Below are 121,896 nucleotides of genomic sequence, written 5' to 3' on the forward strand. Positions count from 1 at the left end.
AAAGCACTCAGTACATGCTTGTTGCTCTTGGATGGTTCAACATCCTTGCTGAATGTATCCTGTGATTTAAATGCCATAGCTTAGGTCACTGTTTATGGATGGGCCACAATAGTCAATGTAGTCGGACCCTCATCTAAGACAGAGGTTGGCAATACTGAGTGATCTCATGTCAGGTTGTCTGGGACCAAACACTATCATGTGATGCTTTATATAGTCTGGGACTGTGTGATGTGGAATCAATTGAAAGTAAGTCCAAGGAAGAAAGGAGGAGATGAGGTGAGATGCAGCCTGGATTTGAATACAATTGCCAGGGACATGTGTTAACTCAGGTGCCTCAACACATCCGCAAATGCAAAATGGCAAGGGTCTTCTGTCTATATCAATGTGTAGAACTGCTTCCTTTGCAGCAGTCAACCCCACATCTGATTAGCAGGAAGTGGAAGTGACTTACAATGAAAGAAACTTTGAAAATTAGAGTGTGATGGTGAAATGCAAATAAAGCCACAGTGATCAAATTTTAAAATAATGCAGTATCCATGTTAGGGAAAACAACTGGAACCCTTAATTCATGCTTACGCATTTGCATCCAAAGTCATAGACAAGAATATTCAAAGCAGCAGTATTTTCATGATAGGCAAAAAATGAAAACAACCTAACCATCAACAGATGATGGATTAAATCAATTATGACAGATTCAACAATCGAATTCTATACAACAATGAAAGAGAATACATTCAATAGCATTGGTCTTCATCCATTTAAACCGATTTTTACATATTTTACTTTTAATTTAGTTAAAAAAATATCAAACTGTGTTTCCTGAAATAAGTTAGAAAGAGAAAATATGCTACAGTGCAATGTTTTGTGCAATTTAGAACACTCATACACAAATTAACTGCACATACTTTTCTAGTATGCATACATATATAAGATATGTACTTTAAAAACATTATAGTGGGTGTCACTGAAGGAAGGGAATTTTGAGTGAGAATTGGGTTATATTGGGACAGTGACTAAAACAAATTCAATGAGAAAGGAGAATTGCAAAAATTGGTGGTGACAATTCCAGGTCCCTTCACTACCCCAAAGTAATAATAATAAAATAAAGAGCCACAGAAAGTATAAGCAGAGAAGTATACTCATCTTAACATGCCTAGAATGACCTTCTTTTTTTTTTAGACATCTTTATTGAAGTATAATTGCTTTACAATGGCGTGTTAGTTTCTGTTGTATAACAGAGTGAGTCACCTATATGTATACATATATCCCCATATCCGATCCCTCTTGCATCTCCGTCCCACCCTCCCTATCCCACCCCTCTAGGTGGTCACAAAGCACCGAGGTGATCTCCCTGTGCTATGCGGCTGCTTCCCACTAGCTATCAGTTTGACATTTGGTAGTGTATATATGGGCATGCCACTCTCTCACTTCATCCCAACTTACCCTTCCCCCTCCCCGTGTCCTCAAGTCCATTCTCTACGTCTGCGACTTTATTCCTGTCCTGCCCCTAGGTTCTTCAGAACCATTATTTTCTTTTTTTTAGATTCCATATATATGTGTTAGCATACGGTATTTGTTTTCCTCTTTCTGATTTACTTCACTCTGTATGACAGACTCTAAGTCCATTCACCTCACTACAAATAACTCAATTTCATTTCTTTTTATGGCTGAGTAATATTCCATTGTATATATGTGCCACATCTTTATCCATTCATCTGTCAATGGACACTTAGGTTGCTTCCATGTCCTGGCTATTGTAGATAGAGCTGCAGTGAACATTGTGGTATGTGACTCTTTGAATTATGGTTTTCTCAAGGTATATGCTCAGTAGTGGGATTGCTGGGTCATATGGTAGTTCCATTTGTAGTTTTTTAAGGAACCTCCATACTGTTCTCCATAGTGGCTGTATCAATTTACATTCCCACCAACAGTGCAAGAGCGTTCCCTTTTCTCCACACCCTGTCCAGCATTTATTGTTTGTAGATTTTTTGATGATAGCCATTCTGACTTCTGTGAGGTGATACCTCATTGTAGTTTTGATTTGCTTTTCTCTAATGATTAGTGATGCTGAGCATTCTTTCATGTGTTTGTTGGCAATCTGTATATCTTCTTTGGAGAAACGTCTATTTAGGTCTTCTGCCCATTTTTGGATTGGGTTGTTTGTTTTTCTGATATTGAGCTGCATGAGCTGATTGTAAATTTTGGAGATTAATCCTTTGTCATTAGCTTCATTTGCAAATATTTTCTCCCATCCTGAGGGTTGTCTTTTTGTCTTCTTTATGACTTCCTTTGCTGTGCAAAGCTTTTACGTTTCATTAGGTCCCACTTGTTTGTTTTTGTTTTTATTTCCATTTCTCTAGGAGGTGGGTCAAAAAGGATCTTGCTGTGATTTATGTCATAGCATGTTCTGCCTATGTTTTCCTCTAAGAGTTTTATAGTGTCTGACCTTACATTTAGGTCTTTAATCCATTTTGAGTGTATTTTTCTGTATGGTATTAGGGAATCTTCTAGTTTCATTCTATTACCTGTAGCTGTCCAGTTTTCCCAACACCACTTACTGAAGAGGCTGTCTTTTCTCCATCATATATTCGTGCCTCCTTTATCAAAAATAAGGTGACCATACATGTGTGGGTTTATCTCTGGGCTTTCTATCCTGTTCCATTGATCTGTATTTCTGTTTTTGTGCCAGTACCATACTGTCTTGATTACTGTAGCTTTGTAGTATAGTCTGAAGTCTGGGAGCATGATTCCTCCAGCTCCATTTTGCTTTCTCAAGATTGCTTTGGCTATTCGGGGTCTTTTGTGTTTCCATACAAATTGTGAAATTTTTTGTTCTAGTTCTGTGAAGAACGCCATTGGTAGTTTGATAGGGATTGCATTGAATCTGTAGATTGCTTTGGGTAGTATAGTCATTTTCACAATGTTGATTCTCACAATCCAAGAGCATGGTATATCTCTCCATCTGTTTGCGTCATCTTTAATTTCTTTCATCTGTGTCTTATAGTTTTCTGCATACAGGTCTTTTGTCACCTTAGGTAGGTTTATTCCTAGGTATTTTAGTCTTTTTGTTGCAGTGTTAAATGGGAGTGTTTCCTTAATTTCTCTTTCAGATTTTTCATCATTAGTGTATAGGAATGCAAGAGATATTCTGTGCATTAATTTTGTATCCTGCTACTTTACCAAATTCATTGATTAGCTCTAGTAGTTTTCTGGTAGCATCTCTAGGATTCTCTGTGTATAGTATCATGTCATCTGCAAACAGTGACAGTTTTACTTCTTCATTTCTGATTTGGATTCCTTTTTTTTCTTTTTCTTCTCAGATTGCTGTGGCTAAAACTTCCAAAACTATGTTGAATAATAGTGGTGAGAGTGGACAACCTTGTCTTGTTCCTGATCTTAGTGGAAATGATTTCAGTTTTTCACCATTGAGAACGATGTTGGCTGTGGGTTTGTGTTATTATGTTGAGGTAAGTTCCCTCTATGCCTACTTTCTGGAGGATTTTTATCATGAATGGGTGTTGAATTTTGTCGAAAGCTTTTTATGCATCTAGTGAGATGATCATATGGTTTTTCTCCTTCAATTTGTTAATATGGTGTATCACATTGATGGATTTGCATATATTGAAGAATCCTTGCATTACTGGGATAAACCCCAGTTGATCATGGTGTATGATCCTTTTAATTTGCTGTTGGATTCTGTTTGCTAGTATTTTGTTGAGGATTTTTGCATCTATGTTCATCAGTGATATTGGCCTGTAGTTTTCTTTCTTTGTGACATCTTTGCCTGGTTTTGGTATCAGGGTGATGGTGGCCTCATAGAATGAGTTTGGGAGTGTTCCTCCCTCTGCTATATTTTGGAAGAGTTTGAGAAGGATAGGTGTTAGCTCTTCTCTAAATGTTTGATAGAATTCACCTGTGAAGCCATCAGGTCCTGGGCTTTTGTTTGTTGGAAGATTTTTCATCACAGTCTCAATTTCTGTGCTTGTGATTGGTCTGTTTATATTTTCTATTTCTTCCTGGTTCAGTCTTGGATGGTTGTACTTTTCTAAGAATTTGTCCATATCTTCCAGGTTGTCCATTTCATTGGCATAGAGTTGCTTGTAGTAATCTCTCATGATCCTTTGTATTTCTGCAGTGTCAGTTGTTGCTTCTCCTTTTTCATTTCTAATTCTTTTAATTTGTGTCTTCTCCCTTTTTTTCTTGATGAATCTGGCTAATGGTTTATCAATTTTGTTTATCTTCTCAAAGAACCAGCTTTTAGTTTTGTTGATCTTTGCTATTGCTTCCTTCTTTTCTTTTTCATTTTTTTCTGATCTGATCTTTATGATTTCTTTCCTTCTGCTACCTTTGGGGTTTTATTGTTCTTCTTTGTCTAATTGTTTTAGGTGTAAGGTTAGGTTGTTTATTTGAATTGTTTCTTGTTTCTTGAGGTAGGATTGTATTGCTATAAAATTCCCTCTTAGAACTGCTTTTGCTGCATCCCGTAGGTTTTGGGTCATCATGTTTTCATTGTCATTTGTTTCTAGGTATTTTTTTTTTATTTCCTCTTTGATTTCTTCAGTGATCTCTTGGTTATTTAGTAGCGTATTGTTTAGGCTCCATGTGTTTGTATTTTTTGCATTTTTTTTCCTGTAACTGATATCTAGTCTCATAGTATTGTGGTTGGGAAAGATACGTCATATGAATTCAATTTTCTTAAATTTACCAAGGCTTTATTTGTGACCCAAGATATGATCTATCCTGGAGAATGTTCCATGAGCACTTGAGAAGAAAGTGTATTCTGTTGTTTTGGATGGAATGTCGTATAAATATCAGTAAAGTCCATCTTGTTGAATGTATCATTTAAAGCTTGTGTTTCCTTATTTATTTTCATTTTGGATGATCTGTCCATTGGTGAAAGTGGAGTATTAAAGGCCCCTACTATGATTGTGTTACTGTAGATTTCCCCTTTTATGGCTGTTAGCATTTGCCTTATGTATTGAGGTGCTCCTACATTGGGTGCATAAATACTTAACAATTGTTATATCTTCTTCTTGGATTGATTCCTTGATCATTATGTAGTGTCCTTCTTTGTCTCTTGTAAAAGTCTTTATTTTAAAGTATTTTGTCTGATTTGAGAATTGCTACTCCAGCTTTCTTTTGGTTTCCATTTGCATGGAATATCTTTTTCCATCCCCTCACTTTCAGTCTGTATGTGTCCCTAGGTCTGAAGTGGGTCTCTTGCAGACAGCATAAATATGGGTCTTTTTTTTGTATCCATTCAGTCAGTCTATGTCTTTTGGTTGCAGTATTTAATCCATTTACATTTAAGGTAGTTATCAATATGTATGTTCCTATTACCAGTTTCTTAATTGTTTTGGGTTTGTTATTGTAGGTCTTTTCCTTCTCTTGTGTTTCCTGCCTAGAGAAGTTCCTTTAGCATTTGTTGTAAAGCTTGTTTGGTGGTGCTGAATTCTCTTAGCTTTTGCTTGTCTGTAAAGGTTTTAATTTCTCCATCAAATCTGAATGAGATCTTTGCTGGATAGAGTAATCTTGGTTGTAGGTTTTTCCCTTTCATCACTTTAAATATGTCCTGCCAGTCCCTTCTGGCTTGCAGAGTTTCTGCTGAAAGATCAGCTGTTACCCTTATGGGGATTCCCTTGTATGTTATTTGTTGTTTTTCCCTTGCTGCTTTCAATATTTTTTCTTTGTATTTAATTTTTGACAGTTTGATTAGTATGTGTCTTGGAGTGTTTCTCCTTGGATTTATCCTGTATGGGACTCTCTGTGCTTTCTAGACTTGATTGACTACTTCCTTTCCCATATTAGGGAAGTTTTCAACTATAATCTCTTTAAATATTTTCTCAGTCCCTTTCTTTTTCTGTTCTTCTTTTGGGACCCCTATAATTCAAATGTTGGTGCATTTAATGTTGTCCCAGAGGTCTCTAAGACTTTCCTCAATTCTTTTCATTCCTTTTTCTTTATTCTGCTCTCCAGTAGTTATTTCCACTATTTTATCTTCCAGATCACTTATCTGTTCTTCTGCCCCCATTATTCTGCTATTGATTCCTTCTAGAGAATTTTTAATTTCATTTATTGTGTTGTTCATGATTGTTTGTTTGCCCTTTAGTTCTTCTAGTTCCTTGTTAAACGTTTATTTTCTCCATTCTATTTCCAAGATTTTGGATCATCTTTACTATCATTACTCTGAATTCTTTTTCAAGTAGACTGCCTATTTCCTCTTCATTTGTTAGGTCTGGTGGGTTTTTACCTTGCTCCTTCATCTGCTGTGTGTTTCTCTGTCTTCTCATATTGCTTACCTTACTGTGTTTGGGGTCCCCTTTTCACAGGCTGCAGGTTTGTAGTTCCTGTTTTTTTTTCATGTCTGCCCCCAGTGGGTAAGGTTGGTTCAGTGGGTTGTGTAGGCTTCCTGGTGGAGGGTAAATAGTGCCTATGTTCTGGAGGATGAGGCTGGATCTTGTCTTTCCGGTGGGCAGGACCACATCCAGTGGTGTGTTTTGGGGGTCTGTGACCTTATTATGATTTTAGGTAGGTTCTCTGCCAATGGGTGAGGTTGTGTTCCTGTCTTTCTAATTGTTTGGCATAGGGTGTCCAGCACTATAGCTTGCTGGATGTTGAGTGGAGCAGGGTCTTAGCGTTATGATGGAGATCTCTTGGAGAGCTTTCGCCATTTGATATTACCTGGGGCTGGGAGGTCTCTGGTGGACCAATGTCCTGAACTCGGCTCTCCCACCTCAGAGGCACAGGCCTGACACCCAGCTGGAGCACCAAGACCTTGTCAGCCACATGGCTTTGGAATATTTAGGTAGAATAGCAAGAAGTCTTCATCCTGGTGAATCAGGCACTGGGTGTTCACATCATCTCTAGAATGACCTTCCTCTGCTCCTTTTGGAAAACTGCAACTTTACCTTCCAATATTAATTTTTCTTTCCTTTGGTGAATCTTCCCCCTTGCTTCTCAGTGTAATTAGCTCTTTCTTCCCCTGGTTCCTGCAGCCTGCTCTTCATACACAGGATTACTGTTTGTCCCAGTTCTGCCTTCTTTTTGAAGCTGGATTTTTCTTTGGGTCAGGGAATATGCTGGAACTAATAAAGTGCCTGGTACATAGCAGGTCTCAACAACTGTCGATAAATAAATCAGTGAATCAGTTAAGGACTTCATTTATTTAGGCATCTCTACCTTATTTTGTAATGATCTCAAATATCTTAAGCTGAATAATAATTCTTTACCCCCATGACCATGTAAGAGGTAGGAGCAAGAAGACATGGTGACTTACTAGATAAGGGGGTTAAAGAAAAGCAAGTGGTAAAATAGGGCAGATCTTATTTAAAACCTGGGTGTTTATCTCATTGTATACATTAGCAGGTCTAACTGCATTCTAAGGAACTCAGTGATTCCACACAGTAGAGTTACTAGCCAGTCTGGGCTTCCTTAATGTCCTCAGCCATTACTTGGTAGACTTAGGTGTTGTAGCCGCTTGCATTTAGAGGAGGAAACAGGGGAGTAAGATGCAAACAACAACCACCTCCAAAGGTTTGTTGAATAACAGCTCCATTGATACCATCTCTCACTGTACCCTGCACCAAATAAGTTATCATTATGAACTGAGGAGGCAAAATTCCCATTTTTCTGGCCAACTCTGCAAGAATAAAGACAGATGAGGGACTTCCCTGGTGGCGCAGTGGTTGAGAATCCATCTGCCAATACAGGGGACATGGGTTCGACCCCTGGTCCAGGAAGATCCCACATGCCATGGAGCAAATAAGCCTGAGTGCCACAACTACTGAGCCTGCGCTCTAGAGCTGGGGAGCCACAACTACTGAAGCCCGCATGCTTTAACTACTGAAGCCTGCATGCCTAGAGCCCGTGCTCCACAACAAGAGAAGCCCCGGCTCACCGCAACTAGAGAAAGCCCGCGCACAGCAACGAAGACCCAACGCAGCCAAGAACAAATAAATAAATAATTTTAAAAAAGAAAAAAAGACAGATGAAACATAGGTATGTTTCCTAAGTCCAGGCTCTATGGGTAAGCTTGCCTTGGCTATGGAGGGAAGAAAATGGTGTTTAAGTCTTAAGGCCTGAGTCATCTTTTCCAGGCCAGTTGTCAAGTGCCTGATGGATGGCTCAGGGCTGCCAAGTGAGTTATCGGAGGAACACAGAGGGTTACAGAAGGCAGAAGGACAAAGCAGTAATATAACCCCTCCCTGGAAAACATTGTAAAGAGAATTTTTGAGATTCATTTGTCCCCAGCATGAGTCTACAAGCTTTTAGAACATTGTTCAAAATAAGTGCAAAGCTTTATGGATAAACAGCAGGAGCTATTAGATGTTTATGCTGACTTTCCTGTTCTGTGTTTTGAACATCAGTCTTACTGCTTACTTCTAGGGGTGTCACTTAAGATACATCATGATTAATAGATGCTCAACATCACTAATCATTAGAGACATGCAAATCAAAACCACAATGAGGTATCACCTCACACCGGTCAAAATGGCCATCATCAAAAAATCTAGAAACAATAAATGCTGGAGAGGGTGGGGAGAAAAGGGAACCCTCGTGCACTGTTGGTGGGAATGTAAGTTGATACAGCTTCTGTGGAGAACAGTATGGATAATATGAACAGTATCCTTAAAAAACTAAAAATAGAACTACCATATGACCCAGCAAAGCCACTACTGGGCACATACCCTGAGAAAACCATAATTCAAAAAGACACGTGCGCCCCAATGATCATTGCAGCACTCTTTACAATAGCCAGGACATGGATGCAACCCATGTGTCCATCAACAGATGAATGGATAAAAAAGATGTGGCACATATGTACAATGGAGTATTACTCGGACATAAAAAGGAACAAAACTGAGTTATTTGTAATGAGGTGGATGGACCTAGAGTCTGTCAAACAGAATGAAGTAAATCAGAAAGAGAAAAACAAATACTGTATGCTAATGCACATATATGGAATCTAAAAAAAAAGGTACAGATGAACCTAGCGGCAGGGCAGGAATAAGGACACAGACATAGAGAATGGACTGGAGGACACAGGGGAGAAGGGGAAGCTGGGATGAAGTGAGAGAGTGGCATGGACATATATACACTACCAAATGTAAAACCAATAGCTAGTGGGAAGCAGCTGCATAGCACAGGGAGATCACCTCGGTGCTTTGTGTCCACCTAGAGGGGTGGGATAGGGAGGGTGGGAGGGAGGCTCAAGAGGGAGGAGATATAGGTAGATATGTATACATATAGCTGATTCACTATGTTATACAGCAGAAACAAACATGACATTATAAAGCAATTATACTCTAATAAACATTTAAAATATATATATATACCAATATATGTATGTGCTTCTAGAAGGAGGCTTACCAAAATGCTAATAGTTATTACCAGTAGGTGGTGGAAGGTTCTTACTTTCTTCTCTATTCTTTTTGAATACTGCCTGAATAATGATAAAGCTATTGTTTTGGAAATGAACAGAAAACCTAACTCAAAGCTAATATATTTGACCAAAATCATATGACTAATAATAATATCAAAACCAGACATTTAATCCTCTAATACTTATAGAAATCCATTGAAATAGGGATTATTATACCATTTTGGACTCAAGGAAGCCAAGGCTGAGAGAGATCAAACCAATTGTCTAAGATCTCATTGCTTGTGAGCAGAGGAGCTGGGATGTTTGGAGTTCAAGTTCATGGCCTTTCCACTAAATGTAGAATAAAGATTAAAGTTGCTCTCTTCTCACTGAGATAATAACCAACTAGAAGCAGCCCATGCATGCCGTCTTTAGAGAAAAAGGCAGATCTTAACCAGAAAGCAGCTACGTGAGGCGTCGACCTTGTGCCCTTTTCTAGGCACCTCCAGTGGGAGACGATTCCAATGCAGCCAAACAGTGCTCTCCAAATATTGTCTACTATTCATGTTACTGTTGTTCTTGTTGATTGGTACTTAGAAAAAACAAGGTGAGGATGCTTCAGCTGTATCTCATTCACCTTGACAATATGAGTCTCCAAATTTAATGATTCACTTTGTAGCTGACGAGAGACCAGTCCAGAGTTGCTGTGAGGACTGCAGACAGGCGTTAACAGTTGCTCACAGTAGGGGTTGTTGTTGTGGTTGTTATTGTTTTGTTAGCTGTAAGACTTTGGACAAAGCCCTTGATTTCTCTGGGCTTGAAGGCAGGTGCATCAAACAAGGTAGCCAGAGGGTGAGGATTAATACTGGGATTCCTGGCCCTCCTTTACAGGCTGAATGCCTAGTTTGTCTCGACTTCTTGGCTATTCCTTTCAAAGTGTAGATGTGGTTATTATTTACTCTTAAGGTAAAAGAATGGAGTGGGCAATGCTTCATTCTTTGAGGACTCTCCCCGTGTCTTTCATTATGCCTCTGGCTCTCAAATTGCATCATTCCTTCCCTTTAAGGCCTGTGGCCTCTTCACCAGATCTGGGTTCTGCCAATGTTTGGGGTTCAGCAGAGCAGTGCCAAAACTCGGCCCAGAAGCAGGATATATCTGAGTTCAAATCCCATGCTCACTGTGGGACCTAGGATAATTATCTTTATCTTGCTAAGGTTTTGTAGGGATTAAGTGAAATAACATATAGAGAATGTCTATAACATAGTTAGAAGCCCAATATATGTTAGCCATTGTTATTATCAACAATCTAATTGCCAAACCCTATGCCCTTTTCATATGTCTCATTACCCATGATGACTCGGATGCATCAGACATGGAGAGCCACTCCTTTATTGAGACCCTCTCTCCTTTACCCTTGTCAGTTCTCCGCCCCCTGGATATTCTAATGATCCTCCTTTTTCCCTTTTCCTTGTTGTTTTTTTTTGTACCCTTCATAGTTATGGCTGTTTTAGTCAAGTAGTCTTGATAGTATGTTTTTATTAAATGGCTCTAGAAGAAGCCGAAGTCCATAGAGTGAAAGTCTAGTCTTTTTATCCAAGCTTGGAGCAGAGCAATGGGAGAAGGCTGAAAGCATCATATATCTCTTCTGCTCACCAGTGTTACTGCAAAAGGCAGTTGCATGTAGTCAGGAGGAGGGTTTTGGTCTCTTTACAAATGAATGAATGAGTAAATAAACCAGGAGAGGGAGCATCAAGTTCAAGTTTGTGGAGATACATTTCTGCACACCTCATACTTCTGCTGGCTTGATATTTAACCAGTAACCAGAGTGAAATGGACCATGAAGGGAAGCTACGAAAATCACAGGGTCCTGCCCCAGTCCCGAGACTTAGGATAATTATTTGCACCTTGAAGTTCCCAGCCTCCGATAGAAATGAGGTCATCTTGACACCCATGGCTGAAATGTCACCACAGCTTCTAATGCAGGACCTCCAGTCTTCTGTGAGGTCTCTCCCCAGCATCACTGGGAGTCCTAAAGGGACATCTCACACAGAGCCATGAAAAAGTGCACTTCTGCTCAGGGATGTCAGCGCTTTATCAGGTGACCTCCGGGAATCACCATCCACTAACTCCAGTACATGGAGACCATCAGTCCTCTCCACTGTCCTCTGGGCATCACTGCCAATATAGCAATGTCCCCTTAATACCAGGTCAGGGCCGGCTTTCATGACAACGTGGGATGACTCTCATCACTGCAGCACTTGGAATCAGGCATGGTCGCCTAGGTCCCAAGGTGGCAATGCCTGTGACCCAAGCCTCAAGGCATCCTACACAAATATAGTGCCATCTCCTTCTGCCAGCAGCCCTCTCCCCACAGACTGAGACAAAGCAGTATTCTGTCCACCTGCACTCCCATTCCCAGAGACAAGCTGTGGACCTAACATCTTTTGTGCAGACCCCTTACCCCCCCCCAAACCAATGAACTCCCCGTTCACAAACAGCGTGACTCTCAGTTTAAGGTCCTCTCTTAAACCAATAAAGACAAAATCCTCAATATCTAGGAGTTTGTTTGATTTTTAAATCATACTGTTTTCTAGAAGCATCCAGGGTCTTTCTCCATTCAGAGTGTGCAGGGCACAGGGAGTAACTAATGCCTAGGGCATGTCTAAACTCGGAGGCTACGAAAGCAGTCTCCTTTCATTAGCAGTTAGAGGCAGAGGAAACAAGATAAGCATGGCATGGTCCTGCCCTAGTGGAGCTCAGAGCCCATAGGAGGACAGGCCACTTCGTCATTTATTACTCAGGGAAGGATGGCATGAGAACACGGCATTGGTTTGGAAACCTAAATCAGACCAAAGGAGTCAAGAAAGGAGACTTCAAGAGTACTAAATGTTTGGAGATGTGTTTTGAAGAACAAAAGAAGTTAGCTAAATAACAAAACATGAGATGGAAAGGGATTTACGTGAAAGCAGCACACGAGGAAAGGCTTGATTAGTTTTGGCAGCTACAGGTAATTCCACAATTTCCGAGTGCCACAACTACTGAGCCTGCACTCTAGAGCCCTCAAGCCACAACTACGGAGCCCACGTGCCACAACTACTGAAGCCTGCGGCGCCTAGAACCCGTGCTGCACAGCAAAAAGAAACCACCTCAGTGAGAAGCCATGCACCGCAACGAAGAGTAGCCCCCGCTCGCCGCAACTAGAGAAAGCCCACGCGCAGCAACAAAGACCCAATGCAGCCAAAAATAAAAATAAATAAATAAAATGAAATGTATTTTAAAAAAAAAGAAAGATGTGTTGATTCTGCTGCTCCTGCCATTGTGTGCTGTTACTGTTGTGACTTTGGCTGTTACAATTTCGTCTCTATTGAGCAAACAAGAATTGTGGTTTTTTGTTTGTTTTTTACATCTTTATTGGAGTGTAATTGCTTCCAAAATTTATAAGCAGCTCATGCAGCTCAATAACAAAAAAACAAGCAACCCAATCCAAAAAGAATTGTGTTTTGAGGAGGAAGAAGCTGTAGTCATCAGGTTAGCCAGTATGGCCTGGTCGTATGAGAGGCTAAGGGTCACGGGGGTATTTAGAGCACTCAGAGCCAAGGGCCAAGTAAGAGGCTGTCACTTAGAACAGAAGCTTTCAACTGATGTCCAGGATGGAAAGAGTAATAGGTTTGTTTTTTCCAAAGGACATGAGCTAGGGCAAACATGCAGGACCAAATACATAATTCACAGGGTACAGTGCAAAATGAAAATGCAGGGCCTCTTGCTCAAAAAGTATCAAGAATTTCAAGATGGTGACAGAAGAGCATTAACCCAAGTGCAGGGCCCTGTGTGACTGCACAGGCTGCATACCCATTGTAATAGGGAAGGAAAACCTGATTCCATATTACATCTGTTCCTTTTCACTTCAACCTTTGTGTTCCGTTGTCTGCACTTAGTCATGCTGGCTCTGCACCTTTTGTAAAAGAATGTTGTCTATAGCCTGAAATATACAGCATAGCCTATTCTCTGACCTTTAAGAGTCCTTCCATATAGCAATAAAAAGTTGCAAAACAGAGAATAACAGTCGCCTTGTTAGAGGTTTACAGGAACATCCTGACCTGTGTGGATAGCTGGAAGAACAAAGAATTCTTACACCAAGAAGTTCACAACAACTAACCACGCCCTTCCTTCATCTTGCCTTTAAAAGTGCTTTGCTGAAACCCTTGGAGGAGTTTGGGAGTTTGGGGGTTTGGGGCACAAACCACCTGTTTCCTTGCATGGCCCTTCAATAAACCTTTCTCTGCTCCAAACTCCAATTTTTCAGTTTGTTTGGCTTTACTGTGCATTGGGCACAAGAACTTGCATTTGCTAACACCGTGAAACTGGCCTTGCAAACATTTATAGCTATTAAATAAAATCTGAACATAAGTTTGTAGTTTCCTGTTGGAAAATTAAGGAGTTTTGTATTTGGGGAGGGGGGAGCCTTTTAAATATCCAGATGTAGGACTTCCCTGGTGGCCCGGTGGTTAAGAATCAGCCTGCCAATACAGGGGACATGGGTTCGAGCCCTGGTCCGGGAAGATCCCACGTGCCGCGGAGCAACTAAGCCCGTGCACCACAACTACTGAGCCTGCACTCTAGAGCCTGCAAGCCACAACAGCGGAGCCCGCATGCCACAACTACGGAAGCCCGTGCGCCTAGAGCCCGTGCTTCACAGCAAGAGAAGCCTCCTCTCACCACAACTAGAGAAAGCCCATGCACAGCAACGAAGACCCAATGCAGCCAAAAATAAATAAATAAAATAAATTTATTTTTTAAAAATCCAGATGCATTTCCTTTCCCTGCACACTGAAGTTTTTCTTCAAAAGATACTGGATTCTTCTGCCCCTTTATCCCATGGGGCCATCTCTCTGTTTCCGAAAGTCCTACTAAGGTGTAGGTACTGGTTTGCCCCTCTGTAAACAGCCCTGACATCCTTGCTGTACTGCAACACCCATTTGCTCCTCAGCTATGAAGATTTGGCCTAGATTTAAGGCTCCACAGTCCAAAAAGCATGGATTTTGACGCCAAAATGGGTTCAGATCCCAGCTCCACCATTTACAGTTTAGCGACTTGGAGCAAATTACTGAGCCTCCCAGTTTTCTCATCTATAAATGCGACTGATAATACCTAGCCTAATAAGGTGGCTCTGAGGATTAAATACGGTTAAAAGTGTGACGGCTTAGCACATAAATGCACAACAAAACTAGGACACATCCACATTTTGCAGTATCCCCCTGCTTTAGTCCAAAACTGAACCGAGGAAAGAGGAGCGCCCTCAGGCCAGGGAACTCCAGCTCTGCTTCCTCCGTCACTGAACCCTATAAATAACTTGGCTAAGTCACCGGCTCCCTGAGAGTCGATATTTCTCAGGGTACAGGAGGGAGTTACTGCAGGTGGTCTCTCCAGCTCGATCATTCATTCGGGCGTTTGGTTTGAATTTTCCGTCTACTTCCTAAACCATCTCCCCGACCGTGCTGCGCGCGCCCAGCCTCCCCGGAGGGCCTCCCGAAGGCGCTGCCCACTTCTGCCCCGCTGCTCCCCGCGGGGCCCCGCGCAGCCCCGCCCCGGAGCCACCTCCCGCCCCTCTTCTCCGGGGGGCGGGCCAGCCCGAGCCCAGTCACGACTGTGCGGTCCCCCGCGAGGTGGCCGCGGGCGCAGTGGGGCAGCGCGCTTCCCCCCTGCCCGCGGGGGTGCCGGGGAGGTGGGCAGGGCCGGGGCGGGGGCGAGGCCGAAGGAGGGCGCGTCGGCGCCTCGGCTAGGATGGGAGTCCCCGGCCTCCGGAGCTGAGCAAGCCGGCCCGCGGCGGGGAGGGCGCGCCGCAGGGAGGCTAGCCTCGCTCTTCCTCCGGGAGCCCAACACCTTTCCCGCGCCGCCAAAATGATCCCCCCGAGCGGCGCCCGAGAGGACGGCGTGGACGGGCTGCCCAAGGAGACGACGAACGCCGAACAACCGCCCTCTCCTGCATCCACCGGCAGCCAGGAATCCAAGGTACCGCGCACGCTTGCCCCGAGAGGATACAAACTCACTCTCCTTCTCTCCTCTGTCCACCTTTGTTTCCTCCCTACTGGCGCTGGCGCCAGAGTCTGAGACGCGTCCCCAGTTCCTCTCAAGGACTGTACCTCCCTTGAGACTTGAATGTACGGCAGGACTCTCTGATAGCGATGCTGGACCACATCCCTGGAGACCCAGCTTTCTTGCCCACACAGCCCGGGGGCTTTGCGCAGGGCTTCCACCCTGCGAGCACCCGCGATTCAGTAGACTCCTGGTTCATATAGCTTTCTTGGGTGGTGGTGGCGGGGTTGTTCTGTGCTTTGAACCTGCATGTACCCAAAGTGCGTGCAAGTATTAGGTGGCTTCTGAAGGCTGAGGGACAAACAGCCGAGGGATACTCCTCCAGAAAAGCTGGGGCACTTGCGGACCAGCAGAGGTTTGCCTGTATCCCAAAGGTCTGAGACCCTTTGCTTAACAGGGCTCATCACTAACCTCAGATACAGTTCATTTCAGAAAAACTAGGGAAATGACGCGTTCTCGGGAAAGTTGATGTTCCTCTTGTGGAAGTTAATCCTCGGACTTACACTTGCTTTCATGAGAGTTACACTGACATACACAAAACCAACCCCGCAGCACTTCTGTCGCTGGTACACTTCCTCTGAAACTCTCGTGGGTGCCAGGCACATGTTTGGAAATCTTGGAAGAGGATAAAGTAAAATGCGGCTGCTAGCTGTGCGATGCCAAATGGCATCTCAGCCGGGAGTGAAAACCATAAGATGGAGTTTGTAGTTATATGGATTTTTTAAGGGCAGGACTCCTGGCTCTTTATCCAGATCTCCTTTGTGTTCCCTGGATGTCTTTGGAATGTGGGGCAGTTCCTGTGTAGGAATGAAGGAAAGGAGGATGCCAGTCTGGAGGGCAGGTCAGATGGGGCAAAGAAGAGTCCCATCCTTATCTCCCTTCACACACATCCCTGGAAGCCATTGACAAATCAGCAGGATCAAAAGCACAGCTAAGGGGCTCTCAGTTTAAGTGATGCTGCCCACTGTGTGTACCCCAGCCTTCAAAAGTTAGCCATCAGAGATGCTAATCCAAGACAAAGAGCTTTGCATTATCTTTATTTTATTTTTTGGATAAATATCTGACCTGAAATATGTGTTAACTTTTCTAAAACACAGTTGGAAATGGGGGCAAAACCCCACCTTCCAGAATCATTGTGAGGCATAGTAAGTACAGTGTAAGGACTGTACATCCCAGTACAGTGTAAGGACTCGATCCATGTTTACCCTTTTCCTTCCTGAGATAAGGAGATGGGATCCATCTCACCATAGATGATTCACTCCAAATCCATCTCACAACCCCTACACATGGACCGTTACCCCTCCGACCGGAAGTTTCTGGCTCTCTCATCATTGTCCATCATTGACCTTCATTCACCTAAGTGATATGGGGTAGTGGCCACTTCAAAGGTGATCTAGAATACTGTAAATGAATGCAGCTAAACTCAAGAGAGAAACTAGTATTCAACTTTTTGAATTGGGCCTGTTGCTCTGCAGTATGTACGTTCTGGAAAGCGCTTAGGATTTGCTTATACAGAAGCACAGTTCAAACACACTGTATGGGCTTGCTATTTATAGATATCCTAATGTAAATTCTTTGGCAAAGCAAAACCTACGTATGTAATACCCGTCATTATCCACCAACTTATCTGGTTTATGGTTTTGGATCTGCACACGTCAGTTTTTCTCAAAGTGTATTTGTACATTCCTAAATTTGCTGTCATGGCTTAGGTGTTCTTAATCAGTGGAGATGGACTGTGGGGGGCCCGTGAACCCCAAGAAATTGAATGCAAAATGTTGTGCCTGAAGGTGAAATTTGAGGGGGGGCATAGTGTTTTTGATACTCTCCAAGGGGCCCATGCTTCTAAAAAGGCTAAACTGCTGATGTGGAGGGGTTATGGTAAGGGAACATTAGGATGGCATGAAACAGGGGTAGTAGAGGCAGGCTCTATTTATTCTGCACCAGCAGTGCCACATTTTAAAGCTTATTGACGTTAAGAAGGATTCTCCACCTTGAGGATGAGCGTCTGGTAGGAGAATGTGGACATGTAGTCATCCCATCTTACTCTCCTCTGAAGTGGTTTGTTTGTCAAAATACCGTGTGGGACAGCATGGTTCAGCCCCTCTGGACAGTAAACTTTCTCAAGAAAGACTTTTAAAATTAGTTTTTTCTTTTATTTTATTAAAGCCTAGTTGACTTACAGTACTGTATTTGTTTCAGGTGTACAACGTAGTGATTCAATGTCTTTATAGATTAGTCATCACGCAAAGTTATTATAATATTATTAACTACATTCCCTGTGCTGTACATTGCATCCCTGTGACTTACTTATTTTATAGCTAGTAGTTTGTACCTCTTAATCCCCTTCACCTCATTCACTCATTCCCCCCACCTCCCTCCGCTCTGGCAATCACTAGTTTATTCTCTGTATCTGTGAGTCTGTTTCTGTTTGGTTATATATGTTGATTTGTTTTGATTGTTAGGTTTCACTACACATTTTTAAAATAACTTTTTTCTCTCATGATAAGAGTAACAAATACTCTGTGGAAATTTGAAAAGTCCTGAAAAAAAGTTTTAAAAATTCCCCACTGGTCCAGTCCAGAGACACCTACTGATATCTTGATTGTATATTTGCCTCTTTTCATTGATTTTTTTTTTTTTTTCCGGTACGCGGGCCTCTCACCGTTGTGGCCTCTCCCGTTGCGGAGCACAGGCTCCGGACGCGCAGACTCAGCGGCCATGGCTCACGGGCCCAGCCGCTCCGCGGCATGTGGGATCTTCCCGGACCGGGGCACGAATCTGTGTCCCCTGCATCGGCAGGCGGACCCTCAACCACTGCGCCACCAGGGAAGCCCTTCATTAATTTTTATATTTACACAGTTGAGAGAAAAATGGTGAGCATCTACTGAGTGTTTGGTCTGTCAGGCACAACTTGACCCTTCATAATAACCCTGTGAGGGAGATTCTGCTATTATTTCTGTTTTATGGATAGGGAAGCGGAAACTCAGAAAGGTTAGGTGACTCCTCCACAATTGTATAGTTAGTTGAGTGACACAGCATGGACAGGGACCCAGGCAGCATGGCTCTGGAGGACAAGTTGTCAACCACCTGCAGCCGTCTCTCATGCCTGTGTACTGTTTTACATCCTGTACTGTTTCACCTAACATCCTAACCAAGTATTTTATATGCTACTAAAAGCCATTTGCAACCATATTTTGGTCTTCTCATCTTAAGAAATCTTTGAAAATAAATTGAGCTACATTATCATGTGAAACGATTAAAGCCCAGTTCTTATACAGCTTCTTTGCATTTGATTTTACTACTCTTTCCCTAAAAGTATATTTACAGAAGTGATTAAATGGAATATCACAGAACCATCTGGAAAACCGGGCCACAGCAAACCCTTTGGTCTAGAGGGTCCATTAGAGAAGAATGATAATGATTCAATGCCCTGAGCACGTAAAATGTTTCCGGAAGTCCATTTCTGCAGATTCTTTGGAATGCTAAATCATAGAATATTAGAATTGGAAACACTGGAGATGATCTGTTCTGGGTATTTGTAAAATTATGGTTAATTTTTATTGTGTAAATTTATTTTATTATGGAAAATTTCAACACAGAGAAAATACTATAAAGAACCATCATGTACCTAATCACCTGGCTTCACCAATTATCAGTTCATGGACAATCTTGCTTCATCTGTTACCCCCAGCACTACCCCCACCCCTCCCCATGCACACTGGATCATTTTAAAGCAAGTTCCAGGCATCAAAGCATTTCATTCGTAAATATTTCCAGATGCATCTCTAAAGAATAAGGGCTCTTTTTGTAAACATGACTACAATCCCATTATCACATACTCCAGGTGTTTTAAATCAAGCGTCAGTATATTCTTTGGAGGTCCACAAGTTGTCTTTGGAATATCTGTGAACAACCAGAACTTTCAAAATTGCTTGTGTACATGTATATGTGCATTGTCTGGGGAAAGGATCCATAGTTTATACCAGCTCAATAAAGTGTTTGTAGCCTTCAAAGTTTATTTAAATGTCCCCTCCCTTTTTTTTTCCTCTGTTGAGTAAATCGAGGCCCAGAGAGAGGTAGTGACTTGCCTAAGATCACACAGGTAGTTACTGCCAATAGTCTAAGGAAGGTCCCCGTCTTGGACCTTGGATACCCCAGCACAATTTCCTCAGAGTAAATTCCAGTAAGCACAAGTCATAATCTAGTTTATGTGGTTTTGTTTTTCATAAAATTAGTCTAGTTGAAAGAGTTTGAAAGCCACTAATGAACCTCACCCCTGTATCTTTCCACTAACTATCCCAGAAAGACCACAATCTAATTTTTTTTCTAAGTGCTTGACAGAGACCATTGAATACTAAGAAAAATTTCATGTTTCAGCAACCCTTATTGCAATGAATGTCTTTTCTCCTACTAACTTATTGACAACATAGAAATCTTACTAAGGTGTCACATGAAGTTTTGTATGGATGCCCTTTGCCATCGCTTATATGACACAAAGTCACATTTTGATGATATGAAGGGATTGTAGGTTTTGAGGTCAAATAAACAAGAGGTCAAATCTCTTCTTATCAGTTGCCATCTTTGTGTCTATGAGCAAGCTGCCTAACCTCCCTGAGCCTCAGCTTCCTAAAATCTAGAATGGGGATGCTAATCCCCAGTTGGTATGGCTTTTTGTAAAGCCTGAGAATAGGTAAAACACCCAATATGTTGAAAGCATTTGTAAGCATAAAGCGTTATTTACTTTCTCTTCCTGCTTCAAATTAGATGATTCTGTCACTGACCAATCACAAATGTCATCATTGGAAGAATTTCAATGATCAAAAATGACGTTCCCGTAGTATAACTGAGTTTTCCTCCCTTTGCACTTTCAGTTATACTGTTGACTGCAGTGAGATTTCGTCTTAGCTATGTTGCATCCCCAAGAAGATTAGCCATAGACTCACCAGCATGTGACTTTGATTTTGAAAGGTTGATATAAGCCACCTAGGGCACCACTGGAGCCATGGACCAAGGTGTCCCCTCATTCGTGGATGCTTCTCTCTGAATCTGGACCACCTTCTAAGCTATCGAGAAGCAATTCCTAACCATGAAGATGTGCCCTGCATCTCCCGGAAAGGTTTCTGTGTCCATCAATCAGCAACTATTTATTGACTGCCTACCTTGTGGCCAGCTCACCCATTACATATATATGAAGCTATTATTGATAAGGAATTTAACTTCTACTCAGGGGAGAAGAAAGAAAATGGAACCTTGGCCTTGCATTCAAATCCCCTGGAGAATCCAGACCATAGGCTAGACCTATTAAATTGAAATCTGTGAGTCAAAGTCCCAGCAATCAGCATTTTTATAAAGCTTCCTTAGTGATTTCATTGTACAGCCAAGTTTGAGAAACACTGGTCTAGACTAAAAGAATTACAGAATGTCAAAGAAAGCAAGATATTTTCCGTTCCAGCCAAGATACTTGGAATCATTTGTATTTACTTTCTCTTCTTCACTTCCCATTTATACTTCAATCCAAAGAAATGGTTCTGGCAAAAGTAACCTGCTGTTTCCTCCACATTGCCAAAGAATCTAAGCGTTGCTCAGATACAGCTGGATTTATAAGGTTGACTATGTCCTTATTAAGTTGTTTTCATGATTATAAAAGTAATAAGCACTAAATGTAGAAAACTGGAAAGCACAGAATATATAAAAATTCATTTATCACACAATGACCTAGACATAAGGATTGTTAGGTTTTTTTGCTGTATTTCAGGTTTCCTTTAACACACACACACACACACACACACACACGCTTGAAACAGAATTGAAATAGTGTATACATAAATGCACATTGTGTTTTTTCTTCTACCTAATGTACATAAACAGTTTTCTTGTATTCTTAGATAAGTATTATATAAAGATGGTATATGTCATTGTTGTACCATATCTATTTCGTCAGTCTCTTCTGATGGTACATTTAGATTCTTTCTCAGCTTTCAAGCTTTAAAAAAATATCAATATTTAAACGGGCTTCCTGATACATCAACATTTGAATATTTTTCTGATTCATTTCATGGGAAGCAAAATTGCTAGGTCTGGATATAAACACTTCGAAGGTCTTTTATTCTCACTGACACAGTGCTCTCTAGAAAGATCTATCATAGCTTTTTTTTTAGAATTTTTATTTTTATTATTTATTTTATTTTTATTTATTGGCTGTGTTGGGTCTTCGTTGCTGCACATGGGCTTTCTCTAGTTGCGGCAAGTGGGGGGCTACTCTTCATTGCAGTGCGCGGGCTTCTCATTGTGGTGGCTTCTCTTGTTGCGGAGCATGGGCTCTAGGCACGCGGGCTTCAGTAGTTGTGGCTCACGGTCTCTAGGGCGCAGGCTCAGTGGTTGTGGCGCATGGGCTTAGTTGCTCCACGGCATGTGGGATCTTCCCAGACCAGGGCTCGAACCCATGTCCCCTGCATTGGCAGGCAGATTCTTAACCACTGTGCCACCAGGGAAGCCCTATCATAGGTTTTTTTCTTGTAAACTTTGAAGTATAACATCATACCAAAAAGTGCACACAAGATTACAGATCAATGAATTTTCAAAAAATAAATTATTGATCAGTATGTAACCAAAACAAAAATCAAGAAATAGAATGTTATCAGCACCCCAGAATCTCCCTCATACCCTTTTCTGTCACTGCCTTCCCAAAGATAAATAATATTTTGACTTCTAACAACATAAATTAACCTCCCTTTATATAAATAGAATCATACAGTGTGTACTCTTTTATGCTTGGCTTCTTTCACTTAGCATTATGTTGTGAGATTCATTTATACCATTGCATGTAGCAATAGTTTTCATTTTCATTGCTATATAGAATTCCACTGTGTGAATAGACCACTATTTAACCATTCTATTGATGGTGGACATTTGGATTGTTTCTTGGTTTTGGCTACTAGAAGTTATACCCCTTTGACCATCCTTATACATATTCCTTGTGGCACCTCTGTTGGGTGTATACCTAGGAGCAACATTGCTGGGCTGTAGGGTATACATAAGTTCAGTGTTAGTAGATATTGTCAACTTTCCAAAGCATCTGTACCAATTCGTAATCCCACCAACAATGTATAAGAGTTCCATCTGATCCTCATCCCACCAACATTTGGTATTGTCTATATTTCTCAGTTCAGCCATTCTCATAGGTGATCAGTGGTATTGTGCCGTGGTTTTAACTTGTATGTCCCCAATGACTAATGAATTAAGCAGTTTTTTTTGTTTTGTTTTGTTTTGTTTTGGCCATGCCTCATGCGGGATCTTAGTTCCCTGACCAGGGATCAAACCCTTCTCCCCTGCATTGGGAGGGCAGAGTCTTAACCACTGGACTGCCAGGAAAGTCCCGAATTAAGCAGTTTTTATGCTTTGGGGCATTTGAATGTCTTCTTGTGAAGTAGTTATTCAAATCTTTTGTCTATTTTCTTATTAGTTTATATGTCATTTTTAAAAATTTATATGAATTCTTTACGTATTCTAGATCCAAGTACTTTTAAAGGTAAATGTGTTGCAGATATCTTCTTCTATCCTGTGGCTTTTCTTTTCTTAACAGAAATTCTTATTGAGTGTAGTCAAATTATTAATTTTCTCACTTATGGTTGTTAGTGCTTTTTGTGTTCTCCTTATGAAATCTTTGCCTACCCCAAAGGCATGAAAGTATTCTCCTAGTATTTCTTAGAAATGTTTTTGCTTAGCCTTTCACACATAAGTCTATAATCCATTTGAAATTGCAGTGGGTGTGAGGTATGGGTTAAGATTCATTACGGCACTGCACTGCCACCTTTGCCATAAATTGGATGGCTATATTTTTGATTTATGTGGAGGTTGATGCTCTGCCCCATTGGTCTATTTGTCTGTCCTCGTACTAGCACAGCACTGTCTTAAATATAATGGCTTTATTAAAAAGTTCTGATACCTGGCAGAGTAAGACTTCTGGCTTTGCCTTGCTTTTTCAAAACTGCTTTGGTTATTTTGGGCCCTTGACATTTCCATTATGCATTTTAGAATCAGCTAATCAGTTTCCACAGAAACACCTGCTAGGATTTTGACTGGGGTTGCGTTAAATCTACAAATCCATTTGGAGAGAATGGACATCCTCGTACTATTAGTTCTTCCAGTAATAGAGTCCACTGTACAGAGATTGCTTCCACCAAGTGCCCCAAGGCATCGTTACCTGAGAACCTAAATCTTTGTTACTTTTTTTCAGTTTGGGGATTCTCAGACCAAGTTGTGTTGTATAAATTTAAGCCCCAAATCTATGTGAAGGCAGATCTGTGATTATGAATTCCCAAGGAAATATTTGTTTGTTTATTGTCCACCTTATGTCTATACTAAGATTTTCTTTCTCATCAACCTGAATTGGTGAGAAAGTTGTTTCTTGTTCATTCTTTCTTTTCAGATCTCCACTATATGTAGGCAGTAAAATTCAATCTCCCTAGGATTTTTTTTGAGTTAAAATACACATAACATAAAATTTACCTTCTTACTAATTTTTAAATGGTTACATTTTAAGTGTAGTTTTCTGTGGCATTAAATATATGCATATTATTGTATAACCGTCTGCATGTTTAGAACTTTTTCATCTTCCCAAACTGAAGTTCTGTACCCATTAAAGTTATTCCCCATCTCCTACTTTTTCCAGCTCCTGGCAACCACTACTATTCTACTTTCTGATTCTATGAATTTGACCAACTCTAGGTACCTCATATATGATGAATCATTTAATGTTTGTCCCTTTGTAAGTGGCTTATCTTAACATAACTTAACATAAATCTTCCAGGTCCATCCATGTTGTGGTATAAGTCAGAATTTCCTTCTTTTTTTAAGGCTGAACAATATTCCATTGTATGTATATACCACATTTCTTTATCGACTCATCCATCAGTGGACTATTGTGAATAATGCTGCTATGAACTCGGGTGTACAAGTATCTGTTCAAGTCCCTGCTTTCATTTCCTTTAGGTATATAGCCAAAAGTGAGGTTGCTGGATTATATGGTAATTCTATCTTTAATCTTTTGAGGATTCACCATACTGTTTTTCACAATGGCTGTACCATTTTAGATTCCCACCAGGAATGAACAGGATTCCAATTTCTCTACATCCTCACCAACACTAGTTATTTTCTGGGTTTTTTTTTATCCTAATGGGAGTGAGATACTATCTCATTGTGGCTTTTGCTTGCATTTCTCTACTGATTAGTGTTGTTGAGCATCATTTCATGTGCTTATTGGTCATTTGTATATCTTCTTTGGAGAAATGTCCATTCAAGGCCTTTGCCTGGTTTTTGAGTTGTTTTCTTTCTTGTTAGTTATTTTTGTTATTTTTAGATGTATAGCCTTTTATCAGCAAATTTGAAGGGCAAAGATATATTGAAATTTTTTATTGTTTTATTACATTTATTCACTAGAAAGTATTATTTTTATATTAAAATATTTTTTCTTTTGTGAATTATACATTCATCTATTTTAATAGAGCATTTATTTCCTATTGATTTTTTTAAAATTCTTTATAAATATTAAAACCACAATCTTTCATATATGTTGCTAACGTTTTCCCAGATTCAAATTTGTTTTTCAATTTTATTACATTTTCAACATGGAAGATTATTTTTTTATGTTGTTAAATGTCTCAAATTTATTTAGCTATGGCTTCTTTTTCCCATTTATATTTAGAAAGGTCTTCCCCACCCTGGGAGCAAATAAATATTAATCTGTGTGTTTCTCTAGCTCCTTATTATATACTTTTTACTTTTATCACTTTAATCCATCCGGAATTTATGTTGTTATGTGGTAAGGAAGAACTTTAATTTTTTCGGAATGAAAAAAACCACTTGTTGAACAATTCATTTTTACTCTGATTTGAAATGTTGGATCTATTATGTAATAAATGGTAATATGTACTAGGTTGTCTTTTACAGTCATCTGTTATATTCTAATGATTTTGCATTTATTACTACACACTACTTTGACATTACAATTATAATGTTTTAATTACTGTAGCTTTATAATAGACTGATAACTGATAATACAGGTACCTTCCTGGGAATTTATTTATTTAACTGCACTCACTGTTTTGATTTTCCATCAAGTTATAAATATAGTATTTTGAGAAGAATTGCATGAAACTTTTAAGATTATTTCAGCAAAATCTTTACATATAGTGGGATTTCTCATCCAGGAACATAGTATATATCTTTAGTTATTGAAACGTCTTTTATGCCACTCATAAATGCTTAGTAATTTTCTTCAAATACTTTTTGCCCAATCCTCTGTTAGCTATTTCCTGGATATTTTATACTAGTTTTATATTAATTTTGTAATCTAAGGTCTTTTAGATTCCATTTCTTATTCATTAATAAAGAAGTACAGTGTTGCTTACTGATTCATTGTGGGCTCTGGAGTCAGAAGCAGCTGTGTTCAAATCCCAATGTATGGCTTTGGGATGCCACTTAATGAGCTTCCCTGTCCTTCACTTTCCTGAGCCTTACTGTTCTTTCTGTAAAATGAGCATACTAATGGTCTTTTGCAGCACTGTCATTAGGGTTAGGTTAATGAGTGTATCCTAAGTGCCTAACACAGTGCATGGCACATAGTGAGTCAATGTTAGCTATTATTATTAGATTATCATAGTATCTACAAAAATAATTTTGCCTCTCTAACTATAATTATCTCTTTTGGGGGTTAGGGGAGTGGGGTAGCTAGGGACAGAATATTATTGCAGTAGATATCCCAAAATACAATAAGTATCAGTGGAGGTATTGGGCTAGTACCTAACTTTAAGTGCTACCTAAGTTTTGCTGTAAGTGTACATTGAGTATAGGTGTATATTGTACAGTGTCGGTACTAAGGGGTACTCTTAGATCTCTTGTATCTCAAGTTACTCTGCAAGCCACTTAAAATTTACACATTCAGCCTGAGAAACATCAGGTGGTACTTTGCAAATTTAACTTTAAGACAAATCCATTTCCAACTAAATCATTTCTTAAGTCCTCCTTCTACACAAATTCCAGACTTCCCACTCTGTTTGCAATTAAACTGAGACAGTGTTTCTTATGTAAATTTGGGTAGTGTTCTTAGCTTACTAAGAATTTCCACCAGGAATGGATGTGGAATTGTTTCAAATGACTTTTTGGCAAGTATCAAAGTAATCATGTGATTTTTTTTTTGTCCTTTGGCCTCTTTATATGATGGATTATATTAATAGATAGCCTAAATTAAACTCTTCTTACATTCCTGGAAAAGGTCCCACTTGACCATGGGGATTTTCTTTTAATAAACTACTAGGTTTTCATTGCCAGTACTTTATTATTTTTACATCTATATACATAAGAAAGATTGTTCTCTGTCATTTTGTGTCCTTGGTCAGATATTATTTTTAAGGATATGCCAAGTTTAAAGAAATTATTTGGGAAGATATACATGGATGTTTTTGTTTGTTTCTTTTTGGTTTTTTTCTGTGAATAGTTTGTAGAACCCAGATCTCCACTTTGAATGTTTGAAAAAAATGGGACAATATCTAAAACTGGCACCTATTTTAAAATAAAATTTGAAAACATTTTTGTATTTTTTATTCTATTCTCTTTTCCTAAACTGACATGAATCAGGTTTGTTAACTTGTATTTTGCCTGAAAATTATTCCTTTCCTTTAAATCTTCATAATATCTCTGGATGAGTTATTATAGGACAGCCCTGGGACCTTCCTTCAATCTTATCTCATCCTCACTCTTTCTAGCAGGTTTCCTATGTGTTCTTATCTTATGAAATCCCTTTTTTTTGTAGTTCTCTGTGTTTATATACCAGTGGTCCCTTAGATCTAGATTTGGAATCAGGAAAGTTAAATACCAGTGCTCACGTTTCCACCTTTATCTAGAGAGGTGCTCCCTCTTTGCTCCCTCCTTAAATCTCATTTTTTCCTTTGATTCCCTTTCTACTGCTGTAACAGTTCCTCACTAGTCCTGTTGGCCATCACATTCTCCTCCAACCATCATTCAAGTGTTGGTCTTCCCCAGCATTCTATTCTCAGCCCTCAGCCCTTCTCACTCTTCATAATCTCTCTGGGTCTTTCTGGGATATCTTACCTATTCTTTTTATTTCATCCACCAGCTGATAGCACCCAAATCTGAAGCCAACACAGATATCGCTCTTCTGAGCTCCAGACCAATATATCCCACTGCCTTTTGGGCAACCTGTCTTGATGCCCTCCATATATTTTAAATTCAACCTACCCTCAACTAAACTCATCGTTCTCAACTCAGATGCCAGCTCAGTTCTTGTGTGTTCTTCTTCTTGTGTTCTCATCCAGAGATGAGCATCATGCATGGAGTAAGCCAAGCCAGGAAACCAGAACTCATCCTCAGTGACCCCCAGGGGGCCTGAATAGAGAGGTTTTTGGAAGCAGGTGGACAGGAGACAAGATGTCTGTCAGCCCTCAGAGGGTGCTTCATTTATCTGAAAATGAAACTTGGACCTGTTGTCTGTTCCTAATGGCCCCCGTAGCTGAAGTGTCGGTCAGCATGTTTTCCTCAGGTCTGGGAGCAGGTGTGACCACAGCATGAAGGACTGAGGTCAGCCACAAGAGAAAGAATAAAGAGGAGGGATCCAGAGCTCCCAGGAATGCCACTGCTACCTTGCCCTCCAAACTGACATGAGAGAGAGAGCAGTGAAAAGAGGTCCTAGAGTGCTCTGTGCCCCGGTAAGACCCCCACATTTCCTCTCTTCATCTCCAGCACTCTCAGTTTTATCAGAACAAGGTAACTTGGAAACCTTGGAAAAGATTCCCATGATACCCCTTTCCCTGGCATGTCAATCACCAGAAGAGCACAAGGCTGCAGAGCTCCCTTCCTTTCTCACAGTTTAATCTCCATACAGGTCTGCATATCTATCGTCAGCTCTGTCTGCCACCCTCCCCAGCGGTCGGTACTCTCTACTCTACCCTCTGGAATTTACTCTTCAGTAAGTCCTCTCTCTCCTCTCTGATGTGTCCTTCACTTCTGACTCTGATGCCCAGCCATTCCCCTGCAGCCTCTCAAATGGTGACTCTTTTCTCCCTCATCAGGCTTGGTAGTTGAGGAGGCTGCCTCACTACTGCTTCCAGACTTTGATCTCTCCTCCTCTAAAATGTATAGCTTTAAAATCCACACACTCAGTCTCTTCTACCCACTGCTAAAATCAGCAGTCATCTACCAACCCGAGTAGGTCTCTCCATTCTCCAGGCTCACTCTCACTCATTCCAACCCTACCCCTGTCATAAACATCGGTGATTTTCATATACTGCAGATGACTCTTCCAAATATCCTGACTTCATAAGTCCTTAAACTTTTCTCCTCCTAAGTTCTTGTCTCCACTCTCTCCCACATTGCCACCCACTTCTGTGACCATTCCCAAGACTTTGCACAGTGATTGCACCATCTTTCCAAGTGTAAAAAAGTACAGAGAAAACTTTTCAGGCAAGGATGCTCAGGAAAGGAGTCATTCTGGAGGGTCAACCCTTCCAGATAAAAGAGAACATGTCCTTTTATGTTCCAGGCATTTCCCTATTGAGAATTTTGCTTGCAAGGTTCACATCTCCATACTTTCAAAAGCAGAATATGCCACATGAAATTTCATTCACGTATAATAGAGCTGCAAATGCTTTGTAAATTTCAAAGCAATTATATTGCTTTTGTAATTTCCTTTTCCTAATTATTCAGGATCACCATTTTAAACACTAGTTAGTGAACTTTTCGCGTGCAGGAGAGTTTTCCTCTTGCACTAATGACTCCATACTGCTGTGCCGTCCTGCTTCTTGTGTCTGACTCTAACATTTTTCATACTCTTCCTACACAAAGACCATCCTCTCTCTGCAGGCTACTTTGAGTCTTCTAGCATGCTTCTTTTCGTTTGCTTTTGTATTGGAAAATAAATCATCACACTAGTTGGAATTTCATGTTCCTTAAGAGGAAACAGAAACTGAACTCAATGGACTATCAGGGAAGTAAATAGAGGATTTTGGGGTTTCAGTGGTTTGATTTTACTTAGTGACTTTACCTAGTGATTGGTTCATCAGAACTTTTTGCTTACATTTTCTGATTCTTAGCTGCATTTTCCATAATCAGTTGCTGAGTTCCTGATAGGTTTGATAGTTCTTAATTCTTGTTTAAAGGACAAATTGATTAAGCTCAAGTTTCTGGTATCCATTTTTTTCATTAATCCATTTGTACTGGATCCTTCGTGTGTTGATCAGCTTGCTGGTGTTCATCCCCAATGGATCTGACCTTCCAGTTAACATTTGAAAAGATAAATTCCAAAATAGGTTTCATTATTGTCAATTTCTATGGAGTGATTTTTTTCTAATTGCTATACCGGACTCTATCTGTTCTCCTCAGGTATATAGCCTGGAAGTACAGTAACATTATCAAAATAAATGTTCCATGAATATGTGTGTGAGAGAAAAAAAAGAGCAAAAGGAAAAAAATACAACTTACAAAATTAAAGCATGTGGTTTACGGTTCTTCAGATGAATGAAAGAGAGAACATGATGTACAATCAGGAGGCTTCATGTCAGACCACAACTTAGCCCACTGAAGCGCCTCAAATGTGCAGATTCTTAATCACTGAATGGTCTCTTTTCCAGAAGGAGTAACTTCAATCTGGTTCTGATAACCCAAGGGCTCTAGAATTTCATGAATTTTATGAACTTATCTGAGAAAGCAGTGGTTTTATAGGTGATTTGTTTATTAGTCCTTGTGGTTAGAATTATTTTGGCAAAGTTCCATTTATAGACTGCCTATAGGGTGACTTTGGCAGACAACAGGAAGTAAAAAACCTGATACTCTAATTTGTAATAAATCATGGGGTTGAAGATGGGAGATATTTTAAGCTTGTATATCAGGAGCCAAGAGCAATATGCCAGGCCATCTAGCTTCATGGCAGGACACTTTCTGGTTCTTAATTAGACTTTCCCTTGTAAGTTTGTCCACAACCTGGTTGGACAGCTGCACAGAGAGCCTGAATCTCATTCTTAGAGCCCATGCCCTTGGTTCCCAGGCTCTGGACAGCAGCTGTGGGGTAGACAGAGGCCCATGGGGAGAGCAACAGCTTTGACCTCATCCTCAGTGGTCAGAATCATCAAATCATATAGGTCCAACTTTGAGGAAGCCTATTTCCAGCATGTAAAGTTGCTGTAGCTGCAGAAGGTACTGAGGGTTTTTTTTCCCCCCTTCTCCTTCACCTTAAGTTGATATCTCTAAAAGAAAAGCATGAGGTTTCAGAAGCATGTAATTTGTGGAGCGTGTACTCTCAGGAGAAACCTACAAGGAGGAAGGAAAGCAGGAGAGGACAGGAGATGGGGCTGATCAAGAATGTAGTCTCAGGTGGTCTTGGCCCGATCCACAGCGGGGCTCTGGGGCACAGACAGCCCCACAGGGTTGTTTCGGCCTTAAAGCAATAGGGCAGGACTGCTTTACTCTGTATCAATCAGTCTTTGACCCCAGGGGTCGGCAGAGGGGAAGGGAGACATTGCACAGTCTCCCAGGGGAGACAGTTTCCATTAGCTGAGGGCAATTCTGGGAACAAAGAATGATCTGCAAACCTAGGCATCTGGGAGGTGGGTGCAAGGGCCCCAGTAGAGAGGATCTGGGCAGGACACCAACAGCACCCACTACCTCGGGGTTCTACCTGCGCTGCTTCAGCTAGAGCAGTCATTCCCCTTTTCCATGCTCTACAGCTAGGAATTTTGCTAATTTTTTAGTCAGAAAAAGAGCGCTACATTTGAAAAAAGTTTGATAGGCAGCCACCGTATGAAAGCATGTTAAGAGCTGTAGGCCATGGGAACTGGCTGCTTACTACCAATGCACCACTGCATCATACGGCAGAAGGAGGGTGAATGGGGGGTCTGGGGGGAGAGGTGGTGGCCACAGCTGTTACCCAGTCTAAGCTTCTACTGCTTACCCCACAACAGGCCAGTAAATCGAGAGACAAGGCGTGTGTGCTTGGTCGTTGCAGACTTTTGGTGCTGGAAGATTCAGGTAATGTTGACGCTTGGTACAGAGACCACACTTTGAGTACTGCCACTGAGGTACCTTCATCCTTGTGGAACCCATCCTCTTAATTTACTGCTGTGGCTGTAATTCCATACAGATGTTCTCTTGACTCAAGACGGTCTGCGTGTATGTAAGGGCTCAGGCCATAGCCTCTGTCACCCCACAAATGGCCAGAGTGAACTCAGCTGGCGAGGAGGGAAGCACCAGGACCACGCTGGGTTGGCCCAGCCTCTCTCCCCCTCCCATAGCCCCTGCCTCCTTCCCCAGCTGTGGACTTGGATAAAGAAGGCAAAGGAGGTCTTCATATGGTTGAGACTAACTTTGCTCAAACAAACAACTTTTGGGGTTCATTTTGAAACAACTGGGAAATCAGACCTCTAAAAAGGTTGCTGTCCCTCCATTTGGAAGTCATATTGGCTTGTGAAAAGCAGTCTCTATCCCCTCTAGAAATAAAGGAACAGATGGCCAACCGAAGGTTCAGGAAGGAGGCAGGGACACCTCCCAGCTGTACATCTCCTTGGCAGGGGTTTCACGTTCGAGGACATACTCTAGTACATGCACAGCATGAGCCTGCCTTTTCCGGCCTATTCCTAGAAGTTTTGTTATCCTCCAAACATGCTCATTCCTTTAAAAGTCATTAACAGAAAGGCAGGAAGTTGCTTCACTTCCAGAACCTTGCAGAGAACTACCTTAAAGACCTGGATAGAAAATAGTAAGTGTGTCAAATCAGAGCTATAGTTACAAGTGCTGCAGGAAACCCAAGGAGCCCTGTGCCAGCTGCTTTGGGAACTTGCATAGAAATGGCACTGGGAGAGCTGAAGCCACAGACAGCCGGCCGTAAGATTCCGTAGCTGCTGCCTTCATGCATCTGGGAATCTGCTTCGTCCCTGTCTGCTGGGAAGACAAGTACAGATTCTTCCATGTATTGTGTCACAGCAAGCAAAGCCAGCTGCATAATTTACAGATCTAGTGCAAAATGACAGTAAGAGCTCCTTGTTCAAACATATTAAGAATTTCGACAGCAACAGCAGAGGATTAAACCAAACCCAGGGCTCTTCTCAGTGCAGGGCTTTGAGTGACCATACACAGGTGGTGACCCCACGAAGCTGGCCCTGCAGTGCAATCCCCACTACAGGGTTTGGCAGAGCCAGGGAAGGGGAAGGGAGAGGGGATGGACATTTCCCTAGGCCTTGCTGTGCAAGGTGATCCGTGTACATCATTCCATTTCTTCCTCATTTTACTGATGAGGAAACCACAAAGGTCAAGGCTAAGGAAAGCAAAGTGACTTCCCCTGGGGCATGTGACTGATACGAGTCTACACTGAAATTTGTACCCAGTTCTGGCTCTAAGTTCCCGTTGGTTGTTTGCTGGTTGGTTTGCTGCTTCTTTGATTTACCTTTTCCACATCTACATTCCAAAAGCAGTAACGGCTTGTAGGGAAAGCGCTATATCTGTTTTCAAATTTTATTCCCTTATGAGGCTAAAGAAAGGGTAAATATTCAAAAACTATTTTTAGTGAATAAAAGGATTAATACATTCTCCGGGTCCTGGTTCAGTAGCAACAACAACAACAATAATAGGGGAAACACAGGAAGAGAGGATGAAGGAAAGGAGGAGGAGGGAGGGAGGGGAAGAATGAGTATGAAAAGAGGAGAAAGAGGACAGAGGAAGGACTGGTCACTACATACCACTCTCCAGGCCTTATTTTATTTAACCTGCACAGAGCCTTCCCAAACAGCTCTTGTTTTTGTGCCCACCTTAGAGATAAGAAGCCAGAAGCTTACAGCCATTGGTTAACTCTCCTGAGCCTCCCCACTCTGTGCGTAGCTGAGGCTGGGTGCTGAAGGCTGCTCGCTCTCGCTCTTCTGTAAGGAAAGCCATGCAGGTTGTGTCCCGTGTCGGGCTGAGTCGCACCGCCCGTCCAGTGGTAGGTATAGTGTTCCCCTCCAGTGAGGCACAGCGAAATCACTGTAGTGCAGATAGTAAGAGCAGGTGCCATGTACTGAGTCCCTGTCACCCAGGTACTTTGAATCCAGTTTCTGATCCTTACAACAGTCCCTCTGTGGTAGGTTAATATTTGTTCCAAACAACAGGTGAGCAAACTGAGGCTGAGGCGGCGGTAACTCGTCCAGGTGAATGGTCAGCCTTATTTTAAAGATCGTTGAAGACTCGTCATTCAAATCTAGAGCAGGGGTAGGTATTTAATTGCCTTTCCTCGCAAAATCCCATTGATATAACAGATAACATAGGTTAAAAGATTATGTCAATGACGGTGGTAAAACAAGAAATGATACCATCAGCAGGCCAGAATTTGTGAGGAAATTGTGGAAGATATGAAGCAGAGAGCATTGAAGTAATGGAGAAAGCAGATAAGAGAAAACTTGTCCAAAGCAGATTCTGGAGTTAATAGTTACAGCCATGAGAGCAGATGTTCCCAGCAGAGCTCAGGAGATCCCCCCACCAAGCTGAGACTTAGCAGATGCAAAGAGCAAGGGTGGTCTTGGCAGTTACCCACCCAGAGGCTCTGTCATTCTTCCTCATTCCCCAAGGATGCCAAGAGCTAGAAGTATACGCTCCTGCTGGAGGCTAACACCTCTGGACTTATGTCTAAACAACCTAAAGCGTTAGCCTAGGAAGTCACCCAGAATGGATTCAGGGGCCAGACAGAGGAGAAGAGCCCAAGATAACTCCTGACTTCAAAAACTGTAACTCCAAGAAAATAATAGACAGAAGGCAGCTCTACCCAGGAATAAAATATATGAAAGCATTCAACTCTCAAAGTAAAACCCTCCATATGTTGGGATTTGTGGGAGCCTCCATCCTGCCTTTTCGATCCCCACCCAGATATCCTAAAGCAGAGGCTGCCTGTCAGCCTTCCCAACTCAGATGGATCCAGGGAGTGATGTCCTCAGAGCCTTACCTGCAGAGGAAGCTCATCCCAGCTACCTGTGTGATCAAGTTAATTTTTCACCCATAAATAAGGACAGACAACAAAAGCATAGGTAAGAAGGACAAGTAAGCACAACTAAATAAACTAACCGAGGGAAATGAGAGAGAACACAAGGACTATGACTAAAATAACTTTTTTTATTGAAGTATAGTTGATTTATAATGTTTTAATTTCTTCTGCATAGCAAGGTGATTCAGTTATACATATATATACATTCTTTTTTTATATATTCTTTTCCATTATGATTTGTCACAGGATATTGAATATAGTTCCCTGTGCTATACAATGGGACCTTGTTGTTTATCCACTCTCTATATAATAGTTTGCATCTGCTAACCCCAAACTCCCAACCCATCCCTCCCCCACCCCTCCTCCCCCTTGGCAACCACAAGTCTGTTCTCTATGTCTGTGAGTCTGTTTCTGTTTTGTAAATAGGTTTGTGTCGTATTTTAGATGCCACATATAAGTGATATCATATGGTATTTATCTTTCTCTTTCTGACTTACTTCACTTAGTACGATCATCTCTAGGTCCATCCATGTTGCTGCAAATGGCATTATTACAGCTGAGCAATATTCCATTGTATATCTGTACTGTATCTTCTTTATCCATTCATCTGTCGATGGACATTTAGGTTGTTTCCATGTCTTGGCTCTTGTGAATAGTGCTGCTATGACCATAGGGGTGCATGTATCTTTTGGAATTAGAATTTTGTCCAGATATATGCCCAGGAGTGGGATTGCTGGATCATACGGCAACTCTATAAAATTACTTTCTAATTGGTATCTTCAGAGAGATTCAAGAAGTATTGTGACAGTATCAAAAGAATTCGTTTCTATTTTTTTAAAAAAAGGGACAACCAATGCTAGGAATGAATTTTTGGAAAAAATAAGATTTCCAAAATCTAAAAAAAATTAATGCAAGGCCTGAAAAATACAACGAACAAATATGAAGACTGCATCAGTAAAATGGAAGGTAAAGTAGGGTAATTTCCCAAAAGAGATAGAAAAGGAAAGATAATTTATAAGATGAAGGTCTGGAGATACTGAAAGTGGAAACAGGAAGCCAACAGGTCATCTCCACTAGGACAGAACAGCTGAAATGGAGGTCAGAAGATAATTAAAGAAACAAGTAGAAAAAAATTAAGGATTTTTTAAATATGAAAAATAAATAAAATTAATAAAAAGTTAAGTAGAAAAATATTGGATTCAGAAATGTTCAAAATGAAAGCAATTTGTGAGCAATAAAAGTCAAATGTAAGTGTCAAGCAGTAAAAGCGAAAATATAAGAATGATATGAAAAGTAAAATTGAAAGAACTATACATACACAATTAGCAGAGTCATAATGACCTTTCTAAACTTCAGGAATAGAGAAAAATCCCTAAATGTCTCCGGAAATTAAAAAACAGGTGACCTTCTCATAATGAAAATGAGTCACATCAGGCTGAGTGAGTGTAAAAGTCAAAGGCACCATGGTTTCAGATTCTAAGGGAAGAAAGAGTACATTCAACTTGGAATCCAAAATCACGACATTGGGATGACTCTGGAAAAGAAAGTCATCATCTCTCTCGAAAGAGCATAGATACAAATTAAATACTGCATAAAGTATTCACAAAGCCATCAGTATATTAAATAATGAATTTCTCATAACCAAGGAGAATGGACCCCCAAAAATCACGGGCAGCAAAACTTTTAAAATGTATGTAATTCCCTACTTTGATTTAAAAAAAAAAAAAAGGAGAAAATTGCTTTGACTCCACTGTTGCAGAATCAATTGGAATTCCTGATTATCAAAAAGATTCCTGGTACACTAGGATGTGTTTACTTGCTAAAGACTATCCACCAGAAAACTGAAGCAAACACCCCAATGTAGCAGTGAATCATGAGTCCCCTTAAAGTGAGGAACAAGACAAGCTCACTCTTGCCTGTGTTATTCAACAATGCTCCAGAAATGCCAGGATGGGAAAATAAGCAAGAAGAGTAAATAGTAAAATGAAGAGACACAATTGCCATGACAAGCAGTTTATATGAAAGTCTGTTTAAAATAATCAAGTGAAACTCTCATGACTAATATAAGACAATTCTGTATGTGACAAGCTCAAAATACAAAATCCATTAATTTGCTTTACACCAGCAAAAACTATGACATACTGAAGAATATCTTTCACAAGAAGTATGTATGTGCAATGTGAAGAAACATGCCAACATTATGGAAAGCAAATAAGGAGACCTAAATTAGTGTAAAGGCATGACATTTTTTAGATGAGAAGAACTAATACTGTAAAGATGTCAATCCACTCTAAATAAATACATAAACTCAAGTGAGTTCCAATCATATAACAACAGCATGTTTTTTAAAAATGAAAACCAGCAAGTCCATTCCACCATCCTTCTTGGGGAATTAGTGGCAGTTCTCTAAGCCACAGCCTCTTCATTTGTAGTATTGGGATCATAATGAAACCTACTTCAAAGGGTAATTGTGACAATTAAATGCGTAACACATGCAAAGCACTTACCACGATACCCAGCCCATAAGTTGCACCCACCAATATTAGTTTTTATTATATTATTCTTATTAAATGTACCTGTGCATGCAGATATACATATAATGTTTATTCGAGCAGTGCTTGCAATAGCTAAAATTAGGGCAGCCTCAAGTTTCCATCACTATTATAATGATTAAGTACAATGCATTATATCCATAGCATGGAGAAATATTAATAAAATTAGTTATTTCTGTCTATAATCTGACATGGCAAAAGCAAATCACAGGACAAAATGTGCAGGGTAATTTATGTATGTAAAAAGTATCAAAATAAATAGATGATGGAAATTTTTTACTTCTTTTAATTGAAGTGTTTATTGAAATAATTATAGATTCATATGCAATTATAAGAAATAATAGAGAGATCCCTTGTACATTACACCCAGTTTACTCCAGTGATAACATTTTGCTAAATTATAGCATAATATCATAAGCAAGATATTGACATTAATAAAATCCACCTATTTTATTCAGATTCCCCAAGTGTTACTTGTACTCATTTTTTAAAATAAATTTATTTATTTATTTATCTATTTATTTATTTTTGGCTGTGTTGGGTCTTTGTTGCCGTGTGCAGGCTTTCTCTAGTTGCAGCAAGCGGGGGCTACTCTTTGTTGCGGTGCATGGGCTTCTCATTGCGGTGGCTTCTCTTGTGGAGCACAGGCTCTAGGCTCACAGGCTTAGTAGTTGTGGCTCACAGGCTCTAGAGCACAGGCCCAGTAGTTGTGGCGCACGGGCTTAGTTGGTCCATGGCATGTGGGATCTTCCCGGACCAGGGATCGAACCTGTGTCCCCTGCATTGGCAGGCAGATTCTTAACCACTGCGCCACCAGGGAAGTCCCTACTTGTAATCATTTTTTTTTAATTTTTATTGGAGTATAGTTGATTTACAATGTTGTGTTAGTTTCAGGTGTACAGCAAAGTGAATCAGTTCTACATATACATTTATCCACTCTTTTTCTTTTTAGATTCTTTTCCCATATAGGCCATTACAGAGTACTGAGTAGAGTTCCCTGTGGTATACAGCAGGTCCTTATTAGTTATCTGTTTTATATATAGTAGTGTGTATATGTCAATCCCAGTCTCCCAGTTTATCCCTCCCCTCCTCATCCCATGGTAACCATAAGTTTGTTTTCTACATCTGTGACTCTACTTCTGTTTTGTAACTAAGTTCATTTGTACCCTTCTTTTTAGATTCCACATGTAAGCAATATCATATATTTGTCATATACTGATTTGATGGAAATTTTTAAGTAAAACTATATGTGAGTAAATTCATAGAAATTCACTGGTGCCTGGAAATGGAATTTTGGATGAATGACAAATGAATTCATATGTAGATGAATGAATCACACGGACTTGGGTTTGATTCTTGGCTCTGCCATTCAAAAGCTGTGATCTTAGGTACATCGTTTAACCTCTCTAAGCCTCAAGTTCCTCATCAATACAATGGGATTTATATTACTTCTTTTTCAGGGTTGAGACAAACATTACATGAGGAAGCACGTATAGATTTCTATCACAGTACCTGGTATATACTATATGTTCACTTAAATGAGAGCCATTAGGTCTATTCAAAAAGTCGTATGACATTTTACAGCTAAAAAAGGCTGGAATCCTATTTCCCTATTTGGGTAGACTATTGCTTATTTTATTAAAAAAAACAGCAACACCTTAGTACCTGCCAGAAATGCAAAAGGCCTTTCCTGCTGCATAAACGTGACAGACAGTCCCAGTGGTTCTCAAAGGTATCGTGCTTTAATTTCTGGCACAGATTCTAATTAATTGGAACAAGCCAGATCCCATAAACGAAAAGTGCTGTAACCTGGGGGTGACAACTGATAACTCATAGCTGTTCAGAATTCCATTTCAAGAGCGGGTACAGCCCCAGGAGACCGCCTCCATGACCAGATTTCCAGAGGAGAGAGTCCCTGCGCATTTCCTGGGGCTTTTACTGCCTTTATATGAGCAGCCTTGTTAATGCCATTGTATTTATTTAGTTAAGGTAACACACCGCTATGAACCACCAAAGTTCAATGGCTTAACACAAAAAATACGTTTATTTCTCTCATCTGACAGTCCAAAGTGGGTGTATGACTTTCTGTTGCTGCATAATAAAATACCACAAATTTAGCACCCTAACACATCTATTTAACCTCATAGTTTCTGTGGGTCAGGAATCTAGGTACAGGTTAGTCGGCTCCTTTGCTTAGCATCTTCCGAGGACGAAATTAAGGTGTCAGCCTGCTCTACCATCTCATCTGAGGCTCGGGGTCCTCTTCCAAGCTCACCGGTTGTGAGAAGCATTCAGTTCCTTGCAGCTGCACGACTGAGGTCCCCATTTCCTTGCCAGCTGCAGGCCAGGGATGCTGTCAGTAACTAGAAGCCACCTTGGTCCCAACTGGAAGCTTGCTTCTTCTTCAAGCTTACTTCAACAGGACGGTCTCACTCCAGCCTGCTAGGATGGCGTTTTATACAACACGGCACAGTAATAACCCTGGAGTGATGATCCCATCACTCTTCTCATACAATGTAATCTAACCAAGGAAGTGACTATCCCGTCATATTCATAGATCCTTCCCATACTGTAGGGGAGGGCATAATGTGCTCTTGCTCCCCTGTGGCCTTATCTTCTTCTCCTGCCCCCTCCTTCCTCCTTCATTTCCTCCTCCTTCACCTACCGCTAGTTCAGTCGGTCTCCACCAGGGAGCGCCATACGTTTCCAAAACTCTGTTAGTTGCCTACCCCAGAGCCATTTACTCCTTTCTCCTTCCTTATAAAATGCTAATACTGCTCTGGTGCCCACCCTTCTCTTTATCGCCCTGTTCCTCGGGAAACAGTGTTCTCAGCCCGTGCCCCAAGAAGGTAAATCCTGACTGGTCTAAGTGGATCATTCTCCTTGCCAGTGATTGGTGTAGGAAGGACATGTGGTTACAGTTCTGGCCAATAAGAAGGGAAATCTGATGGTGAGCTTGAGGGAAAGGTTTTCCAGGCAGGCTGGTAAGAACAGACATAAGGGGAGATGCCGTCACCCTCCTGCTACTGAATATTTGCAAACTGGCAGCCATTTTTTTGACCATGAGGGAAACCAGCTTTAAGGCTGGGATGAAAAAGGCAGAGTAATCTGTTAGAACCTGAATCCTCTGTGATGTCATTCTGCTGCTGAATTAGCCATCCCTAGTGACTCCTGCATTACGACCTCGTGTTATGTGAAGCAGTATCATTATGCTTAAGCCAGTTTGAATCTAGGTTTCCTAGCACTTGCAGTCGTAGGTACCTAAATGATTGTATGTGGCTGGGGGGATATCAATCTTAAATTGTGGCACCCACCCCAGAGCAGAGTGAATCAGTGTGAAATATTGTGGTTCCCTTGCTTTACATACTGTAGTTGGAAATATTAATGATGTTGATGAAGATAATGATAACAGCAGTTACACAGAGAGGAGTTAGCTCTGTCCAGGGAATGATGTCAAAGTTACCAGCATGAAATCTGCAAAATCCATTGCCCCTGATTTTACTGAATGGCATCTAGAAGGATATAAGTATAGATTTGACATGTTCCCTATAGTCTTCCAGATTCAGTGCTCCCCGGTTTGAAAATCCAGAGTAAATGTGCCAAGACAGACTTCAGAGGAGATGTTAATGATTTTGGCGTTAAGATCTTGAGTGAGTGCCTCTCTCCAATTCAAATCAAGGAGGCAGGGTGGTCCAAATCAGAATTTAGCTGGTTTATGCATATTGGGCCAACAGTATTGATTTTCCCAATATAAAATTCACTCTAAATGTTCTTTTTAATTTTGTTTGTTTGTTTGTTTTGCCGTAAACATGCATCCCAACAGTATGGATGATATAAACCGTGTGGTCCTTGGCCCAGAAAACCAAGTGAACTCTTGGGGGAATTGTGTCCATCAGAAGCTTAGTTGGCTAATAATGCCGAAAGCAATTCATCTGCTTCTACACAGTGACTATAATTTGAAAGGTATCTTGTAGCCACTCAATCCATTCACACACATCTGGAGGAAGAAATAGAGAAGGCAAGTCACGCATTAAGTTGTCAAGGTAAAATAGGTAAATGGCTCCATAAAGCCAAACAGAATGAACATTCAACGGGCAGAATATGGAGAAATCTGTCAGCCTTCCATTTATATTTTACATAAATCCAATAAACAGATGAGGCAAAACTAGGGCATTTTGCAAAACTCGAGAGATTCGTTCATTTTTATCGAGTCACATTGCTCGGGATAGATTAGCAGTTAGTCTCTAACAAGAATGGAATTTTTTCTTTTCAAAGTATATGGAAATGAGAATGGAAGCCAAACATCATCTGGGGTGGTCTATTTTTAGAGAAAGTGATTTGCTGAGGGTATTTGTCATTCATTCAGGAGGACAGCCAGCCCTGAGCCATGGCAGGCATCAGTAGTAATAGCCAGCTCTTGCAAGGAAAAGAAAATAATCCTTCCATTCTTGAAAATCATTAAAAAGGAATGTTATCAAGTCAAACGCAAGCAAGACAGGCAGCAAGGGAATGAGAAAATTTAAGGCATTTTCTGTATATATGCATGTATGTACCGTAAATGTAGATTTTCTAGTGTGTGTTTCTCAGTGCACAGGTGTGAAAGTGTGTGTTCAGTGGGTTACGTGTGTCTGTATTACATGTTTCTGTGCATGTAAGTGATAATAGCTAATATTAATTGGGTTTATTCTATGTCTCAGACTCTGTGCTAAAAGCTTTATGGAGATTATCTCTTTGCATTATCTCTACAGCCATGTTTTCCATTCATGAAGAGGTTAATAGAGCTATTAGAAATCAAAACCAGGCCTCAGACCCAGACAGCTTGACCATTTCAGGCAGTCAGCTCCCCAGAGCCCTCTGCCACTGATTACATTACCATGCTGCAGAACAACCATGTTTATATGTGTCTTTGTGTATTTTTTGTTTGTTTTGGAGACAGTCTTAAAGGGGAGCAGTTCTCTCTATTATCTGCATTAAAATAGTATCGGTAGGTATATTTCTCACAAACACACCCATCTTCTTGGTAACATATTAATGGGTTCAGCAGCAAAATGAGTTTGAAAAGCTAAAATCTCAGAGTGTTTGTTTGGATCCCTGGTTGTCGTTTGTCTTCATCTTCAGACAGAGCCCACACAGTTCATTCTGGTGCCTTGCATCTGGCCTCTGGCTGGTAAAAATCGGTGTGATGTTTGGGACTGGAAATTTAGGGGATTTGAACTCTCTTTAACCACATCTTTACATGGATCTCTAGTAGTCATCTCAAAATTAGCCCATCAAAAACAAATGCCCAGTATTCATCTCCTCTCCCCATCAGACATGCTTCTTCCCACTGTCCATCATCCCAGTAAATGGCCATTTCTCCAGTGGCAACTGCTCAGGACAAAAATCCTTGGATTCATCTTCGGCTTCTCTCTTTTCCTCACACACCACATCCAACTCACTAAGAAACCCTACTTCAGAATATGCCCAGAACACACCATTTCTTACTATTTCCACTGCCATGGCCCTCGCTTAAGCCATCATCTGTCTATGAAAATGTTAGTCCTTTCTCCATGCATAAACCAGTGCAGTCCTTTACAGATACAGATCACTCAGTCAGGCAGTGTCTTTCCATCACACTGGGAATAAATGCAAAGTCCTACCCCAAGGCCTCTGAGGTCCTGCAGGACCAGCCTCTGCGTGTGTAACCTTATCTTTGTCCTCTGCCTCCTCAGCTCCCTCTCGGTCTGTCCTAGTCACCGGTGCTCAAGCTCCTTGGCGTTCCTCAAACACACAGAACGTATTTCCAGCTCAGGCTGGGAGGATGACCAGGATGAAAATGTGCTGGTGGGGATGTTCTAAAGTGGCCCTTAAAAGAAGTATCCAGGGGGCTTCCCTGGTGGCGCAGTGGTTGAGAGTCCGCCTGCCGATGCAGGGGACACGGGTTCATGCCCCGGTCTGGAAAGATCCCACATGCCGCGGAGCGGCTGGGCCCGTGAGCCGTGGCCGCTGAGCCTGTGCGTCCGGAGCCTGTGCTCCACAACGGGAGAGGCCACAACAGTGAGAGACCTGCGTACCGCAAAAAAAAAAAAAAAGTATCCAGGACAGCCAGGCAGTATTTGGCCAACAAAGTTGCACCCTCATCATAGGAATTGAAACCATGGCAGCTACGCCCAGGAGAGTGTTCCTCCAGGGTGAGGTCTTTGAAAGGCAGTGATCAGAGGCCCCATATCTCCATTAAGCCAAGGGATGCGGCTTTGCAGGTGGCACACGTGTACCTTGTGATGAGGCGACAAGCGCAGGGCACAAGCATGGATTTGGCAGTCTTGAGAAACCTGAATTTGATTCCGACTCCGCTGCTTACTGTCAGCATAACTGTGGGCAGACACTTACCCTTTCGGAGTCTCGTTCTCCTCTTAGTTCAGAATTTTGCAGTGATTTACTCTCCTGCAATAATAGTTTGGGTTTGTCAAAAATCTACATGTACCCGTGGGAGGGTAGCATGTAAGTGCTGTACCAGTTAAGAATATCAGCTGGACAGGGCTTCCCTGGTGGCGCAGTGGTTGAGAGTCCGCCTGCCGATGAAGGGGACACGGGTTCGTGCCCCAGTCTGGGAAGATCCCACATGCCGCGGAGCAGCTGGGCCCGTGAGCCATGGCCGCTGAGCCTGCGCGTCCGGAGCCTGTGCTCTGCAACGGGAGAGGCCACAGCAGTGAGAGGCCCGCGTACCGCAAAAAAAAAAAAAAAAAAAAAAAGAATATCAGCTGGACAAGTTATAGAAAATATTGGTTAAAGGGACCAAAAAATCCAACTTACAGTAATTTAAACAAGTATGGGTTGGTTTTTCTCACATAGTAAGAAGCCTAGAGATAAGAAGTTGCTGGCCTTGGCTTAGCTACTCAGCAAAGCCATCATGATCTTCCTTTTCTCTGCCACCTTGGCCTGTTGGCTTATGTCCCCATTGTCGTGGGATAGCAAGAGGGCTGCTGTAGCTCTAGACGTCATGTCTGTGTTCAAGACAAGAAGGAAAGAGAGAAAGGTAGGAGCAACCTAAAAGAGTCTTCCCTCTTTTATCAGGAAAGCAAAACTCTGGAGAAATCTGCATTGGATGTACATTGCCTTGGCCAGAACTGTGTCATAAGCCATTTCCAGCCGTCAGGAAAGCTGGACACACTGCTGTTCCAAGAAAAAATGGAGGTTTTGTAAGGAAAAGAGAAGTAGGGACCGGAAGTTGGGTACACAGCTAACAGAGTCTGCCTTGGGGTGGGGGGGGCAAACACAAAAAAAAGCAGACTCCTACAAAAATAAAAAAGGTTGAGAACTGCTTTGGGAGTGATATAAAGTTGATTGAGACCTAATCCAATCTACAAGGAATTCACAAATCTAGAGTGGGAGACACATAAAAAGAGAGTGAATACGATACAAATTGAAATCAGAACTGGACCTGTGATGCAAGCATTATGTTATGGTACACTCAAGGAGCAATTACTTCTGATTGGAATGATGGAGGCGTCTTCATGGATCTATTTGAGCACTTCCTACGTACCAGGCATTTCAACACTAATTGCAAAGGTCTCCCCAGAGAACAAGACAGAAAACCTGCCTGGCTTCATGGAGTTCACATCTTAAGGACACAGACAAGAAACAATTAAACAAATAAAATGAACTCCAATTGTGACAATCCTGACATAGCAGGTGGCTTTCTCCAAGGGTGAGAGGGTGTTCCCAGACAGAGAAACAGCATGAATAGAGGCTCAGAGGCAGGAAAGTATATCCTCCTTGGTCACTTATGGCTGAAATTCCGAGTGAGGATGGAGGAACATGGTCAGCTTGGGTTGGCTGCAAATGCCTGGCTTGGTCAGAGTAAGCAGGACTGATTCTTGGCTTTATCACTTACAGTATGTCCTTTACCACTCTGACTCCCAGGACATCATCTACAAATTGGAATAACAGTCCCTCATAGAGCTGTAGGGTGGGTTTAATGGCACGGTGCCACACAGTCACTGCCTGATGAGGTGGATTGGAGGATTACAGGAGATGATACACGTGAAGTTTTAGGAATAGTATGTGACGCATCCAAAGGACTCAAATGTCAGCTGTAACTAATACCATGCTTGTTGTCCTTGTTACTTCTCCTCCACAGAAATGAGGAAGTTAACACAAGCTGGCTTCCTCCTCCATCCTCCACCCCCTCACTACTTGTGTTTTGTTACTACAACTTGTGGTATTTTTATTACTGTTAAAACTAAATTACGTGTCATCTGTTCTGAATTACGTGTCATCCGTTTCATTAAGTATTTATAACAGGTGAATTGTCTTTGTGAACTGTGTATACCAGTCATTTTAACTTAACCATGTTGAAATTATTTCAAGCACAAGTTCTTTTATGCCTCGAGTTTTCCATATTTTCCAGTGCTTTTGTTTTCTCTGCTCCTGAGTGGTCATTTGTCTGGGTTGAGAATACTTGGGTCATAACTTTGTCTTACATTGTTTCACATTGGAGAAGAGAAACTTGAAGTGAGTCTAAGGTTTCTTTCTTCATGGGTGACCCACTTTCCTGCCTGTGTGTTTGGATGTCCTCCTTTTCTTTTGACACCTTGACGTTCTGACAGGACACTTGAACTTGCTGGCAGGAAAAGAGATAACTCTTTTCACCAGGCTGACCGGACACATGGTGGTTCCCTCATTGTTGGGTTTGTCTTCTTCCCTCATTTAGCCCAGGAATTCTCTTTTATCTTTGAATAATGCTGCCGTTCCAGTCATTCTGAAGTCTTCTTCAGGATCCAGTTGTTTCTTTATGTCTTCTCTAATGATTTTCATCTTCTTGTATCTTTGTAATAAGTCCTGTGTTTTATGTGAGCTTCTCAAACATAACCCCACATCGTAGGATCACGTTTCTGCAGAGTGAGTCCTTGTTGCTTTTACCTTTCCTGTTTTAAATTTTACTGTGGTATTTACTGCTTGCTACAAATTCTTTTCTTAACTCTAGCGAATCCCTTCCTTTCTAACTGAGTTTGATCATCTCAGCTTTCGTATCTTATTTTTCAGAGATTATATGTTTCCAAATGTATTGAAAGCACAGAGTGTATATAAAGTTTACTTTTTATTCCAATAGTAAGTGTTTTCACAACTATGTTCTTCCTTTACCACCTGAGTGGTATAATATTTACTTATTTTTTAGAGGTTTTCACACACACCATATTATTGGTTTATGTTTTATGTTCTTTCATTTCTAAATGAAACGAGTTTTTCAAGATCTGGAATTTCTGCCTAAATATAGTGAGAAAAGTCGCCTTTGATCACTTTAGGAGTCAGGTAGATGTTGTTAGGGTCCTTGTATTATGTCTTGAGCTAGAAGGGAGGTCAATGTTAAGTACATATCATTAGTTGACTGAGACAGCAGCCTCAGGAATCACATAGAATAAGCAAATGGTACATCTTCAGTAAATGTCGGCCGTTAAGAGCAGCAGCAACATTGATCAATTTTGACTCCATAGAATTTTAAATTCATCCTACGCAAACGTGTTGAGTAAATAAAGTCAAAGATGAATGACAAACTGAGGGGAAAAGGAGAGGAAAGTTTTCATCTCACTTGGGGAGATACATGGGCAGATATTCATTTTACAGCACTAAACTCAATCTTGTGAGTGAAAAAAGAAAGCATGGGAGATGTAACTCACTCTTTAATTGTGGTCTAATATTCCATCGAATGGGGTACTGGATTAATTAACTGTTTCTCTGTGGATGAACGTTTGATTGCTTCTAGTATTTTCTTGAGGCAGAGACCTGCATTTTTTCACCAAAATCCATTTTCATTTCTTCCTGGCTATACAAATGGCAGATGAAGTTTTTATAAATCTATAAAATATGTTCATAACAATAAAAAGATCTATAAACTACTAGATAATGATTAAATTTTGAGCAGTTATTTTCTGCCCAGATAGCAGTTCATAGGTACCATTCCCTAATAAAACTAACCAGGGCTCCTTGGAGAAATGCTGGCTGCAAGACTGGAACAGGGAAAATATAAGATAAGCCTGGAGAACCCTGTAGTGTTAGCAAGTAAGGAAGTCTTCAGAAATATTCAGGGCATGTAGAAAAGGACACAGATTCAAACCAAAAGGAGCTTCCAGTGACCAAACCTGGGACAATTAGAGTAACAAAATGATGGTAGTAGGAAATTGTAACTCAGAATAAAGCAAAGATCCATCAGTCCATACTAATAGAAACAAATAATTAATAAATAGGTGAAGAGGAGGAGAATACTAATTAATTAATATAGAAGGATAATGGAAATAGACTATCACCATTAGGCAAACACCAGGTAATAAGTTTTGCAGGCAAGAATCATTGATGGATGTTGAAATTAGAGGACAAATGCATGATGAGAAACAGGATATCTACATCATCTCAAAGTAGTTCCCCTACATGAAACTCATTCATTACAAAGAGAAAAATAGTAACTTGACAGTGGAGCAGCCTGGCTAATATCACCTCAGCCCACTGACCAAAGTTAGTATCACCAGTAATAGGACATACTGATGTCAGGTACCTCCTAATATGCTGCATTGAGAAGAACACATCACTTTTGTCCTGTTCTTACTGAAAATATATAACCTCAATCTAATAATGAGAAAACATCACACAAACCCAAATTGAAGGACATTCTACAAAATACTGTTTTGTAAACCTCAAAAAGGTAGAGGTTATGAAAGACAAAAAAAGACTGAGGACCTAACATAGATCGAAGAGACTAAGGAAATGAAACTAAATGCAATATGAAATCCTGGATTGGATCCTGGACCAGAAAAAACGGCATTATGGGACAACTGGAAAAATCTAATAAGATCCGTAGATTAGTTAACAGTTTTATATCAGTGTCAGTTTCCTGGTTACAATCAATTTACTATATTGTACTATGTAAGACGTTAACATTAGGGGAAAGTGAGTGAAAGTTACACGGGGATTCTACTATTTTGCAATCTTTGTATTACTAAAATTATCTTTAAATAACAAGTTCAAAAAAAATAGGTCATGCAGTTTTCACTGTGTTGCTCTTTCATAGGTGAGCAATCCAGAGCCCTGCTGAATTGAAGAATTCAGAATAATTTTCTAACACCTAATAGCTAATGTTTAAAATCAGTAGTTTTTTTTTCCTCATTTGGTGTAATCTAACTCTGGGGATTTTTCTTAATTATCTGAAAGAAGCAGATCTGTTGTTCATTTGACAAAAGAAACCACCCTTAGCCCTTATCTTTAGCTAAATAGATTGTTAAAACCAGACAAAGCATCAGATGGGGCTTTAAACAGAATTGGGATTCTGTTTGCTGCTCTGATTCTCCAAGCTGCTATTAAAGCAAAAACCGTTTACTAGGTTTCTATAAATCTAACGTGCAGCTTTAGAGGGGTTCTGCAGTGCTTTCAAAATGAAAAATCAAGGATCAGAAACAGTGTATGAAATACACAGAGGATTCAGCCTGTAACTTGACAATCCATTAGCCACTTTATTCAACACCTAAGTAAGTTTTTCTTGAGTTAACAGAATACGAAATAGCAGAACCAGGGTATGGAAAAGTCCCCAGATGTAGACTCAGATACTTATGTTCAAGTTCTTTTTTCTTTAATTGAAGTAGAGTTGACTTACAATATTATATTAGTTTCAGGTGTACAACATAGTGGTTCAATGTTTTTATAGATTATATTCCATATAAAGTTATAAAATATTGGCTTATCCCTGTGCTGTACGTTACATCTATGCAACTTATTTATTTTATACCTAGTAGTTTGAACCTCTTACTATCTACTATATATGTATATGTATGTATGTGTGTGTGTGTGTGTGTGTGTGTGTGTGTGTATCTGAATCACTCGCCTCCTGTCTAAGTCTACCTTCCTCCAGCGTCAGTCCAATTTATAGCCAGAAGGACTTGACGTGCAGAAGGTGTGTTCTGCTCCTTTGCTGGTTCCAGGCCCTCACCTCTGTGGGGCTCAGTCTCACAGAGCGATTGCTTCATAGCCCCCTCGCAGTTAGCTTTGCTGGAGATGGAGGGTCCTCTTCAAAATAAGTGCTGTGCTCCCAAGGGCTCGTGACTCCCTTCCCCTGTATCAGTGAGGATGTGCTAGGTTATGGTTCGGTAACAAACACTCCAAGATGATCCAGGAACTCTTCCTTCCTGCTCCTTTGGCAGTTCCAGCCCCTCTGCTGGGTCTGGGCTGTAGGATGGAGGGAAAGGGACAAGAGTCTTGGCGGCCCACAGTTTCTCACCTGTTTATGTAGGTTACTGCTGCTTCTCAGGCTAGCCCTTTCGGCTGATGATGCTCCATTGCTGGTCTTAGTGGGGCTTCTCTAGAAGGCCCCCTGCAGGGTGTTCCCCACCCCCGACGCCATACAGTTCCCTGAAGTAGAACACTGACTTCACATGGTCCCGGCCAACTTCAAATGGGCAACAAGGCACAATCCCACTACATGTTTGGAAGGTGGGGAGAACAGCACTGTATTGCTGTGTATACACGATAGATACTCAATGGTTCAAAACACCAGCCATCTCTTTAGTTGATGATCCTATGGGTTGACAGTTTGAGCGGGACTCAGCTGGGCAGTTCTACTGGTCTCATCTACGCTCCTTGATTCCCTGCAGGGAGCAAGGTGGCTCTGCTTCAGGGGTGTCACTCGAGTGATGGGGGCTTCTGGACTGTGTGTCTCTCATCATCCTTCAGGCTATATCAGGTTTGTGCATATGGCAGTTTGGCAGGTTTCCAAGAGGGCAGACAGAAGCATACAGGGCATCTTGAGATTTGGGCTTGGAAGTGGCTTAAAGTTGATCTGCCGCCTGCTGTTGGTCAAATTCCCCAAACCAACAAGATTTGAGGAACTCCAGCTTTGATGGGAGGAGCTGCGAGGTCACCTTGCAAAGGGGCATGGGAAGGGGAAGGTAGAGAACTGTGGCATCCACCCCAAGCACTAAGACCACCACATCTTCCTGATCTTCTGTGGGAGAAGTTGGGGGGGGCTGATGGCTAGATTAGGTGGCTAGACTCGGCAAGGCCAGATCAAGACATCTTGTGTGTCCAGTAGGGGTGTCTGACCACACTTGATGGAGGTCTTTATTAGAATAGTGTGATGAGCACTTGTTTTGTCTACAGCTTTGGGGCTTAGACATTAATTCCAGGCAACAGGCATGGATATTCAATCACAAAAGGAAAACTGCCTTAAAGGTGAAGTGACCTACTACAGGTCATGCAGCTGCTAAGTGGTTCATTTCTTTTATCTGGGGAGAGGGGAAACTATGCACTAAGGGCTGCTGATTAAAAAGCATAATAAATGCCAGAGACTTAAAAGGCCGCTGCGGCTGGGATGGGCAGAGCAAGGTGGATGGTGTGTGAGCTGTCGCTGGGATCCAGAATCTACCAGTCCCTGGAGCCCATGGCAAGGAGCTTTTCTTTAAATTTATAAAGAACAAAGGAAGCTCTGTGAAGGATTTTAAACAACAGGCTCACATCTTGTTTCCAAAAGACCCTTCCGGCTGCCATGTGAAAACTAGATTGGAGGTGCAGACTGGACCAAACCGAGTTAGGATTCTTCCAGCCCCGTGTGGTGCCACTCCATGGGTCCCAAAGGCAAAGGAGAAATGGTCTAGTTTGCCATGAGCAAAACCGAGAGGCAGGGCACAGGGAGGAGCAGAGAAAGTCAAATGGATAATTTCACACCGTGCCCTCCTCAAACACACGCACACGCACATGCACTGCTTCGGACCCAAGCAGGCTTGAGAAGTTCCAGCTTGTGTTCTGTGATACTTTAGCCAGATTAATTCCGAGTCAGACAGTGACCTCCTCTGCTTTGCTATGTGAACAGACAGATGGCTGCCAAGGGACCATGGCAGAGAAAGACCAGCAGAGACCCCAGCATGAGGGACCCAGCCTTTGAGCCCAGGAGTTCATACAATTAATATTTCCAGTGATTCCAATTCAAAAGGCAAATGGTGTCCAAAGCAGTGGGATATTTTGACAACACGTGGGTGGGAGGGCAGGGAGGCAGAGAGGAGGGGCAGGCGGTGGAATAGGGGCTGCTGACATCACCCGCCCCCTCAGGGACATCTGTGAGCCTCCCCAGGGGCTGAGGAGGTCCGTAGGAACAGAGCAGTCCATGGAGCAGGCCTCAGCCCCACAGCAGGAGTCTGCACGATTGATCGTAAGTCTGTTCTGTCATTGCATTGCAGCTCCAGAAACTAAAACGATCACTTTCTTTCAAGACCAAGAGTTTACGGAGCAAAAGTGCTGACAACTTCTTCCAGCGAACCAACAGTGATGCGAAACTGCAGGCCGACATGCTTTCGGAGGTCAGCCCCAGCTCCAGCCTGCTCCCTGCCCCCGGATGCCTGACGTCCACAGTCACCAGGGCCGGCCTGTACCCAGGCGGCGGCAAGGCCCACGCCTTTCAGGAGCACATCTTCAAGAAGCCCACTTTCTGTGATGTCTGCAACCACATGATCGTGGGTAAGCCGTCCCTCTGCCTCCTCCTCCAGGTCCCTGCATCCCTGCAAAGCCAGGTGAGAGGGGTGTACCTGAGTCCAGGTCCCCGTGGACAGACTCTGAGTCTGTCTGATATGCAAGAGGGTTGTTTGGGAGCATTTGGGGTGACAGTGTGTGTCAACAGGTAAGGGAAGCAGGGCTGGGTGGAGGGAGACGCTGGGTTGTGGTACAGATGGAAGAAAGCTTCCAGCCGATCCCCAGGGAGCTCTCAAGCCCCGTACAGTCATCTCGCGTTGAGGCCAGAGGTCTGGGACTTTGTACCCCTGCATCACCTCTCACCGGGTACGGGCAGCCCCTGGGGAGGGGGCAAAATCTTGAACAGAGCAGTTCTTTTTAGCTAAGGGCAGTTAAGGGAGAGGGAATCCGTGGGAGGCAATCAAGGTGCTGGGCAGTTGGGGTTCGAACGCCTCTGTTCTGCAGGGAGATCTGAGTGACGCGTTGCAGGGTCCTCTCCAGTATGCGTGGCTGTGTCTATCTGGGGTCGCCTGGGCATGGGGTCTGTGGCTTGGTGAGCTCCAGGTGAGTGACAGAGACAGGCAGCTGTGGAAGGCAGGAGACCTCAGGGAGGCACTGACCCAGGCAGGACAGGGGATTTGGTTGGAATGGTGATTACAACTCTGGACCCGGAAAGGACTCACTCCTGGTACCTCAGAGAAATGGTGATAGCCTGAGCATCTTGGGGGTTGTGCCCAGACGAAGAGAATGACCTATAAAATGTCCCAGCTAGAAGGAAGACCTGAGCCATTGAGAGCCAGGCGCACAGAAATTCTGCAGTTAACACTCTTCTGCCTGTCCCACGGTAGAAACCCAGTGACCAAACAGATGGAGGAAACCATAAAAGTACTTTGGAACCCAGAGTGAGTTGAAACCCGTTGTTTCAAGAACAGCAGCGTGTCCTGGTGATGGACGGGTCACTGCAGAACAAGAGAGGAGGGGGAAGGAGATGCCCATGTGTGCTCTCAGGGGGCAGTTAGGATGTACCCACCCTAGGAGAAGTTGAAGGGCAGAAGGCTGGCATTAAGAGAGGAAATGAGGCTGGGAATCAGACGATGCAAGGCTGACTGAGATGGGGACTGTCCTGAGACGGTGCTGATCCTGCAGATATGAAGCCAGGCAAAGCCTAGAGTGCCTGGACAGCCACTGAGAGGGTAACAGGTGTGAGAGACAGGCCTTCCCCACGTGGGGTCCCAATGCCAGGCCCACGCCATACCTCCTGCTCACTTACGGCCTGGGTGCTGCAGCGCTGGGCTTGGCCGTGAAGGCTTCAGGGAAGAACACTTTAAGATCAAGAGCCTGTTTCCCAAGCTGGGAGCCAGGGCCCAGTGTGGCCCTGATATGTCGTTCATCACACCTTCCAGCTCCTCAACCCTGAAACCCACCCTTCCCAGCCCCCCGTTTCCCCTTCAGTACCCATTTCCCGTCGCCCAGCACCTTTTCTGAGTATGACAGTTGTCTCAGGTCGGATTCCCTAGAAGCAGAGCCTGACATGGGGACTCAAGTGCACGTAATTTATTGAGAGGGTGCTCTCAGGACAAGAGGGAGAGAGGGAAGCGGATGGAGAAGGGGAGGAACTCAACTAGGAAGTGGTGTTAGGTGGATCTTGCGGGAGTCTGGAGCATGAATTTCACCAGCTGGTCCTTCCTTGAGGCCAGCCTTTGGTATCAGTGGGCTTCCCTCCTCCTCCCATGATGGAGGTCATTTCAAACCCCTGAGCAAAGTGGCTCATGTTCTGCCGATGGCAATTTTTGGAAGAAAGGGACAGCTGTGAGCCACGAGCAGCCAGCACACATACCACCAGTGTTATTAGTGAGGTTTCGCTGCTATAACGAATTGCCACAAACTTGGTAGCTTTAAACCACACAGATGTATTATCTTATAGTTCTGGAGATCAGAAGTCCACAGTGAGTCTCACTGGGCTAAAATCAAGGTGTCCACAGAACTGCATTCCTTTCTGGAGGCTCTAGGGGGGAATCCATGTTCTTGTCTTTTCCACCTTCTAGAGGCTGCCCACACCTTGGCTTGTGACCCCTTTTTATCTTCAGTGCAATGAAGCGTGGCAGTGGCAGGTCACGTCTTTTTCACACCACTATCCCTTTGGTCCTGACTCTCCCCCTTTCCTAAAGATTCTCGTGATTACACTGGACCTACCTGGGTAAACCAGGATCACCTTCCCATCTCAAGGTCACCTGATTAGCAGCCTTACTTCCATTTGCACCCTTGAGTTCCCCTTGCCGCGTAACATAACTACTCACCAGTTCTGGGGCTTAGGACATGGACATCTCTGGGAGGCCATTGTTCTGCCTATACCTACCCAGTACGGGGTATCTGGGTAGGGCATCAGCAGTATCCACCATGGCAATAGAAGAAAACCTTAGTTGAAGATCACAAGACTGGCCTCCGTGGATTCCTTTCCATGCTGTCTCTGATGCCAGTCATGTGATAGTTATATTCCAGCCAAAGGCTTTGTGATGTCACAGGGTGAGAGGCCATCTTACTTTGAAGTGGGCAGAGAGGTACCTTTCCATATGGTACACAGAATGGGGAGAGCGCGGACCCATGTTTTGCTCCTGGCTATTCCCATGAAACAATTAGCTCCTTCCCTTCCCAGATGAAATGAGATGAGGGAGTGAGGACGGTAGAAAGACCATGCATGTAGAACCAGACAGCCTGGATTAGAGCCCCGTGCAGCTGTGTGACCTCGTGCCAGTGACTTGCCTTCTTTGAACCTGTGTCCTCATTTTATGCGGAGATGATAATACCACCCTCAGGGTTTTGTGTGGACTTATGAACTGGTAGAAGGGAAGTACCAGGCATCTAATAGACCTCAGTAGAGGAAGGGTATTGGAACTGATATCATTATCGTTATTATTAAACAAGAAAATAGTCATTTTCCTAAGGAAGAGAAAGCTATTTAGAGGGTAAACCAAATTAGAGTAACAAAAAAAATTTTTGACACTTTATAGCCATAAATAATTTTAAAAATAATGTCATGGTAACAAAATAATTAGTCCCTCATCTACACAGCAGTGTTTTACATACACCTTAAAGATTGCCTCTGGTTCTGCATTTCCCATTCCGTGAGGGATTTGAACAAGCAAGCAGGTGTCTAGAAGAGAGTGATCAGAATGGTGAGTGGTGTGCCGAAATAAGATTGTGAGGAAACCGTGGGAGTTTGGTGTGGAAAAGACTTTGGATGTGCAACTGTGTTTTAAAATACCATATTGGAAAAGTCAAGAGACTTACTCTCTGTGCCTTTAGAGGGAAGGGTTGGGAGCAAGGGTTAAAGTTAAAAGACAAATTTCAGGGAGAATATAACCATTTAACTGAGGCATTTGACCAGTAATTGAAGGGCCTGCCTTATGAGTAGTGAGTAGTTTAACTTCTGCCAGGCATAGGTCGTCTTGAAGATCTTCCCCTACTTAATTATCTGATATTCTTTGAAATGAGCCTCTGCTGCTTCCCAAAGAGACCAGTGTCTGTCATCATTGAACGTGGAAATATCAGTGGTTTCCAGTGTAGCCAGGAAGGCAGGGTTCTGCGGTGTCCTTCACCCTTGGCCAAGAACCAGTTGGCAGGGGAAGGGTGTGTGTGGGGGGGTGTTTATTCGAAATGGGGAGCGGCATCAGCCACTTTTGCAACCATACACGCAGGCCTGTCCTCATCCTCAGAAAACCATTCTCTATTCACACTGTCATTTTCTAGTCACTATTATTATTCATGTTCTTCCTTCTAACAGGCCACATTTAGGAAGAGTGCTTTGTGTCAGTCAAGGATTTCCGAAAAATCGCCGTATCACAACTACTCTAAAACGCCAGTGTGCTCAAAACAGCTTTCTTTTACTCTTACTCAGCATCTTCAGATCACCTGGGGCTTGGCTGATCCAAACTCAGCTCAATTACTGTGTCCTCTCTCTCTTCCTTATCTCTTACCCTTTCGTTGGACCCATGGGCTGCGCATGCCATGTCCTTCTAATGGCAAGGACAAGTGGAAGCATACAGAGCTTCCAGAGGGCCTTGGGTTGGAGGAACCCAACTGTCACTTCTGTGGATACTCCACCGGGATGTGGGTCAAACCCATGTCCAGGGATGGAGAAGTGCACTCTGCCCCCAGTAGCAGGGATAGCAAAGCCACCTGCGAAGGACAGAGTGAAGAATGTTAATAATCCAGCCTACCACTGGGCTTAGGATGGCCTCTGCACTACGGAGCCTTTTTTGTCTGGGAGACACTACTAAGTCTTAGAGCTAAACTACCTTCCACGTCCCTTCTGCATCTGGAAGTGATGCCTGGCATCTGACCATTACCATGGCAGGGAGGGGGTCTCATCATGTCTTGTGCTCAGAACTCTGAGGCAGTTTGGCCTCCAACTTCAGTTTTGTGTCTACCTACCTAGCTTCAGAATTTGACGCATCATTTTCAATTTCCACACAGATTTCCACTGTCCTTTTCAAGGCAGTGCTATTCATAACCCTTAAATAGGTGATGATGAGTCTCTATTTTCAGTCTCATGACGAGTGTGAAAAGACCGACAGCCTGTGTCTTTTTAAAACAACTAATGGAAGTGAGTTCACCTCCGAGGAATGTCACAGTCATTACCCTAAAGAGGATTCCAGGTACACCTCAAGTACAGTGACAATTTTGAAAGATTCTGTTTTGAAAATCACACCAAAAAAATGCTTTGTGTTAAAGAGAATTTCACTATACTTTTCTCTTCTCAGAATTAAATGTATAGTGTAACTGCCTTTTTAACATAAAAAGAGAGAGAAGAAAGAGAAAAAACAGTCAACAAGGCACACTGCTCTTTTCAAAGATGAAAACCAAGTAAACCAAATAGTAGGCTCCTTCAGGGAAAGGAGAAAGGGTATTAGAGAGGTGATGTGAGACCAGAGTGAACGAGGAGAGGGAAAGGGCAGAGGAAGGAGGCGAGGAGAGGAAGAGGAGTGAGGTAAAGCAGAGGCCGATGGACGTTATCCTTCCCGAAACACTGCCCAGGGCTTGTCATCTGTGATAGAGCACAGCTGATCTGCCCTTTTTCTTTACTCCGCAAACCTAACCTCCTGTCTCTACATAATCACCTGAAGATTTGTATTCTTTTTTTTTTTTTTTTTTTTTTGCGGTACGCGGGCCTCTCACTGTTGTGGCCTCTCCCGTTGCGGAACACAGGCTCCGGATAGGCAGGCTCAGTGGCCATGGCTCACGGGCCCAGCTGCTCCGCGGCATGTGGGATCTTCCCGGACCGGGGCACGAACCCGTGTCCCCTGCATCGGCAGGCGGACTCTCAACCACTGCGCCACCAGGGAAACCCAAGATTTGTATTCTTTAAGCCTCAGCTCATCTTCATTTTCTAAATTCCGGGGAAAGACCCCCTGCTACTATCCCCTTAGAATGACATTCCAGAGAACATATTAAAGCAGGTTTTTTCCTCTCAACTGAGAACCAAAGGTTATGTAATGATGGCCAAGAAAAATCAAATCTCATTTGTGCGCTTTCTAGCTGATGGATATTTGTATAAAAATAAACGGAATCTGGCATCCTCGCTGTCTAGGATTTCTAAGTTGGAACGGACACTCAGAGTTGGGTTTACAGGGTCTCACATGTGTGCCTCGCCTAGCTGCCTAGGCCTTAAAGCTGGAAAGCGTAAACATTTGCCACGGGAAAGTGGCAGTAAAAGTAGACCAGGACCCCAGCCTCATTCCCTGCCCATCTCTTTCTAATTTCTTTGGCTCCTTCACTCATTCCCTCATTCCCTAGTGCCAGCATTGCCCTTGACCTTAGACCTGAGATTGCTCCTCCCCTGCTGACCCTGCCCTTAGGCCCCTTGGGTTAAGCAGGCACTATGGCATGCCCCCCGCCTCCAGGACATGGCTACCCTTTATGATCACCTCCTTTCCAGAAATGTGGTCACCTGTGCAAGCCAAAGATGATCAAGCCAGTCTTTCACGGAGACATGAGAGAAGTAGGCAGTTAGGTGTGTTCACCAGCCCCAGTGCTGGATGCCCAAGCCTTTGGGTCAACAGGATTCAAGAGCCAGTCAGACTAGGAGAATCCTCTTGTACTTGCTTAGAAGAAAAATACTTCCTCCACCAAAACAATCCACTCTTGCCATCTTTAGGCCTTGGCAGTGGGAGTTAGGGTGGGGGACACGTCTTCACTGGGCACCCAGTTAGGGTGGGGGACACGTCTTCACTGGGCACCCGTGTATTCCATCTAGGGCACTCTGTCTTTACAATGAACTCTCTACAGTGACTCGTTTCAGGAGAGCATTGAATTTCCTTGCGGTGATCTGCATCTCATTGGAATTGCAAAGACTCGAACAAGTCAATATGTGCTATTAGCATAATGAACTCAGTGCATGAGTCCACTCCGTCAATTAAGGAGGTTTTTCTAAGGGACTCCATTCTGACCCCTTGTTTCCAAAACTTGTTTGTTTTTTTTTAATTTATTTTTTGCTGTGTTGCGTCTTCATTTCTGTGCGAGGGCTTTCTCTAGTTGTGGCAAGCGGGGGCCACTCTTCATCATGGTGCGCGGGCCTCTCACTATCGCGGCCTCTCTTGTTGCGGAGCACAGGCTCCAGATGCGCAGGCTCAGTAGTTGTGGCGCACGGGCCTAGTTGCTCCGCGGCATGTGGCATCCTCCCAGACCAGGGCTTGAACCCGTGTCCCCTGCATTAGCAGACAGAGTCTCAACCACTGTGCCACCAGGGAAGCCCCCAAAACTATTTTTAAATTAGCTAAATGTTTTTAGTTGGCAGCCACTTAGAAGACACAGCATATTAAATGGGCACATATTTTCTAAACAAATATTTTGCAAAAAGGCTGAATTTTGTTGCCTAAAATGTCAAGTTTCCTAATACAGTCACTGCAGTCAAAGGATCATTTACTTTCTAACTGTCCGAGTAGCAACCACTGGGGAAAACAATAATGCCTTTGTGGGCTTCCCTGGTGACGCAGTGGTTGAGAGTCCACCTGCCGATTCAGGGGACACAGGTTCGTGCCCCAGTCCGGGAAGATCCCACATGCCTCAGAGCGGCTGGGCCCGTGAGCCATGGCCGCTGAGCCTGCACGTCCGGAGCCTGTGCTCCGCAACGGGAGAGGCCACAACAGTGAGAGGCCCGTGTACCGCAAAAAAAATTTAAAAATAAAAAAAATAATAGCTTTGTCCTGGGTAATAATCCCTAAAACAGGACAGAGTTAGAGATCCTAGTGAAAGTGGTTTATTATGGGGAGAGCCCTCAGGAGAAGGGGAATCAGAGAAACAGGACCAGGCAGGGGGAGGAGTCAAGCAAGGATGTGGTCTCAGCTGGAGTTGACGTCACATGATCCCACCCAGGGGGAGTTCTGGAACACAGATTTTATCATATCGCCAAGTAGCTCCACCTTGAGACCAGGGTGTTGACCTTTGTATACTCCTGTCGCTCAGTCATTGGCCATGGCTGCCCCCCAGGGGGCGGTGGGAGTGTGACATCCCAGACAAAGAGGATCCCATTTGGCTGAGAACAATTCTCTGGAAAAGGGCACCTGTGAGCCATTTGGAGCCAATACTCACAGTGTCAGTACGATAAGTAAAATCTAGGCGAGGCACTAACAGCATCAGTATCTCTGTAAACACACTTTAATGCTACAAGACGCAATATAAAAACATCCTCCACTAGGAATGAATTTGAAATGCAGATGGACCGTGGCATTGTTGTAGCTATAACACTGTGTTATCATTATAATGGATAATATAAGGACAGGAAATATTACATTACACTGAGTCACGGAACTTTCTGCTATGCTTTTGTTTGACCATTAATTTAGTTGTTTCCTGACCTATTCGGACCTCATCTGATTGCTTGAAAAAGCCATAAACATTGAAACATTAACCACACCTTGAATGGAAATATTCACTCACCATTGAAGTTGTTTCTTGGTGGAAAATGCCAAACAGAAATCAAGGGGAATATTAAAAAAAGCAAATGTAAAATCTATGTATTCTCAGGATGGAATTAAAACTCTTGAAATGCCATCAGTCATTTAGGTGGACAGTTGTTTTAGGAGCTATGCAGCTTATAAATAAGAAAATACAAGTGCTCTCTAGAACCTTTTTCTTAAATTTCAGATGTATATTTTCCTTTGGGCTGTGGTATGTGTCCATCATAAAATGTGGTACCTAGACCTCAGTGGTTTGCCCTATGGGATTGTTAATCTCTGGAGTCTTAATTGCTTACAAGTAGCAGTAAACTGCTACTTTTCTACTAGGGGACAAAAAGGTAACGTAATGCCTGGACCAACAGAAGTAATTTCTTTGTATTCTTTGCTTATCTGGCCCCCTTGAGAGAATTGTGTTGCTTCTGGGGACAGAGTTTTAAGTGAAAGTAAATAAAACTGGAGCACACCCAGGGTAGGGAGATAGTGACCCTGCCGGCTGAGGAATGTTTACAGGAGGTGGCAATGCTTGGCTGGGAGAAGACTTTGGGGAACACAGTCATTGTCTTCAAATAGCTGAAGTGATCTCATCTGGAAGAGGGTTTAAACTTGCTCAGGGTCCCAGGTGCACAATGATAGATGATACAGTGAGGCAGAGTTCAAGATGCTAAAAGGAAGAGCTTCTAAAAGTATTCCCAGAAGTAGGCTTCGTAGATTTGGGGAGGGAGGATTTTCTATAGTAAAATATGTTTGGAAAATGCTGTACACTACACTCCCTTTGTATAATCACAGCACATGTTAGCATTTTGAAGTCCTGCTATCCTGAAGACAACCAGGTGTTATCAGTGGAGAACAGAGGCAGTGGAGCAAATGGGTGATAACGGGGTTCTCCCTCCTGAAGATTTTCTTTTCCCTAATTCCACTCGGCTGTCATTGAACACTGTTTGGCATGTCTCTCTTTAATGGACACAATTTGGAAAGCCTTTACAGTGCCTGCAAAAGCAAGTTCATTAAAGAGTTATTAAGACTTCAGTTCAGATCCCATGTTCTCAGAGAACATTGTACTCAGCACCTTTTAACTAAAGGGGCACAAAATACTTTTCAGCTAGCATCTTCCATTAGTTTCCTGAAATTTTATGCCTGCTGCCATGTTTTTTTTGTTGTTGTTGTTGTTGTTGTTGTTGTTTCGGTAAGTGGGCCTCTCACTGTTGTGGCCTCTCCCATTGCGGAGCACAGGCTCCGGACACGCAGGCTCAGCGGCCATGGCTCACGGGCCCAGCCGCTCTGCGGCATGTGGGATCTTCCCAGACCGGGGCACGAACCCGTGTCCCCTGCATTGGCAGGCAGACTCTCAACCACTGCGCCACCAGGGAAGCCCTGCCATGTATTTTAAGAAATACATTCTGTCTCATTTAAAATGACTTAAATGAAAAAGTAAACCACATTCCTTCCAGCAAAGATTGAGCAGAAATGGATGTTGGTAGGCTCCAAGGAAGGAGGTATGTTAGAGCCTCACACAGGGGTGGAAGCAGCTTCTGTCAGGGCCTAGTGTTGTGTTCTGGGACCTCACATGGGACTGCATGGTATCACTTGACCTGCTGCCAAAACAGAAGACAGGAACATAGAAGTTGGAGAGGACTGCCCATGTTACCAGATTGCTCACCACGCTACCCTGCAATGGTCCTAATGTGTTTTGAGCCCATTGTCAGTGCCCCAGCGTTTTTGCTCTTCTCTGGAAGATCTGGGACACCCTTCCTTCCTGCCCCATTTCTCTATCCATGCCAGCACCAAATCAATTAAAAGACTTTCTCCAGTTCCTGTGGTGACCACTTTCTCTGAACTTTCATGTCATTTCTCAAACAGCCTACCCCTTGAAGGAATGATCTGGTGTGATGCAGGTGCCTATTCCCACAGCAGCCAGCACAGCACCCACCGACATGTAGTGGGTATTTTAAAAAGAGCAGTGAGTGAGTGGGAGAAAAATCGCCTGCCTTAAATACCAACCAACAGAAATAGAAGAACATGGAAAACTCCCTAATCCCTTTGCAAGCCATTCCCGTGGTGTGTCAAGTCTCCAGCCTGCCCAGAAGGAAGCTTGACACAGAAGGTCAATTTTCTCATCTGTCATCTTTCTCTGTATTTCTCCTTTGTGTTGCACATTTTCATGTAAAGCTACTCAGCGCGCAAAGGGACATTACATGGATTCCTTCATTGTGAATTATATCCATAGCCAAATAAAACAGCTACCTATCCTGTTTAATACTTCTGTCATGAATCCCATTGTTATAATAATGCTTGACAGAAGTATTATAATAATACTTCTGTCATGAATCCCATTGTTATAATAATGCTTCCAAGTAAGTTTTTTAATACTTGCCTGATATGCCTTTATCTACCTGTAACTTTAAACCTTTTTTGTCATGTCATCTAAGTGCTTCTTTTGAAAATAAGCATAATTGGATTTTAGATTTCTTTTTTTTCCAACCTAAATTTTTCTTCTTAAATGGAAGACGTTTATGCATTAGTATTCATTGTTATGAGTGAAATATTTGGCTTCCTTTTGTCTGGTACTATATGATTTCTATTCTGTGTTTCCTGTTTCCTTCCAGTTCGTGTATGTGTGTGTGTGTGTGTGTGTGTGTGTGTGCGCGCGCGCGCACGTGTGTGTGACGTGTGATTTACATGTTCTTTCCTTTTATAACCTCCACAGTTTGAAAGATATGTAATATATTCTTCTCCTAACAATTACCTCTGAGGTTTTCAAAAAGCACTCGTTATTCCACATTTTTCAAGTTATTAAAAAGTATAATAAATATGGTAGTTTTATTCCTCTATTATTGCAGATAAGCTTATCCAACTTTTAATCCCAACTCCCATCGTGCCAGCAATAGTATTTCCACTTCTTGTTTTTGCGAATTAAGTACGGCACTCTTGTCAATCCATATTTTTATTGCTCTTCCAATGTTTTGCAATTCAGACATTTGAGAATAAATCTTAAGGTATACATACCTTTTATAACAAGATTTATACATTGATTTAGACATTTCCAATTGTAACTGATTTTAGTATTTACCACCAGCTCTATTCTTACGTAACATCTCCATTCTTCAGCTCTTATTTTTGTTTCTCAGTTGTCCAGTATATTTCCAGTAATATTTTTCAAGAGGATATGGTACCAAAGGCATAAGGAAGGACATTGCCATGGGCCCCCTTGCTTGGCTAATGCATCTCTTGCAGATTGGGGCAGAATGGTGAGCAGAGTCCAATCTGGGAATTCCTGCGGTTTCCACTTAATGTCCCTCAGCGTGTTCTGCGGCTTCATCCCCTGTCCACTCTGCTCTCACTGAAGCCAGTTGCACACTCTCGCCTTTTACTTTAGTCCATGAAATCAAAAGATCTGAGAACTGCTGCTTTATGATAGTAATTAAATCATCTGTACTATCAGTTCTGACCTTCACTTCTTCTAATAAGGATTTTGATTGTGAAATTTTATTTTTTTGCTGTCCTGTATTCCCCATGCATTCTTCTAGGTTTTTTATTCCTTCTTTTTTTTTTGGCCCCCTGAACCACTCGGCATGTGGGATCTTAGTTCCCCAACCAGGGATCAAACCCTCACCCCCTTCAATGGAAGTGTGGCATGTTAACCACTGGACCACCAGGGAAGTCCCTATTCCTTATTTTGACTCCTTTATTGTAGTATCTGATTCTCTTGTATTTTATTGTCAACCAAAAGCAGATGCTGTCTATAATTGTCTTCTGTTTAGTATAATATAATTCTTTAAAATGCATGTTCCCTTACAACACTGTGAAAGGAGCAAAGGAGACAGGTGATTAATGCAGTCACGCAGACGAGGTGAATGGCAAATCTGATGGTGTAAACTCCTGAGGGCAGTGGCTGTGGTGTGTTGTGTTCGCTGTAGCATCCTCAGCGCTAAGTCTGGCACCCATCCTGTAACAGGTGTTCAGTATGAATCTGTTGAATGAATAAATAGATAAATGATTGCTCAGCCATTGATAACTATTATGAGAATTATGGTTATGATTATTTTTATTATACACAGAAAAATATTCACAATTAAGAAGGTAGAACTGGGGCTTCCCTGGTGGCGCAGTGGTTGAGAGTCCGCCTGCCAATGGAGGGGACACGGGTTCGTGCCCTGGTCCGGGAAGATCCCACATGCCGTGGAGCGGCTGGGCCCGTGAGCCATGGCCGCTGAGCCTGAGCGTCCGGAGCCTGTGCTCCACAACGGGAGAGGCCACAACAGTGAGAGGCCCGTGTACCGCAAAAAAAAAAAAAAAGAAGTAGAACTGCAGGTAATCTCAACAGCCATGGATCCATCAAACATTGAACACCAACTGTGTACCGGCCCGGTGCTGATGTCTAATACCTTCATAAATTCAAGTGAGGAGACTGAGAGGTACCAAAGGAGAAGAGACCAGAATTATCTAGAAACTGGAAGAAGTGAGGAGGAGCCCCTGACTCTTGCAAATGAAGACCTGCTGGGCCTCCTTCCATGCAGATGCTGTGGTGTCCACTGGGGAGGGTGGGTTTAACAGGCCTCGTGATGCTCTCACTGGCCTTCCAAGGCCATCCCATCCCACACCCCCGTCCAGAGCATCAGACTGGGATGTTCCAAAGCCGCATCACTGATGGGAGAATATCTGAGTCCTGTTTGGGGGACTAGTTAGGGAAGTCGGGCAACCAAAGGAACTGTTAGAGGCTGGTTCATCTCAGTGATAGCCATACTTCCACATCTGTTCCTAAAGTTGTTTTTCTTAAGGTACACATCTGCTGACATTAGGAAGACATGGGCACTGCCTCCCACCCTGTCCTTAAACATGTCACGATTACTGAGAATAAGAAGGGGACCAGGTGGTGACGAGAGAATCTTTATATGCATAAAAAATAAAATAAAGGGCTTCCCTGGTGGCGCAGTGGTTGAGAGTCCGCCTGCCGATGCAGGGGACGCGGGTTCTTGCCCCGGTCCGGGAGGATCCCACGTGCCGCGGGGCGGCTGGGCCCGTGAGCCGTGGCCGCTGGGCCTGCGCATCCGGCGCCTGTGCTCCACAGCGGGAGAGGCCACAGCAGTGAGAGGCCCGCGTACCGCAAAAAAAAAATAAAATAAATAAATAAAATAAAATAAAAATTTCTCAGCTTGTCAAACACTGCTGCTATCCTATCAGTGTACGAAAGAAAATGAGGGACTTCATTCCTATGAACTGTTTATTTTACTAGTAACTGACCAAAGTCTTAAATGGCCAAATTTGAGGGGAAAATTGTGAAAAAAAAAGGTAGCCAAAGGGAAGAGACTGTCCCTCTTAAATTATTTTCCATCATGATGTTTGCAGATGTTTGGGTGATTTCTTGAATCACAGCATAGACATGATTTCCAGAGAAATGATGTTATTCGTGCCCCAAAGAAGAGAACTGTATTTCAGGAGGCTTTTAAAAGCATACCTTAGTGGAAAGAAATGTCAATACAGGAGAGTATTTCCACTGCATAAATAACTGGCCAGACAGGGGAGAATGATAATTCAAGGCAGTCTTTTGTTACATTTTTAGTCATTCTCCGTAGGTCTAGGTCACCAACTAGATGCTATTTAGTAATATCATAGCCAATAGAGTCTGAATATATATATTTCCATGTTCTTCTGAGACCCTCTGTGCTTCATATATTTCCTCCTTGTCCCACCTACCAAGAAATTAAAAAGCCACCTAGGACAGAAGGAAAGGAGGAGAAATCTATCAAGGTGTAATTGGGTGGACAGAAAGTAGGCAGTGAATTCTGGATACACTTTAAGCCTTTTCTAAACTTGTGGCTGCAAAACATTTTCCTGACTGTGATGTTGCTGATTTATGCCTTCCTGCTTGAGGTTAAGACCAAGCCATGGCAGACAAATGTAGGAAGGACCCATGATTAATTCCATGTTTGGAAGCTAGGGATCTCCTGGAATAGGCCATCTCCTGTTAAAAACAGGGGAGGCAGAGACCTGTTGGAAGATGCGTATCTTGTGCCTGCATTCAGCTGCCAGGGCAGAGAACACTCCACTGACCTACTTTAGAAAGGTCCCTTTGCTTGTGCAGCCCCAGAGATATCACATAAATGACAGAACTGGGCCAGTAGTAAAAAAAAAAAAAAATAGGACAGCCCTTTGTGTGTGTCTGGGGCTCAAAGCATCTGGCAGGTGTGTGTGTGTGTGTGTGTGTAAGGGAGACACCTATATACTGTGACCCAGCTATTAAGGACAGAAGATGAGGGGAAGAGAAATACTAATGCATTTTCTTTGTAGTTGATCGAACATTGTCTGGTTGCTGAACCAGAAAAACACAGCATAGACTATTCTGTCACATGCTAAGCTTATCTGGAAAGATCCATAAGCCTTTAGCTACCCCACACTCCTCGTCCCAACAACATGAGCAACAAGCAAGCACAGGAGTGCACACGTAGATACCTGCCAGCACGTGTGCTCACCACACACACACTTTATACCTCCAATCAGGGAAATGTGTGTTTCCATTGACACGGCAAGAACATGGCTTCAAGAGTTTACATCTGCTTCATTCTGATCCCTTACAGTCTAAGATCCAAGCACTGTAATGCCATAAAGAGAAGTCACAAGAATGATTTACTATAACCGAGGTGGGACAGTGAACCAGCTTGACTCTGACCCAGAAGGACTGTATCACTTCACGTGAGATCAGCCTGATAGCCCTCTTTGAGAAGGAGATTTCCAGGAACATTTTCTGAGCATCGATTTTCTCGTTTTAAAAATAGAAATAAAAATATCTCTCTGATAGATGTGGCATAAAGATTCAATGAGACAGTGCCCAAAAGCAGTGGTGCCCACTTAGCAGTAAGGTTCAGGGCTCTTTGCTTGTCCCTGTCTTCCTGTCCTGCTGTCCCAGGGGGCATGTACTGGTGCTGGCCGGCGTCTTTCCCAAGCTCTGGTCTCTCACTTCAGCTACCGGAACTCTGCTGCTCAGATGCCTTGTGGATGCTGAAATGCCTACATCTTCCCACAGTGAAGCAAATCATCTCCTTCCCCCATAAAACCTGCCGCTTTACTGCTGGCTTCTCCTACTGGAGCACATGGCACCTGCGTGCTCCCATCTACCTGGCCAGAACCTCAAGGCTATCTTTGACTTCTCCCAGCCCCTCTCTCTAGAAACCCCACCCATGAGCAGCACACTCTGTCAGTTCTACTTCTGTGACTTCTCCATGGCCAACTCCCTCCCGTGTTCCCACTGTTCCTGCCTCAGGCCAGGCTTCAGCACATCTCATGTGAACTGTTTCAAGAACTTCCTAAACTATGTTCTTTTATCGATCTCTACCGCCTCATCCCCTTGACACTGCTGCCAACCCTCTTCTGAAAGCAAACTGACATCGAATTACTGCTTTTCTCAGGAATGCTTCCTCAACCTGATTGCCCAAAGAATTATACTCAAGCTCCCTAGCTTGATGCTTATTCTAAAATCTCCAGTAGCTGACAAAGGCAAAGAAGTAAGGGCTTTGTCCCATCAGATTTGTAGAAGTGGAACTTCGTTCACTGCCCTGACAGTCATCATAAGTGGCACTAGTGAGCATCTACAAGTGGATCATTGCAAACAAATTCAAAATACAGAACTGCAAGAGAGAGCCAGGAGAGAGGCAGAATGGGGCAGAGAGGTTGGGGTGGGTGTTTGCATTCTGGCTCTGCACTGAGTAGATGGAGTGACCTTGGACAATTGATTTACCTTCTCTCAATCCCAATTTCTTTTTTTTTAATTTTTATTAAAATACAGTTTGTTTACAGTGTTGTGTTAGTTTCAGGTATATAGCAAAGTGATTCAGTTATACATATATATAAATATATATTCTTTTTTCCATTCTTTTCCATTATAGGTTATTACAAGTTATTGAGTATAGTTCTCTGTTCTATACAGTAGGTCCTTGTTGGTTGTCTAGTTTATATATAGTGATGTATATATTTTAATCCCAAATTCCGAATTTATTCCTCCACTGGCTCCCCTTTGGTAACCACAAATTTGCTTTCTATGTCTGTGAGTCTATTTCTGTTTTGTAAATAAGTTCATTTGTATCATTTTTTTAGATTCCACATATATGTGATAATCATATGATATTTGTCTTTGTCTGGCTTCCTTCACTGAGTCTGATCATCTCTAAGTCCATCCATGTTACTGCAAGTGGCATTATTTCATTCTTTTTTATGGCTGAGTAATATTCCATTTTATATGTTTTTGTGTGTGTATATATATATATATATATATATATATATATATATATATACACCACATCTTCTTTATCCATTCATCTGTCGATGGACACTTTGGTTTTACTTCCATGTCTTGACTATTGTAAATAGTGCTGCTATGAACATAGGGGTACATGTGTCTTTTCCAATTATGTTTTTCTCTGTATATGTGCCCAGGAATGGGATTGCAGGATCATATGGTAGCTCAATTTTTAGTTTTTTAAGGAACCTTCATACTGTTCTCCATAGCAGCTGTTACCAATTTACATTCCCACCAACGGTGTGGGAAGATTATTTTTTCTCCACATCCTCTCCAGCATTTATTATTTGTAGAGTTTTTCATGATAGCCATTCTGATCAGTGTGAGGTGATACCTCATTGTAGTTTTGATTTGCATTTCTCTAATAATTAGCGATGTTGAGCATCTTTTAATCCCAGTGTCTTTCAAATGAGATTGAAAATAACAATACCTACTTCATGGAATTTACTGATAATTAAATACATTGATACAAGTGAATGTTCTTTGTGTATTAAAAAACTCAAAAATTGTTCAGTACGATTAAAGCTATCTGTATGTATGAAAGGTTGAGATTAATAGCATGCCAAATTCCTCGGGAAGCACTTTGGAGATGGAGAGACGGGGTATAGCATAGATTGGCCAATCCATTCTTAGGAGAGCTGAGGATAAGTACAAGTTCTTGAGCCCTAAGCTAGAAGAACAATTCTGAAGAAAGCAAATGAGACTGTGAAAACTGCAGACCTCAAAAAAGAGGAGAAGACAGAGAGCAGCAGAGATTATTACTGAGGTCAGGGGTATTCCAGATGGTCATGAGAAAGTGATCATTCAGGAAGACATGTCTCAAAACTTCAAGCCACACACATGTAACAAAAGGAAAGCTTGCTGGCCATGGTGTTAGGACGTGAAATGACCCAGAGGGCAAAGGCTATGGACTCCAAACACAAAGCCCTGAGCCAACCCAACTCCTGTTGCTATTTTTGAAGCTCTGTGTGGGTGAGGGGCGGGAGAAGTAGGGAGAGTTTTTCCACTAGGAGTCAGAAACCGAAATAGGAAAGATCAACAGAAGCATTTATAAACAATGAATGCCATTAATTTTTTTAAGCTAGGAAGGAGTTGGAAAAGATGTAATGTGGCAGGGAGTGGGGAATATAGTCAGGGAAAGATGGCCCAGGGGTCTTCAAACCATCTTGTTCAATTGAACTACAGATAGCATGGGTTATTTTTAATCAAGTTCTCATGAGTAGAGTTCAACCCTGATGGGAAAAATGTTCCCATTTTTTTCCCCTTTATCAGAAAACTTTCTAACTATTGAGTGATTTCCGAAGTTTGGGGCCAGTTTAAGCTGTATTGCTTGAATTCTGAAGCTCAAATTCTTTCTAGTACACCACAGTATGAGGACAGGTCCAGACAGTTATCAGCATCTGCTTTGAGGAGGGTTTGAGGAATCAGTAGCAGAGGTGGAAGGAGTGATTCCCAGAATCGGCTTTCAGCCCCTTCCTAGGTCAGGCAGTCATCAGATGGAACAGTATTCTGGCCTGGATGGTAGGGTCAACCGGGAGCTTGGAGAGTTCTGGGTCCCAACAAACCAGGATGCAGTCACATTGGAACATTGGCATGAAAAGCAAGACTGACCAGCTGGGAGCCCAGGGAGTAAAGATCTGCAGGTGACTAGAACCCGGTAGTCACACATGCCTCCGGGAGCCAGGGGCCACAAGAAGGAACCTCACTCCTTCCACAACATGAGTGGGGCAGAACCCCAGCATTCTCTCAGCCTGGGCACTTCTCTGGCCCAGGTCTGAGTAGGCTGATCATTCCTCACGGACAGTAATGTTCTTTGTGCCAAGCCCTTTCCTGGCTACAGGGGTTCTAGAGGTGAATAAGCCATCACTCCAAGTCAAGGGCCTTTTGTGAAAGGTACCTGGGAACAGTAAGGGAACAGAGGAGAGTGTGGGTCCTGAGGTGGTGGAAGCAGGGAGAGTGTGTGTGCAGGAGGCTTTGGAAAATCCTTAAAAGGGCTTCAAGAAAATGGGAAGCTGTTTAGCACCTGAGCAAGAAAGGCAGAGGAGGCAATGTGAGCAGCGCTCAAGTGGCAGGAGCCGGCCGCCCTTGCCAGGAGCCACAAATGATCTGGTAGAACCAAGGAGTAGCTCAAGGTGGAGCATATTGAAAATGAAGCAAGGAGAGTCAGCAGAGGTCCCATCAGGGAGGGAATGCTAAGGAATTCTGTTTCATTCCTTGTGTTAGTGTTCATTGAAAGGCAAATGGTCCATGAATAATGCTAGCTGCATTATAATGCCGGTTTTTATCACCCATCGGAGGTTTTGTTATGGCCTTTAGTTTAAAAATACTAACTCTACCATCTTTACTACGGTTTTCATAGTCCCTAGCCCTTAAATGCCTCTGGTCTGCCCAGGCACTGAAAATACACCCTCCACTTTTGCTCTCATCCGTGGCTCTGAGGCCCTTCTGTGAGCCTGGCTTCTGGCCCTCCGAGGCTTTGCAGACTCTTGATGCAAGCGATCTCCTGATCCCTTGCAGTCTCCTCTCCCAGCCACGGCCTGTACTGCGGGAGGCTGAGGGGAGTCCAGTAGCTAAACCGGTAAGAACAGGGGCCTGGAACATCTTTGAACTATCTCATCTGTATTTACCTTTGAATCATTTATATATTTTTTATGTAATCCAAGAAATATTTATGAAACTATTTCTAGATATTCATATATATATAACATATATATTATTTATTTCTAGATTTTTAAAAGTTTTTTTTCCCAAATCATAGTAAGGTATCTTTCTTGTCCAATTTACATTAATTTTATCAAATAAATTGTAGGAGTTGATACCATGGTTGTACAATCTGGAAGCAAATTAATTATCAGTAACAATGTTAACTATTGTTCACCGCTGATTAAGTACCGTACTATGATTACATTTCTTTTCTTACACATTTCTTTTTCTTATTTTTACCCATTCTCCATATTGTTCCTCTAGGTAAGTGATCTCAAGGGCAACAATTGTTTTATCTTTAACTCTGATACTATATGAAATTCAGCCAAAGGGTAAGCAATGCCTCCATGGCAAAATCTTATCAAAATTAGTCTGGCCAATTGTTTTATAGATATCTGTAATCGATATCATTTCTTTTAAAAAGCCTGTCATCCAGTGTAGTTGATTCAGCCATTTGCATTGAGCAAACCCCTTCAATATTTTCTCCTAACATCTATATATAAACTTCTTCATTCACTGGAGCTTCAACACTTGGTTTTCTATGGACAGCTCACTTATCCTTAGTGGTAAATGATACCAGGCTCATAAAATGGCTCAGTGCCCAACAGTTAATCAGTGTTGTATTGGTTTTCACTGATCCATTCCAAAATCCATCTCAATATCATAACTCACATTCTTAACAATTTTCAACTGTAACTTATAGAAATATCTTAGATTTATCCTAGAAGTTCATATCCCAGGGAAGAACTGATGGTTTCTGTGAAGATCTGGCCCCATGTCTTCCCTATATCTCCATATTCCAAGGACCACATCATTCCAAGGGACTGACTTGACCTGGTTTCCTGCAAGTACAACTTTGCTTTTTGTCACAGTAGTACATGAGACTAGTTTAAAGGTGGTACTGATGGTACTGAAAATACTACAGTGGAAACTGTCTCATCCTATAACCCAGACTCGCTTCTGAAAATCAACCACTTTCATCTTTTTTAATCGTTGCTTCTAGCATTCATGTCAATATTTCTAAATCCTGTGCTTCTACTACTATTTATTGATGAATCAAACATGTCTTGGCTTCCTGCTATAGAGGATGAGGATTCAGCTCTAACCCCTCCAGCAACCCCTGCTTGTTCACTTCTTCCTCACTCTCACTTTTCCCACAAGAGTCACATCACAGTCTGCTGCTCCCTTGCTCTGTCGTCTTCCCAAGTAGCTTTATCACAATTTTGTGTTAACTAGTCACTTTATACACTCTTATGACCATTGCTCACTTCTGATTCTAGTATTGTACCATGATTACATTTCTTTCCTTACACAGGTTTTATGTTGCTTCATACTGGAAATTGCCTTTTTCATTTCCTTGACTTTTCATGCACCTATAATTGTTTTTTTTATGTACTCTCATATATCTGTCTAATACCATATCTATTATGATATCCAAATCTAAAAAAGCTCTGTAAATGTTTAAGTTCCATTTTTTCCCAAGTCTACTGCCTCACTTCATCTGTGGCTCCTGTCTAGGGCTATTACTGTGTTGTCATATGGGCATATCACTTACCTCTCCTCTATGTTGTTCTTGTGTTGCACACTGAGTCTGATATTTTTTTCTTCCTTGATTTATTTCTTCATCTTTCTAAGGCACATTCTTCAGTAGTTTTCTAAGAAAGCGTGTGTAGAAAGTTAAATATTTTTAATTCCTGATGATCTGAATATGTGTTTATTCTGCCTTCATACTTGTTGGTAATTTGGCTGGGTATAAAATTCTAGGTTGGAAATTTTCTTCTTGCAGAATTTTGAAATTCCACGGTTTTTGAAGCTCCATGACCTTCTAGTTTCCAAGTTGCTATTGGGAAATCCAATCTTCCTCTCTTCTGCTAAATTGCTTACCACACCTTCAGTTGCTATCTTCCAAATGCATGTATGTTGAACTTTCTTCTACTCTTGCCACTCCTCCCAGTAACTCTGTTATTTGGGCGTTTATACCATTTTTTCATTCTTGCTAATTTTAGTGGGGTTTTGGTATGAATAAGTGGGAAACTCATGTTGCCAGTCCACCATATTTACTCAAAATCCAGTGATATCTTTATTTTTCCAAGTGTGTAAACCCATGCCATCCCCTTTGCATATATTATGATGCTATTACTATTAGCAACCCTGAGAGTAGTTAGTACTATTCCCATTTGATGATGAGACAGCTGAAGCTCCAAGAATTTTAGTAGTTTTCTTAAGTTTAAAGAGCCCACATGAGACAGATTCAAATTTAAAATCATGTTTTTCCCACCCTACTGAGGCATAACGGTCACATTCAGTGATGCCTTTGTGATGGAGATCAGTGGTGATAAAACAAGTTAGATTATAGCTTCTCCATATCTTGCTACAGTAAACTAATGCCACTGCTGGGATGTAAATTATTCCTTTGAACTAGTCTCTGAGCCACAGAATACAAGCTTTCCTCTTCAATCACTTTTGTTATTCCATGGTAGAAATTGGAACACCTGAAACCAAATAATTGCAGGTGGTCTGACTCATACAGTGGAGTGTTTTAGAACAAGCAAGGAAAACTGAAATTATGGTGTTCAGGTCTGAAGGAAAATATACCTTAATATATAATGGCTCTATTTCAGAGTCCAGCACACAATGAAATAACTTTCCTCTTGGAAGCTTTTACTTACATTCTCACATAAGGCACAAATAGCATTCTCTATTTGAAAACAAAAATTAAGTTACTGCCTTCAAAGTCCAGTCTTTTGAAGACATTGCAATTTTTCAGCTAAGTGGTTATTCTCAAAATGAAAAAGAGATTTTCCAACTAGTATTTATGAACAAGCACACATACCCAGGAATTTATGGTGTGTTTATATGTCACTTTGACTTTCTGTATTTATAACAGCAGACACACTTTGTGTTAAATGATGCCTTCGTGAAGGGAGTTTTCAGGTAATACCTCCTGAAGGGTTTCTAGGGCTTTGTCCAGTCAAGAGTTTTCCTGTTGCTTTTCTCAGCTGACTGTCAGGTTCTCATAGACCCTATTTTATCATCTCATTATCCTCAACTGCATCCCCATGTAGGTTAAACAAGCCAAATAAAAGGAGGAAATGTTTGGGTCAAGCAGGGAAAGAGTGAAACTAAGCAGGACCTCCTCTGACCTGAGATAAGTCATTCTACTGCTTGGACCCTCAGGCTTCCGTCTGTGAAATAAAAATCATACACATACACCATTGTAAAGCAATTATACTCCAATAAAGATGTTAAAAAAATAATATAAAATAAAGTCATACACATAGATGATCTCCAAGTCCTCTTTCAGCTCTTGAATGCCATTCCTACACCATCGATGAAATCAACTTCAATTAATTATCTAAATCAGTCACCACTGATTTCAGTATGTGTGTGACTGACTACAAAAGAATTCGTTCATTAATTTCTTTAATACGTATTTATTGGGCATCATACCCAGAGCTGGGTATACAGTGGCAAATGGACAGACTCAGTCCTTAGCCTCATTGAGTTCATAGTCCAGAGGAAAAGACAAAAACGAACTCTCAAATAAATAACAACTGTGATAAATGCTGTGAAAGATAACAACAGAGCGCTGTGAAAAGACTAACAGGAAAAAAAGATAATTTGGGGGGGGAGGGGGAATGTTCCCCAGAAGGCCTCATTGAAGAAATGACAAGCAGCCCTAAGGATGAGGACAGTGAAACAAGTGAGGAGCTACAGACAAGCATTGCAGGCACACAGGGCAGCATGTGTAAAGACCCTGAGGGATTCAAGAGCTTGTGCATTTAAGGAACTTGAAGAAGGTCATGTGGCTAGACCCTGGTGAACAAGAGGGGTCGGCCTGAGACAAAGTTAGAAATGGGCTCCCACCAAATCATGCAAAGTCTCGCCACCATGGTGAGCATTTTGTATAACATCAGAAAGGCAGGGAAACCTACTGAGAGACCATTAAGTAGGAGGTTCTACACACAGTGGAGGAAGGCAAAAATGGATAAGGCTATTCAGTCAGGAATTGGTCCGGACAAGGCGTGGTGATGGTTTGGAGGAGGCAGTGGTGGAGAAGAGGGTGGATTTTATGTGTGTTGGGCTGTCCTCGCTTTGTGTCTGTGGTCAGCTATGATATATAGGGGAGACCTGTGACCTCATGTGTCACAGCATATGGACATATTAATTCCTACTGAGGGAAGCTCGTTGCCTTTCCAGCTGGCCTTCTTGGGCAGCATTCCACGTGATCCATGGAAAGTATTCACACATCCTTTTGCTGACAAGCTTTTAAGGTGTGGGCCTTGCCTACATGGCTGTTTCTCCTTGGTAGGCTGGCAGGACCACTGGTCACCCGTATCCCTCACCTACATGCTCCCATGGGTGTGGCCACAGCCATGTGTCCAAATCTCCTCAAAATCCCTCTCAGTAGGAGGAGACTGAGAAGAGAAGAAAGCACCTCCTTCTTCTCATTATGTAGAGAAACATAGTTTTAGGGATAAAACTAATAGTGTCTCAACAACTCTACAAAGAAATGCTCCCTCCAGCCTCCAACCTCCCTTCCACTTTTCCAATAGGCTTGATTTGCTTGGTCACCTAAGGGCTGTGAAATCCATTTTGGCGCCTCATTTTTAAGACCTGCTTGGAAGCCTGCCGCCTCCTTTTCATAAGTCAGAGAAGATGGTACCTCTTGTCCTGTATCCTCTGTCCTGGACTCAGTGGAGACAGAAGACATCTCATTTTAGCATCCTCTCTTCGCCTCCATCCAGCCACTTTGTAAAACAACAAATGAGGTGCCCAGCACCACTCCTGTCTTCCTGAAGCTCCCGCATCCCGCCCTCTGGTCTGTCCTCCTGATGCTTCTCCAGTGCTGCTGCCTTGGACCTTGGTGCAGGCCAAGATTTTGGACACGGTGGCCAGGGTGACTCTCTGCCTCTCCTCCCTCCTCTGCTTTCTTTCTTCTCACCTGTTATGGCACTGTGTCCCAGGACACTAAGCGACTCACTGCAGGGGTAGTTTCACTGCCCCCCACCTCCTCTTCCTTTGCCCCCAGGCAGGAGCTGGTGTCTGATCGAGCCCTCTATCCCCCACTTTAGACCATCATCAGCCCCACTTTCACACAGACCACGCTGTTCCCCCTTTATTGGTCCTTTTCCAGAGAGTTTGCCCAATAGTTCAGACTGTGTGATGGGAATTCAGGTAAAAATGGGTAGAATTTCAAGACTTGGACTACTCAGCAAGATACACAGAAGAGCAGCGATGTGATCCATATGAAGAGCCAAGAAAGTGGGATTTGCAAGCTTGAATTGAGTGAGCAACGGAGGCAGAGGAGGTTGAGATTGTCTGGAGGAATAAACAGGAAAGGGGTGGACGGAAACCAGAGCTGATACTTTGGGTAGAAAACATGGACGAAGGTAAAAAAATCTACCATAATATTTTGTCCATTTTTAAATCTTCATATAAACATCACAGGAAAGACGAATTAGCTGGGTTATGGGAAAGACCACTTTTTCAGTGATTTCATACAAGTCGCCAGGGAACAGTAGGTTGTATCCTAACCAAAGCTCACCATATATCTGACAGGAACAAATGCTAAGCATGGACTGCGCTGCAAGGCCTGTAAGATGAGTGTCCACCACAAGTGCATGGATGGCCTGGCACCCCAGCGGTGCATGGGCAAGCTGGTAAGGGCTTGTGCCCGGAGTGTGCCCCGGAACCGCTGCTCAGGGCACCTGCCTGCCCGATGAGGTCACTCCATTCAAAATATTTCACAGCAGCACCCTGAGAACTGGACACTGGGAAGGTACCCCCCACGTCTCTGGCTGGACAACTTGGCTTCCTAGTTGGCATAATGATTGAGGAAGAAGGAGCTTTGTCAACTTAGGAGATGCATGTTGCACGTGTGGAAGGGGCTCAGTGTCCTTCATAGAGTGGACAACTTGTCCTGGGCCGGCACTTTCCCGGTTTTAGCATTGGGACTGTCCAAGTTTTGCAAGTAGAAAGCAGGCATCCCAGGAACCCCCTCGGCCCCAGCTTAATTGTCTGACAGCTCAGTGCGTATCAAGAATGGGATAGAGATGAAGCACCCCACAGAAGTGGAGAGAGTAGTAAACATCTGTACCACTGTAACAGATCATGGTGGCCAAACCAAGGGCTGGGGGCTCAGCCTGGCCCATTCTGGGCTGATGGTCGCATCTCAGGGGTGGACTTCAGTACTGGTGCCACACAATGATAAAAAAGCCACCCAGAACACCTTTGAGAATAGTTGAAACTAAGATGGCCAAAGAATTATAGAAGGGACCAAGAATGTCTACCCTAGACATACTTGGGGCATGACAGCTGTCTTCAGAAGAATTTAACATCTGTCACACAGAATTCTGTCGTCCTCTGTGGCTTCAGGGAAAAGGCCTAGGATCAGTAGGTTCCAGGTCTTAACCATCAGAGATGATGTCACCAAAGACCTGCCTCCAGGATTAGTGAGAGTTCCTGCTATCCACATCCCCAGCAGTGTTCACAGGAGGATACCACTTGCTAGGAACATTGGAAGGGATTCTGGAATTCTAGTAGGGGTGGGACCCTTCAGTTCCCTTCTAACACTGGGGTACAGGATTCTTAGAGAGTTCATCTCCGTACTCTGATTGGCAGTGTCCTCTTCTCCAAAACCCCTGCCTCACGTGCTCCCCTCCTCTCCTCCCGTGGTGATTCCCACAAGCCAAGGCAGAAACCATGGATGAGAGGTCAGAAAACCAGAACGGAATCTAGAACACAAAGCTCTGCGTAGAGCTCATCAGACATACAAGGGACTTCAGGTCTACCTGTGAGGTCTGCTTGCCCATGCCCAGGCCTTTTAATGATGTTAATAAATCACGTGGTGAGATAACACACAATGGTCCATTTGTATCCTGGGAAGTAATGAGGAGCCCAACATAAAGGAGGCTGCAATGTGCACCTGCAGAGGAGAAGTGGGACGGGGGCGGGCAGGTCTGGGGGCTTGCTTTCTGCAGGGAGTGGAGCTTGCTTATTGACACCTCTACCTCCCAACCCGACCCCAGGGATAAATTACAGAACATGTCAGCATCTTAAAGGGAGACAGGGAGGCACCCCTAGAGGAACCAACTGGTTTCATTTTTAGAGTTCTCGTGAGGTTTTCTCCATCTCATCAATAACATTGAGCCCTTCTCTTTCTCATTCTGTCTCCAGCCAAAGGGGTTTCGGCGTTACTACAGCTCCCCCTTGCTCATTCATGAACAGTTTGGATGCATTAAAGAAGTTATGCCCATTGGTGAGTTGGGACCCGGTGGACTGAGCTGGGTTTGGAGCAGCGACGTCAGAGCTGATGGCTGCTCTTCTCCCAGGTCCCGGTGCTGCCGTACCAGTGGGGGACCGGGGGGGTGGCATTCGTTTGGTGGCTAATTGGGTTATGGTTGTTTGTTTTGCTGGAGGGGAAACTTAAGGTGAACCAAATTCTCTAGAAATTTTTGTCCTCTCCCTGATGAAGCTTCAAAGAACCCAGGTCCAAAGGCCATCAGCAGCATGGCAGAGTGGAAGGAGCATGGAGCCTGGCATCCCATAGACCTGGGTCACAGCCCAGCTCCTCCATTGACCAACTTGTGTCTAAACAAGCTGCTCAACCTGCTGGACCCTATACAATGAAAACAGCAATGGCTGCTTTTCATAATTTTTTGTAGGAAATAGATATACATTATAGACCAATGCTTGGAAGGAGCTTACTGAATATTGTTTATTCTTTAATGAGGAAAAAATGTCTTATATTTTTAGGTATTTCTGGCTTGAATATATTCCTCAACAATATCCTTCAGTTCCATTTCTTCTCCCTTTCTGAAAATCTCTACATTTATGTTTGCCCTTTGGTGGTGGCAGGGGGAGCAACTTTTAAACTAGAAATTTACAAACTGGAAAGTTTTTAATTAGAAATTCCAGGAAGCCTGGTAATGTCCAAGTCTTTCAAAAAGGTTGCCTCCTACTGCAAACTTTGTGTCACGAGACTTCGTACCTTGGTGAGCAGGGCCTTTCACTAGAGGAAATAAAGCTGGGAAGAACCTTGGCACTGGAGTCCTGCGGGTGGATAACAAAGAGGAAAACCAGTCAATCAGCAAAGGTTTGGGAGCAGAGTGGGCTGAGTGCAGTGGAGGGACCTGGGAAATGGGCACAGGTCGTGGGGGGAGCATGCGAGGAAAGTTGACCACAAAAGCTCCATTTCCCCAGGGGTAAGAGGGTCTGTTGTGCAGGACCTACTTTTCGATGCCATTAACCCAGGAGGTATGATAGGTGGTTGTCTGTCCCGACTGTGATATGAGGAAACCCTTCTCTCAGGTGAGCTTTCTCTTCTGCTGCAGCCTGCGGCAATAAGGTGGACCCTGTCTATGAGACCCTCCGCTTCGGCACCTCTCTGGCCCAGAGAACAAAGAAGGGCAGCTCTGGCAGCGGCTCCAATTCACCTCCCGGAACCTCGGTAATGGTCTTCTTCCTCCCTCGGGCACCGTGGAGTGCGGGTCCCACAGGCCGGGGGAGTCTCTTGGGGGTCAGGCAGCCTTTAAAGGGAGCTCCAAGTGCCTTTGGGCCACTAAAGGTTAACCTTCTGGGGCCAACCCTCAGAGATCCTTTTACTTTCCTCCTAAAGACCACGCTCCTGGCCTCAGGCTCATTGACTCTCTCTCCCTCCCCCTCCCACCACTAGTAGCTTACCTGCTGACACATAGAAAGGTTCGACCCAAACAAGGGGCAGAAGCAGAGAAGTCCCAGCTGTGTCCAGTTCTCCTTCCAGCTACATCCCAGTTCAAGAATACAGCCATTTCTCACATTTTCTCAGTCCTCTCTCTCTAAGGCAAGATACACCCTTTGATTTCTTTCACACAAACACTGCCCTCCCTGGAAGAGGGGTGTGGCATGGAGGCGGGGCGCTTCCCTCCATGGGACACACACCCTCCTAAGCACCTCTCTCCTATGTTTTACCTGACCTAAAATGCGTGTTGTGTGCATCTCTGTGACCTGGTGTCGTCATCCTCTCTCTGACTGTCCCAACCGAAGTTTCTATGAATGCCCCAAGATGCCACACAACTCTGTAGCAGAGAGAAGGCTCCCCAGAGATGGGCCTGACCTGCCCGCATGAGCAGCAATGTCTGCTGCTGTGGTTCTGAGCTCTTGCTCATCACAGCAAGGAGACATCCTGAGAAACACTCCGCGGGAGACAGTGAACATTTTCGCCTCCACGTTTGTGACTGATGCTATGAGCAGAAAGACCATCACAGGCATAACTGACGGATATCCAGTCTGCTTTCGTGTCTAAAACAGCTTTATTTCTGGCAATATCTCGACCCTACAGACTGGTTTTAGGGGCAAAAAGCATAGTTTGTTCAATGTCAATAACGTGTTCATTCATCATAGCCCGCTTATACTTCCTGGCGCTGGTTCCATCAGTAAATATTTCTTGAAATTTTGCTCTGTGAAGGCTTTGTTCTGAGAGCTGCAGGGAGACAAAGACAAATGAAATTGTACTTAAATATCTGTCACTTCACTCTTTCCCCAGAGTCCAAATTGCCTCAGTGGAAGCAAACAGAAACAATTGATTGCTACTTTAACATGACTCTGCTTCCTTCCTGCAGGGTCGGTAGTAATGAACTTCAGCCTCTTGCCATCCTGGCAGTATTGTTATATCCTAAAGCGAACATATTCCCACATAGCAAAGGTTTATTTTCTTCCAGGGCTGTAGAGACATTTGCTTTACATTGTTGGGAGGTTGCTGCCTGGCTGTTTCTAAATCGTTAGGTTTCCTCTCATGTGCTTTCAAATGTTCTAGAATACAGAAGGCTTGATGGCTTTGGGAAGACAGCAGAAACCAAATTCGAAAACTTTCTAGGAGTTGGTTAGCTAGTTGAGGAATGATCTTCAGTTTTGTAAGATTAAATTAACATAATAATAGCAACTTCTATTCAGAAATAGTGAGCTTCAGAGGAACAGGGTACAAGTGACTTAGAGGCCCTGTGACATTTTTTTTTTCTTCTTTCTGATGTGTCATGAAAGGAAGAATGGCTGAAATAAATCTTAAAGTTAAATTGTAAGAAGAAATCAGTCTCAGGAAGGTGGTACTAAAGTACTCTAGAGCTGATGAGGAGAGTTAGGAAGGCAAACTTGTTCCTCTCTAGTAAGATAATAAATAAATTGTTTTACAAATATGACTCTCCTCTGAGGCCCCCTAAATTCCTCTTTTAAAGAGGCGAGAGATGCACAGATAGAAGTAGAGCATCTGACCCTTTGAAAGGGGCCATCTGTGGTGTAAATGTTTAATGACCAACGAGGGCTGGACCCTGATTTGTAGCATTTGCCAATTTCCATGATGTAAATACTCCCACTGTGGCCAATTTCAAGCTACCAGTGTGATGACCCTAAAGGCTCTCACCAGCGCATGTGAGCTAGTCCAGCTATACTGCTGGGTGAAGCACAGTGCTTAAGAGACGAACCTAGAGAATGTTATGCTCAGTGAAATAAGTCAGACAGAGAAAGACACGTACTGTCTGATATCACTTATATGTGGAATCTAAAATATAATACAAATGATGGATATGCAAAACAGAAACAGACTCTAACTGTGGCCTGTGCATATAGGCACTCATTCACCTGTCATGTGCCAACCCCAGAGCCTGCTCTGGACACTGGGAGGGAGCGACAGTGCCCATAAGAGAGCACACAGCCTCTCTGAAGTTAACCAAACAGACAGAAGAGTAATGATGCGATTCTTAAGACAGTGTCATGTAAATTCCACCTTCGCTCTTCTACTGGTATCACAATCTCTGCTCAGTCGGCCCCTGAAATGACATTGCTCATTCCACTCTGTTCCCTCTTTTCAAGATTTCAGATCTTGTCGAGGTTCCTGAAGAGGCTGACGGGCCAGCAGGCGTGTATGGCCTACGGAAACGTAGCAACAGCGGTAAGTGGGGGGTGTGGGGATCTAGCACCGCCCAGCACAAACGGGAATCACATCCATCATCCAGGTCAGCAGGCAGGCACACCTGACTTCCAGGCCTCTCTCTCTGCCAGCTCTGGAATTCAGTCCGGGCAAGTTTTTGATATTCTGGAGGGAAACCGGGCATAATCACTGGTGGATTTCAGTGATTTGACTATAACATTCCCTAAGTTCTGTCTTCTGAGTTCTCATGCTGTAAGGACATAGAGGTCCTTCCAGGCCTTTCTGTTAACACGTCACTTCCCCCACTGACCTACACTGGATAACAAAGCATCCCAGAGAGAACCACTCCATGCTACACCGGAAGTACTCCAGGTGAGGGGTGGTGCCGGGGAGTGTGGGCCTCACCTGGGCTCCTTCCCAGCAGAGATAACTAAGACTCAAAGACTGATCTGCACAGTCTAGCCAGACATTCTTTATTAATATCGTTTAGTTTGCTAATAGCATAAGCCCTTCTTATAATAATTTCTAGAATACTTATTAGATGCTAACTACATGCTATTGCTTGCTAACATTGAGAAAGAACCTCCTCTCAAACCAGAACTTAAAGAAACATAACCAGCACCTTATGCCTGAATCTCAATGAGCCTCTTGATGTCAACAGCTACTTAATTTCCACTCATTTATCCAAAAACAATTTATGAAGTATTTACTACCAGCAGCAAAACTGCATAGGTCACAAAGCTGTCCTCGGGTCACTCATAACCCAGCACGGTTGCAGGTCCTGACCTGCGTTGTCACCTTGGGCTGAATGCATTCTCCTGGCAGAAGTTATCCCTTGAAGCTCTAATACCCGCAGGTGAAGCACCACCTTGGACAGATTTTCCACTTGACTAAATGTCCCTGCCATTTCCAGGCTGGAAGCAGGACTTCTACATCAAATACCCCGTAGCTGCTTTGTCAGCTGCTGTCTTACAAGGTATCACTTCACTTCCTTAGCTCTAGGAATCCATTCATTCTCTTCTCTAGTTATTATGGGGCCTCTGCGATTCCCTCAGGCAGCGCCCCATGACCCTCCTTTCTAAATAAGCATCAGCGTCCATTAGGACCCCCTTTGCCAAGCCCACCCACAGCTGCTAAAGCACACTGCTAGGGTAAGAAGTCTTTGGCATCAAATGGGGAAAACACTACTTTCAGATCAGTGCAGACGTCCGTCAGGCACTTAGCAGTGCCATTAGAAAGACAAATCAGAGAGTGCCAGCTGCCAGAGGACCTCGTGGCAGAGCAGTAACCCTGCAGGACCTCCCAGCCCACTTCTGTCCAGCATTGCAGATCCAGCAACTGAATTTGGTGAGCAGCCCTGGAGTTTGTCAGTATCTTAGGACCAAACTCACCAGAGGCTGGAATGTAAGCCAGAGCTGCATTTCAGTGCTGCAAGTCTGTCAGCTGTTCTGTCCCCTGAGTCTGAGTTCTGCCTGCCTTCTTCCCCTGACGCTTCTCACCAAATTGCAGGGGGCATCCTCATCATTAATCGCACTGGACGTATTTGGTCCTTGGCCCCTCCTTACTGTGGAGGTAGATGCTGGACTTCACTTAGTGATCTTGTGGTCTTCAAGAGACCTAGCCTCTCTCAGCTTCAGTCACCTCACCTCTAAAATGAGGATACTAATAACACAAATCCATAGGGTGTTGTGATCTTTAAATGAGATAACAAAGGTAAATACTATCTGTACACTGATGACTCTAAAACTTCATTCCTAGCATTAGGCCTCTTTGCTGCCTCTGGATGCCTGTAGCCTACTGGAAACGGCCATCTGAATGGAGAACAGGCATCTTCAAGTTAACACACCCAAATGGACTCTTGATTCCCTCACTCACCCCACACCCCTGCCTACCGAAACCAGCTCTTCCTCAGTTGCTCCTGCTCTGTTGTAGGAACGCCATTTTACTCGATGATCAGGCCAAGGCTTTTGGCATCAGCCTTGACGCCCTTCATCTCCCACCTCTTATCCAATCTGTTCGCAGATCTTATCTGCTGCTCTTCAAAATCACACCCAGCATGGGCCCACATCTTCCCTCTCTGCCTCCACCACCCTGGTCCAGATTTACGGATGTTGTCGCCCATTCCTCAGTAGCTGAGGTCTCTTTTTGCCCTGGGGATTTCTTCACTCAAAAATGGTCTTCTGGGCTTCCCTGGTGGCGCAGTGGTTGAGAGTCCGCCTGCCGATGCCTGTTCGTGCCCCGGTCCGGGAAGATCCCACATGCCGTGGAGCAGCTGGGCCCGTGAGCCATGGCCGCTGAGCCTGCGCATCCGGAACCTGTGCTCTGCAACGGGAGAGGCCACAGCAGTGAGAGGCCCGCGTACCGCTAAAAAAAAAAAAAAAAAAAAAATGGTCTTCTTAGGGTTTTATTATGTGAACAGCTGTATTTAGGGATCATCAATATGAAGCACCATTGCTATTAATGAAGTCATCGTCAGGTCACGAAGTGTCAGAGATGCAGCCTAGAGCCTCACTAATCCACATGTGGCCCGTGGACCAGCGGTCTGGGCAGAACTTGAGAGCCCGTTAGAAATGCAGAATCTCAGGCTGCCCCAGACCTGAAAAATCATAATTTCCATATGGACCTGTGATTCATATTCTTGTTAGCGTTTGAGAAGCCAGATTAGAGGCCATTTAGTCTAACCCCTCTCCTCCAATATACACACACAAACAGGGACACACAGACATATACACGCAACAAATACTGGATAGATAAGGAAATTGAGACGTGGAGTAATACACTCAAGGACACAAAGTTGATGATTTGCTGTCTCTATCATGTTAAGGGGCATTTTCACAGTCTTATTCAAAGCAATCTGTTGAAAGAACTTAGTAAGTGATAAACCTCTAAAAAGCTTTGGAGATCTATTAACTATTCCTTTGATCAGCAGTAGCTTTCTTCATGTGCACTCTTAGAAGCAAGAGAGATTAATTATGCATCAGTTTGCTTCAAAACGTGTTCCTTTGATGTGGATTTAATGCTCTGTCCATGTAGTTTGAGAAACAACATAGAGAAGACACCCTGCTTATATATAGTCCAAGTTCCCACTCGTCGTCTCACATTCTTGGCAAGGAGAGCTTCTGGTTCTGCTTTACCTGTTTCATGTATGTTCTAAAATGTACATAGGGCACACAGGTATTATTTCTGCCAGCCAGATGTTATGTCAAAGTCCTTGAGAAATATTTCCAAGGCCACCTCAGAAGAAGGTACAATTCATACTCATGTCTTTAGTGCTAAGAGTGCAGTCTCTGCTTTCTCTCTTATGTTATAAAAGCTCTTGGGCAGGTCTGAGTGTTTCTGGTGGTTGTTTTCAACACTTCCTGGGTGCATCAGAAATATACATGGGCAAATTTGTTGGTCTTCACCTTTGGCTTAACTGCCAGAAACTCCACTGGAAGCAAGGTCATGAGCAGAGAGAGAATCATCTATCTAATACATAGCCTCAAAATGACAAAAACTCAAGGAGAAATTGACAGAACATTAGGAAATTGGCATCGCGCTTCATGATGAGAGTTTTTAACACTCCTCTCAGTCACTGGCAAATCAGATAAACAAAAAGATTCAGTACAGACATGGAGGATCTGAGGACGCACTTGACAATCCAAATCTAACTGACTTTAAAAGGATGCTCCAAAAGAATATATAACTGAATCACTTGGCTGTACACCTGAAACTAACACAATATTGTAAACCAACTATACTTCAATTAAAAAATAAGATAATATAAAATTAAAAGGACACTCCATCTAACAAATGGGAAATTCACATTCTTCTTAAGAATGTATGGAACTATTATAAAAATTGCTGACACTTCCCTGACAGTCCAGTGGTTAAGACTCCGCACTTCCACTGCAGGGGGCATGGGTTCAATCCCTGGTCAGGGAACTAAGATCCTGTTCCACTGCAGGGGGCATGGGTTCAATCCCTGGTCAGGGAACTAAGATCCTGTATGCCACACAATGCAACAAAAAAATAAATAAAAATTGTTCACCTACTGGACCATACTGCAAGTTTCACACATTTCACAGAATTAATATGATACAGAACACATCTTTCTGACTACAATGCAAACAAGATAGAAATCAATATTCAAAATATAACTAGGAAAACCCATACTTTAGGAAATTAAAAACATATTTTTAGAAAGCTCATATGTCAAAAAAAAGAAGTCATAATGAAAATTGAAATATATTTAAAACTGAATAATAATGAAAACACTACCTATCACAACTTGTGGGATGCAGCAAAAATCGTGCCTGGAGTATTTAGTGCTAAAATTATTCCACTAAAAAATAAAAGCTGAAAAGTAATAATCTAAGCATCATATTCAAGAAGTCAGAAAAAGAAATAGAACAAACCCAAAGAATACAGAAGGCAGGCATTAATAAAGACAAGAGAAGAAATTATTAAATGACACAGGTAGGTCAATACATTCTAAGAACAGTTCTTTAAAAAAAATAAAATTTACAGTCACTAATAATTGTTTAAGAATAAGAGAGAGAGAGATGAAACAAAAAGTAATTAAAGAGGAGGAATATAACAGAGGTTGACAAGAAAGAATCTTATGACCAACTTCATACCAATACATTTAAAACTTTTTAAATGGACAGATGCCAAGAAACTTATCAATGACCGAAGTCTGACTCAAGAGGAAACAGAAATACGTAGAGAACTTGACTTTGCTTCCAGTTATGGTGGAAACACTCAATATTTTAAGATTTTGCACAACAAAAATACCAGGCCCAGACAACTTTATAAAAAAACTCTACCAAACATTTTTTTAAATAAATTTATTTATTTATTTATATTTGGCTGCTCTGGGTCTTCGTTGCTGCGCGCAGTCTTTCTCTAGTTGCGGTGAGCTGGGGCTACTCTTCGTTGCGTTGCACAGGCTTCTCATTGTGGAGGCTTCTCTTGTTGCAGAGCACAGGCTCTAGGCACACGGACGTTAGTAGTTGTGGCACGTGGGCTCAGTACTTGTGGCTCACTGGCTCTAGAGCGCAGGCTCAGTAGTTGTGGTGCACGGGCTTAGCGAGCCACAACTACTGAAGACCGCGCACCTAGAGCCAGTGCTCGGCAACAAAGAGAAGCCACCGCAATGAGAAGCCCGCACATGGTGACGAAGAGTAGCCCCCGCTCGCCGCAACTAGAGAAAGCCCACACGCAGCAATGAAGACCCAATGCAGCCAAAAATAAACAAATAAATAAATAAATTTATTTAAAAAAAACATTTGAGGAAGGTAAAATTTTCAGATTACATAAGCTCTTTCAGGACAACAGGAGGTGCACAGGAGGACGGGCAGCAGCATTCTCTAACTTAATTTATGGGACTGATATAATACTGACCTCAAAATCAAAGGAGGACAGCATGAGACAAAATCGCTGGCTAGTCCCCCTCGTGAATATGGATGCAGAAATCTGAAATAAAATCATCTTAGTGCACTGAATCCAATAATGCCTTTTAGAAAAGCAGTGCATAATTACCAAGTTGAACTTATTCTGGGGATGCAAATGTGAGTCAATGTCAAATAAGCTGATAATGTAACTTGTACATGACCAGGTTAAAGAAGAAAAACCAAATCATCATCTTGAGGCAGACATGGGCCTCCCAGGACTGCAAAGTAAAAAATAAAGACAGAATATAGAAAAGGAAAAGAGGAAAGCTCTTTGGGGACTAGCAAAAACTAAAGATTCATTTTGCATCTGTAACATTAGAAAATATGCCTGTGTAATTTGTAATGGACATAGATTTTGGGTGTGTCCATGGGTGAAATCAACGGCCAAATTATTTTTAATGAAATGAATTAAAAGTACCAAACATAAAAGGTGTCTGATACATTTTTTTTGTAAAATAGTTACCTTTGTTTATGCCTTTCCCCTCAAATCAAAGTCTTAGAAATAGCCAGAAGGAATGGGTTTAAAAAAAAAAAAAAACATTTTTTTTGGCAGTGTTCCAGTTCTGTTTGCAACCATATAGCTGAAAACACATTGGGAGTCACTTCAAATCATTTTCAGCATAGTTCACAAAATGATACACATTTTTGTGATGGCTAATGGGTAGTCAATGAAAAGCTAAAATAATGTGAAATTACAAAATTATAAAATCAGTCATACTGAATATTGCATATGTACCTTATGTCATCCCCCTTTTAGATCAATCAAGAATTTTCTAAGATGCTCTTCCCATGTTTCCATTCAAATATTCAGTATTCTTTAAATGTATCCAGTTTTATACTTATGGAATCAAATTATGCCAAGATTTCAGGTAATCACTTAAAACCAGAGAAGAGTGTTGCTCGTCTCTACTCTTAAAACCGGGAAGTTGCGTAGCCAAATATTGAGGCAGACAAGGCCCTTCATCTTCCATTTTTCTACAAAGCCGAGCGCCTCCAGTGACTGCATATTGGCTTCCTAGGGATAATGGAATTGCACCCACAGGCTCTGGAACTATAAACCATGGGCAACAGATGTTTGCTAAGCATCAGTACATTTACAGGGGCTCTTGTTCTGAAGTGTGTTTTCTACATCACAGTTATTGAGTCCATTTTAAGGACAGTGGAGATTGTCGATGCACTAAATGAAAGAGGATACAGAGCTTTCCGTGGTGTGTTTCTCTTCCTCTGCTGGTATCCTTGATCCTCTGAAGGAGGACCAAAGGGAAGACTAATGTGCTTTTTTGTTGGTTTTTTGGGGTTTTTTTGCGGTACACGGGCCTCTCGTTGTGGCCTCTCCCGTTGCGGGGCACAGGCTCTGGACGCGCAGGCTCAGTGGCCATGGCTCACTGGCCCAGCCGCTTCGCAGCATGTGGGATCTTCCCGGACCGGGGCATGAACCCATGTCCCCTGCGTCGGCAGGCGGACTCTCAACCACTGCGCCACCAGGGAAGCCCTAATGCGTTATTTTTGAATGTCAAGTCATCTAAAAGGTAGATTAATTTCAACACTACAGCCCTATTGTATAGATTTGGAAACACTTGCTACCTTTTATTTTTATTTAAGGAAGATACATGATGTTGGTCTCTGAGATAATTGTGACTGATTGAACTAGCTAAGGCAGAGCCCCCCATACCCATCAGGGACCTCCCATAGCTGTGTGTGTGGCCAGTGAAAACTCCTGCCCGTTGTAAGAAGCCTTTTTCCTCAGCGAAGGCCACAGAGTGGCTGCTTATATGCAAAAGGCAGAGAATTATGTATTCTAAGAACAAACTAAATGAGAAACCACTATTCAATTTTCTTTCTCAACAGCAGCCCCAATGCATTGACAATAAGAGATTGAGAAAGTATTTTGAAGTTTAAAACTAAAGCTTTACTCTGCAAATAGAATGTAGAAATCATTAAGAAACTAGAGTCAAGATATTGAATAGAGATCAAAGAATCTGATATTTGAAAAAGTGAATTCAAATGCAATTAATTTGGGCCATACCTCACCTACCATCCCCTTAACAAATGACTTGATACATTTAACAAAGATTAATAACATGGTTTCTGCTCCTGAGAAGAGCTCTGCCAAATGAGGCCAAGCAATGCAGGAGGTTGCGTGCTGGCCTGGAGGCCTGTATGAAGGTGTGGGCGTGCAGAGAGGGTGGTACAGGATGCTCAAGGGAGACAGGGGGAGCATCACGTGGAAGATGACACGAGAGCTGGGTCACTGAGGATGAGGAAAAGGTGGGGAGAGGTCAAGTCAAAGGTATGGTGCTGGGAATAAATAAATAAAGCTACATCTTTCAAGCATGTTTCCAAAACATGGTGACTGGATTAATAAAGCGCCTGCTTTTTCTTGTCTCCTTCAGTGTTCACGTATCCAGAAAATGGCACTGACGATTTCAGAGACCAAGCAAAGAACATAAACCACCAGGTATTCATGGATGTCTTGGAAAACAGACCAGACAGGGTCCTTAGATCATTCTGTAGGTCACCACCCATACTACAGTGCATCCAGGGTACAAAGGATAAGCATTATACTGTATGCTTTTGTTTCTGTTATGTATGTCACATACAAGTTGATATATGCTCTACAGTATGTTAATTATATAATTATGTAATATATTATGACTATTTTAAAGTACATAAGTATATATTTATTATATTTTATGGTAATTTACATATGCAGTTAGAACAGAATAATATTTCATGAAGTACTTGAGCTTTGGATAGCAGAGTGAATCACAAACAAAAAGAATGTAGTTGTGTACAACTTGTGTTTATGTTTTCTATATATATGGCATATATTTATTATATTATGCATTTAAATATATTATACAATTATGTATTACATATATAGTGTATACATATACAACATACAATATCTGTTACATATTATATAATTTTAAATTATGTATGTTATAAAGCATAAACATTTATATAGGATTAACATTTATGTAGTTAATAATAATAGCTAATGTTTACACAATACCTGTAAGACTCTTGTATAGTGTACAAATCGGGGACACAATGGAATCAACCTCACAGGGCTGTTGTGAGGTTTGAGTATGCTAATCCGTGTACCATAATACCTGGCACACAGTAAGCCATCAAAAATGGTAGCTTTTATCATCATTACTGCAAAGTTTCATAGCCAGTAGATGGTGATACCATAACATAAATTAAATCAGTCTAATGCCCAAACCTGTAATTTTTCCACAACATGAATGAACGAATTTCTGGATGAATATACCCAGATCCCTTTGATATGCTAGATACAGAATTGTAGGCTAACTGAAAAAAAGTCCATTTTAGGAAATGGAAGTTGTTTACTACTATTCACATGTCTCCTGTCTATAGAGAGAATATTCTCTTGCCTGGGCCCACCTTTCATGAACAACTATATCAAAGAAAAAAATTGATTTGAAGAAAATTGCAGTATTTCTGACAAAGAGTTCTATATAAATGTTTTCAAATAGTTTGTGGTGAAATCAACTCAGCCAGGAAATTAAAAATAAATCTATGTTTGGAACAAAGTATTTAATAACATTTAGGTATTTTAACACTTAAGATCCATACACTGGAATTACATTTAACTTCTCCATTTCCTATTTTCTTTCTTCTCTCTATTTCTTCCTCCTTCCTTCTCTCACTTCTCTTTTATTTTCTCTTTCAGGGACCTCTTTCCAAAGACCAATTACAGATGAACACCTATGTTGCCTTGTACAAATTTATACCACAAGAGAATGAAGATCTGGAAATGAGGTAAAAATATTTTAAAAGGAAAAAAAGAATGAAAGAAAAATTTTAATTCAGTATCATTCCATGTGAAAAAATATAATTCAATCTGCGCTCCCTCCAAGTGTCTTAGAGCAATGATTGTCAAATGTTAGTGTGCAGGGCTGGTTAACACAGATCGCTGGACCTTATCCTGGGAGTTTGTGACTCAGCACGTCTGGGGTGGGGCTTGAGAATCTGTATTTCTAGCTGGTCTGCAGGTGGTGCTAATGCTGCTGGTCCAGGGACTACACTTTAAGAAGTGCGGTTAGGGCTTCCCTGGTTGTGCAGTGGTTAAGAATCCGCCTGCCAATGCAGGGGACACGGGTTCGAGCCCTGGTCCAGGAAGATCCCACATGCCGCGGAGCAACTAAGCCCGTGCGCCACAACTCCCGAGCCTGCGCTCTAGAACCCACGAGCCACAGCTACTGAAGCCCCTGTGCCTATAGCCGTGCTCCGCAGCAAGAGAAGCCACTGCAATGAGAAGCCCGTGCACTACAACAGAGAGTAGACCCCGCTTGCTGCAACTAGAGAAAGCCCGCGCGCAGCAACAAAGACCCAACGCAGCCAAAAATAAATAAATAAATAAAATTAATTAATTAATTTAAAAAGCAGTTAGCACATCGTCACCAGAGCTGCTGCTGGGAGTTTTCATGAAGGTTGAGCAACAGATGCACTTGGCATCCTGTGGGGTCCAACAGGGAACCAAAAATGTACTTACTGCCCAAATTAACACTGATTGACCAATCAAATTAAAACTCTTTGTTCACCCTGCTGGAGACTGGCAGCTCCTCCTGGCTCCTACCCGGAGCTACTTCTGTTTCAGGAACCATCGCACTTCATGGTAACTGAAACGGGAGGACAGGTGAGCCTTGGGGCCCTCGTGAGGTCCTTCTCTGGACCACAGTCTCTTCGCGTTTCAGGAGTAATGTGACTGCAGTCAGTCCTGTGTTCACACCCTACTTGCTGTGTGACCTTAAGCAGTGTCTGAACATCTCATTACTCTGGTTTCCTTACTTATAAACAAATAATAATGACCTTTTCCCCTTAAGGCACTTGTGAGGGTGAAATGAATAAGGTTCCTAAAACATACAGCACCATCATGGTAAACACTCAGGAACTGGTAGTCAGTGAGGTGTTTGCAATGTCGCGTTCACTGGCTTATCTCAAAGAAAAGAATTCACTCCTTCCCTCCATTTATGACCCAAAACACAAGTAATCTCAGGAGAAGGCTTTGGTGTTTTCCAGTCCTAGAGCAGGATACAAGGGGCTGCTTTTGTAGCCAAATGGGCCCTTAGAGATGGGTTCTTTCCTCTTCTGAAGAGCATGGAGAGAGAAATCAGCACAGAAGACCACTTAAATGTCAGAGTATTAGGGAAATAGCCTCCATTTTTACGGCGGACTCCACTTGTCCGAATGCCATGTAGGTCAAGTTATCAGTCACCGATCATCCCTGAAGATGAACGCCTTGTCTCCACCCTGGAGCTCTTTGAACGTTTCCGCATCTCAGATCTGTGCCATTTCCCCGGCGTGGTCCCTCTGGCTTTTGCCTGAATATAGTTCCTCCTCAGTGAAATCAGCCTTCTCTTCCACTTTCCCCAAAACCCCTTAAAAGGAGAGAGCTACCAAAAACCTCCATTTAGACCCTGTTTCCTGGGGCCCATATGCCACCGGGGTCAACGCTGGCAGCTCAGCTGCCCCTCCTGGTGCAACACCCAGTGGGACTCCGTAGCAGATGTGGGTGTCCCGCAGGAGTCTGGGAACGCCCCCGCTCACACCCAAGGTCAGTTTTCATTATGCATCTGTGGTCTGCTTCCAGTTGATTCTTGGACCTTTCCAGGGCAGAGTTCAGGCCTGGTTCCTAGCTCCTTAGATTCCTTCAGACAGTTAGGTTATTGTACATCTGAATGTTCTCCATCCTTGAGGAAGAACCACCATGCTGGACTCACTGGCTGGAGTTGTGAACATTACCTAAACAGCCTGGCTTAGGTGCAGCAGGATGAGATGGCATTTGTCAGGCGAAGCCCTATTCCATCAAAGATACAGCAAACTCTGCTAGGCAGGGCCTGCCTAGAATTCATCGCTGAGATGGTGCCTTGCCCTCAACTGACAGTCCACATTAACTACCTGCTGATGAAGACAAGGGTGACTTATATTTACTTTGCAATAAATAGTATACTGGGTCCTTCTTGAGATTATCATTTGGGTGTCTAGAATTTAAAATTTAACAACTCCCCTTTATGCAGATCCCACAGTTTTGTATTAGAAGATTGTTCTGAAGTCGTCAGATGGAAAAAATAACTCCAGAGAAATCTAGACTATTACTGGGGTACTGAGGAGTAAAGTCTAGCTGCCTGGCGGTGGTCGTAAGTTTTTGTGCTTTGGTTAGTCGGTTACAGGCCTTTAAAAGTCAAGTTGTCTGGTCACGAATCAAACGTTTACAGTCTGCTTCGAGGCAAACCAGGACTGTTCACTCCCAGAAGTGAAATGTCTGCGTTACATAGACTGCAAGATTGGAGTGATAAATCATACTCATTTTTTTTGTAAAGAGACTGTAGGTTCCCATTTTAAAAGCCAAGCTCTTGATTTAGAACATGTAAGGCAATGCTTCGGGGATTTAGTATCATTCCTTGAATGAACTGGTGCTTTGTGAATTATCTTTTTCTCCTTAAACCATGCGGTAGAAAAAATCCTTTTAACAAAATACCATTCTCATCTCTATTTTCTGACAATAGGGCATCTTACCTAACTTTCTGAACCTCTGTTTTCTCATCTTGAAAATAGTAATAATAAGCCCTGCCCTCATAGGATGGCTGTGATCAAATAAGATAACACGGTAGGAGCTTAATAATATTGGTTCCAATCAGTTCTGTTCATACTCCAGAGGTGGATGCTTCCTTTTCAGGCTTAAGAAGTGAGAGAGAAAGAAGGACATATGACATGGATTCACTGAATGTTAAGGAATAAAGAGTGTGGGCATCACTTGACCTGGATTTAAGCCCTAGCCAAGCCACTCACTTAGCTGTGTGACCCCCATGAAGCCTGAGAAAGTTCCACAAGCCTTCTGAGCCTCTGCTTCTACACTTGGGAAAGGAGATAATCATTGTGCCTGCCTTAGATCTGCTCATGACACTCAAATCTTTGTTTAAAACTCTCTAATGTCCTCCCACTTCCTTGGGTCAAGACCAGCATACTTACAGGGACCTCTGGGACCCATACAGTCTCATCCCTGATGACTTCTCTGCTTTGTCTTGCACCATTGTTCCCCTCACCTCTCTGCTCCATCATCTGTTCCCCAAAAGGACCACACTCTCACCTGCCAAGGACTTTTTCTTCCTGCAGTCTACTCCTCCTCTCGCCTCAGCCTCCTAGCCACGCACCACCACCACCACCATCTCACACACACACACACACACACCTGCTTCCAGTTGACTGTTATGCACCCGCTAGATCTCAGCTCTGATTTCTCTTCCTTGGTGCAGTCTTTCTTGATAAGCACAACCTGGGTGATGAGATCCTCTGTTACATACTTTCGTGACACCATATTTCTTTTCGTCAAAGTACTTATCTCATCTTGTATCTATTATTTCTTGAGTTACTTGGTTAACTTCTATCTCCCTTGTAAAGCCCGTGAGAATGAGTCTGTATCTGCGAACCGTTCTGTCCCTGGAGTGTAGTACAGTTCTTGAGATATAGCAGATGCTTAATAAATATTTCATGAATGAATGAATGAGTATTGTGGAGATTAAATGAATGAACCGATGTCGTGCCTGGCATATACAATTAGTGGGCAAAGAAAGTCCATGATAACATAATGGAAACTATAAAAGAGGAAGCAAACCCAGCTCAGAGGGTTTAACCAGGACCTGTTTCCTGGAGGAGATGGGCTTTGAGCCCAGGATGAATATGATTTGTCCAGAAGAAACTGTAGAAAAAGAGACCAAAAGTAGCCCATAGGCGTATTCACAAAGAACAGGAGTTTAAGACAATTTGGCAGAAGCCCTGCTAAGCCAAACGCAGTTTGGGCATGGAGGAGTGAGCCTTAGAGAGGAGGAACCCAGAGTGCTACCTCCTTATTCTTAGGGCAGAGGTACTCCTCTTAGAATTTCTGTGGTCCCATCACTGGTCTCCAAACACTGTCTAAAGGCAGAGGCTTCACACAGTCAGCTTCGCTACAGTTTCAGGGCAAACTTCCTTCATAAATTCATCTGCTATTACCTCCCCAAATCTCTGGAGCTTTCAGATCGTGATAATCTTCCCACCGTCATGGGCAGAGAGCGGGAGAGAACAAGGGCATAGGGCAGAAAGGAGCAGTGTCTAAGAGTCCTACCTGGGACTGCCTTCCACCTCTGACACATGCTTGCTACATCAGTTTGAGCAAACTGTTTAATCTCTTGCAGCCTCCGTTTTCTCCTTCCTAGGGAGACAGAGTATTTAACGAGATAATGTAAAAAAAAAAAACAGTGAGATTTCATGCCCAGGACAGAGTGAGGTGCACAATATATATATTTTTTTTTCTGGCTGCGTTGAGTCTTCCTTGCTGCGCACGGGCTTTCTCTAGTTGCAGCGAGCGGGGGCTACTCTTCATTGCGGTGCACGGGCTTTACCTTGCGGTGGCTTCTCTTGTTGCAGAGCACGGGCTCTAGGCACGCGGGCTTCAGTAGTTGTGGCTCACAGGCTTTAGAGCACAGGCTCAGTAGTTGGGGTGCACGGGCTTAGTTGCTCTGTGGCATGGGGGATCCTCCCGGACCAGGGCTCGAACCTGTGTCCCCTGCACTGGCAGGCAGCTTCTTAACCACTGCATCACCAGGGAAGCCCACACAATATATTTTAGATACCTTCTCTTCATAATTTGCATCATTTCACAATATGTTTTATTTCCTGGTCTTCTGATCAATTACCCTAAAGATATATAGTAGAAAAAACACAGTTTAAGTTTCTGTCTCGCCTTTGAGCACATCCAAGGAGACTTTATCTAATTGATCTGGTGATAAGGATGCTGTGACACCCTGTCCCTCATCTTCTGAGTAGGTTTTGTGGTTGCTGACATGACATGCTCTAGGTATGGAATTTCACCACTGATACACAAGTTGTGATGCCATCATGCAGGGCTCTCCAGACCGTTGCTGATGATTTGAGGTCTCATAACGTTAAAGAGGCACCCGGGTTCCTCTGTCTAAGTGTAATGAGCGTGTATAGTAGATAACTTTCTGTCATTAAGGGTCTTAGACAATTTCCTCCAAAAACCCTTACTCTCAGGTTTTTGAGGAGTCCTGAAAATTACACTTTATGGAATGCCAGCTTAATTCATGAGCAAAGCTTTTTAAAATGCTAGTTGAAATGCAAACTGGAGAACCCCTTTATAATCAGGACTGACTTCATTATCATGCTACACTGCCTTGTGAATTCACAAAGGTCATGTGTCAATCATTCTGGCCAAGTGTGTATGTGTGTGACACATCACATATGTACATACACTCCCACACACTCACAGTCAGATACACACAAACACACACAGTCACACACTCACACACATACATGCGCACACTCAGATACACCTGCATTTTTACACTTTTACACACACATATTAGCAAAAGCTTGATAACCCATGCTTAGCCTTTTGATGAAGGTAAATCCTGCCCTCCACATTTACACTGTAACCAGCCTCATTACCCTCACTGCTTCTGGGTTCAGAAGTCTGCAAAACATTCATGGAGATATCAGTTATTATTCACACCAATGCATCTTTTTAAAATCAATAAGAATAACTTTAGTGGCTTTGCCAAGTCGACATACCATTTAAATAATCAGCAGATGTAAAAAACTTTGAGTAAGCACAAACCCCTAAAACACGGTAGCGACTCTGAAATAAAAGATCTAGAATAAATAAAAGACTCTAAGGTTCAAATACATATTTTAGTGACCATACCTATTCCAAAGAATCCCTTTTGGTTTTCCACATCTAAATCATTTTCATTTTTATTATTTGTCCCCAGACAGATTTATATGATAATGGCTGTGTTTCATAAGGGGGAAAAAAAGAGAGGAAAATAATTCTTATGGGCCAAGAGGGGGACTGGGGAAACTGCTGTTCGAATATTATTAAATATTAAGGGAGGTACAAATTCATTGCCACTCCATGTGTGTGTGTCAGAACACCTAAATTTGGGGGCCTTAAAAGAAAAACATATCTTCTTTTGTAACTCCAAGTTAGATTCCTGATTTAGAGTCTTGAGTTGCCAGATTCTTTCTTGGAAGCAGTGAGTCCTGGATTTTTCCATGGGTAAGTCTGAACAAAGCCAAGCAACCGGTTGTCTCATTAGCTAATATTCACAAGAACCTCTGGAGATGGGATGGCCTGAATTCACCTCTTCCTGATTTATTGCAAGCACCACTTAAAATCAGGTTAAAAGGGATTTTAACCCTTGTATGGCTGTTTCCAGGATTTGTTTCATCTACCCACCACTCATCACGTGGGGAATGAGCATGTACTCTCTGCAGGGTGAACAGTTCACAGGCCCTGTTCTCAAAGAGTTCCAGTGGCCATAAGGCTGAGAGCCCTAGACAAGAAAGTACCTCCAATGTGAGGTCTTGTGGGCGGGGATGTAGTCCAGGATGCTGCTACTGCACCTCAAGAAGGCATTGAAGCATCACCTAGGAAGAATCAGTGCTTCTAACCACATCATCCCACTGCAGAATAGGATTGTGACCCAAAACTTAAAAGGAAGAGAGAAAGAAAACTAATATTTAGGGAGCATCTACTATGTATCAAGTTCTTTACAATACATCATTTCATTTAATCTTAAAAAAAAAAAAAAAAAGAAGGCATTGAAGCAGCCTTGGGAAGCCAGGGAAGGCTTTTCAAGGAGGTGGCATCACAGCCTAGCCAAGGCTTCCAGATAGAGGGGACATGGGTGCCTGTGCGGCTTAGATAGTGAGCAGTCATTCTATTCTCTCTTTCCAGGGAGGAAAGGATAACGGAAGAATAAGTTAAACTATAGAACAAGAGAATTATTTTAAGAGGTGCCAAATGCGAGCCAATTGCAAACCTGAAAAGAAGTGGAAATTCATCGCAGAAACATATTTAGATTCTTACCTTCCTCCCAGTCTAGCGAATGGACTAGGTGTCCAAGCATAGCAAATGGACACCTAGCTGTTTAGTTCATATTCCAATGAGACAGTTTATGGTCCTTTACCCTTTTGAGGGGAGGGAGGGAGAACCAAGTCCAAGAACTCACAAGTAGAAAGTGGAGGCTCGGAGCAGTTACACAGGGAGGCTGATTCTCAGTCCACTTGTCTTTCTCCCACCTGAAACTTTCCACCCTACATTGACTGTGGTAGGCTTCCTCTCTGATAAGGTTGACAATTTATATTAATCAACAGATTCAGATAATGCATTAATTTCTCCCATTTTGGCCACTCACATCACTCCTTATAAATCTATTTGGATTATTAAGCCTGGTTCGAAAGAACAGGAAGCTTGTGATCTATAGAGTGGGTTCATGAAAAGTCACTCCCGGTCAAGGATAATTTTTAAAAATTAAGATAAAATCACAGCTGTTATACAATTATAAAATGAGCACATGTCAGAAATTTAATTTGAATCATTAATGAATGAGAGAACCAGTACAAAGGAGAATTCACACAGCACCCATATATAGACAATTAGGAGTGCTGATGTGAATTTCCAAATAGATGCAAAACTGGTCGATATTCACAGTAGTAATTGACTACATTCTGCCAGACACAATTCACTTGCATTTCTATAGATAAGGATCATTTGCATTATTGCAGAGATGCGCAATAGCTCAAAGACATTGAAAGGGGGAGGTGACCCAGAAGGGCATACCACACAGGACACCAGATCAGTCATCGGTTTTGCCCATTTCAAAGTCTTCCAAATTGTCCCTGACAGCCCCTTGCATTCTTTTAACAAATCTGTGGGGTTATTCAAGCAAGTAGTATCTTACAGAGAAAATTATGGTTAGGATGGTTAAACCACGTGTTCCAATCCTTAAGAATCTCCTGGAGAACGTTATTAAAATAGAGACTCCTGGGCTGCACCCAGGTCTAGAGAGTCAGATCCACTTGGAAATCTGTATGGTTAAGTGTTTCTCTGGATTCTGATTACCTGCTATATTTGAGAGCAACTGTGACCTATCAGACTTCTCCAAAGATGCGTAGTGTGCCCGTGGCCAACCCAAAATGCAGGTTTCCTGACCCTCAGCCAATGCTCAGTACACTGGTCTGCATTGGGGCTTTTTATTTGGTAATATGCTTCACTCTGTAAGGTTTTTATAAACCCTCCATAAGATAAGAAAAGGAGAGCCCTTGAGACAGGGTAAGACAAAATAAGACTCTTGATGTCTCGTTTCCATTCTCTAAGTACATTACTGCTTGGCAAATGCATCAACTTAATTAAAACTAAACGTAATTCTTATGTACCAATTTGATTTAAAAATCATCTTCACAGTCGCCAGGACATCAAAATGCAATTAAGGCTATTTGAGGAAAGTCTCTGGTGCATATTATGCTCTGATGCTGCACTATGTCAAGAAACCCAGATCTTCCTGAATGTCACTAATGTGTTTAGGAGCCTCCCTCTCACTCAAATGCCTTTTTCAATTAGGTTCTGGAGAGCGTGATCCATGACAGTTCAGGAACATTTACCAAATCCCATCCAAATAGCCCTTTAGCTGCATGCTTTTTCTCTGAGCTGGTCTCTGGACTTGAGAAGGTGCAGGCAGTCTTATGGATGCCAGGCTTAAGACAAAATCAAACTACAGAGTTCAGGAGTTCCTTGTTATACCGATCCATGTGCTGAGACTATAAAAGGCTCCGGACCAGGATTATAGAGATTGAGAAATGGGTCTAGTGAAAAATTAAGCAGTACATCTAAAATTAATGGGGCAGTTTGGCTGGCCCCTTTTTTATTCCCCTTGTCTTGGTTTCTCCAGGAGATCTGTTTGGGCCCAGTGACCATGGTTGATTGTAAGCTTGATTTGGGGGTCCTTTTTGCCTAATGAATGGGAAAGTGTTAAGAAATAAAAAAAAAAATCCCCAAATAGTTGCAGAGTAAAATGGGCAATTCCAAGGAGTTTTCACAAAGTTTGGGTGGTACAAGAATCAGCCGGATCTAGTGGAGTTAGTGGTGGAATCAAACCTGCCTATAAGTGGTAAAGTCTCTCTTGACCTTCTTACTTGTGTGAAAATGCTACTGGTGATGCGCACTTCATTCAGTGAACATTGCCGTCCCCTCCAGGCTGTGTGGGAGCCCCTCAACCATTCCATCATCTCCCCTGCAATCAGCCACCTGCGTGGTAGAATCCTCACTCCACCCCGGGCCCTGCCACACCTTTGTGGTCACTACCTGGAGTCAAGGGGCAAAAGAGATGAGGGGTGGGGGCATAAAGAGAGGGAAACACTTTCCCAAAACTCCGAATCACATCAAACTTCAGTGTCGGAAGCCACTTAAGAGGTCAAAGGCTATCACATTAAGGAACTGTCCCTGCCAGAACCTAAGGGGACACTCATTTAAAAGTACTGATTACTAAATCCCATTTCCCAGTGAAAAATTGCATTTTTAGGAGGAAATTAGAATTTTTAAGCCTTTATTGTATATCAGCCACAGTGCTGAAGACTTCCGCATATGCATTCTCATTTAATTCACATAGCAAGTTTGCCAAGTAAATATAGTTCACTGTATAGAGATGGATATAGAGATATAGATATAATGCATAGTTTGTAATTATGTAAGTATAACTGAGATAGCTGAGTCTCAAAGAGGCATGTATGTTTGCAATTTTTGTTTGGGGTCAATTCCACACATGTTTGTGCCCCTCGAGCATACTTCTTCTCAGTTAGCAATGGCACTATAAGCTACCAGTTTACATGTCTTTCCCCTTTGAGATCACCAACATCTTGATGGCAATAACTATGTCTTAGCAACCATAATAGCCACCATCTCTTGTGGGCTTATCTAAACGTGCTTCACAAGTATTAACTCATTTAATCCTCAAAAATATTGAGGTGGGTACAATTATTATCTTCACCTGACAGATAAGAAAACTGATGCATAGACTAATCCTTTCATCTTGGTACCCTGAGTGCACACCCAAGACCTAACGTGTCATAAGCATTCAAAAAATACTTGAATGCCATGTAATTTCCTTCAGCTCAATAGACAAAGATGGAGGGATAAAGAAAGACAAATTTCCTTTGTTGTCCCAAATATTCAGTATATCCAAAACATTATGAAAGCAAAGAAGGCCCAGAGCATCCTGCCTTGTCCATGGGCTTCCCATAGGAGGGCCGAGCTGAGGTCTCAGGTTGTCTCAGACGGTGGAGAAGGTATTTCTCGGAAGCAGTGACCATCGGAAGGGTGTCAGTTATCTCCACCCCTAGGAATCTGTGCTCTATGTGGGGACTGGAGAAAGGCTGGATGGGGGGCCTCAGGACAGCTCACAATCCACCCTCCAGGAGCTCCCACCCATGAAAGACTCAACCATCTTCATAACACCTTGCAGAAGAGTTCCCTGTAGATGGCCAGGCTCGCTTGCATCATTCATACGCTCCATGTACACTGTGCCCTCTGAGTCCCTGAAACCAGTTTACTTGATTGAGGGCGAGATGGGTTCTGTGTCCAAGTGGAAAATCGAGAAATGAGGGAGGCAGAGGACTTCTGGAAGTGACCCCAGATAGCAACCATCAGGCTCACATGCACATGCACATAAACACACACACACACACACACACACACACAACTCTGTCTTCCTCACCACGAAGCCATGATTCTGTAGTTAGCTTTGTTATTTTATTCCTACTCCTACTGATAGCCCACAGTTCCCTCTTCATTTCAAGATGTTCCATGAATCATGACATAACCAACCTGAAATTTTTCCTCTGGGTTTAAGACCAATTTTACTGAACAAACAAAAAGAAAAGGCCAGCTGCGGTGTTCTGATCTATCTGCTCCAAGTAGGAGGCTCATGCTTGTGTTGTGTCTGAAGAGCATTGTACTTTTTATCAATGTATAAAATTCTGGGTTACAATACAGCAGAATTTTTACCTGAACTTAGGATGCTCTGATTGGTTGAATTAAGCAAAAGTACGCTTTTTTCAGTATTGGGGAGCCTGATGAGTTCATCTCCAAGATTTGGAAATATAGAGTTAAATTATAAAATCGATATATAATGGATCAGGAACATAAAGTCACCTGGAAGAAAGAAAATAGCTGTTAGACCAGAGCAGGCCTTTCTTCTAACATGCCTGGAGTGTGATAATGTGAAATAAGAAAGAACTGTTTCATGGAAAGGGGCCTGGTCAGCCACAGAGGCATGAAACAGCTAGAGGCAGAGAGTCATGCGCTGGCAGTGTCCATCCTAGGACCAACCAAGGGAAGGAGAATTTTAAGCATTAGGCCTCCATTCCTCCAGGATCGATGGCAAGGCTCTTCCTATGTACAGCAGGTAGGCAGAGTGTTGACTTAATTCTTTGATGGCAGGACATGGCACTCTGACACCACAGGTAGGAGAAGAGAACTAAGTTAGAACAGGTTAGAAGAGAACTCACAGTTGAGAGTAAAGGGCTGCCACACAGGGCCACACTGGCCGACCAGGGAGTCAGGGTAACAGCAGCTGGAGCTGTAGGGGCAGCTTATGTATGGTCAGCAGCTGGGATTAGTGAGGTTTCCCAGGCTTCCTGTGGGTTAGCTAATTTGAATAATTTCATAGGCTCCAGGGTGCAGAGGCTGTCCCTAGCTGTCTGGTACCTGGCCCCAGGGCATTTAGGGATGGGGCTGGTACATAGTGCCCCGGAGCATCCCAGCCTCATGAGGGAAGTGGTGTGGGTGTTGATTTAATCAGATGTTTAAGGAGGAACTGACCAATCTCTTGCCAGAGTTTCAAAACTGGTCAAGTCATATTTTTAAAAATTAATTAAAAACCTTATATTACACAGAGTGATTTTACCTTGCATGCCTACTCAGATCAACTGCCTGGAGCTCAGTGCGGGAAAGGATCTAAAGCAGCCTCAGTGGGGAAGAATGCTGGGAAGAGAAGAGAAAAATGCCAGGCAGAGGCAAGAGGGCAGTAGAAATCCCACAAGCCACATGTGTGCTTGCCCAGATGTTAGAGAGTTGTTGTCTTGGATTCAAGTGCCGCCCTAGAGCAAGATCCTCCCCAAACTGAAAAAGAGACATTAGCTGTCTCTGCCTGATGACTAGAGTATTTAAATAATATCATTAGGGGTCCACTCTTATTCTTTATGACTGCATCCTGTTTATTTCCTTCATATATATTTATTAGTTATATATACACATTCTATCTTTATTAAAAGTTTAATTATGCATTTGCTTGTTATCTATCATTCTCACTAGAATGTTAGCTCCAGTGAGGACTTTACTAACCAAAGTATACCCAGTGCCTAGTAAAATCACTCTTTCAGAGTCAGTGTTCTGTAATATCTGTTGAATGAGGGGGTAAACAAAACAACAAAGGATAAAGGGATGAATGTAATTCTCCACACTTACCAAGGAATTTTAGATGCTGGCAGTGCTCTTTTATAGGAAAAGACAGAAACTCCATCACACTGTCAGGATGTCAGGATGTCTAGTCTTTCTCATAAAATTATAGCTTGTATTCCAATGAGTGCCGTATCCTAATGTGTGGTTTAGTTAACATAGGTCATGGGCTCAGGGACTGGCCACATCTGGGCACGGTGAAGACTGACTCTCTAGACCATAAAAATAGAAGCTGGATTCAGGCAGCACTGTTTTACACCCTTAGGAAAAGTCTTCCAACCTTGATTCCCTACTTACAATTTCTACCGAACCATCAGCAAAGTCAATGTAGTTTAACACATGGTTTCTTAGGTTACTAGGCTAAATAAAATCTGCTGGAGCTAGAAGGACTTTTCTACATTGACTTTTATCCTTGCTGTTTAATTAAATCCCTCACCTGAGAAATGAGTGATTTTCAGCCTTCTCACTTTCTGTGGCATCAGCATGATACTGTGACTGTTGAAATACCAAAATGCCCGTTGTGTTTAATGCTTCAGGTGCAACAAGACTGTTATATTTGGAATCCCCTAAGAAGATAGATATTAACTGAAAATTGAAAATGACAGCAGAGGAGATTGAACCAGAATAGCAAAAGGAGCACACAAATCTACTTCCCTTCTTGCTCCAATCCCTTAAAATGTCAGAAAATATATTTTTTAAAGAATACATCCATCATAGTACTAGAAAATAAGAAATAACACTATCAGAGACCAAAAATCTTAGGAGTTTCCTGGGAGACTACAGCAAATAGAGAACAAGGCAGATGACCAGAGACCAAAGGATGCTCAGGATAAAAAACAAGTTTAAATGTAAGAGCACAAAAGAGACACTGAATTCACAACAGGTTCATTAAAGAGCATGATGGTGTCTTGGTGACTGAATTGTATTAATGGCCCCAATTCTTCACCAACCCTGTATCCATACTCTTTGCCATGAGACTTTACAGTTCCTCTCACTGCAGAGTTGCTTTGCCCAATAAAATGAGGCAGAAATGAAAATGTGTCAGTTCTGAGCCTAGGCCATAGAGGTCTTATGTGTTTTTCACTTTTCCATTTGCTGCCCTGGCAATGCCATGAAAATCCCAACTGACCTTCTGGGGTATGAGAAACATGGAATAAGGCAAAATCACCCTAGTCATCCCAGCCAGCAGCCAACACTCAAGAATGTGAGTGAGTCTTTGAGGTTTGGGGGCTGTTTGTTACACAGCATTACCATAGCAATATATAACTGATACAGAGTCCCAACAGTGTTCATAACACCGTGTTACTACTTAGAATGAGAAATAGGCAGCAATGGTGTTTGACTCTAGAATTAAACCATTACCTGTACTCTAAAGAAAGGGAACCCCTGCCCAAGGAGAGCTCCTGTTTGGGCATGAAAGACTGAGAAAGAAAAAGAATTGTGTTGAGATAATTCTGGACCTCCAGAGCTTCTAGAGAGCAGGAGGGAAGGAAAAGATAGCTCTACTTGGAGGAAAATAATCTAACCTTCTCCCTCCCTGGGGTTAAGAAAGCTGCCCTTGTTTTAGCCATTGGGGTGGTGGTAGGAGGCTCCAGACTGCTTGTCTGCTATACTCTCAAGTATCCAAAGATGAGATGCGTCGACTGACACACCCTGCTCTCTTAAGCAGAGCCTGAAATTGACCCTCATACATTGCAGATACAGATGTATATGAAAGCAGAGAAACTTGCCCAGCTATTCACACCCTCTGATTTCAGTCATGAATATAAAGAGACAGCCGAGAAACAGGTGTTGGAGAAAATACCTTGATAGGAAGGAGAAGTAAAGTAATATGATAAAGAACAGGCTAACTAATCCTAGTGGAAACAAATCATTCAATAAAGGGGAGAAATATTGTTCTAAATATATAATAATATCCTCAGAAAGATCCATCATACTATTCCATCCATAACATAAAGTGACAAATGTTAAAAGGACACTTTCAGAAAATAATACAGAATGCTTGAAAATTCAATTTTTTTTAAATTCTCAGTATTATACTAAATATTAGAAGAGACAAGCCCATTAAGCAATTAGGAAGATTAAATTGAGAAGAATTTTAGAACAGAGTTGTTCTTTTGGGGCGGGTAGGAGTTGTTATTGTTGTGTTTTTTGGCTGCATCGGGTCTTAGTTGCGGCATCCGGGATCTTTCCTTGCAGTGCACGAGCTCTTCATTGCGACGTGCGGGCTTCTCTCTAGTTGTGGCAGATTCTTTACCACTGGACCACCAGGGAAGTCCCAAACAGAGTCTTTTTTTAAGACAGAAAATGTGTAAGAGAGACAAAAGGTATAGATGATTGATCCAGCAGGTCCAACATGTGTTGCATAGAAATTCCAGGAAGAAAGAAGAGAGAAAAATGAATGGGAGAAAACAGTGAAAAAAATAGACAAGATTTTCCCAAGTTGAAAAAAAGTACAATCTTCAGATTGTAAAAGTGTCATTACGTGCAGAGAAGAAGGAATGAAAAGACACATACACACACACACATACACGTGGATGTGAAAGTCCAATAAGAAGTGGCAAATAATGACCATATCTACAACAATACCAAGAGCAAAAACATTATGTAATTCTTCAGTTAAACCAAGTAATTCTTGATGAAGGATATAACAGACACACACACAAGTCTAAAACAAAATTCCAGATTATACCTACATAAAAGGTGGCAGACAAGGGAAGTGGAACTAAGTAAAAATGGTTTCAAGAAGGTACTGAGAAGACATAGCTGATAATAATGTCTCATTCCAGATGTCATTAGTAAACAAAAGAAACAGCCAAATACATCTATATCTCTATATAAATGTCAGTGCATGAAAAAGGGTCCAGAAGGAGGCACAGGAAACCACTCACAGTGGTCACCTCTGGGCAATGGGAGGAGAATTATGGGGCAGAATATGAAAAAACTCCAGTTTTCATATTTTAGACTTCCAAATTTTAGAATTTTTTTCAATGCAAAGATGATCATCTATGTATAATATAAAAATAAAGCTTAAGATTATTTTTAAAATACAGCACAAAAAATTACACTTGCTTTCAGTATCTAACAAAGCTACTTTCATGGGTGGGAAGAACAGGTAAAAGTCATGTTTATTTTAGTCCTATTTATTTTAGGATTATTTGTGTAAGTGAAAAGCTACCACTTCTGACTTTAAAGGACCATCTTTTTCTCTTTCACCCCCTCTACTTCCCCACCCAACTCATTCATTCTTCATTTTAGGCCAGGAGACATGATTACTCTCCTAGAGGACTCCAATGAAGACTGGTGGAAAGTAAGTATTGCTTTTTCTTGAAGAAAAGTCATTTGGTAAATATAATCACAATGAATGCTACAATTGTGGATGCATGCCTCCTTTTTCCTTTCAGGGGAAAATTCAAGACAGGATTGGCTTCTTTCCAGCCAACTTTGTTCAGAGAGTACAACAAAATGAGAAGATTTTTAAATGTGTTAGAACCTTCATTGGGTGTAAGGAACAGGGGCAGATAACACTGAAAGAGAATCAGGTGAGTAAAGCACACAAACACATACCAAGTATGACCAAAACGGAGTAACTCATTTTTTTTTTTTTTTTTTTTTTTTGCGGCACGCGGGCCTCTCACCGTTGTGGCCTCTCCCGTTGCGGAGCACAGGCTCCGGACGCGCAGGCTCAGCGGCCACGGCTCACGGGCCCAGCCGCTCCGCGGCACATGGGATCTTCCCGGACCGGGGCACGAACCCGCGTCCCCTGCATCGGCAGGCGGACTCTCAAGCACTGCGCCACCAGGGAAGCCCCAGAGTAACTCATTTTGACAAATAGCAGTACATGTGAGTCTGAATGAGTGGAGTCACAAGCGAAGTATTCACTTTGAGAAAAGATATTCTTAGTCCAATGATATTAGTGTAGGAGGATCTAAACATGCAAAACCGAAGTGTTAGGAAGCTCACTTGCCTTCCCTGGGAACCAAACATATAGATTATATATTATTTATAGAGCTTATATACCTACAGTGTTTTGAAGTTCTATACATGCCCTATAAATGAGGAAACAAAGGTTCATAGAGGTCAGGTACCTTGCTCAAGGGGCAAAAGCTTGGTAAGTGGCCAGGCTGGAACTTAAAGATAGGTCTGCAAGCTTCAAGTCATTGCCTTCCACTGAGCCATGTGCCCTGGACAATGTGGAACAAACAGAATGTAAAGTGCCTTTTGCATAGTTTGGTTCCCCGGGAAGCAAGTGTCCTCAGGGCAAGTGTCCTAGGACCAGAAGGGCCCTTGGAAACAAATTCTTCCTCATACAGAAGCCCTACTGAATCATTCTTGATTCCAGGCAATGGAATCACCCTTATCAGACTGAGACCCCATCTCTAATGCCATAAACATCCCACAAAGCAAACGGGACATTTCCCAGCTGGATTCCATACCAGTGTTTCAAACTTCTCCAGGATTACCCACTGTATCCTTCCTGTTACAAAATCTGGAAAGTCTTTTGAATGAAATACATTCGGGAAGGATGTTCATCTTTATTGGCAAAGCATTATTACATAATTTTGCTAGCTTGTTTGATTTTTTTCTCAGAATAATCTTTTGCTTCCCCATTTGAGATTAAACATTGTTTTACGTTATTAAAATACAAATCAGTGAAAACAGAAGGCAAGTTAAAATTTGCTTCAGTTGGTCAATTTCCAGAAGCAGAACAGCTGCTCAAAGACTTCTACCAATCCCTTGGCCGTATTCCCCCCGAAAAAAAATTTTTCTGGGAATGAGCTCACATTCTCCACTCTCATGGTTGAACTGACAACTTGCCGGGGTGGGGGTGAGACAAACAACCCACCATCTTTAATTAGACACGCTCGAGACACAGCACAGCATTTTGGCCTGAACCTGGAACTGCATGAATCTACCCATAATTGTTTAGGAAAGGGCTATAACCCTGATATTTGTCTAGCCTGGTATTTCTAAGGTGTGGTCTTTGCATCATGTGAATCAGAATCACCTGGGAGCTTGCTGAAAATGCAGATTTTTTTTTAATTCATTTTATTTTTGGCTGTGTTGGGTCTTCGTTGCTGCGCGCAGGCTTTCTCTAGTTGCGGCGAGCAGGGGCTACACTTCGTTGCGGTGTGCGGACTTCTCATTGCAGTGGCTTCTCTTGTTGTGGAGCACAGGCTCTAGGCTCACGGGCTTCAGTAGTTGCAGCCCGCGGGCTCAGTAGTTGTGGCTCACAGGCCCTAAAGCGCAGGCTCAGAAGTAGTGGTGCACGGGCTTAGTTGCTCCACGGCATGTGGGACCCTCCCAGTTCAGGGCTGGAACCCGTGTCCCCTGCATTGGCAGGCGGATTCTTAACCACTGTGCCACCAGGGAAGTCCCTGAAAATGCAGATTTCTAACTCCATCCCACACCTGCTGAAGCAGAAACTTTCAGGGCAAAGGCAGGGAATCAGCCTTTTTTTAAAGACGTCCCAGGTGCTCCGATCAAAGCTAAGATTTGAGAATGACCTTCATTTCCATTTTTCACTCTTAAGCCCTATAGTAGTTCTTTGGCAACTGAAGGCATTATTTTTTTAATTTTTTTGTGGTACTCGGGCCTCTCACTGTTGTGGCCTCTCCCGTTGCGAAGCACAGGCTCCAGACGCGCAGGCTCAGCGGACATGGCTCACGGGCTCAGCCGCTCCGCGGCATGTGGGAGTTTCCCGGACCAGGGCACAAACCCGTGTCCCCTGCATCAGCAGGCGGACTCTCAACCACTGCGCCACCAGGGAAACCCTAAAGGCATTTTTATTTTCAATTACATATGGGTCAACAAAAGGCACTGAGATCTCTTTACTCCTATACAAATCTCTATTTTCGATCTTTGTCATCAATGTGTGTACCAATTCTTGGAAAATATCAGCCCCCTGAAAGAAAATTCCATTTTAAAAATCTATTATTGAGAAGAAATTTTAAATTTGTCTCCACTTTAGTGTCTTAAATTATTTTACGTGTAAAAATTCAAAACATGCTTGTTGATTGAGGGGAGTCTAATGTAGTAGCAAAACACAGATTCCAGTATCGTACAGAAATGGATCTATATCCTGTGTGATTTTGACAAAGTCATCTCTGAAAGTCAATGTTCTCATCTGTAAAATTGGCATAGTAGCATCGATCTCTTGACATGGAGGTGAATCACCTGTGTAAAGCGTCAGCACAGTGCCTGACCACCGTGGGTGCTGAACGGGGTCATTACCCTTGCTGCCGTCATCATTCAGAGAAAAGCCTAACCGGGAAATCCATCTACAGTGGCCAGTGCCACCTAAAATTACCTAGTAAACATCAGAAAATAGCATGATATTTAAACTCTAAAAATATAAAGAGACAAATGGTCATTAGCAGGGAAGTAGAAGAAATTAAATCCTGAAAACAAATGTAATGCATCTCTTTGATGAAATTTCTGCCTCTGGGGTTAATTTGTCTCACAATTATTACATTATTTTGTCACAGAACTTTTGCTGCAGATAGAATTAAGTTATCTTTTTGTTGTGAACACACCTAGAGTTTGCATGGACACGAGTATGTTTTCTTCATTTTTGAAATTTAAAAACTATCCTTATTAAATCAACTTAAACACCATAAAACTATGTTTTAATTCATCCATAGTTGTCATCCCTAGAGAACTATTTTAATAGATTCTTGTGTTCTATAAAAGCTTTAAAGAAAAATGGATAAATCATTTTTAGATTAATAAAACTAAAATGCTTTTATTGTGGAGAAAATTTGGAAAATATCCTCAAAAATTACAAAGAAGAAAATAAAGATCACAGGTAATTCAGCCATCAATCGACATAATTACTTTTATGTTATTTCCCACCAGACTTTTCTTCTAATTCTTATTTTGATATCATATTATATTTAGTTTCCCAACTGTTTTTTAAACTTAGTTACTAAATGTTTATCAAAACACATGGTTTGGGCTTCCCTGGTGGCGCAGTGGTTGAGAGTCCGCCTGCCGATGCAGGGGACACAGGTTCGTGCCCCGGTCCGGGAAGATCCCACATGCCGTGGAGCGGCTGGGCCCGTGAGCCATGGCCTCTGAGCCTGTGCTTCCGTGCTCTGCAGCGGGAGAGGCCACAGCGGTGAGAGGCCCGCGTACTGCAAAAAAAAAAAAAAAAAAAAAAAAAAGCACACATGGTTTAGCAGTTGTATAACATATCATCATGTAGATCTGAGGTTGGGAAACTATAACCAATGGATCAGTCTGGCCCTGTTTTTAAAGTAAAGTTTATTAGAACACTGCTGCACTCATTCATCTATGTATTGCCTGCATTGCCTGCGGCTGCTTTCACACCGCAACAGCTGGGTTGAGTCATTGCAGTGGAGACCACGTGGCCTGCAAATGTTTCCTATTTAGTCCTTTACAGAAAAATTTTTCCAACCCCTAGTGTAGGTGTACAAGAATGTATTACGTTTTCCTCTATGATCGGATATTCAGAGCTTTTAAAAAATTATTATGGATAACTGCAATGAACACCTCTAAACCTAGATTGTTTTTTATAACTCTGATTACTTCTTTAGGATATGCTTTAGAATTTACAGGAAAACAGATAAACAATTTTCACAGTTCTTGATACATACTGCCAAATTGCCTCCCAAACATTTGTGCCAGTTTACACCCACATCAGCTGTTTATGAAGATATTCAGGTTACCACATCCTCGCCAGAACTGAACATTACTATTTTTTACATATTTGCATATCATACAAAATGATATCTGTTGTTTTGATAAGTGAATAATATTTCATGTTAATCCTCATTTCCTGGATGCTTAGAGAGGTTGAAATTTTAACACATTTGTATTTCTTTTATGAATAATCTGTGTACTTTCTTGTTTTCTTACACTACTGAAAAAGTTTTCTATCCTTTAAAAATATTTGCACCTGATCTATCATGTGTGGCCAGCGTTTCCCCCAGTTGGTCCTTTGCCTTTTGATCTTAATGCTTCTTCCTTCAGGAACTTAATAATGCTTCAGTTGAATTATCTCTGTTTTATCATATTTCCCTTATGGTTTTAATCTCTTTATTGCTTCCCACTTTATCACTTCACTTCTTCCTAGGAGAATGTTTCAAGATAGTCCCGCACTTCACTTTAATTTTCTGAAGTTTGATTCAGGCTTTCATCACTTCTAACATTGATCTTAATTTAGTGTTTATTTCCTTGTAGTATTTTCTTCTCAATCAGCCCGCTTTCCTCTACAGCAGGTTTTCTTTAAGTTAAGTAGGTTCCCACGTAAACCTAATGTAATCACAGGGGTCCTTATAAGAGGCAGACAGGAGGGTCCTAGTCAGAGGAGATGTGACAGTAGAAGTAGAGAGGAAGAAAGAGAGGGATTTGAAGATGCTGTGCTGCTGGCTTTGAAGATGCAGGAAGGGACCATGAGCCAAGGAATGCAGGTGGCCTCTAGAAGCTGAAGGTAAGGAAACAGATTCTCTCTTAGATCCTCTGGAAGGAACACAGACCTAATGACACCCTGATTTGGGGACTCTGATCTCCAAGACTGCAAGATAATAAATTTGTGTTGTTTAAATCTACAAAATTTATGGTAATTTGTTATAGCCACCATAGGAAACAAATTCAGATTTGTTTGGATTTGTTTCCTATGTAAAAGCCAATTTGCAGATGTGATTATATTGCAGGTTATGGACCACGTGACAGGGAGAGAGCCTGGATTGTCTACATTGGCCAAATCTAATCATTTGTGCCCTTAAAAGCAGTGAAATGTAGCTGGCTGGAGAAAGAGAGATGCAGCAAAAGAGGGCAGAAGAGAGATGAGGCAGAAGGGCAGGTCAGAAAGAGATTAAGTGTGAGAAGGACTCAACCCACGCTTGTTGGATTTGAAGCTGTAGGAGGGGGCCACAAGTCAGGGAATTCAGGTGGCTTCTAGAAGCTGAGAAGGACCCTTGGCTGACAGCCAGCAAGGAAACAGGGACCTCAGTCCTACAAGTACAAGTAACTGAATTCGGCAACAACCTAAATGAGCCTGGAATTGGATTCTCTCCTAGAGAAATAGAAGAGAAAGAAAGGAATAGGACCCTACTGACTCCCTGGTATTGGCCTTGTGAAACCCAGAGCAGAGAAAACTGGCCAAGCCCACCAGCCATAGGATTTAGAGAACTGTGATATAATAGATTGTGTTGTTGAAAGCCACTAATTTCTGGTAATTTATGACAGCAGAAGTGAACTAATACATATCTCAAGTCACAAAACTCCAATTGAGTCAACTGCAAAAGGTATATTTTACTCATATAATAAGATGTCTGGATACAGGGCAGTTCTTGTATTCGTAATTCCGCAGCTTGATCCCATGATCGAAGAGGGATCTAGATTCCTCCACCCCTCTGTTCTGCTATGCTTGAAAGGTTAGCCACCTCCCCTAGTGGTCACAGATGGCTGCAGCCACTCCAGGAATCCTCACCAGAAAAAGAAAAAGATTTTCTTCCTAGTGCATCTCTTTTAAGAGGAAAGCAACTCTTCCCAGAAGTTTCCGAGCAGATATTCCATCCTGTTTCATTGGCTGGAACTGAGTCCCATGGGAACCACTAAGACTCATTAGCAAGGAGGGTAGAAACAGACTTGGACCAATTAGGATTTACCTGAGTCCTGCAGGGTTAAGGATAGACAACAGAACAAAAGTCCAGACTCTGCTGCATGGGAAGGGGGCAGTAATGACTGTTGATATCAACCAACAAGGTCTGCGTCATCTTTTAGGCTGGTAGATTTATCCTTGGTCCAGCAGCACAACTTGCTTCTGTCATCAGTTGAGCTCAGCTCCAAAGGTCTTATGGAAATTTCAGGTTCTGGAATGGCTGTCAGTCTGGGTGTTCAGTATTTTGACATTTCTTCCCCACCTCCAACTCCCTATCTTTTCACAGGTATTTTGAGGGGAAAACTGAGTCTAAGAATGCTAGGCAAGAAATCTTTTTAAATAAAATGACTGTTCTTCTGCTGTAAGTGGCAGCATATTTAAATGTTAACGAGCTTGGAGGCAATGCAGGGGGAAACCTTAGACATAATTAGCATATGCGCTCCCGGAAGTGGGTTAGACTGAAGGACTTTAGCCAGATAGGACTAAAATGGAACTGAGCCAAGAGGGGCACTTAACCGGCAGGTGGTAGATTTCTGAAACATGAATCAGATACCAGTCCATTGTGTGCCCCAAGCCTCAGGAGTCACAAATCAAGCTCTTTAAGTATCCTAATACTTAATCATAAAGCTCCTTATTCTGTGTAAAAGAAGAACCCGCTCTATTGGTTTCTGTTGGTGCCCTGCCTACATCCCCTTCACTAGGCGTGTGCCCCCATCTTCCAGTTGCTATGTCAGCGACTAACAACTCATAGCTGCCCCTTTTCCAGCGAATACCCTTGGTGGAACAAAAGCTGCCTCACCAGAGTTACGCTCTCACTCCGCAGGTCAGCAGCCAGTGACCAAGGACTAATGTGGGGTCCAAAATGCCAGACCCCTTGCTTGAAAGTGGGTCAATCCTATGACACAGTTAACGCTACGGCGCCCGCTGTGGGATCAGGCTGAGGTTCACCTCCAGCTGAGACCACACCCTTGCCAGCTCCTTCTCCTGCCCCATCCTGCTTCCCTCATGTCCTACCTCCCGAGAGCACTCCCACAGCAAGTCACTTGCACAGGGATTCCTGTCTCAGGCTCTGTTTCTAGGCAGTCCAACCAAAGACAAAACTCACCACCCTTGGAAGCAGGTTCAGCAGGAGAAACTCACAGCACGCTGACAGCCCTTCAGAACTGCTTCTCATTTACAGCTGGCCACAGCCACCCTTACACGCCCTTCAATGGCCTGTTAGTGGTGAATGACAAAATACCCAAATGGATTTTAACCACCTCCTTTTTTAAGTCCAGCATAGGTGGTCTTACTCTGGAATATGCAAGATGATAGCATCTATTTTCTTGTGACCAAGAATGAAATAGCTTCCTTTGACTTCCTGACATTATATGTATAAACTTCCAGGCATATGACAGGAGCCTGCTAAATGGTAGCCATTATTTTGGATTTTAAAATAATATATTGAGGACTCATTGCGTGCCGCATGCTAGGCTCTGTGATAAGCATTATCTCATTCTGTCCTCATAGGACTCTTCAGGGGGACACAGAATCATCAATCCTGCTTTACTGATCCTCATTCGTAAAGCTGAATCTCAGAAAACATTCAACGCCTGGACCTAGTTCCAAACCCAGGGTGCTGCTTAATTTCTTATCAAATATTTTTCTCACCGAGCCACGGTTTCCCTAAACCAGTCTCCCTTTTCCAATTTGGTGTTCCACTGACTTCAACCAGCGGTGATTCAAGCTGCGGGTTCTAGCTTCTTTCCCATTGACACGTTTCTTTTTTTCTTCCTTTTTTCCAGATCTGTGTGACTTCTGAAGAAGAACAAGACGGCTTTATCAGAGTCCTCAGTGGAAAGAAGAGAGGTCTGGTCCCCTTCGACGTTCTAGAAGACATCTGATTGCTGGCCCCTCCTCCTTTTGCAGTCGGCAAACTGCGGTGATGCCTCACCTCACACTGTGTTAACCCAGAGGGGCTGCCGCGCTGACCCGCCACCCAGGAAACAGTGAGACAAGACTCAAGAATCTGAGACTGTGGGGGAACAGCCGCAAGGCAGGAGGCGCATCCCACAGCACATCCAGGCTGCCCAAAGATGGGGGTGAGGCTGAGAGAGTCGGCCAGCAGAGCCGAGTAACCACCGCCATCCCCCAGGACTCAACTCCCTCCCTGTCCATGTGGTGTCAGTTGACCCGCTGGAGGATGCTCCAGTCTGTGGAGTGGCCCCAGTTGAGGCTCAGATCCACGTAGCCAAGTGTGATTCTGGTTCCAGACCTTTGTCCTCAGTACCGACCAATCAGCATCATCACATCTAAGCCCCCAGCAGTCTCTCTGCAGAGCATCAGGAAGCCCTACTTCCTAGCCCCCAGTACTCCCCACAAGCCCCTCACTGTGATCGAGCTGTCTCTCTGGCCTCCGAATAAGTCCTGGTGGCCTGCGTTAGATGTGAGGGATAAGTTGATGTGGCACCAACTGCAAAGACCTGATCTGCCCCAAACTTGCTGTCAGGCAGTCCCTCCGGCTATTCTAGTTACTGACAAAGGTGACGGAGGCAGGATACGAGACATGGAAGGAAACAGTGGGCCCAGTGGGGTAAGGTGGGGCAAAGAGCTCTTAGTTATTTACGATTATACAGCCCTTTCAGTTATGAAGTCCTTTCCCCAAGGAGATGGAGCTGGGGAAGTGAGTGTGGAAAAAAGTCTCCATGAGTGCTTCATCTTCATTTGACATCCTCTGTCTGGGGACGGTTTCCCCTCCTGCCATCCCGTAGGACTCCCTTTTGAAGGGAGTTTGAGCCCACCTTGCAGGGAACCAGAAACATGGAGGAGAACCAAAAACAGCATCTTAGGAGAAAAGTAGCCAAATAGGAATCCATTCTTCTTTAGGGCAGAATATTATGCCCCAGCAGATATAAAGTGGAAAATAATCCTTAATGCTTCATCCCTTTGAAAACAGAGGAACTTGGGGCCTGTTTAGCATCAACTAGAGGAATCTCTATTACTCTGTATTTGTACTAATGTTTACAAGAATGCAATATACTGTGATGCCTTCCTCCTCAAGCCTCCTCTTAGCATTCAAACTTGCATCTTATCAGTCATTAATGCAGTTAAACTTCAATTCACAATGACCTTCGAATTAATGTCGGTTTGGTTTATTTTGTTACGGAGCAATAAAATCATTAGAACAATTGGTTTTTAAAAGACTTAAGTGGATGCATCCTGTGCATGTAAGCATTATTTCCCAAACCAAAGCATCATTAGTCTCCGTTTATTTCTTTTGTTACTGCTCAGTGTGAAGTTGGGAGCTGAGACGGGATGGCTGCTGGTTTCACAGTAGTGTGGATGCCTTACTCTCATTTTAAAGCCAGCATCCAGAATTTCCTCCCTCTCTGATACAACACGCAAAACTGAGTGTACAGAATCAAGATGGATTCTTCGAGAGCCAGGGTGGATAACATGACTGCCATTCCATAAAATGGAACACCAGAATACAAACACTCTTTGCCTCTAATTCAATATTCCATTTAATAAAGACAACACAATGGCTGGAAAGAGCATAGAAAACATGTGTCCTGATCTCTTCTTTCTGTTGGAATATCCACTGAAGCTTTTGGGTACAGTTTTGTTACATCCTATGCAAATTTAATCTGCATTTTAAAAACTCAGTTTTGGGCTTCCCTGGTGGTGCAGTGGTTGAGAAACTGCCTGCTAATGCAGGGGACACGGGTTCAAGCCCTGGTCTGGGAGGATCCCATATGCTGCGGAACAACTAGGCCCGTGAGCCACAACTACTGAGCCTGCGCGTCTGGAGCCTGTGCTCCGCAACAAGAGAGGCCGCGATAGTGAGAGGCACGTGCACCACGATGAAGAGTGGCCCCCGCTTGCCACAACTAGAGAAAGCCCTCGCACAAGAAACGAAGACCCAACACAGCAAAAATCAATAAATTAATTTTTTTTAAAAAATCAGTTTTCCTTTCAAAGTTGAACAGAAAGAGGCTACGGTAGCCAGGCTCCAAGGTGATCCCCTCAATGATCCCTGCTTCCTGACATTCTTGACTTTGTTTAGGCCCCTCCCACATTGAATCTGTGCTGGTCTTATGTGGCCAGTAGACTGCAGCAGAAGTGATTCTCCATGATATCCGTGGCTAGGTGAAAAAAACTCCCTGAAGCTTCTGCCTTGATCTCTTGGAACACTCCCCCCTTGGAACCCTGAGCCGCCATGTGAGTTTATCTACGCTGAGGCCACAATGCTGGAGAGAGACCAGTGTGAGACCACACATTTCTGCAGCTGAGAACAACCCAGACATCACAGAGCAGCAATCATCTGGCTGAGCCATGCCCAAGTGTAAGATTTATGAGCAACATAAATATGTTTTTTAAGTCACTAAGTTTGGGAGTAATTTGTTACACAAAAATAGATAACTGGAACAGGGACTTTGTAATTTGAGCCAGCGTTAGAAAGGAGAAAAAAAACTTTTCTGCACAATGTGGCCCATAAGTTTTTGCAAACATCAAGTATTGGCAGGAGGTGAACCCTCCAAATGCAAGATGCCTAGTGCTCCTTAAAGATCTGGAGTCATGCAGATAATCAGAGAAAAAACAAGATGTTCCTTACAACACAGATTGCCATGGATGCTTTTATACACACACACACACACGCAAACACACGTACACACACAGATTTTAGGAGCCATCACTCTGTTTCTCCTCCTGCCTGTCTGTGGAAACGGCAAGGACAAAGATTGCTATGACCCACCAGAGTCTTTTTTTTTTTTAATCTTTATACAGCAGTTTCTTATTAGTTATCTGTTTTATACATATTAGTCTATCTATGTCAATCCCAATCTCCCAGTTCATCCCACTCCCCCCAACTTTCCCCCGTTGGTGTCCATATGTTTGTTCTCTACATCTGTGTCTCTATTTCTGCCTTGCAAACCAGTTCCTTCTGTACCATTTTTCTAGATTCCACGTATGTGCATTAACATACGATATTTGTTTTTCTCTTTCTAACTTACTTCACTCTGTATGACGGTCTCTAGGTCCATCCACGTCTCTACAAATAACCCAATTTCGTTCCTTTTCATGGCTGAGTAATATTCCATTGTGTATATGTACCACATCTTTATCCATTCGCCTGTTGACAGGAATTTAGCTTGCTTCCATGACCTGGCTATTGTAAATAGTGCTGCAGTGAACACTGGGGAGCATGTATCTTTTTGAATTATGTTTTTCTCTGGGTATATGCCCAGTAATGGGATTGCTGGATCATATGGGAATTCTATTTTTAGTTTTTTAAGGAACCTCCATACTGTTCTCCATAGTTGCTGTGTCAATTTACATTCCCACTAACAGTGCAAGAGGGTTCCCTTTTCTCCACACCCTCTCCAGCATTTGTTGTTTGTAGATTTTCTGATGATGCCCATTCTAACTGGTGTGAGGTGATACCTCACTGTAGTTTTGATTTGCATTTCTCTAATAATTAGTGATGTTGAGCAGCTTTTCATTTGCCTCTTGGCCATCTGTATGTCTTCTTTGGAGAAATGTCTATTTAGGTCTTCTGCCCATATTTTGACTGGGTTTGTTTTTTTAACATTGAGCTGCATGAGCTATTTATATATTTTGGAGGTTAATTCTTTGTCCATTGATTCATTTGCAAATGTTTTCTCCCATTCCAAGTGTTGTCTTTTCATCTTATTTATAGTTTCCTTTGCTGTGCAAAAGCTTTTAAGTTTCATTAGGTCTCAATTGTTTATTTTTGTTTTTATTTCGATTACTCTAGGAGGTGGGTCAAAAAATGATCTTGCTGTGATTTATATCAAAGAGTGTTCTTCCTATGTTTTCCTCTAAAAGTTTGGTAGTGTCCAGTCTTACATTTAGATCTTTAATCCATTTTGAGTTTATTTTTGTGTATGATGTTAGGGAGTGTTCTAATTTCATTCTTATACATGTAGCTGTCCATTTTTCCCAGCACCACTTATTGAAGAAACTGTCTTTTCTCCATTGTATATCCTTGCCTCCTTTGTCATAGATTAGTTTACCATAGGTGTGTGGGTTTATCTCTGGGCTTTCTATCCTGTTCCATTGATCTACATTTCTGTTTTTGTGCCAGTACCATATTGTCTTGATTACTATAGCTTTGTAGTGTAGTCTGAGGTCAGGGAGTCTGATTCCTCCAGCCCTGTTACCCTCAAGATTGCTTTGGCTATTCAGGGTCTTTTCTGTCTCCATACAAATTTTAAGATTTCTTTGTTCTAGTTCTGTAAAAAATGCCATTGGTAATTTGATAGGGATTGCATTGAACCTGTAGATTGCTTTGGGTAGTATAGTCATTTTCACAACATTGATTCTTCCAATGTAAGAACACGGTATATCTCTCCATCTGTTTGTGCCATCTTCAATTTCTTTCATCAGTGTCTTATAGTTTTCTGCATACAGGTCTTTTACCTCCTTAGGTAGGTTTATTCCTAGGTTCTCTTTGTTGCAGTGGTGAATGGGATTGTTTCATTAATTTCTCTTTCTGGTCTTTCATTGTTAGTGTATAGGAAAGCAAGAAATTTCTGTGCATTAATTTTGTATCCTGCTACTTTACCACATTCATTGATTAGCTCTAGTAGTTTTCTGGTGGCATCTTTAGGACTCTCTATGTATAGTATCATGTCATTTGCAAACAGTGACAGTTTTACTTCTTTTTCCAATTTGTATTCCTTTTATTTCTTTTTCTTCTCTGATTGCCATGGCTAGGAATTCCAAAGCTATGTTGAATAATAGTGGCAAGAGTGGACATCTTTGTCTTGTTCCTGATCTTAGAGGAAATGCTTTCAGTTTTTTTCTTGATGAGTCTAGCTAATGGTTTATCAATTTTGTTTATCTTCTCAAAGAACCAGCTTTTGGTTTTATTGCTTTGCTCTTGTTTTCTTTGTTTCTATTTCATTTATTTCTGCTCTGATCTTTATGATTTCTTTCCTTCTGCTAACTTTAGGTTTTGTTTGTTCTTCTTTCTCTAGTTCCTTTAGGTGCAAGCTTAGATTGTTCTTGTTTCTTGAGGTAGGATTGTATTGCTATAAACTTCCTTCTTAGAATTGCTTTTGCTGAATCCCATAGGTTTTGGGTCATCGTATTTTCGCTATCATTTGTCTCTAGGTATTTTTTTTATCTCCTCTTTGATTTCTTCAGTGATCTCTTGGTTATTTAGTAATGTATTGTTTAGCCTCCATGTGTTTGTGGGTTTTATGGTTTTTTCCCTGTAATTTATTTCTAATCTCATAGTGTTGTGGTCAGAAAAGATGATTGATGTGATTTCAGTTTTCTTTGATTTACTGAGGCTTGATTTGTGCCCCAAGATGTGATCTATCCTGGAGAATGTTCCGTGTGCACTTGAGAAGAAAGTGTAATCTGCAGTTTTCAGAAGGAATGTCCTATAAATATCAATTAAATCTCTATCTGGTCTATTGTGTCATTTAAAGCTTGTGTTTCCTTATTTATTTTCTGTTTGGATGATCTGTCCATTGGTGTAAGTGAGGTGTTAAAGTCCCCCACTATTATTGTGTTACTGTCGATTTCCTTTTTTATAGCTGTTAGCATTTACCTTATGAATTGAGGTGCTCCTATGTTGGGTGCATATATGTGTATAATCGTTATATCTTCTTCTTGGATTGATCCCTTGATCATTATGTAGTGTCCTGCCTTGTCTCTTGTAAAATTCTTTATTTTAAAGTTCATTTTATCTGATATGAGAATTGCTACTCCAGCTTTCTTTTGATTTCCATTTGCATGGAATATCTTTTTCCCTCCCCTCACTTTCAGTCTGTATGTGTCCCTAGGTCTGAAGTGGGTTTCTTGTAGACAGCATATATACGGGTCTTGTTTTTGTATCCATTCAGCAAGCCTGTGTCTTTCGGTTGGAGCATTTAATCCATTCACATTTAAGGTTGTTATCAATATGTATGTTCCTATGACCATTTTCTTAATTGTTTTGGGTTTGTTTCTGTAGGTCCTTTTCTTCTCTTGTGTTTCCTACTTAAAGAAGTTCCTTTAGCATTTGTTGTAGAGCTGGTTTGGTGGTGCTGAATTCTCTTAGCTTTTGCTTGTCTGTAAGGCTTTTGATTTCTCTGTTGAATCTGAATGAGATCCTTACCGGGTACAGTAATCTTGGACGTAGTTTCTTTCCTTTCATCACTTTAAATATATCGTGCCTCTCCCTTCTGGCTTGTAGAGTTTCTGCTGAGAAATCAGCTGTTAACCTTATGGGAGTTCCCTTGTATGTTATTTGTCATTTTTCCCTTGTTTTAATAATTTTTCTTTGTCTTTAATTTTTGTCAGTTTGATTACTATGTGTCTTGGGGTGTTTCTCCTAGGGTTCATCCTGCCTGGGACTCTCTGCACTTCCTGGACTTGGGTGGCTATTTCCTCTCCCATGTTAGGGAAGTTTTCGACTATAATCTCTTCAAATATTTTCTCGGGTCCTTTCTCTCTCTCTTCTCCTTCTGGGACCCCTATAATGCGAATGTTGTTGCATTTAGTGTCGTCCCAGAGGTGTCTTAGGCTGTCTTCATTTCTTTTCATTCTTTTTTCTTTATTGTGTCTCACAGCAGTGAATTCCACCATTCTGTCTTCCAGGTCACTTATCTGTTCTTCTGCCTCAGTTATTCTGCTATTGATTCCTTCTAGTGTAGTTTTCATTTCAGTTATTGTATTGTTCATCTCTGTTTGTTTGTTCTTTAATTCTTCTAGGTCTTTGTTAAACATTTCTTCCATCTTCTCGATCTTTGCCTCCATTCCTTTTCCAAGGTCCTGGATCATGTTCACTATCATTATTCTGAATTCTTTTTCTGGAAGGTTGCCACTTCATTTAGTTGATTTTCTGGGGTTTTATCTTGTTCCTTCATCTGGTACAGAGTCCTCTGCCTTTTCATTTTGTCTGTCTTCTTGTGAATGTGGTTTTTGTTCCCAGGCTGCAGGATTGTAGTTTTTCTTGCGTCTGCTGTCTGCCTTCTGTTGGGTGAGGGTATCTAAGAGGCTTGTGCAAGCTTCCTAATGGGAAGGGACTGGTGATGGATAGAGCTGGGTGTGCTCTGGTGGACAGAGCTCAGTAAAGCTTTAATCTGCTTGTCTGCTGATGGTTGGGGCTGAGTTCCCTCCCTGTTGGTTGTTTGGCCTGAGGCAACCCAGCACTGGAACCTACATGCTCTTCGGTGGGGCTAATGGCAGACT

The 121,896-nt window shown here is 42.4% G+C and overlaps 1 protein-coding gene across 2 annotated transcripts; it reads left to right on the forward strand.

The window, feature by feature from the left end:
* The first annotated feature begins 15,255 nt into the window (after positions 1 to 15,255).
* STAC (SH3 and cysteine rich domain) lies at positions 15,256 to 116,236 on the forward strand. Of its 2 annotated transcripts, XM_060021380.1 has the most exons (11): positions 15,256 to 15,370; positions 51,208 to 51,484; positions 75,983 to 76,083; positions 77,600 to 77,681; positions 78,757 to 78,872; positions 81,266 to 81,344; positions 89,152 to 89,216; positions 90,459 to 90,547; positions 106,338 to 106,389; positions 106,484 to 106,621; positions 114,492 to 116,236. In XM_060021380.1, the coding sequence occupies exons 1-11, from the start codon at positions 15,260 to 15,262 to the stop codon at positions 114,588 to 114,590; spliced, it is 1,209 nt and encodes a 402-aa protein (XP_059877363.1). In that variant the 5' UTR covers positions 15,256 to 15,259; the 3' UTR covers positions 114,591 to 116,236. The 2 variants fall into 2 exon arrangements, with proteins under 2 accessions (XP_059877363.1, XP_059877364.1); XM_060021381.1 differs by lacking the exon at positions 106,484 to 106,621.
* The last annotated feature ends 5,660 nt before the right edge of the window (positions 116,237 to 121,896 follow it).

Source organism: Delphinus delphis, chromosome 10 (assembly GCF_949987515.2).
Source record: "Delphinus delphis chromosome 10, mDelDel1.2, whole genome shotgun sequence".
In the NCBI taxonomy this organism is placed as follows: domain Eukaryota; kingdom Metazoa; phylum Chordata; class Mammalia; order Artiodactyla; family Delphinidae; genus Delphinus; species Delphinus delphis.

Coding starts and splice junctions, on each gene's coding strand:
- STAC (XM_060021380.1), top strand. CDS start 15,260: ATGATCCCCCCGAGCGGCGCCCGAGAGGACGGCGTGGACGGGCTGCCC. Junction 51,485..75,982: donor CTGCAACCACATGATCGTGG/GTAAGCCGTCCC, acceptor TATATCTGACAG/GAACAAATGCTAAGCATGGA. Junction 89,217..90,458: donor CAAAGAACATAAACCACCAG/GTATTCATGGAT, acceptor TTTCTCTTTCAG/GGACCTCTTTCCAAAGACCA.